The sequence below is a fragment of the Elephas maximus genome, chromosome 19, assembly GCF_024166365.1.
Source record: "Elephas maximus indicus isolate mEleMax1 chromosome 19, mEleMax1 primary haplotype, whole genome shotgun sequence".
Lineage (NCBI taxonomy): Eukaryota > Metazoa > Chordata > Mammalia > Proboscidea > Elephantidae > Elephas > Elephas maximus.
Genome location: NC_064837.1, coordinates 51,706,375 through 51,828,270, shown reverse-complemented (window position 1 = coordinate 51,828,270; position 121,896 = coordinate 51,706,375). Strand labels below are relative to the sequence as shown.

Here is a 121,896-nt window from a genome sequence, read left to right as displayed (position 1 = left end):
CCACCTTGCTTAAAATTAGTTTAACACCAAGGGACTACTTTGTTTCTATGTCTTCACCTCTAATCTTGCTCAAACATCAACCACTAGTTCTCTGGAATGCACTCTGACCTATCCAGCTTCAAACAGAGGAGGGGTGGCTCTCACTCCTGGAAAGAGAATTACTCAAGGGGCAGTTCACTCCATGCAGTCGGGGGCCAGAACCCCAACTAAGACAGGGAGCAAAGACCCTGAGATGGGAGGGTGCCTGTTTGAGGAATACCAAAGAGATTGGTGTGGTTAGAGGAGAAGCAAGTAAAAGAGAGACAGGCTATACTATCAGGGAGGTAATAGGGGTTTGGGTGTGGAGCCTAGGGACTTATTAAGACAAGACAACAGAGGGCCCCCCAAATCTGGAAACAAAGCAACCAAGAAATTGGGCCCAGTCACAAAAATAAAGCCATTCCCCAGAACAATGGGGCAGGGTATCAGAAAATACCTGGAAGTTGTCTTTCAGAAGTAGCTGGAGAAAACCAGCCCCAAGGACATGCGCAGAACATCCACCTGTGACCGCTGTGTGACCTCCACCAGGGGCAGTGAGAAGCTGCAGCAGCAGCCAGGAGGCTGCGGAGACACGACACCCCATAATAAGTCCTGCTACGAATCCCAGGTGCCTGCGGGACAGGAGCCATCTTGGAAAGCTGCTGCGCACACACAGGCACCGAAGTTAACATATCCTTGCCTATGCCTGTGAATAAACATGAATCTTTTCCCACCCAAGAACATTTTTAATTTTTATGGTGCTTTAAGTGAAAGTTTACAAATCAGGTCAGTCTCTCATACAAAAATTTATATACACTCGTAATTGCTCTCCCCCTAATGAGACAGCCCGCTCCTTCCCTCCACTCTCTGTTTTCGTGTTCATTCTACTAGCTTCTGACCCCCTCTGCCCTCTCATCTCCCCTCCAGATAGGAGATGCTAACATAGTCTCATGTGTCTATTTGATCCAAGAAGCTCATTCTTCACCAGCATCTTTTTCTATCCCATTGACCAGTCCAATCCCTGTCTGAAGAGTTAGCTTTGGGAATGGTTCCTGTCTTGGGCTAACAGGAGGCCTGGGGGCCATGACCACCAGGGTCCTTCTAGTCTCAGTCAGACCATTAAGTCTGGTCTTTTTATGAGAATTTGGGATCTGCATCCCACTGCTCTCCTGCTCCCTCAGGGGTTCTCTGTTGTGTTCCCTGTCACGGCAGTCATCGGTTGTAGCCAGGCACCATCTAGTTCTTCTGGTCTCAGGCTGATGTAGTCTTTGGTTTATGTGGCCCTTTCTGTCTCTTGGGCTCATTTTAATTACCTTGTGTCCTTGTTCTTCATTCTCCTTTGATCCAGGTGGGTTAAGACCAATTGATTCATCTTAGATGGCTGCTTGCTAGCGTTTAAGACCCCTGACGCCCACTCTTCAAAGTGGGATGCAGAATGTTTTCTTAATAGATTTTACTATGCCAATTGACTTAGATGTCCCCTGAAACCATGGTTCCCAAACCCCCGACCCTGCTACGCTGGCCTTCAAAGCATTCAGTTTATTCAGGAAACTTCTTTGCTTTTGGTTCAGTCCAGTTGTGCTGACCTCTCCTATATTGTGTGTTGTCTTTCCCTTCACCTAAAGTAGTTCTTATCTACCATCTAATTAGTGAATACTCCTCTTCCTTTCTCCCTCCCTCCCCCCTCTCATAACCATCAAAGAATATTTTCCTCTCTGTTAAAACTATTTCTCAAGTTCTTATAATAGTGGTCTTATACAATATTTGTCCTTTTGCAGCTGACTAATTTCTCTCAGCATAATGCCTTCCACCGGCCCAAGAACTTTTAAAAACCCAGGCCCATCTTTTGTTCTGTGAGACGGGTGTATGCGTTGCTTTAGGCTCTCCTCATTTCCCCTTGCAAACCTCTTCAATACAGCTCTGCTCATGCGGAAAACTCTACATGCCTTACCTGCTCATTTTTGACCAGTGAGAGGCAAGAACCTTATTCCTGTAACACAACTGCAGCATTAGAGTGGAAGCAGGGGCTGGGACCCCGACCTCAGAAGTGTCAGAGTCACTTTCCTTCCAGGAGAGTCTGAGGGAGCATAGGACACCAGACAAGTTAGTGGAGCTCGCTTCCAAGAACTGGGTTGTTCCCTAAGCACCACTGTATGTCCTTAGGACTTGCATGTAGCAGCACTCCTCCCCCCTTTTCCCGCTCATATTCAGGCTCTCAGGCCCCCATTTGTCCAAGACATTCCCGGCTAAGGCGGCCCAGTTACCGGGCCCTGCGAGCACTTCGCTGCGATAGCTACTTTTTGATATTTTGTTCTGAGTCCATTTGAAAGAGAAATGTCACATTCTACGATGGAAAGAATAAACTTAATGGCTAGATGAGAATGAGCGGATCCTTGAGCTTCGTGCCACGCGGGACGGATGGGCGAAATACAGAAGAGTGCTCAGAGGACCTCAGGGCACTCCTGTGGCATAAGGTGTAGTCCTAACATGTATGTCTTTCCTGCGAACGTCTGGTGAAAAGATTCCCACTTGGGACCGCTCCGCACGCCGGGCTGCGCTGGTGCCCTCCGGGAGGCAACCGCAGGAGAAGTATTAAAAAGCAAAAGCCCAAACCCACTGCCGTCGAGTCAATTCCGACTCATAGCGACCCTATAGAACGGAGCAGAACGGCCCCATAGAGTTTCCAAGGAGCGCCTGGCGGATTCCAACTGCTGATCTCTTCGTTAGCAGCCGTAGCATTTAACCACTACAGCACCAGGGTTTCCAGGAGAAACAGTATTGGTACCATTTTTCAAGCGGGAAGCCTGAGGCTGTGGGAGGCAAAGTGACGGCTCCAAGGTGACGCAAATGGTGCTGAGGCCAAGCCAGGTCAGGGACCCAGAAGCCACGATCTGTCGCATACCCTGTGGGAACAGGGGCCCAGCACCAGTCTTGGGGTCCCATACCTCCACACCATGCCCCTACACTGGCTTCTGGGAACTGCCCCCGGAGGGAGCGGCTGACCCCGCCCCGCGGCCCTGCCGGACTCCATGATTGGCTCTGCGTGCCGGAGGCGGGGCCAGGGCGCCGTGCCAACGTGATGGCGTCAGACGTCGCTGGAGCTGCTTCCTGTTGTCAGTGGCCGGGAGGGCGCAGCTTCCGGTTAGAGGCTGAGGGGCTGCAGCGCCTGTGAGTGACCCTCGCCCCCTCCCCGCTCCCTTTGGTGAGTCAGGGGTCAGGGGGCGAGGAGGGCAGCTGAGGGGCGGCGGGGCGGAGACGCGAGCGGACGATGGGTCTCCCGCCCTCTCCGTGATCACAAACCCTGGCTGCTTCGAGACCGACTTCAGAGCCCCCTACCTTTCCCAGCCCAAGCCCCCCGCCCCGCCCGGTTCCCTGTCCGCCCCACTCTGACCCCAGCCTTCGGCCTCCATTGCCACTGCAGGGCCGTCCCCTCCATCTTCTCTCACCCGTGACCTGAACCCAGCTCTTACCCCCATCCTCTCACTGTCCATCTTGCGTAAATGCAGCGTCGCCCCAGACCCCACTCTAGCCCAATTCCAACCGCAATCTCAGCCACATTCCTCTGCCTCCCCCTAACACATCTCATCCTTACCCCTCAACCCCTCTGGCAATCCTCATTCACTACGCAAACCTCCCCCAGTTCACTATTTGGGATTTTCCTTTTGTGTTCAACTTTCTTATCCCAATCTGTCATACACCCTTTCTGTGCTCCCTGAGGTCTGCTTTCATTTAAGAACCACCACCGAAGTAGGCGCCCTCCTTGAGTGCACCCCTTTCTTCTTGATAATTATGATCATAGTCATTTCCCAGGTTTTATATGTATCTTGTTCTCACAGACTTGGTCTCTAACTCCTTAGTTCATACACTTTTTCACTTTATAACTCCAGTCGTCCTTCCACCTCCTACCATCCTGGAGGACACCCCATTCCCTAAGTCTTTGCTAAACTGCCCCCAACTCTTACTGCCCTGTTTCCTGCTAACCCTCATCCAATCTTCTCGAAAACCAAGTCTCTGTGTCCTTTCACCTCTGCTGTCCCCACCCCCATACTTCACACCCATTCTTCTCTTGACCCAGCCCACATTCAACTGCATCCCCTGCCAACCTCACCAGCTGCCCTTTGGCAGCCAAATCTAGGTGCTTGTTTAGAGCCAGGCAATTAGAGACTGAACAGCTTGAGTGGGTGTGTGCAGGGCCTCAGGTGGTAAATAAGTGTCAAGGAGTAGACCCCTCTGGAGTTGAAGTTTTTCTTAGTGCCTAATCCCCTGTACCTCTTCCCAGGGACATTGTTTCTAGCATTCATATTAAATTACTGATGCTGACTGCTGGAGTGGTAGGCATCATCGAAATACTTGGAAGGTGAGGGACAGTCACTCATCCAGCTCATTAGGCCTGGGGCGACAGAAGCCATCACTTCCTTTTGGCTGGTATTCTGGCCTTGAAAACCTCGGAGGGCCACTGTGTGAGGTTGGCCGTAGTCACAGAACCCAGTGTTTCTACCTGCCAGTGCTGATTGTAAGTCAGTCCCAACTCTGAACACAGGGGACATGATAGGTGCCAGGGGCAATGTTGTATGTTGTAAAGAGTATAAGTGAGTAGGTCCTGGGGAGGCTGAGACCTAGGTGGATACAGATACCACTGAATCGCTTCATTTTTTTGCAGGTGCTGGATCATTGAGTTTTGACTGTTTTAGGTCACTCATGACACAGGGAGCCAAGTTATCTCAGAGTAAATGAGGCAGAAAGACATCCTGAGGCACCCAGGCCCCATGCTCAGCATTTATAGTCTCCTGGAGCTTTTTGATGCACATCTTCTCCAAACTCTGATGGCCTGGCTTTAGAAGAGTTGGCCATCCTCATACAGTAATTTGAAAGGGCCCCCAAAAGAACCCATTGTCTTTGCTTACCGTTTTACTGTTATAGTCTGTGATTCCTCAAAAATCGAATGTGGTTCAGTATCCCCCCATTAAAGTGCAATATATCTACATGGTTTTCAGCCTTATCCACAGTTTGGTTTAATGGAAAAAGTAATGGTCTTAGTTCTCTAGTGCTGCTATAACAGAAATACCACAAGCGGGTGGCTTTAACAAACAAATTTATTCTCTCATAGTCTAGGAGGCTAGATGTCCGAATCCAGGGGGAGGCTTTCACTCTCTAGGGGACGGTCCTTGTCATCAATCTCCCCCTGCTCTAGGAGCTTCTAGGGACCCCGGGTCCAAAGGACATGTGCTCCTAGCTCATCTAGCTTGGTGGTAGTGAGCCCCTTTGTCTCTCTGCTTGCTTCTCTCTTTTATATCTCAGAAGAGATTGAAGATACAACCTAATCTTGTAGATCGAGTCCTGCCTTACTAACATAACTGCCTCTAATCCTACCTCATTAACATCATAGAGGTTAAGATTTACAACATATAGGAAAATCACATCAGGGAACAAAATTGTGGACAGTCACACAATTCTGGGGATCATGGCTTAGCCAAGATGACACACATTTTTGGGGGACACAATTCAATCCGTCACAGTAACATAATGGCCCCACCACTTACAAGTTGTATACCTTAACTTCCCACAGTCTATGAAATGGAAATAGTAATATTGCTCTGTGCTTTATTTTTATTTCATTCATTGATTCATTCATCAAGCATTTATTGAGCACATCATGCTTAGCAAAATACAGGGTCAGCAGAAAAGAGGAAGACCGTCAATGAGGTGGATTGACACAGTGGCTGCAACAATGAGCTCAAGCATAACAGCGATTGTAAGGATGGCTCAGGACCAGGCAGTGTTTCATTCTGTTGTGCATAGGGTCGCTATGAGTCAGAACCGACTTGACGGCACCAAACAAAAACAACTAACAACTACTGTGTGCCAGGCACTGTTCTAGGCACTGGAAATGCGATGGTGAATAAGTCAGGCAAAGTGTGCCTGTTTTCATTTATTCAGAATTTGGTCCTATCTAGAATCCTACAGGATATGGGTCAGGAATATGGGGGAAATGGGATTACTGGGTGGAAGGGAGGAGGGAGGAAAGAAAGATATGCGGTGTTCACCAACTTCATAGGTCTGTCCTGGCCCACTAGTCCTTGGTCTGAGAATCATAAGCTTCTAGAAGTTTCTTGCCGTATAGCTAGCATTGAATTGCAACAGAGTCCACCCTCATCCCCAACCCACACAGGGCAATTTTCTAAAAATCCAACTTGGATTTCTTCAGGTGGAAGGAAGGTGCTGTTTACTTACTCAGCGCTCATATGTCTGAAAGATCAACTGCCTTTCTGAATCAGATGACCTTGTCATTCTTTTCCATACTGACTACTTTGTCATTCCTTTCCAACTGAAAACAACATGAGTCATCTATTGGTACAGCAGCTGAGTGTCCTATGCCAGGCTGTTCTGAACCACCAGGTACTGGATTAGATTCAGCCGGTGCTGGCAAGGCTGTTGGGAGTGGCTGAGAAGTCTAAAGAGAAGAGCTTGCTGTTTACTGATTTGCGTTGAAAGCAGTGAAGCCAGTTTATCCATTTCTTCTTTTAATGTAAGTCTTCGTCTAAGCCATTATTTTCTCTTTGGTCTCCAGAGGAAGTGAGATTGGACATATACAGAAAGCCAAGCAGTATAATGAAGAAGAGGAAGCAGGACAGTTCCTTCCTAACTGTGTGCTAGAACATTTAAGAAAGGCAGCTCTGAAACTTGGGCACTGTGGAATGGACCTTGGCTCAGGTGATTGGGGCTACAGATCTGACTGGCAAGACGTGTTGGTTTTAGGCCTTGTTTGATGGTAGATAAAATGGAACTTCTGCATCTCTTAAAAAATCTGTAACTAACTTTTGCCTGAAATTCTTTGAGCCAGAGACCTGAGACGGTTTGATGTGCTGGAAAGAAACAGGACTTGGAATGCAGAAAGCAGAAAGTTCAGTCCCTTACCTGAGGGCCATTTCTACACAGCTTCGGTTTTCTTTCCTGTAAAATGGAAATAACCATCCTCCTTCCCAGGATTGTTCTAAGAATTAAATGAAGTTAGAGAATGAGATCAGAAAAGCTTGCTTTGCTCACTCCAGAGAGCTGTATAAGGAGAAATCGGTGCTCGGACTGGAAGTAGACAGAGCCTCTGTGTCACGTGATCTGGAGTTCTTAAAAGGGTAGAAACCACCTTCTCTCCACCTCAGACTTCCACTGTAATCTTTTGAGAGCAGTTTATGGTGTTGCCCAAGTTTTCCCATTACTCCCGTCATCGTAGAGGTTCCTTGAAGCTCTACCTCTCTTGATTTGGTATTTGGTTTGGGTGAAAAGTGCTTGAGGACAGGAAGCAAACTCAATCCCATACAATGGTAGATTTGAGGCCTGGCCCGTAGGATGATGGAGTGCTGACCCAGCAGTCAAGAGACCCAAAGCCCTGTTCTGGTTCCACTAGCAATTTCTTGTGTCCTGGATGGTCAGATTCCTGCCTCCGAGCTGGTTTCCTTCCTCTCTGAGGCGTTATGGAACAGATGTGAATACGTACGGTGACTTGGCTTCCTTCATAGAAAGGTATGCCCTGAATTGTGGCTTGAATCCCAAAGACTTAGTCCTGTTTTTGTGAATTGTCAAGTGACTGGCTTTCTTCCTGGATTCCTCTGAGCTATTGTCATTTTACGGCTTTCTGACACTGTTTGAGGAGACAGTTAATTGCCTGGCCCTGCTCTGACCTCTTAGCTTCAGTTTAATTTGGTTTAGCAGAGGGTTACTTGGCTGGAGCACTCATTGACTGCCCCCCCCCCCACAAAGAATATGCTGTTATTTTTTATGTATTTATTTTTTGACATTGGGAATATACACAGCAAAACATACACTGATTCAACAATTTCTGTATGTACAATTCAGTGACACTGATTACATTCTTAGACTTTTGTAACCATTCTCACCCTCCTTTTCCAAATTGTTCCTCCCGCCATTAACATAAACTCACCTCCCACTAAATTGCCTGTCTAATCTTTCTAGTTGCTATTGTCAGTTTGATCCCACATAGATAGTCCTTAAAAGAACACAATGCTCACGACAGACGTTCTTTACTGGTTAAGCTAAACGGTTGTTTGGTTTAAAGAATACTTCAGGGGTATTTTTGGTGTAAGGTTTAACGATTATCTCAGCAGTAGTTTCTGGGGTTAAGCATACTATATTATTCTTATTTAATTATAGGTCTTTGAGTCAGTTCATTCTGGTTTGAACCCCTGCTGATAAATTTGCATTTCCACCCCAGATATACTGAATCAGGATCTACAGTTTAATAAGATCCTCAGGTGATTCTTAAGCATAATAAATTTTGAGAACCACTGCTTTACTAGTGGTTCTCATAATTGGTCGCTAACCAGCAGTATTAGCATCACCTGGGAACTTGTTAGAACTACAGATTCTCGGCAGGTATTTGAACCGAGATAAAAGGTTTGAAGCCCTGGTTTGAACTGCTGACCTTCCGATTGTAGCCAAGCACTTAAGCACTGAGCCACCAGAGCTCCTTGTGTGTTTGCTAGAGATTTGTTTAGGTATGAATATGCCTGTTCCCTTCTGGTCTTTCCAAGTTGCTGTGGTGGGGCTGGGCCAGCCAGCAGCCCCCCTCAGGCTCAGGCTCCCCCAACCACCCTGGGGGAGGAAGCCAGCTGCCCCGAGGTCTCGCTCATCCTTGGTGGAGCTGGCCTTATGCCAGGACCTGGGATCTAGCTCACTACTGCCCTGCAAATGGGGCCTGACCCACCTCTTGCTGAAGCAACACTCAAACCTGCAAGAGAAACTGAGGGCTTCAACAATAGAAAAGAGAAGTTCATTTTTTTTTAATTATACTTTCGATGAAGTGTTACAGAACAAACTAGGTTCTCATTAAACAGTTAGTACACATACTGTTTTGTGACATTGGTTACCAACCACACGACACGTCAACACTCTCCCCTTCTATATCCTAGGTTCCCTATTACCAGCTTTCCTGTCCTCTCCTGCTTTCTAGTCCTTGCGCCAGGCTGGTGTGCCTCTTTAGTCTTGTTTTGTTTTATGGGTCTGTCTAATTTTTGGGTAAAAGGTGAACCTTAGGAGTGACTTCATTACTTAGGAGGTAAAAGGGTGTCCGGGGGCCATACTCGCGGGGTTTCTCCAGTCTCTGTCAGGCCAGTAAGTCTGATCTTTTTTTGTGAGTTTGAATTTTGTTCTACATTTTTCTCCAGGTCCGTTGTGATCCCTGTCAGAGCAGTCAGTGGTGGTAACCGGTCACCACCTAGTTGTGCTGGACTCAGTCTGGTGGAGGCTGTGGTAGTTGTGGTCCATTTAGTCCGTTGGACTAATCTTTCTCTTGTGTCTTTGGTTTTCTTCATTCTCCCTTGCTCCAGACGGGATGAGACCAGTGGAATATCTTAGATGGCCCACTTACAAGCTTTTAAAACCCCAGATGCTTCTCCCCAAAGTAGAATGTAGAACAGTGTCTTTATAAACTATGTTATGCCAGTTGAGCTAGATGTTTCCCGAGACCATGGTCCCCACAGCCCTCAGCCCAGTAATTCCATCCCTCAGGGAGTTTGGATGTGTCTATGGAGCTTCCATAACCTTCCCTTGAACAAGTTGTGCTGGCTTCCCCAGTATTGTGTACTTTCTTACCCTTCACCAAAGTTACCGCTTATCTATTGTCTATTTAGTGTTTTTCCGTCCCCACCCCACCCCTCATAACCATCAAAGATTGTTTCTTTTCGTGTGTAAACCTTTTCATGAGTTTTTATCGAAACGGTCTCATACAATATTTGTCCTTTTGTGATTGACTTACTTCACTCAGCATGATGCCCCCCAGATTGATCCACGTTGCGAGATGCTTCACAGATTCATCGTTGTTCTTTACCGTAGCATAATACTCCGTTTGCGTATGTACTGTAGTTTGTTGGTACATCCATTTATCTGTTGATGGGCATCTAGGTTGTTTCCATCTTTTTGCTATTGTGAACAATACTGCAGTGAACATGGTTATGTATATGTCTACTCATGTGGCAGCTCTTATTTCTCTAGGATATATTCCTAGGAGTGGGATTGCTGGATCATATGGTATTTCTATTTCCAGCTTTCTAAGGAAGCACCGTATTGTTTTCCAAAAGGTTATATCATTTTGCATTCCCATCAGCGGTGCATAAGAGTTCCAATCTCCCCGAAGCCTCTCCAACATTTGTTTTCTGTTGTTTTTAACTTGTGCCAGCAGTGCCGGGGGTGAGATGGCATCCCGCTGTGGTTTTGATTTGCATTTCTCTAATGGCTAGTGAGCAATCCCTTATGTGTCTGCCAGCCACTTGAATGTCTTCTTTGGTGAAGTGTCTGTTCATTTCCTTTGCCCATTTTTGTAATTGGATTATTTGTCTTTTTGTTATAGAGGTGTTAGATTTTCCTGTAGATTTTAGAGATTAGAACTTCGTCGGATTTGTCATAGCCAATTTTTTTTTTCCCAGTCTGTAGATTCTCTTTATACTCTTTTGGTGAAGTCTTTTGATGAGCATATGTGTTTAATTTTTAGAAGATCCCAGTTATCTAGCTTATCTCCTGGAGTTTGTGTGATGTTAGTTACAGATCGTATCCTGTTAATGCCATGTATTAGGGCCTCTAGTGTTGATAATCTTTATAGTTTTTGGTGTTATATTTAGGTCTTTGATCCATTTTTAAATTAGTTTTTGTGTGTGGTGTGAGGTAAGGGTCCTGTTTCATTTTTTTTTTTGCAGGTGGACATCCAGTTTTGCCAGCACCATTTGTTAAAAAGACTGTCTTTTCCCCATTTGATGGACTTTGGGCCCTTGTGGAGGGTCAGGTGACCGTAGGTAGATGGATTTACATCTGGGTTCTCAATTCTGTTCCTTTGGTCAGTGTTTCTGTTGTACCAGTACCAGGCTGTTTTGACTACCATAGCTGTATAGTAGTTCTGAGGTCAGATAGTGCAAGTCACCCTACTTTATTCTTCTTCAGCCATGCTTTACTTATCTGGGTCCTCTTCCCTTTCCATGTAAAATTAATGATTAAGAGAAAAAAAATTTCCATTAAAAAGCAGAGTTCACTGTGTACCGATTTCACCTATTCGTGCACATTCGTCTAAGCGATGGCGTTCTTTGCCTGTGTATTGAGTGGCCATGTCTACTGGGATCATAAAAAAAAAAACTGGGATCATAGATACCATTTACTGAGCACCTAGTATATATCAGGCCCTGTGCCAGGCATTTTACACACCTTCCTAATCTCCATCAGAGGGGTCCGATACCCTGCCCAAGCATGCCCAACTGGTTAGAGGCCAAACTGAGACTAGGACCCTTGTTGGCCCTGTTTCGACGTGTCCCAGTGCTGCTGAACCCAGACCATCATAGCCTGAAGGAAAAGCAGAAGTGTAGCAGATGAACCCTCCCCTTTTGAAGCCATTTCAGTTATAATTTTCAGTGCAGGCATGGGACTGGGCCATGAGTCGGGGCAGCTGCAGGGCCCTGAATGAATTCTGAGCCCCTGCTTCCTGGTCCCAAGGGGCGCTTCCTGCGCAGCATCCCTGTTGCACCCTCTCTTTGTATCTAAATCATCCTGTCATTCTCTGCTGCCCCCCCAAAAAAAAAATCCCATGGACACTGGCACTCTGCCAGCGTTTGGTGTAAAGCGCTCTTGGTGCCTATTCCTTGGGGAAGATCCACCCGTGGTGCACAGGGCTCTTTACCTCCTGAGGTCTGAGCCCTCTGACTTTTTTCCTTCCCTGTTTACTTCCTTAGAATCCACTCTCTGGTTTTTATTTTTGTACTGAAAAGGCCTTTCGGTTGCACTTTGAGTAAGATTCGTTGGCCCCCAGCTACCAGCTGGGGACTCTGGCTGGGAAAGGGAGTGACTTGGGAGCTTGCTCATCTGGCCCTCATCTTTCTCTGCAGGTGTCATGTGATTCTCTGTGGGAGCTGCTGCACAAGTGGAAATGCTCTCAGTGGTGGAGAATGGACTGGACCCCCGGGCTGCCATCCCGGTAGGCGAGCAAGGGAGGGTCAGGGTGGGAAAGGAGAGATCGCCATTTCATCAGCTTTTTATACTTTTAAATGAATGGGCAGTATCCAGAAAGAGGCCTCAAGTTGAGAAAAGTTATAGCAGAAGTAGGGTCTGAGGAGATCCTGCCATTTCTTGATCATCTTATTGGTGATAAAATGGGAGTTTACAAAAAATGGACTTAATGCTAGCAAGCAGCCATCTAAGATGCATCAATTGGTCTCAACCCACCTGGAGCAAGTAATAATGAAGAACACCAAAGACACAAGGTAATTATGAGCTAAGAGACAGAAGGGACCACATAAACCAGAGACTACATCAACCTGAGACCAGAAGAACTAGATGGCGCCTGGCCACAACCAATGACTGCCCTGAGAGGGAACACAACAGAGAACCCCTGAGGGAGCAGGAGAGCAATGGGATGCAGACCCCAAATTCTCATAAAAAGACCAGACTTAATGGTCAGACTGGGACTAGAAGGACCCAGAAGGCCCTGGAGGCCTTCTGTTAGCCCAAGACAGGAACCATTCCCAAAGCTAACTCTTCAGACATGGATTAGACTGGAATACAGGATGGAAAATGATACTAGTGAAGAATGAGTTTCTTGGATCAAGTAGACACATGAGACTATGTTTGCATCCCCTATCTAGAGGGGAGATAAGAGGGCAGAGGGGGCCAGAAGATGCCCAAATGGACATGAGGAGAGAGTGTGGAGGGAAGGACTGTGCTGTCTTATTAGGGGAAGAACAATTAGGAGTGTATAGCAAGATGTATGTAAATTTTTGTATGAGAAACTGACCTGATTTGTAAACTTTCACTTAAAGCACAATAAAAATTAACTTAAAAAAAAAAAATGGATATAAGATAGGTTGCCTGTGTGGTTGCACATGTATTTGCCAGTAGGCAAAGAGTCACATCCCCTGGAATATTTCTCTAAAGGCCTGTGTTATGTTTGGCACTGCCTAGGTCATCAAGAAGAAGCTGGTGGGATCAGTGAAGGCGTTGCAGAAACAGTACGTGTCCTCAGACACAGTGGTCACCAGTGAAGATGGAGATGCCAATACCATGTGCAGTGCCCTGGAGGCTGTGTTTATCCATGGCCTGCACGCCAAGCACATCCGAGCTGAGGCTGGAGGAAAGAGGAAGAAAAGTGCCCACCAGAAGTCTCTGCCTCAGCCTGTCTTCTGGCCCCTCCTGAAAGCCGTTACCCACAAGTGAGCTCAGCTGGGAGAGGCTTTGCTTTGGGGAGGAGTTTCTGAGTGTGGGACACTTGGCTCTTCCTCTTCAGCTGCGAGGAAAACTTACAGAGCCTCTCTGTGTTCTAGTGTAGAGATAGTGGATGGAGACAGTTGACCAAGCTTCCCAGGCAGTGTGCCACCAGATTTTGAGCCCCTTAGCCCTCAAAGGATGACCTGGGGCTGCTTTGTGCCCCAGGGCTGGCCTCCTGTAGTAGGAACAGCCTCTTGTTTACTTGAGGGTGCCACAGAAACATTTTGTATATTTGTCACAATGTAGAAATTTTGGGAAACATTGCATTAGATGAGGGTTGGCAGGCTAGGGCTCATAGGCCAAGTCTGTTCCACCACCTGTTGTTGTAAAGTTTTATTGGAACACAGCCACACCCATCTGTATTCATACTGTCTATGACTGTTTTTCCCCAACTGTGGTATAGCTGAGTAGTTCAACAGAGGTTGTATGGCCCACAAACCCTAAAATATTTACTGTCTGGCCCTTTATAAAAAAAGTTTGCTAACCCTGCCTTAGAATGTTTGAACATCTATGTGCAAAACGTTATACTGTAACGAAGGATAGGATTTTTTAAGGAGTAGAATCCAGTTAGAACATCTGAATATTCACCCGTGAGACATTTGTCTTTTTGGCCCTGCCCAAAGTATCTGGCACCGTGCCTATAATCAAAAATCAACCCCATGGCTGTTGAGTTGATTCTGAATCATTGCGGCCCTGTAGGACAGAGTAGAACTGCCCCATAGGGTTTCTAAGGAGCAGCTGGTGGATTCAGACTGCCAATCTTTTGGTTAGCGGCTGAACTGTTAACCACCACACCACCAGGCCTCCCTACTGTGCCACCAGGGGTGCACTGTGCCTCTGAGGGCTATTAAATGCCACCTTCAGGCTGGAGGTGCCTTTTCAGTCTCTAGTCTTCCTTTCCATGCCTTACTATCACTGTCCTATCTCAGGTTCTTACTTGCTCCTGGCTGACAATTGGCTTTCTAATTGTTCCTCTTATCTCATTCTGTCTTGCATTAGGTCAGTCAGCAGGTCAGCATTTACTGAGCTTAAGCAACTGGGAGGTCAGTTATTGAGCCCAGTAGAGTGTGGTCAGTCCCCAGTACAGTGTGGTCTGCCCACCCACAGAGGAGACATGCACAGAGGGCTAGGGTAGCTCAGAGGAGGGGCATTTACCTCAAACTGAAGGGTTCAGGAACTGAGTTTGGTAGACTTGAGGCCTTATCTTTCTATTCAGAGAAGTCCCCCCTGAAATCTGCATAGTTATGGCCAAGTCACACTTTCCTGCACAAAAACCTGTAGCCCATAGGCTCCCAAATGCCATCCTGGGGCTGCTGCCAGTCCCCTCGAGTCTGGTTCACTAGGTTGGGGGCTCAGAATCTGTGACCTGATCAAGTTCCCTGGGTGGTTCTGATGCACAGCCTGTCGTGGGAACCATTGCCCCACTTTGTTGTATCACTTTGATCCTCAAGACCTTTTACTACCTGGCTTTGCAACTGAATCACCTCCCCATGTTGTAATCAGAGTGCTCACGACTGCTGCTACATGTCTGTTGCTTTCCTACCCTTCTGTGCCTTTTTTTGTCAGTCTCTTGTGTCCAGAAGGTTCTCCTTCCATCTTTGTCTCTTGAAATCCCTCAGGGCTGCCTTTTCTATGGCATTTTACTCACCCTAACCCTGAAATATACCAAAAATAGGGCTTGAATCACATGTGCCATTGAAAGGCAGTTAGTTGCTGAGAGCAGAGACCATGTCTTTACTCTGTATCTTCACAGCTCCGAGAAGCTTGCACTTAGGGGCTCAGCAAACATGTCTTAGATGAGTAGATCAATGCCATGGGCCCAGGGGATAGTATTAATAAACATAGAAATTCATGACGCCAACCTTGAAACCTTAGGGGGTTATAGATTAGATATTTCTGAATTCCCCTTAAAACACTGTTATCCAGGATTTTGTCACGCCTATGTATACTTACAGTCATTATGATTGATTCTTGCTAGCTAGCGGAGAAAATGACATCTCAGTGATTTGAGGTAGTTACTTGAGACAAGCCTGTTTTCCCCCTTCCCAGACACATCATTTCAGAATTAGAGGACCTGGTCTTCGTCAACACGGATGTGGGCCGCTGCCGGGCATGGCTCCGACTGGCCCTCAATGATGGACTGATGGAATGTTACCTGAAATTGCTCCTCCAGGACCAGGCCCGGCTGTGTGAGTACTATCAGCCCACAGCCCTGCTTCGAGATGCCGAGGAGGGCGAGTTTCTCCTTAGCTTCCTGCAGGGACTAACGTCTTTGTCCTTTGAACTCTCATACAAGTCTGCCATCTTAAACGAGTGGACACTCACCCCATTGGCCCTCTCTGGACTTTGCCCCCTCTCTGAGCTCGACCCTCTCACTACCTCGGGTACAGAACTACAGCGGAAGGAGTCCCTGGATTCAATTTCCCATTCCTCGGGCTCAGAGGACATTGAAGTCCAGCACTCAGGCCATAAGATCCGGCGGAACAGGAAGCTGACTGCCTCCTCCCTCAGCCTGGACACAGCCAGTTCATCGCAGCTGTCCTGCAGCCTGAACTCTGATAGCTGCCTTCTCCAAGAAGATGGCTCCAAGAGTCCAGACCGTTCTGAGGAGCCCATGTCCTGCGACTCAGACCTGGGGACAGCAAACGCTGATGGTTCAGATCGGTCTCTGCAAGAGTGAGTACCTGCCTCCCTCCCTCTCTCTCCTTCCTTCCTTGCTTTCATGTGGGATTTGTGATTGTCTGTCACTGAGCACTGAACTCTATTAGGGTATAAAGCCAGACAAAGGAGACATCATCATCCCTCTTCTTCAGGGACTATTGAAGCCGGGAGCTGTAACTGGAAGCAACATGGGGGCAGTGGGAAGAAGGGACATAGGGCTCAGAGCAGATTTAAGGTCCAGCTCTGACTGGATAGCAAGTTACTTTGTCTTACTTAGTCTCTCTGAGGCTCACTGTAAAATATTTGAGTGTAAAAAATTTTCATCTAGAAGGGAGGAAGCTAACAGTTCAGATTATCTGCAACTTCCAAAAAATACAGTGAAGCATAATGCATACGGGTGTGATATAGTGACAAAGAAGATGTGGAGAACGTGAAACCTGAGTGGCCCATGGAGGAGGTGGTAGACAACTGGGGACAAGCAAGTGTGTGGAGAAGTGTGTGGTACAGATTAACCAACTAGAAAGGGAGAGCCTGGGAAGGAACCTTCTTCATACAGCCTTTTTTTTTAATTAATTTTTTGAATAGACAACCCATTTTTATGGTTAAAGAAAAAAAAAAGGTATCCCTGGTGGAACAGTGGTTAAGCGTTCAGCTGCTAACTAAAAGGTCGGCAGTTTGAACCCACCAGCCACTCTACAGAAGAAAGATGTGGTAGCCTGCTTCCATAAAGATTTATAGTTTTAGAAACCCTATAGGGCAGTTCAACTCTATCCTGTAGGGTTGCTATGAGTTGGAATTGACTTGACGGCCACAGGTTTGGCTTTGGTTTTTTGGCCACTCCTGCTGCTCCTACCTTGTTTCAGGTCGTTACAAGTTCCCTTCTGGTGTGAGGATAATACTGGATTGGACTTGGAGCCAGACCTGGTTTCAATCCCTGTCCCACCATGTACAAGTTCAGTAATATCAGGCAAGTTGCAGACTCTGAGGTTTTATTTCTTCATCTGTAAAATGGAGATGCCCTCCTAGGGCTGTCTGAGAATCAAATCAAATGCCTGTTAATGAGTTGAATACATGAGAATGTCTGATAGGCCCCACGAAGGACTTCTGAGCACTGGCATGTTGGAATAGGGTTTTCATATGTCACTCGGGGGAATTTAGGTCTAACATACTGGGAAGAGCATCTCTTCCTCCTGAGATGGCTGGACCCATGGCATGACTTAGGCTGTCTCACCTGTCTTAGCCCTTCGTGTGTTTCTGCCTCCTCACACAGACCAGCCAGCCTTCTCTTGGTCATATGCCTCGCCTTTATTGTTCATGAATCTTGTGATTGGAAAATTCCAGCTTAAGGTCCTTGAATCAGTGGCCATCCATCCTGTTTGGGAAACGTTGTCCTGGCTATTATAGGGGAACTCAGGGGAAGAGGGTCGGGGTATATAGATGAGCACTACATAATGGTGTGAGGAACTGGCAAACGCTAAACACCCAGATGCATAAACACACATCCAGCACGAGCTGGCCCTTGCAGTTAGTCTTTGAGCGTCTATAGGAGGTGAGACAGGGGTGATCAGACACCTAGGCTAGCATTTCTTTAGTGTACGTTTTAAAGGTAAAAGATTCTCACTGACACTTAGACTTACTGTTATTGTATTACTTAAATATTCAGGACCTTAAAATTAGGCAAAAATGCTTTAAGCAACTGTAAAATCAAAACATGTAAAAATTTAATATACCAAACATACTCAAAATGAATTTTATTATGTTTTGCTGAAATCACATTGTAGCTTGCCTTGTGAATAGAGGATTGATTGCCCCTAGAAGCTTCTCTGGGTTTTATGAGGAAAAAAATCAAAATCCCACTTCTCTGATTCCACCTGTAAGGACCTATCAAATCCAATTCAGTTCCCTGCCACTTTTGTTCTGACACCAGCTGCACACGCAGTACTTCTTCCTCGACCCTAATCACCTGGAATGAGGCCACGTCTCACAAGTAAAGGACACAGTCCTCCAGACTGCAAAGTCGGCCCAAGACCTCAGATGCCAGCCGCAAGCTTGGGACACCCTCACTTCTGACCTGCTGGCTCCAAATTCAGGCATTCCTTCTACCCCTCAAGATACCAGCCATAAGCTCAGGGGTTCCCAGTCCCCCTCACTTCCGACCTGCTGCCTCCCACTACTCCTTTGGGTTCAATAATTTACTAGAATAATTCACAAAACTCACGAAGTGCCATACTTACGATTACAGTTTTATTGTAGGGAACAGGATACAAATGAAGAGGTGCCTGGGCTTAGGTCTGGAAGGGTTCCCAGCACACAGCTTCCATGTTCCAAAAAGGGATGCGCCACCCTCCCACATGTATTGTGTCTCACCAATCAAGAGGCCCATGGAGCTTCCTTGTCCAGAGCATTTATTGGGGGTCTCATTATGTAATTCCAACTCTAGTCCCTCTTTCCTGAAATTGATGGATATCAGGAAGTGATCATGAGGTTGCTATCACAAGGTGGTCCTTCTGGTCAGGCTAGCCCCCAGCCAAGATTCAACTCACTAGCATAACCTGTTAGGTTAGGCTGGCTCTGGAGTCCTCATCAAAGACATTTGATTACTGGGGATATTCTAAGGTTTTAGAGATTATCCCCTAGGAACTGAGGACAAAGACCAAAGTTTTTTGGGTAAAGTTAATATAAACTCCAAAGGTGGGTATTAATATCATCACAAGTACAGTGTAGTGTTAAGAGCATGGCTCCAGAGCCAGACTGCCTGAGACTTCATTTACCAGCTTTATGACCTTGGGTAAGTTTATGCAAACTTTCTGACTGTGATGTCCTCATCTGTAAAATCAGGATAAGAATTCTTAGCTCAGAGGAAATGCTCTGAGGATTAAATGAGTTAATACATATAAAATGCTTAGAACAGTGCCCGACACGTGGTGTTTAGTAGGTAACATTATTGTCATTTTATTACTGGGTACCTGGTGACATCAGTTCTTATCTCTTATATAAGAGATAACCACTACTTATATAACCACTACTTATCTCTCTGTATAAACTGTTGCAAAACTTTGGTTGGTAATATTTGTCAGATGCCATTGTCACACGCCTTCCCTTGGGGGAAATGATTCTTAACATATGCTGCCTGCTTCTCTTTTTCTCAGTGGTCCTTGACTCCCAGAATAGTGCATGTGGCATCAACACAATAGCCCATATGGTCGGGAAAACTGCAGGCTGAGTCACTTGACAGGACTCTTTCATAAGGGGGTCATTCAGATTCTCCAGGCTATGCTTTTTACGTGTGTGCGTCTGTATGTACATGTATGTATATACAGCCATGCATTGCTTAATGTCCACAGAAATAGGACGTTACGTGATTTGGACACTGCAAACACCCTATCATTTGCTGGGGCAAATAACCTCCCTCTACAATTTATTGTACCATTATACACCTGGCAGCACCATCGTTTTGTATACAAGAGACACAAGATACACACGTTGTGTGCAGGAAGCTGTTGCATTTGCTGCTTCAGGTTATGTCTGCTGTGTCCCATCAAACTCCCTTTAATTTGGGCTTACGGAAATGAGGATTTTAGAACTCAGGTTGCTTACTGAGGAAGCTTACTATCGTAAGCTTCTGGGACCACTGACATACATGTGGTCGGATGTTGCCCAGGTGGATGTTATGGGGCACATGACTGTACATACACATATATACGTAAACATATCTACACATATCTATATATTACATGTACTTTTTTTCAGATTGTTATCTGTCCTATAGGGCAGCTATGAGTCGGAATCGACTCGATGGCACAGGGTTTGGTTTTTTTTTTTAATCTAAATGAAAGTGCAAAACTTTAAAATTTTTTAACAGAAAACATTTGAAAAGCACTGCCCTGAGCCAAATAGAAATGGAAGGATCATAGCAGTTTCACCGATTGATTTCTACATTGCATTTTCTTCAAAATCTTGTCTTTTTTTCCCTTCAATTCTCATCTCTGGCACTTTTGTCCGCATGACGCGCATGTCTCTCATCATTTTCATTGGGTCTTCAACACTGGTACTGATTCTGGTGACGCTCTGTTATTCCTCAGTGTGAACTTGATTTCTCATTGGCCCTGGTTTTGATATGATGGAAGCTCTAGTTGTTTATCACACAAGCTTCTTACCGTTTGGTGGCATTTTCTTACGCATAAGTTACTCACTTATTCTAACACCCAGTTGACTTTGTCATTAAAATTTTATAGATTTGGATTTATTTATTATCAATGTTAGTGAGTATTTCTGTAATTCAGCTCCTATCCCAAAATTTTGTATTTGTGGACATAGAAGCTAAACAATCTTATCAGTGATAATGAGAACAACCACAATAACAAATTATAGGTAACATTTGTTGGGTACTTACTTTGTCCCAGACACTCTACTAAGCATTTTACCTATATTATCTCCTTTAATCTTCATCACAGCAATGAAAGGTGGGTGTTGTACCTTGGTTTACAGTTGAGGGAATGGAGGCCCATGGACTTCAAGAACTTGGCATGGGACACATAGCAGTGTGCTAACCAAGCCCTGCTCTTGATCTCCTACCAGAGCAACTCCCAGGAGCCCACAAGGAGCTAGGACCTCACAGGGAACATTTGTAAAAATCTACCTTCCTAGTTCATTTCAGAAGGTGGCTCCATTCTGTCACAGTGACTTGGACATACACAGTTGATTGGCAAATGTTCTTTTTTTCCTCTGCCTGTGAAAACGACTCCTCTGGTTCCAGACCTCAGTGTTGCTCACTCCCTGCAAGTTGTACTCTCGGATTCGTATTGGTCTGTCTTCAGCGTGAGACCTGGAGCAAGAGCTAGCACTCACCTGCCTCCCATGACTGTTCCACAAACACTTTTTTGCCTTTCTAAGATCAGTGACCTATTTTTTTTTTTTAATTGAGCTGTAATTCACATCCATAAAATTCACTGTATTAAAAGTGGCAATTCATTGGCTTTTAGTATAATCACAAGGTTGTACAACTATCACTACTGTCTAATTTGAGAACATTTTCATCACTCGTAAAAGAAATCACTTACCTGTTAAGTATGGATTTGTCTATTCTGGACATTTCATTTAAATGGAATCATGCAGTATATGGACTTCTGTGATTGGCTTCTTTCACTTAGTGTAATGTTTTCAAGGTGTATCCTCATTATACCACGTATCATTTCGTCGTATGGATATACCACACTGTTTATCTATTCATCATTAATGAACATCAGATGGTGGTATGGGTTGAATTATATTCCCCCAAAATATGTGTTTTAAATTCTAACCTCTATGCCTATGGTTGTAATTCCATTTGGGAATGGGTTGTCTGTATTATGTTAATGAGGGAGGATTAGTATAGAGTGTATCTTGAGTCATTAGAGATTCAATAAATGAGCAGAGCAGAAATGGGGGAAGAGAAATGCCAAGCCACATAAAGATTGCCCAGGAGAAGAAGCTCAAAAAAGACAAGGACTTTCCTCCAAAGCTGATGGAGAAAGAAAGCCTTCGCCTAGAGTGGCACCCTGAGTTTAGACTTCTGGCCTCCAAAACCATGAGAAAATAAATTTGTTTGTTAAAGCCACTTACTTGTGGTATTTCTGTTATAGCAGCACTAGATAACTAACTATGACAAGTAGTTTCCACTTGTCTATCGTGAATAATTCTGTTATGACCATTCACGTACAAGTGTTTACATGGATATACGTTTTCATTCTCTTGTGTATATACCTAGGAGTAGAATTGCTAGATCATATGGTAACTCTATGTTTAACTTTTTGAGCAATTGCCAAAATATTTTCCACAGGGCCTACACGATTTTACATTGCCACCAGCAATGTAAGGGAGTTCTAGTGGCACAGTGGTTAAGACCTCAGCTGCTAACCAGAAGGTTGGCAGTTAGAATCCACCAGCCGTTCCTTGGGCAGTTCTACTCTGTCCTATAGGGTTGCTGCGAGTCAGAATCAACTTGATGGTAATGGGTTTAGTAGTAAGAGGGTTCCAATTGCCCCACATCTTTGCTAACACTTTTGATCTGTCTTTTTTACTGTAGCCATCCTAGTGGATGTGAAGTGCTAGCTCACTGTGGTTTTGATTTTCAGTTCCCTAATGGCTTATGATGTTGAGTATCTTTTTATGTGCTTATTGGCCGTTTGTGTATCTTCTTTGGAGACTGTCTATTCAAATCCTTTGCCCATTTTGTCTTTCATTGTTGATCTATAAGAGCTGTTTATATATTCTGAATGCTAGACCCTTATCAGATATATGATTTGTAATATTTTTTTCTGCTCTGTGAGTTGTCTTATTACTTTCTTAATAGTTTCCTTTGAAGCACAAAAGTGTTCCATTTTGATAAAGTCTGTTTTTTATTCGATTGCTTGTGCTTTTCCTATATATGTAAGAGCTCATTGCCTAATCCAAGGCTACAAAGATTTACACCTATGTTTTCTTCTAAGAGTTTTATAGTTTTGGCTCTTATATTTAGACCTACAGTCCCTTTTGAGTTAATTTTTTATATGGTGTAAGGTAGGGGCCCAAGTTCATTCTTTTGCATATGGATAAGCAGTTGTCCCAGAACGATTTGTTGAAAAGACTATTTTTTCCCCATTGAAGTGTCTTGGCACCTGTGTTGAAAATCCATTGCCCATAAATGTATGGGTTGCTCACCTGTTCTTGACAATGATGTCTTGAAAGGCTGTTTGGGGTTATGATTGTGTAGGTAAGAGCTCAGTGGAAGAAACAATCAGGCAAGCAACCTGAGTTCTAAAATCCTCATTTCCGTAAGCCCAAATTAAGGGGAGTTTGATGTGTCTTCTGGGCCCAGCCTAACCCATTAAGGCAGATGTGTGCAGCCTTTTGGGCTCCAAACAGCTTTGTTTTCATCTGAACCTACATTTGTCAGTGACATTCTTCACTGGTTTCAAGGAGATAGCAAGTGGGTTTACTTCAGAAATGGAACTTGAATTCTCAGAAGCTTCGTGAAGGAGAGGAGGAATCACTAACCAGTGCACATTCCAGAAGGCCCAGGAGTTGTGTGTACACAGAGGCAGTAAAAATGGCTCCCTGTGACCCCAGGGAGTACCATTGAGAGGGCAGGAAGTACTAGCCCCGAAAGGAGGAGTGAGTGGGTACACATCCTGTGAATACTTGTATACACACCCTTGCACAGGTTGTGTACACTGATCTCAGAAGTATTTTCTGGGAACGCTGAAGCTTCCCTGACTCCACACCTAGTCCAGCTCTGAGGTGAACCAGCCCCACCCTGCTGCCCCAGTAACTGGTCCAGGAACAAAATCGGTCTCCTACTTAGAAAACCTATTTGACCCTCACTTGACGTAGGTCCACATTCCAGGATCTTGGTGCCTTAACTGCTGTGTGGCTGGGGAGCCCAGCTCCGAGACACACTCATATTCATGGAGTCTCTGCTTGTTTTGCTCTGTCACAGATGGCATTTGGAGAAACAGTTGCCCACACAGCCACTTGTTTGGCTGAGCAAACTTAGGCCCATGGTTAGGCTGTTGAGAAGGTAAAAGACATGCGGATTATAACCACGAGAGAATGTTTGAGCCCCAGAATTTAGTGGGGGGCAAGTTTCTCAGGCGAATCATCAGTTCCCATTCCTATCAAGTCCTCTTTCTCTGGATAGTGTGGGCATTTTCACAACTAACCTGGCCACCCAATCTGCCTAAGTCCTGGTGGAAAGAGCCCCTTGGTGGGTAGTGTTGGAGAAGGGAGGCTGCGTGTGAGCCACAGAGGGGTGCAGTAGGTAAGGGCTTTTTAAAAATCACCAAATAGCAGTTTTCCGTTCTTACCATTGCTCCAGTCACCTTGGAAATCCTGGCCAACAAGCAGTCACACAGGTTTCTTTGTTTAAAAACTTTTAGGGTGTTGTCGGAATTCAGCAAAGCCCAGGTAAACTCTGTGCCAACCAACGGACTGAGCCGAGAAACTGAGGCCTCTGCACTCCAGGCCTCACTCTCGTTCCACGGCCTTGACACCAGCACACACCTGCATCTTGATGTGCTTGCAGAACCCCTCCCTGCCCAGGCATCCTCCCGGACTCCAGATGGTGACCACAAGCAGGAACCCCTTTCCCAGAAGCCTGGCATCCTGGACTTGCCACAGCTGAGTACTGCCCAAACTACTCCTTCAGGGGATACTTCAGCCCAGAAACCTTCTGGTCCTGTGAGAGAGAAGACCAGGGCAGTCCGCCAAGGAAGTGGCCCAGAGAAGACCCTAGCGGGTGACAGAGTTGGACTGAACCTTGTGGTTTCCTCACCCACCAGTCCGGTGAGTGGTACAACTGTTCAGGGGGAGGTCTTGGTGATGTGTCTTAGAGCTGATGCAGGATTTTCTCTACTAGCGACGCCAAGGGCTCTCTGCCTTCTTCCCATGCCCTCTCTCTCCCTGCATGGCAATCGCATTACTCAGCATCATAATGTTTCTTGGTATGTGAGGAGTGGATATAAGCCAGGCACTGTGCAGAGTATTTCCCATGCATCTCTCTCATCTAACTGCTGAGTCTCTGCTCTTAACCACGACCACTTACCAGCAGAAGACCTTGGGCAAGCCCCTTCACTTGCTGAGCCTCGGTTTCCTTCTTAGTACTCGTTACTATTCAATTAATATTTTTATAAAATACCAGGCTTTGAAAAACTCATTTTGCAACTTGAATCAGGTTTTAAAACTACACTGTGGAATACAGCAGCCACTAGGTACATGTGGCTGGCTATCACGCACTTAAAATGTATCTAGTCCACACAATAAAAATTATTTTATTTAGTCCACACAATAAAAATTATTAAAAAAAAATGTATCTAGTCCAAATTGAGCCATGCTGTGTAAAATACACACTGAATTTTGAAGACTCAATGTGGAAAAAGGAATGCAAAATATCTCATTAATAATTTTTTATTAATTACGTATTTAAAATGTTTTAGATTTATTGGGTTAGGTAAAATACATTAAAATTGTCTTCACCTGCTTCTTTTTACATTTTTTAATGTGGCCACTAGAACATTTAAAATCACATAAGTGACTCACATTGTATTTCTGACAGACAGCACTGTTCCAGGAAAAGCCAATCCAGCTTGTTAATAACTGGAGGTGGCAGTGAGAAGCCAGTTCTGGGAATCTTCTTGACAGAGCCATTGGGAGCCCAGATAGAGCCATGTGCCACTGGGGAGCATCCCAGCCAACAACTCCATTTTATTGTTGAGTGAAGCACTAGTCAGGGGCTATGAACCAAAGCTCTTTTGCATTTTACATTTGTTCTTCTTTAGCCTTTGAAGTTTCCCAGACAAATTATTCACTTTTAGTAAGGGTGTTGGCGGGAAAGGTATGTGCGTGGTGTCTGCCCCTTCTGTAACTCTGACCCCAGCTGCCTAACAAGGACAGGGTTGGGGAGGGCAGCTCCTGAGACTACCAGGGGGAACTACAGTGTCCTCAGGAAGCGGAGAAAGACAGTATGGATTAGGGTTGGTGGTCAGGTGAGGGGAGAGAGAATAAATTTGTACAGGTTTGGGTGCCTCCAGCTACAGGACTTACCTCTCTGGACTTCACAGTTAAACTACACTGTGGAGGGCAAAATGGTCATAAAAGGGAGAGCCAGGAAATCGTGTGCCTGTGTGCATATGAACACACGAAGCCTAGAGCTTATCCCAGCTGTGGTCTGGGACTCATGTTGGGAGATAGTCTTGCTTTGTCAGCTCCCTCTATGCGCAACCCTCCTTTGGGCTCTAGCTTCCAGATCATACAACTCAGGAAGAGGACAGGGCCATGAATAGACTAGCAGAGATCTGCCCCCTCCCTTTTTAACAGCTTCATTGAGATATAACTCACATACCATAAGATTCACACAATTGAAGTATACAAGTCAGTGATTTTTTGGTATATTTACAAGGTTATGCAACTATCACCAAACTCTAATTTTAGAATATTTTGTCTCCCAAAAAAGAAACTCCCTATCCATTAGCAGTCACTTTCCACATACAAGCCCCCCCCTTACCTCCCCCAACTCCCCAGTCACCTTTTTCCTCCTAGGCTCTAGCAATCAATAATCTTTCTGTCTCTATAGATTTGCCTATTGTGGACGTTTCATTTAAGTGCAGTCATATCATATGTGGCCTTTTTGACTGGCTTCTCTCACTTAGCATAATGTTTTCACGGTGTTCATCCATGTTGTATCATATATCAGTACTTCATTCCTTTTCATTGCCACATCGTATTCCATTGTATGGATGTCCTTGGAGTTCTGTGTGGTACAAATGATTAATGCACTCACCTGCTAACTGAAAGATTGGAGGTTTGAGTAACACCCAGAGGCCCCTCAGAAGAAAGGCCTGGCAATCTACTTCTGAAAAATCAACCATTGAAAGCCTTGTGGAGCACAGTTCTACCCTTACATACGTGGCATCACCACGCGTTGGAATCAACTTGATAGCAACTGGTATGGATATACTACATTCTATTTATCCATTCATCAGTTGGTGGACATTTGGGTTGTTTCCACATTTTGGCTGTAATGCTGCTGTGCACATTCGTGACAAGTTTTTCTGCGGATGTATGTTTTCAGTGCTTTTGGTTACATACCTAGGAGTGGAATATTTGAATCATATGGCAACTCTGTGTTTAGCTGTTTGAGAAACTGCCTAATTGTTTTCCACACCAGCTCCACCATTTTACATTTCCACCAGTGATGTATGAGAGTTCCAACTTCTCCATCTCTTTGTCAACACTTGTTATTGTCTGTCTTTTTTAATATAGTCATCCTAATGGGTAAGAAGTGGCATTTCATTGTGGTATTGATTTTCATCTCCCTAATGAGTAATGGCCCTGGCTGCATAGTGGTTAAGCATTTGGCTGCTAACCGAAATGTCAGCAGTTCAGACTGATTCAACAGCCATGGTTTTTTTTTTTTTTTAAAGGTGTAATGATGTTGAGCATCTTTTCATGTGCTTGTTGGCCTTTCATAAATCTTTGGAGAAATGGGTATTCAAATCATCTGCCCATTTTTCAATTGGGTTGTCTTTTTATTGTTGAGTTTTTAAGAGTTCTTTATATATTGTGGACCCTAAACAGGCATAGAATTTGTAAATATTTTCTCCCACTCTATGGGTTGTCTTTTCACTTTCTTGACAGTGTCGTTTTGAAGCACAAAAGTGTTTAATTTTGATGAAATCCAAGTTACCTGTGTTTTTCTTTTGTTTTGGTGCTTTTGGTATCGTATTTAAGAATTCGTTGCCTAAACCAAGGCCACAAAGATTTACACCTATGTTTTCATCTAAGAATTTTATAGTTTTAGCTCTTCTATTTAGGCCTATGAGGCTATTTTGGGAGCCCTGGTGGCACAGTGGTTAAGCGTTCAGCTGCTAACCAAAAGGTCAGCAGTTCAAATCTACCAGCTGCTCCTTGGAAACCCTATGGGGCGGGCAGTTCTGTTCTGTCCTATAGGGTCACTATGAGTTGGAAAGGACTCAACAGCAATGGGTTTGGTGTGGTTTTTGGTGAGGCCATTTTGAGTTAATTTTTGTGGATAGTGTAAGATAGGGATCCAACGTCATTCTTTTGCATATATATCGTCAGCACCGAGCTCAGTACCTGGGAGAGAGTAGGCATCAATTACTAATCCTTGAACTCTCAGGAGACTCTTGAGATGCCAACTTTTAAATCTACATTGGACATCGCAGTCAGTTTGGTCTGCCCAGGGCAGGCTCTGCCCCCTTGTACTCCTCAGGGGAGTCTGATATGAGAAAGTGGCTTGGGGAAGGTGGAATCAAAGCACTCGAGTGCAGTGACTCAGTGTTGGAGCCCCAGATGCTGACCCCCTTCCTGTGTCTGTCTTCACAGAGGAGTTGCACCGATCCATTTGTTCTCCACTCAGCAGAGTCACTGGGCACCTCTGTGTGGCCTGCCTGCTGGGCTCCCTGCCTTTTGGACAGACCGGGGTATGCCCTGCATGTCTGCCTCTATGGCTCTCGTCTTTCTATGCTTTATCACTCACTCATGTGCTTTTTACTTGACACGTTTTGGGAGGGGGGAATGTTGGGGTCACTGTACATTTCACAGCCCTGGGAGCCATTCAGCCTTTCAAAAAAAAAAAAAGATTTTTTTTTTTTTTTTAAATTCATTGAATACAAAGCACCTATTATGCTTAGTGCTAGGAGTACAGTGATGGAATGAACAGACAAGGGCCCCACCCCTTTGGGGACAGACACTGAATTGGACATGATTAATCACATCATAATTATCACATAGCTGTGATAAGTGCTGGGAAGGACAGGTGGGGGGCATCTCTCTAGGGTGACTTGCATGTCTGAGACCTTTGGAATTGTCAGTTGGCTTCATAGTTTAACTCCTTCAGGACAATCTCAGTTCTAAGGCTTGACCCTAATTACCACCCCAAGGTATCACCCGCTTAGGACATGTGTCCCTTCATCCAGTTATGGGTACAGGCAGTCCCTTTGCCTTTTTGAAAGCCGTCTAGAGATACTGCCTTCTCACTCCTCAGCTGGTCCCCTGTCTGGGATTTAGCTGCTTGTTGTTGGTGTCATGATACCTTTAGTGGCTTGAGGTGGCATTTCTCTGTCTTTAGTCCCTGGTAGTGGTTGCTGCTCTGGCTTCAATCCTTGGTCCATGGTAGAGCCTAATGGTTTCCCCCCACTGTCAGAGGGGCAAGGAGCTGGCAGATGTGGGGCCCTGAGTAAGAAGTGGGGTCATGGTAGGAAGAGGAGAGGAAAAGAGGAAACAGTGGCACTTGTGCTAGCTTTTTCTCCTTCCCTCCCTCCCCCATGCCTGGGGGCCCTGGAGAGTGGGGGTGGGGGTCACGTCAAAGCTCCAGGGCACCAGTGTTCCCAGCGGTTTTCTCTGCACTTAGAGGATAGAAGATTGTGCCTAGAGTATCATTTCCTGGCAGCTGATGCTGTGGTCAACAGCTGTGTTGGAGCATTTCCAAGTGGTCTTCCTCTCCTCAAGGAGACAGAAGCCCTCACCAATAGACATGCATAGTCTGAAAATTCCCACTTGTTTCCTTCTTCCTTCCAGTTCCCTCACCCTCCCGTTGCTGCCTTGCTATTAAGGACATGTAGAGTCAAGATTTATTACCGCATCATTTATAACTCCATGCCAGGCTGTTTTGCTGGAGATACCAAGAGAAATTATAGTTCCCAACAGCCTTGTAGATGTTAGGATGAGATGAAACATAGAATGACATGGGATCCCAGTTGAGGCTCCTAATCCCACTGAGGGTAGGAGGAGTGTGGTCTAGAGAAGGGTAAGGAGAGCTTCCAGGAGGAGGCCCTGACTGTTGAAGGACAGCGGTCTTTCCCATCAGGGCCTTGAGCAGGGGCGGGGGAGGGTACCACATGATTCCCAGATGTGTGTGCCAAGCCCGTGGGGCTTCAGGAAGGCCCCATTGTGGCTGGGGAGGCATTCCTCCTGCCTGTTTTCCTCAGGGAGCTCCCCTGTATCTCTCTGACCTAGGCAGGCTGGGTTCAGAATCTGGTTTTGTAGATGGTCTCCAGTAGCCACCTTGGATAACACATCATCCTGTCCCTGGCGAAGGACACACCTGCCAGTTCTGAGGACCCTGAGGAGGAGGCCCTGGAGGCCCAGCTCTGTGAGGCCTCCACCAAGCACTTCACTCAGAACTTGCCACTCATGGCTTTGGGAGTCTGGTACCATCTAAGTGAATTAAACTGTCAAACCAAACTTTTCAGGGCAGCCCAGCCTGCCTCCACTTCCCTGTCTGTCGGAGTGGAGCGTGCAGCCTTGATTTAGGAGTTAGAAATAGCAATGTCAGGGTAAGACAGGTGGCACTTGACTAAATTGCCGGGCTGGTCCCACCCCTTGTGTGACTCATTTCCTCTGTGGAGACAGTCACTTAGGGCCTCCCAACTGGATTCATGTTTAGGTACAGAAAGGCAGGGAGGGCTTGAAATACTGAAAAAAGCAACTAGACTTTATTCCCACAGCCCACTGACCCTAGCCAATGAGCAACTCCAGACTCAGAGAGAGAGCAACAGAGGGAAGGGGCAGGACCATGTTGCCTGAGGCCTCAGAGGCCGGCTCAGAAGTGGGGAGCAGAGACAGAGGCAGCCAGTAGTGGGTGGCCTTCTTCACATCAAACCCCACAAGCAGGGCCATAAAGCCTTATGTCCCTTCAACAAATGGTACTGGGACAACTGGATAGCCACATGAAAAAGAATGAAGTAGGACCTGTTCCTTATACCATATGCAAAAATTAACTAAAAATGGATCTCATAAACTTAAATGTCAGAGCTGGAACTCTAAACCCATAGAAGATAACATAGGTGTAAATCCTTATGACCGTGGATTAGGCAGTGGGTTCTTAGATACGCCACCAAAAACACAGGCAGCAAAAGAAAAATAGATAAATTGGACAAATAGCCCAATTTGAAAGTGGGCAAAGAATTTGACTAGACATTTCTCTAAAGAAGACATGCAAATGACCAATAAGCACATGGAAAGATGCCCAACATTATTAGCCATCAGAGAAATGCAAATCAAAGCCAGAATGAGATGCTGCTTCTCACCCACCAGGGTGGCTATAGTCAAGACAGGCAATGATAAGGGTTGGTGAGGAGGTGGAGAAATTGCAGCCCTTGTATACTGCAGTGGAAACGTGCAGTGGTGCAGCTGCTGTGGACAAATTTGACAGTTTCTCAAAAAGGTAAACACAGGGTTACCATGTAACCTAGCAATTCCCCTCCTAGGTATGCACCCAAGAGAATTTAAAAACCTGTGTCCACACAAAAATTTGTACATGAATGTTGATAGCAGCCTTATTCATAGTAGTCAAAAATGGAAACAGCCCCACTGTCCATCAACTGATGAGTGAATAAACAGAATGTGGTGTGTCCATACAGCGGAATGTGGTGTGTCCATACAGCGGAACGTGGTGTGTCCATACAGCGGAACGTGGTGTGTCCATACAGCGGAATGTGGTGTGTCCATACAGCGGAATGTGGTGTGTCCATACAGCGGAACGTTATTTGCTAATAAAAAGGAATGACGTGCAAATACATGTACGACCTTAAAAACCTTCTGCCAAGTGAAAGAAATCGTTCACGAGAGACCTCATCCTGTATGATTCCATGTACAGGAAATGTCCAGGATAGGCAAAGCCATAGAGACAGGAAGATTCATGGTTCCCTAGGTGTGGGCACCTGGGGGGAGTTGGGGAGTGACTGCTAATGGGTATGGGGTTTCTTTATGGAGTGATGAAAATGTTCTACATTGAAATCACGGTGATGGCTGCACAATTCTAATAATGTACTAAACCATTGAATTGTATACTTCAAATGAATTAAGTTTATGGTATGTGGATTAAAAATTAAAAACAAAACCTTTGTCTTCCCTTCTTTCCCAATAGAAAAGTAAGAGCTGGATATCAGAAGATGATTTCTACCGGCCTCCACAGGAGCCACCCCCAGAGAGTCCTTCAGATCACTCCATAGCTTCATCCAAAGGGACTCCAGGCTCAAGGCCTGGTCTCCACAGGCATTTTTCTCTAGGGCCAAGAAAAAGCCACTCCATGGGGGACTTAGACAGAGTGCCTTCCCCAGGAAGCAGGAAAACCAAGGCAGCCCCCGAGCAGGAGCATAAGAACTTCCGGGTGGTGCACCGGAGGCAGATGGGTATGTGACTCTGTGGGGTCCCGGGACTCCTCATCGTGCTGTTTTCCATTATCAAATGGGTGATGTGTCCTCACAAGAAAAACCTCATCCTAAAAATGTCATCAAAAGGAGTGTTCACGCTCAGTAATTCAGGAAAGAATTTCAGGAAAAGTACTATTTTCTTATAAAATCTTAGTAAATAAAATAATGCTCAAAACTGTCTGCAGACTACAAAAATATTGCTTCCTCTGTTGAAATGCAAAGTACTTCCCTGAAAGTACTCTATAAAACTTGTGATTATAGAGAACTCAGAAACCCTGGTGGCATAGTGGTTAAGTGCTACAGCTGCTAACCAAAAGGTCGGTGGTTCGAATCCACCAGGTGCTCCTTAGAAACTCTATGGGGCAGTTCCAGTCTGTCCTGTAGGGTCGCTATGAGTCAGACTCGACTACGACAGGTTCTTAGTTCTCTCTGTAGCCCAGAGAAAACCAGCCTCTTGAAGCCTCAGGCATTTTAGCCTCTCCTTCCAAAGGCCTTTATCTGAGATGGTTTATTTAACAGCTCAGGTGGGGTTGATAAGATCTGCTGCTTATAAGGAGGCCAACGTGATCTTTACACCTGTGAAATTCCAGGAACTGTTAAATAGTCATAACCTAATTTTTCTGTAACCCTCATAGTGGATTTCCTGTCTAAAACAAACACACGAAAGTATGCCCTAGAGTCAGTCCTTTCTCTCCTCATTTTTGGTTTGCTGTGTAACCCAGCTGAGGATTCTAGCTGGGTTCCTGGGCCCTGGCTGGCTAATTTGGGTTGGGCCTTGATCTGTACGCTGGCGTCTGTTTCAGCCCTTGTAGTGGTTGCAGGGTATAATTGTGCCAGAGAAGGGGTGCTTCGCACCTAGGCCATCAGGTTTCCTGATGGATAGGGAAGCCCTCCAGGGCTGTATAATAATTTAAAATCTCCAAGGCCAGTCTGGGTTGGGAGAGAGGGAATTGTGTCCTCTGGACCTCCTGGTCAGTGGTAGACACCAGGGCAGCAGGAAGCATTGAGCTTAGTGTGGGGTAAATAAACATTCACTCACTTACTCATTCAGTCAATAGATTTATTGATCATCTGTGATATGCCGGATACTGTTCTAGGTGCTGGGGACACAGCAGGAAGCAAAGCACTGCCCCTATCTTTATGGAACTTATATTCTAGTAGGGAGAAACAGGAAATAAGAAAATAACAAGTAAAAGTATAATATGGTCAGGTGGTAATAAGTGCTATAACCTAAAAAAACCCATTGCCATCAAGTCAGTTCTGACTCATAGCTACCCTATATAAATCAGGGAGTACTGGGTAGGGGGTGTAAGATTCCGTATTAGTGAAGGGAAGCTCTCACTGATAAGGTGACGTTTGAGGAGATGTGAAGGAAGGGAGTGGGGGAAGCACGAGGTAATCTATGTGCTTCAAGCAAGAGAACAAATGCAAAGGCCCTATGATGGGGACATGCTTGACGCATCCAGGGAAGAGCAGAGCCAGCATGGCTGGAGGACAGGAGATGGGGGAGTTGGTGGTTAGAGATGAGGTCATTGAAGAGCTGATGGGCCTAGATCATGGGGGGCCTTGTGGACCACAGAGAGGACTTTGGCTTTTGCTCAGAGGGCGATGGCAGCCATTGCAGAGTTTTGGGCAGAGGTACATGACCTGACTATCCTTTGAAAGGACTCACCCTGGCTACTATGGTGAAGGACTGTGTGGGGAGAGAGGCCAGTTAGGAGAGGATTGCCACAACCCAGGCCAGAGGTGATGGTAGATGGTGAGATAGTGGTGGAGGTGGGGAGAAGTAGAGGATCCAAGGTAAGTATTGAAGGTAGAGCTGACAGGATTTGCTGATGGATTAGATGTGGGGTGTGAAAGACAGAACATCAAGGATAACTCCAAGGTTTTTAGCCCAAGCTACTGGAAGTGTTAATTTTGCCATTTTTTATGAGATGAGGCGGAGCAGGCTTGGGGAGGGACAATCAGGCTTTCATTTTTGGACATGCCCAGTTTGAGATACCTAGTAGACATGTATGGAGCAGATGTATATATGAGTCTGAAGCTCGGGGGAGAGGTCAGGCTGGTGATAAAAATTCTGGCATCAGTGTCATATGGATGGTATTTAAAGCCCTAAGAGATCAGCTAGGAGGTATCTGTCCGTTGAGAAGCGATGAGGACCCAGGAGCTCTGGGGCAGTCCCACATTTACCAGTCAGGAGATGAGGGGCAGCAAGCCAAGGAGACAGAGTGGCCAGTGATGTGGGAAGAGACCTGAGAGCAGTGTCTCAGAAGCCCAATGAAGGAAGTGTTTCAGGAGGGAAGGAAGGCTCAGTGCCCATGTTGCTGATAGGTCAAGCAGGATGAGGATGGAAGATTGGCCTTTGGGTTTGGCAACAAAGAGGGCATTGGTGACCTTTACAAAGAGCAGTTTCAGTGAGATGAGGGGACGAAAGCCTGATTGGAGTGGATTCCAGAAGGAACAGGAGCAGAGGAATTGGAAACAGAGTTTCAGTACCTCCTCAAGGAGTTTTTCTGTAAAGGGGACCAGAGAAACAGGGCAGTAATTAGAGATGTGAGTTGAGTTGAGAGGTATTTTTAAAGACAGGAGAAATAACATGTTTATATAGAATGATCCAGCAAAGAAGGGAAAAACGGCAACCCGGCAAAGGGAGAATTGCTGCAGGGATGTCCTTGTCCTTGAGTGGGTGACTGGGGGGGTGGATCTTCTGCACAGATGGAAGGGTTGGCCTCAAACAGAAGCACAGCTGGTTCATCCCTCACAGCAGGAGGGAAGTCAGAATACGGGTAGAGATGCTGGAAGGAGGGCAGGTTTAGGGAGGGGGCATGTAGAGGTCATCTGTTGAGTATTTTCTTTTCTCAGTGAAATATAGGAAGCAAGGTCTACAGCTGAGGGGAGGAGGGGGCGGAGGCACTCAATAAATATTCCCCTTTGGCTTCCAGAATCCCATTTGGCAGCGCCCTGAAGCTGGTGGCAATCACTTGCCCACACCCACTGTGGGATATCGGGCACCAGAGGTTTTCTTGGGTGGTAAGGGACAGGACCCTTGTCTAAAGTGCCTCTTTCTGCCTCCAGGGCTGTCCAATCCATTCCGGGGCCTCCTGAAGCTGGGCACATTGGAACGGCGGGGAGCCATGGGCATCTGGAAAGAACTCTTCTGTGAGCTCTCCCCACTGGAGTTCCGCCTCTACCTGAGCGACAAGGAGCGCACCTGTGTGGAGAACTGCTCCCTGCTGCGCTGTGAGTCTGTGGGGCCAGCCCACAGCGATGGGCGCTTCGAGCTGGTCTTCTCTGGCAAGAAGCTGACCCTGCGTGCCTCCTCGCAGGATGAAGCCGAGGACTGGCTGGACAGGGTGCAGGAGGCCCTGCACAAGTATCGGCCTCAGCAGGAGGACGAGTGGGTAAACATCCAGTATCCAGAGCAGCCAGAGGACCTCCCCGAGGCCCCCCAGGGTGGCCTCCTCTCCCACTCGAACGCACTCTCAGAGCCTGAAAGCTTCCAGGGCACGCAGTTTGATTGGTCGTCTGCCCATGTTCCGGAGCCAGATGCTATTAAAGAATCCCTTCTGTACCTGTACTCGGACAGGGTCTGGGCACCCTATATTTTTTCCCTGTCCTTGGAGTCTCTGAAATGCTTCCGTGTGAGAAACAATGAGAAAATATTAAGTGACAGCCATGGAGTTGAGACCATCCGAGACATTCTGCCAGACACAAGCCTCGGGGGTCCATCCTGCTTCAAAATCATCACAGCCAAGGCTGTCCTGAAGCTGCAGGCCAGGAATGCCGAGGAGGCCGCCCTGTGGAGGGACCTGGTACGCAAGGTCCTGGCATCCTACCTGGAGACAGCTGAGGAGGCAGTGACACTCGGTGGGAGTCTGGATGAAAACTGTCAGGAGGTGCTGAAGTTTGCCACAAGGGAGAATGGCTTCCTGCTTCAGTACCTGGTGGCCATCCCCACAGAGAAAGGCCTCGACTCCCAGGGCTGCTTCTGCGCAGGTGCCGATGTACTCTCCCGCCACCCCCCAGCCTGCCAGTCTCACTCTGTATCCTGTGGGCTCTGGATTTAGGCTCTCCACCCCTCCTGCTCTCCATGAGTACCTCCATCCCACTCTGGGGATGCTGCAGCAAATAAGCCTTTCCCTGCAGCCTCTGTGCCTCCCAAGCACCCACTGGAGCAGTCCTATCCCTCCCTTTCCCCTAGTGCCACCTCCCGTAATGGGCAGAACCTGTGGGTGGCAGCTCCAGCTGCCTGCTACTCACTATTCAGAGTTCAGGGAGCTAAGCACTCTACCCCCCGCCCCACCACCCCCCGTCTGTGGGACTATATTATATTCTTTTGGAGTAAGAGGCATGGTATCATTCCAGAAATTTTTTGCATGCTTTTGCAAGCGCACACAATTTTTTTAATTACAAAAATGGGCTTGTGCTACTCAACTCTGTCCAGTAGGACTTTCTGCAGTGATGAAACCATTCTATATCTGTGCTGTCCAGTGTGGTAGCCTTGAGTCACGTGTGGCTACTAAGTACTTAAAATACGACCAGTGTGACTAAGAAATTGAATTTTAAAGTTTGTTTAAATTTAAATAGGCACATGTAGCTATGGCTGCCGTATGAGACAGCACAGCTATATCTATATACATATATTGTTCTACAACTTGATTTTTTCATGCTTATATATTATGGAGATTGTTCCAGGTCAGTACAACTGCTATATCGTTATCATCATCAAGTCCAGTACTTCTGTGCTGGGCACTGGGCCAAAAGCTTTGTTTGGATTATCTCACTTAACCCTCACAACAGCCCTCTAGGGATAGGTGCTATTATCATCTCCACTTATAGATGAGGAAACTGAGTCGCAGAGCTGGTAAGTACCCTGTGCCAGGGCCACACAGCTGGTAAATTGTGAAGCCAGAATTAGGGCCTGAGGGTGTCCCGCTGCCTGTATTTTTCAAGGCTGCATAATATTCTACTGTTCAGGTCCCATTTTTAGCTCTTCCCACTCCTAGTCCAGACACTCATTTCCAACCCCAAGGGCCCTGCAAGTGAACTGTCAGGAGGTTGCCTTGCTGCAGAATGCCAAAGCAGGAGACCTGGCTGTCAGCTGAGCTTTGGTTTAGAAGCTGTCCTGTGGAGGTAGAGCCTGTGGCACTGGAGGGGGAAGCCTGCTTCAAGTGTCTGGAAGGAAGTGGTCTGTGGCTGGCTCCCCTGGAGGGTGAGAGAAGCTAGGTACAGCAGAGCTTCCTGCAGACAACATCTTCAGGCCACCACTCATCCCTTGCCCACCCCAACACTAACACTTTGCTCTTCAGCATGTGGGTGCCAGATAGAGGGAGGAGGTACCCACCTGCGGGTGTGAATGCTGGAGGGGGCGGCTCTCACTGGGACTCAGGCCTGCCCTTCTGCCAGTCTGCCAGCCAGGACTAGGAGTTGGGGGTTCCTTTCCACCCTGCAGACACAGATGAGTGACCAGGTAGACATGGACCACTGCCGCTTGGATTGGATTTCCTAGTTTGCAGGGCACTTTCAAAACCTCGTGGCATTTAAACTTTGTAATAACCCCAGAAAATAGCTAATAGTCACTGAATTTTTCCAAGGTTCCATTTTAGTATCCTCAGGTCAGGATGAGGCAGCTGGTAAGCAGAAAAACTGGCCCTCCTTGTCCCAAGGCCAGAGGGATTTTCCCCAGCCCCATAGGAGGCAGGGCACGTGTTTAGGATTTAAGCTGGGATTTGTTTTTTGCCGCGGCCACACCCCACCACCACTACCACTGCCCCCCTGCTCCGAAGGGACCCCCAACAGAGGAGGTGAAGCTGGGCCCCACACCACTCTCCTGAGTGTCAGGAGCTCTGGGTTCCAGCTGGCACCAGGCAGTGTCCAGGCTGCCCTGCCTCCTGCTGGCTTCCCCACTGGCTCCTGTGGCCAGGCCCTTCTCCCTAGCTTCTTCCTGCTTCCCGAGGCCCAGACTTAGTTGTCCCATTTCAGAGGAGGGGTGAACCTGGAGGAGGCTGGCCTTGGTGAGCAAGCAGTGGGGACATTGAACAAAGGCAGCTAGGTATAATGGATGAGAACGCGGGCTTTGGAACCAACCAAACCCAAATTTGAATTCTAGTTATGCTACTTAATCATTGTGTGACTTTGAGCAGGTTTCTTAACCTCTCTGAGCACCGGCTTCTTCAGCTGTAAAGTGGAGACAATAATTCTTACAGTGTTTTGTCATAAAGATTAATTCATAGGGTTGATTCTGAGTGGTAGGGGTATGAGTGGTGGTGGATTTTGTCTTTGTACGTTTCTTAAAAAAAAAAAAAAAAGATGGTTAAATAGCAGACCCTTTCCACCAAAGTAGCGTCTGTGTTATCCAGGAGCGGCCTCTGTCCTGCAGCTACTCACTCTGCCACCATCCATCTCCCCAGGCTGCTCCCGGCAGATCGGCTTCTCATTTGTACGACCCAAACTCTGTGCCTTCTCTGGCCTCTACTACTGTGACATCTGCCACCAAGATGATGCCTCAGTGATTCCGGCCAGAATCATCCACAACTGGGACCTCACTAAGCGCCCGGTAAGTCCTGAGGCCAGCCTACTGTAGCCACACAGGACTGCTGAGTGACAGAGGAATGGTCACGCCTCAGCACTGTTGCTGCTCAGCTGTGGCCAATTTTGGTGGAGGGAAGCCAGTGTCACAAGTTCAGACCCTGTGATGTGGGACAGCTGACCAAGAGAAAAGCTTGGTGCCCCTGGGCAGAGCTCTGTCTGTGCCTGCCTTGTTGCCAGGTAGGAGTCTGAGGATGGTTCTCTGCAACTCCATGACTATAGACAGCAGGTTTAAGGTACCAGTAGGTAGGAAGATAGAGAGGCAGAGAGACAGATAGGAAGAAAAAAGATAAGATAGATTAGATGGATGGACAGACAGGCCACCCGACGGGCTGGCTGCACTTCCCTCGGAGGGGTCGGCCTTGCCTTTGCAGACCCTGTATAGACTTCGCCTGTTTGTTTTGTTTTGTTTTGTTTTGTTTCAAAAACTATGTTTTTGAAAGAACACATTTTCTGGGGATTCTCCCATTATAAAGATAATATATGGTCGTTATTTAACATTTAAAAATCATAGAAAAGCCCAAAGACAAATCAACCTCAAGTGTCATTCCCCAGAGATACTCACCGTTAACATTTCAGGGTAGCCGGTTCTGTGTGTCTCTTTACATATGCATGTAAGTGGATAGATCTACTTTCCAAAAAACTGGGATCATATTGGACCCATGCTGCATTATAAGGTGCTTTTTTCACTTAATATTATAATATCTTGGGCACTTGCTTATGTTCACAAAATACCTTTGAATAAGATATATTCTAAGATCTCTCATATTTTTCTCTTCCTTGGCTGAGCTTGGCCACTTTACCTTGAGCAAATTATTTAACCTCAGTTTCCTCATCTGCAAAGGGGGCTTGGTAACAGTGTCTGTCTTGGGGTTTTGAGGACTAAACCAGAGAGTTCATGTCAGTTGTGGCAATCTGCACCTGTCACTTAGGACAGTGCCTTAGAATAGTGCCCTTTTTCTGAGGCATGTCATACCTCCTGCCCCTAACTCACATGGTCAGGATAGCCAGGGTGTGCTTCAAAGGATGCAAGCTTGGCTTTCTCCCGAAGGCACAGATTTCTAATATGGCAGACATGAAAGATGAGGAAGACACTCGTTGCATTTCTCCAGCCCCAAGGCCTGTGAGCTGTGCAGTGCTGGCCCGGTGGGTGTGTGCTTGTCTTGTCGGAGGGCGGGGAAGCTGATCCTGAGAGTCAATTCCATGCTGTCTGGAAGGACTGGGGGCTGGGGGCACAGTCCTGCTTGGTGTCTCCTGCTCCTCCGCTGATAGCCTGTGCCACAGGTAGGTACTCCTACCTTCATCCCCCTGGGGAGGGGAAACCCCAAAGAAGTTGGCTTCTCTTTGGCTTCTTTGTTGTTTATCTTGTCCCTACCCCTGTTAAGTATTTAACTAACTACACAGAGAAAATTAAACCTAAAAATCACCAAAAATGCAAAGAGCCCTTTGACCATAAAACATATTCAGTATTTACAAGACCCTGATACTTCTGTTGAGCCTTCTTCTTACTCATTGCAGTAATCCTTGGGCCATTTCCTTTTTCTAATGAGAAAATTGAAATCATTCTCTAAGCATATGTGAGGTCAGGAGATACCCAGCTCCTTCCCAAATGTCATTGACCTAGGGAAGACAGGGAAATTCAAAATAGGATGTGACTGGCTTGGAGTTTGGGGCCTTTTTGTTTGCTGGTACCACTTTCACAGAGCCATTTGTGTTGAGGCCTGGCTGGCACTTGGCAGGTTGGTGGCACAGGGCTGGAGCTTCTGTCTTTGTCTCCTCCTCACCCACAGGACAGGATAGGAAGAGTCCCTGGGGAGCGTGAAGCCCCTTCCCATCTGCAGCACTTGGCAGTTCTCAGTGCACATTCCTGCGTGTTAGTTCATCTAGCCTCACCCAAGGCCTGAGGCTGAGGCGTGGGAAGAGCTGGGCAGGGCCTGGAGAACAACAATTTGATCCAAGTCACCAAGGGGTTCACCACTGGGCTGCCCCTAGGCTGTAGGGGGGCTGGTACACCAGAGCTGTAGGAAATGGGAAAAGGAGTTGTCTATTGGCAGAGGCAAGAAATCCTGATGGAGCTGGGAGATAGGAGGCCAGAGACCTCCCCAGCCCCCAGTACAGGGGCAGGTCTCCTGTAGGTCTTGCTACATTCCCTCAGGGGGACAGCTGGGCCACAGCAGACATCTGTAGAGCCTAATAGCAGCTCACATTTACTGAGGATGTGCTATACACCCTGTGCCGGGAGCTTGCATGGACTATCTCCTTTAATCTAAACTCACAATTACCCATGAGGTAGGTGCTTTTATTATCCTCATTTTACAGATGAGGAAACTGAGTCACAGAGATGTTAAGTTTCACAAGGTCGTACAGCTAGGAGGTGATGGAGTCAGAATTCAAACCCAGTTCTGACTCCAAAGCCCAACTCAGAAGAAGTTGCAAAAGTCAACTGGGGAGAACATCTCAGCCCCTGCATCCTTCTTACCATGGCAGGGAAGAGACTGCAGATGAGCTTTCTCATTAGTCAGTGTGGCATCCTGGCGTGCAGACCTGGGCTCCACTTCCTAGAGGTGGGATTGGATAAGTCACTTTAGCTTCTCTGAGCCTCACTTACCTCATCTGTAAAATGGGGATGATGACACCTTCCCTGTCAGATTGTTATGAAAATTAGAGAGGATGTGGTCAAGGTCCCTAGCCCAGTGACTAGCCAATACTAGGTGTTCACTAATTGCCATTGTCCTTAGGACCAGGACTTACGGTAGACCCTTCAGTTGGGAGAGACTGAGATTGAACACTTAGCTCCACATGGAGACCTGGGGAGCCCTGGTTGTTGCTGCTGGTGAGAGCTGGAGGAGCTCAGGCAAATCTCTCATTAAGCAGCTTCTGATCTGTGGCTTCCTGTGGTTGGAGCCTGACTCAGACCAGTCACCTGGTTCCTGAGTCAGGGCCCAGGGGAACGCCTCTTTCTTTTAGGACAGGAAATAATGGGAAGTGTCTCTGAGGCCTAGGGGGAGAGGGGCCTTGACCAGAGCAGCCCATCCCGCAACTGAGCATGGTTGGGGAGGGGCAGCAGCCTGGTGCCGTGGAGGGAGAGTGGGCTTGGGAGTCAGATAAACTGGGTTCCAATCCTGACTCAACCAGGGGTGCTGATACACTTCTAGCCTCAGTTTCCTCATCTGTAAAATGAAGATAGCACGACTTCCCTTGCAGGGGTGGATGAGTGAGTGGATAACACAGTGCCTGGCCTAGAATGCACAGGGAACGGCATTCTTTCCCACCCTGATGTCCGGTGGTGTCCACAGATCTGCCGGCAGGCCCTGAAGTTCCTGACACAGATTTGGGTCCAGCCCCTCATCAACCTGCAGCTGGTGAACGCATCTCTGTACGAGCATGTGGAGCAGATGCAGCTCATTGGGAGGAGCCGGGAGCAGCTGAAGCTTCTGGGTGATTACCTGGGCCTGTGCCGAAGTGGGGCTCTGAAGGAGCTAAGCAAGAGGTGAGCACCCTGGGCGTGGGCGGAGACACAGAGATACACACACATGTGGTGGGAGGGCAGTGCCCGGGCAAGGAGTCTACTTCAGAGAAGTGCTAGGGCTGGGCTGAGATCTCCTTCCCATGAGGCTTGGCCAATTACCGAATGCTTTGGGAGTGTTTTGTTTATCCGTTCATTCATTTACTCAACAAATGTTAATTGAGAACATACTAAGTGTCAGGCACTGGGCTAGTTCTGTGGGATACACAGCTGAAAAAAGCAGGCACAGTTCCCAACCTCTTGGAGCTTCTATCTGTCGGGGAAGGCAGATGAGTAACTAGGGAGTGAGGCTCGGGTAAAAAAAGAGGTAAGAAGCCCAGAAGTGGGACGTTCCCCCAGATTGGGGCAGGGGGATGGCAGGGAAGACTTCTTGGAAGAAGCAACTTCTAAGATGAGACCTGGAAACTGAGTAGGAGTTGGAAAGAGGAAGAGAAGGGGAAAAGCGTGTTCCAGAAACAAAGACCAGCATGTGCAAGGCTGTGAATGAAGGTAGCATACATGGAAAGAATGGAAAGAACTTTGGCAGAGTGAGGAGGAAGTGGGGGAATGTGGTGAGAGGAAGGCTGGAGAGGCAGGTGAGGGCGAGACCGTGAAGGACTGTCTTGCACTGTCTCCTCCTGTCCCCAGCCAGTCGTGTCTCCAACGGCTGTCCATGGCAATATCCCTTCCAAAATTCTCAAAAGGGGGTGAGATTGGGGTGAAACCCTCAGGATCACCTTCAAGAAGGTTCTTGGTGCCCAGGGCCTCACAGCCTTCAATGCTCATGGGTGGGAGGTAACGTTGGGCTTCAGCTTGGACTTAGAGGCGCTTTCCGTGCCCCTCCTATATACCCCCAGGCTGCAGCCTTCTGCAGGGCCCCACTGTCCTGGGGTCTCAGGAGGGCAGCCTCAGGCAGAGTAGCTGGGGCCTACTGCCTTGCATGAGGTGTCTGCCTTTACTGGTTCTTTGAGACTGCAGTAGCTCACATGCCCCTCCAGGCCCCCGCCCCTCAAAAAGGGCTGGCACAAAGACCACCTTTCTGAAGGGCAGCACCTCCTCAGTCTTGGCTATAATTCTTTAGAGTCACACCTGCAGCGCCAGTGTAGGTCTGCTGAGCTCTGAGGGAGGGGCTGCTGCAGGGAGCTCTCTCTGAGCAAAGGGAACAGGCCAGCCCAGCACAGGCCCCACAGAGCAGCCAGCTGAGCCCAGGCCTCCTCTGCAGGGCTTGGAAGAAGAAAGTCCTCGGAGACCACCACTGAGGTCCTCAGAGGCTGCTGCCCTAGACGCTCTGCCCACCTCCATCCTCAGCTGGGTGACTGGGTCTTCCCCTCTCGGAGGGTGCTGACTCATTCCTAGCCTTTTAGAGATCCCACGGTGGCTCCAGAGAGTCTGCCCTCCTGCCCCCTGACAGGGTGGTGAAATCTCTGTGGTCAGGGGGGCCTCATCTCCCTCCCTGGTCAAGGGGTACAGACCTGCATACCTTGTGTAGACCAGGCGCCTGCAGGGTGGCCCCATGCACCATCTCCACCCTGCGGAGCCCAGCTGAACCAGGAAGCAGAATGCTTAGTCGGCCTACGGTTCCCGCGGAAACTGCCCCTTCACTCGGCCTTACTGACCTGGCTGTGGCCCAGCCTGTGCTGGTGTTGGGGCCACCTGCCTCCTTCTCCTTGGGCCTGCTGTTCCCTACTGTGAGCAGCAGACTGCACACCTCCTGTGTGACCAGCCTAGGGGCGAACAGGGCCACGTCTGTGGAATTTCATTTTAGGAGCAGCGTGGGGCAGGGGAGAGAGCACCAGAGCTGTGTGGCCCTGAGCCCAGTTGCCTCGTCCGTAAGATGGGCTGGCTGGTAGCTCCTGTGTTGGTGTGCCCGTCCAGAGTGGCGGGGAGGGGTGCACCTTCAGTGGCTGACTCCCCACTGCCTCCATCACCGTGGCACACAGGACCTCGGAGGACGCCTGGACTCCTCACAGATCCTCAGACTCATGGCCCCGGGTCAGCGTGGCGTGTGCTGTGAGAGAGGACACCCGACCAGCCTGAGCAGGGCCCATGGGGCCAGGGAAGCTCCCAGAGGAGATGGCATCTGAGCTGAGGGCTTGCGGAGTCCTTCTTTACCTTTTTAAAAAAGAGATTTTTCTTGTTTACAAAGATAGCCCATGGTGGATGACATTAGAATATTCAAACAGGGAAAAAAGCAAGAAATTCAAATCACCCCTTCTCAGATCCCACCAGCATCATTATCGACAGAGTATTCCTTTGAGACCTCATTCTGTCTATTCATACATGAAAGCAGATGCCTCTACACAAATGGCGTTATGTATATGTTGGACTGGTGTTCAGAAAAATCAATAAAGAGAGAAAAGGGAAAAGAGGGCCAGGCTTTCCAAAGGGAACCTGTGATGTGGAGGTGGGAGGGAACATGGCTCACAGGGACCTGCCAGGGGTCCAGGGCAGCTGGGCTGTGGTGCATGGGCCAGGTGTCCTCAGGAGCCAGACTCGAAGGTTCTGTGTGCCACATTGATGGCGTTTGGGTTTTCTTCTGCAGGCAGTGGGGAGCCATTGAACAGTTTTGAGCAAGAGACTGTCATATTCTATCAGGGCTTTAGAGAAGACCGCTTTGGCAGCAGTGGGGTGCAGCGGCTTGAGGGGCTGGGGCCTGGGCAGGTGACTAGTGCAGTAATCCATTAATCCAAGGAGATGAGAGGGCCTGGACCCAGTCGCCAGAGTGGAAATGGAGAGGAAGAGGTAGATTGAAAAGGAGAATGAGCAGGCCTTGGATGCAAGTGGTGAAGTCAAGGTGGAGATCCACCTCGCTAGTGGCAGCACCCTGGCTGGGTGCTCTGAGAGAAAGGGGCAGGCCTGGGGCACAGACACGTCTCCAAGAGGTAGAGAAGCCCAGCAGAGCATCCTCTAGGGCCTTTGAGAAGCAGCCATCACAGAAGTGCCCCACAGGGGTGCTAACCCACCAGACCTCAAGTGCTTCTCCCTACAGCCTAGGGAGGGGTGAGCAGAGAAGGAACCCAGGGCTCAGAGGAGACAGGTAACACCCGTGTCACCCACCACATCCCACCCCATCACTTTGTGGTTTATAGGAGTTAACTTACAACCATCTCCTCTCATCTTCCGCTTTCTTCCAGGGAGCTGGAAAGATTTCTCTCGTCCTTTCAGGAGTCAGCCTCAGGCCAGAGGAGAACAAAGTGGGATCTCCTCATTGTGTGGGGGAGAAACTAAGGCCCGAGTAGCCTGGGGTGTAAGCACGCACACAGATTTCTCTACCAGAGGCCAGGATGAGAGGTGGCCTCTCACCCCAGGCCAGTGCTCTCCCCACTGGCCTCAGCCGAGTCTTGTGGAGAGAAACCGAAACTGGCTGCAAGGCCTTGCTACAGCTGAGAGTGTGACAGGCCAGGGTGTGGTGGCTTGGAGGGAAGCCCTGGGCCTGGCTGGCACCCAGGGCTTCCAGGACAGCAACAGAGGGCAGATAACAGAAATAACTCTCCCTCCAATCAGCTCTTTCCTTCCAGCCAGCTCAAGGCCAGCCTGTGCTCTCCCCTACCCCCACATTTTCCTGGTGATAAATGACAGCTTCCTGTTCCCAGAAAGCTGGAAGTTTACTGGGGAAATCAGCATGGTGAACTGAATGGCCTGTCGGCAGCATCCCCACCCCTTGTGGCGCAGTGTGGCCCACTTGGCTACTTGTGGGGACCCACTGTCTCTGACCCAGATTGGGCCCTCCCTGGATCACAACTAAGGCCATAGGGTGGGGCATAGCTAAGCCCCCATTCCAGATGCCCCACAGTTCTGACACCATCCAGATTCCCCGTGTGACCCTCCATGTCCTGGGGCAGGCTCCCAAGCTTCCTCTGACTCAGAGCATTCTGTCCCCATCCCCAATACCCACAGAAACACACACAAACAGAGCAAGGCCAGGCAGGTTTTTGTACCAGGAGAATTTCTGCAGGTGTTTCCTCTCCATCCCTCAGGATGTCACCCACGGGACCTCTCCCATTGGTGTGGGGGAAAGGAGAGCCAGGCAGGCAGTGAGCCCTCATCCTCCACACCCCTTATCCGCTTCTGAAACAGGATCTGTAGTGCTTAGGGCATGTCCGGCTCCTCTCACATAGTACCGAAACCAGGTGTTTGAATGTCTATCCCTCGCTAGACTAGGGCTGTAGGAGGGCAGAGGCCACATCCTGTGCATTTCTGTCCCCAGCACTGTGCCTGGCACTTAGTGGCAGCAACAGTTATCACAGCCAACATCTGTAGGCATGCAGCAAGGGCCGATATGGGTACACGCTGTGGAGCCAGACTCCTACATTCAAACTCCAGCTCTGCCACTTACTAGCTGTGCGACCTCAGACAAATTAATTAACCCCTCTGTGCCTCTGTTTCCTCTTCTCTAAGAATTGGAAACCCTGGTGGCATAGTGGTTAAATGCTACAGCTGCTAACCAAAAGGTTGGCAATTCGAATCTACCAGGTGCTCCTTGGAAACTCTATGGGGCAGTTGTACTCTGTCCTATATGGTCACTATGAGTCGGAATCGACTCAACAGCAACGGGTTTGGTTTTTGGGTTTGGCGCCTGTTTCCCCTTCTCCAAGGTGAGGATTACATAGTACGACCCTCACGGGACTATGAGGCCAGAGTGATACATGAAGCTCTTAGCTCAGCACTGGCACCAAGTGTTAGCGTTCATCCTCCTCCTCTTCATTCTCACTCGTCACTGTGTGCTAGGTACCGCTCCACAAATTCTTCAATGAATGGTTTTCTCCTCAGAACAGCTCCATTTCTCACATGAGGAAACCTGAGGCTCAGAGAGGCTGAGGAGCTTGACCAAGGTCACAACAGCTAGTTACCTGGAAGACCAGGTCCGGAGCCCAGGCAGCGCATTCTGTGCTCCTAACTATAACCTGGTATGAGGCAGGAAGGGTTTAAGCTTGGTTAGCAGCTGAGGGAATGAAAACAAATAGAACACAGGTTGGCCCAGGTCTTGGTGACTCTCCTAAGGAGCCTCTTCTGTTTTCTTTGAAGGCTCAACCACAGGAATTATCTCTTGGAGTTCCCCCACAAGTACAGCATCGCTGACCTTCAACAGGTAAGATCAGGTGCCCTCTCCCCGTTCCCCGACCTCTCTAGAAGGAGCTCGTTCCTAGAAGAATTAGAAAGGGAGATGGCGAGGGGGCGCAGTCTTCAGCTTCTCTGTCCTCAGCATGGGTCTTCCTGTTGTCTGCTCCAAGCTTCCTGGGGCAGTGGTAAGGCCCCCAGCCCCCTGGAATAAGCAGGTCCTCTAGCAAACCCCAGGATCACAGGTCTCTTCAGCCCCTTCCCTGCATCTGGACTCCTCCCCGACCTGGGTAAGGGGTGAAAGAGCCACAGGAATGACAGTTGGGACATTGCTTCCTCAAGGGGGAGGGTGCAGTGTATTTGGGTCTCATCTGTAAATCCTGGATGTCTGCTCAACCCGATTTAGGGAAGTTTTCTTGCCCAAGGGGCGCCTTGGGGTTGACGTGCTCCATGCAGCCTGCCATGAGCAGCAGTGGGCCCCGTTTTGCAGACAGTGTCAGCACTGCTGCCTAAAAGGCCTGGTGACCTGCGCTCACCCTCCACAGATCGCAGAGGGCGTGTACGAAGGATTCCTCAAGACCCTGATTGAGTTCGCCTCCCAGCACGTCTACAACTGCGATCTGTGCACGCAGCGTGGCTTCATTTGTCAGATTTGCCACCATCATGACATCATCTTCCCCTTTGAGTTTGACACCACGGTCAGGTATGTGGGATACCCCAACACACCCACAGCCTGGCCCAAGTGTTCAGGGCAGCAGGCCTAGTTCCATTTTGCGGGAACATATTGAATATTCACTCTGTCAGTGCTGAAGGGTGGTGGAGGTTGTCCAGAGTAGTCTACATCCTCACATGGCTGGCTCTGGTGAAGCTCAGGGGACAGGACGAGCCCTCAGAGGACTCTACTGAGCCATCCATTTGATTACTCAGAGGTGGCCCCCACAGACCCTCTGAGTGGGGGCCTCCCTGGGCCTCAGTTTTGTCATCCGTGAATGGGTTGAGGAAGGATTAAATGAGTTACTGCCCTGGGGTGTTGGCAGAGGCCTGGCACCTAGTGGGCACGTGGTGGATGGTACCTGCTGCTGCCTCTGCTGCTGTCATTATCATCTTGTCCCCAGTTGCTGCTCATTTATCTCAGTGCCTTTAACAGCATAGCTCAGAAGCCTCTAAATGGAAAAATTCATCCACCAAACCTTCACCCGAATCCAAGTGGGACTGGAAAACTGGAGTAGTAGGAGCATGGATTCATTTTCAGTAGGTGTCCCCTGGCCAGGATCAGCCCCTGAACAGGCCTAAGGCTGAGTTTTTTAAGCTGCAGAGTATTTTAAACATAGGCAAGAAATCAATTTAGTGAGTCTCAAACAGCATTTAAAAAAAACGAACTAGGAAAGAGAATATCAGAATGTTCGCATCATTCACAGTAAGCATTTTAAGATCTTTTGTTCTGGAGTGGAGAGGTGCTGCCTACATGCACTGGCTTGAGGAGTAGAGCACAGCCTTCCTATGGGTACTGTGGACAACACTGGCCAGCCCCAGGCCCCAGGGGAGGCCTCCGGCCCATTTGGCACAAGCAGCATCTGCTGCTCTCTCCCCCAGGTGTGCCGAGTGCAAGACTGTCTTCCATCAGAGCTGTCAGGCCGTGGTGAAGAAGGGCTGCCCCCGCTGTGCCCGCCGACGCAAGTACCAAGAACAGAGCATTCTCACCTAATCCCAACCTCCTGTCCCCACCCTGGAGGCCACAGGGGCAAGGGTGCAGCTCAGCCATTCCAGCTGGGTTTCGCATCAGCCTGGGCTACTCTGTCTGCAGGTGTTGGGGCCACCTCTCCTTGTCAGGGAGACTGTCAGATGTAACCAGAGCATAAGCCTCCTGGAGAAAGCCACAGAAGTCCCAGCGGTGCCCCCCCCCCCCGGGCATCTGCTGCAGGAAGTGGGACACCATCAGATGCGCCCTTCCTCCAGGCCCTCTGCACTCACCAGGCCCTGGCTCACCTCCCTGTCCCTAGCACCTCCATCAGGGCTGTGAAAACACCGTGGAAACGAGACTTTAGGGAATGTTTTCAATTTCACATTCCTGATTAAAAGGTCTAGTTTTTTAAGGTGGGTTTTTTCCCCCGTTCATATTTCAATGGAAAACATTTTTTATTCTTGACTCTTCACAAGTCACCAAGAAGTCCAGGCCTTCTCACCCTGAGCAAGATGTGCAGTTGCCGCTCAGACCCTCCCTGATGGCTGGTGGGGAGCTGGCAGGCGGGCCACTGCTGGGAGAGAGACTGCCGGTAGGACCCGGTGCCTTTCCTGTGCCCTTGCTGGGCACCCAGAGCTCAAATGCAACAGAGCTCTAGTGCAACGTGCCAAAATGCCCGTGGGGCAGGGCGGGTCAGCCCCATCGACCACCCTCTTCTCTCTCTCCTCCTCCTATTCCAGCTTCCTCACCTGAAAAGCCCCTCCCCTTGCCCAATGTCCCCCCCCCCAGCCTGGGGTCTTGATCCCAGCAGGAAAATTACTCAAAACCAGCACTGTCAGCACTTTGAGCCTTCCTTGTTCCAAGGAAGGGGCCTCATCTTGCCCACCCCTCACCCCCATGCCCTCCTCATCCCACCACACAGGCAGTCAGAGGGTGGGGTGCTGCTGCAGATGCTCCAGGCCCACCTTAGGTGGGCTCCTGGGACACACCCCACCTGCCTCACTGCTGTCAGGGCAGGGAGATGGGCTGGGCCCACAGAGGGCAGGGAGCCCAGGCCAGGGGCTTATCTTGGGCACCGTGGCCGCTAGGCTCTGCACTGTGACATGACCCTGTCGTTCTGTGAAGAGTGCAAGCCCCACTGCCAAGGTGTGCAGTGACCTGTGGGAGAAGCTATGCTTGTGGAAGGATCCTTAGCTTCAGTTTTCTAAGCCATTATTCACGAAGCTTTGCTGGACTTGCCCAGTAGGGGGCGCTGCCAGAGACTGGAAACTTTCATGGGAAGGGCATTGCCTTGGAGGAAGTCTTGGTGTTAGGATGAGGCCTGAAGTTGTTTTCTAAGCGGTTTTTGGGCCCCTGGAGCTGGGGATACATCTGAGCATGAATTCTTTGCTGCCTTCCCCCACCTTTCCTGGACCCAGTGGGCCTCTCTCAGCCCCGGGGGCCTCTGGCCATCTAACCTGCATTCAGCTTGGAAATGGAGGCCTCAGGTAGAGATCCCATCTGTCACTGTCAAAGGATGACCCTAACCCCACCTCTCCCTTGGGGTGATACAGCTGCTGAGTCACCTGGCCAGCCCTGTGGAGCTGGATACATTGTGCAATAGGATAGAGGAGGCTGCAGCAGGTGTGGAGCAGGGAGGCTGCCACCCAGCTTCTCCCTCCATCATGAAGGATGGTGCACACCTGTGCCAGCACACACACCAAAGCCTCTAAACCAGAAAGGACCCTAACCCCCAACCCCTGTAGCCAGCATTCATGCCCCACCACAGGCACAGCTTGGTCAGAGTCGTAGCTGTTCCAGAAGCCTGAGTGGGCAGGAGCCCAGGCTGGGGTAGGCAGCACCGCCTGAACCTGGCCCTGTTTTCTCAGGCCTTGTGAGTCTATCCTGGCAGGTGCCCTCAGGCAGCAGGAGTGAGGCCCTGGCAGAGCTCACCTGGGTTGGTGGGGCTTTCTCCCATCCTGGGGATTATTAGCATTAGGGCTCACCCCCTCCCCATTACCAAAAAGCTGCTAGCGCTAATGACCTTTGCTCGCTGGCCTCCAGTGGAAAGCTGGTGTGAACCTCAGTAGTGCCCACACTCTTTTAAAAGATGTTATTTTATGCAATAAACTGTCACTCCTGAGCGGGCTTCGGCCCCGAAAAGTGTTTTGCAATGCATTGAAGGAACTGCTGCCATGGGATTTTTGAATGATTTTGCAGTAAAGACCTGATCTTTCTAATCTCTGGTTTTGCTTCTGAATCCTAATGCTGCCACTGATTGAGGGAAGACCACGGGCCATCTGTCACCTGTTACCGTCTGTGATAGGGCTCCCCCTGCCCCAGTGGTCAGTCCCTGGGCACAGCGGAGCGCTCAGAGGTCGGGAGTAAAAACCTGAAGGCGGGGCTTGTGTGCCAGGAGTGAGCACAGATGAGAAGGTTACGGGGCTTTGGGAGGTTTACTCACAGAAGCTCATAGGTAACAACTGAAGCTGATGCCTGAAATGCCACACAAAAACGTTGTTTTTCCTGGGTGTTAAATGTCATAGCATAGCCTCCTGACACTGGGACATGAGAAGCTTCAGGACTGAATTTCTCACGGGGTTATGAAGGAGAGAGGGGGCTTCAGAAAGCCAGGCTGCTTGAGCAGGGCCCGTGGTTCAGGGTGCATGGCTTTAGGGCCCCAAGTGGCCTTTACTTGGCTGTTGACCTTCCCCTGAATTTCCAGGGGAAGCCCACCGGAGCCATCATTGTCACAGGAGAAGGAAGTTAGACTAAGCCACAGGGAAATCAAGTTGCAGGGCCCTGGTCAGTGTTTACTGTCCCTGGAGGGTCCTCCCAGCTTGCTAGGGAGCACCCTCTGCCCATCCCGTGAGCCCAGCTTTGCCTCCCTTCAGGGGCAGTAGGTGGAGGGGTCTGGAGAAGAGGAGAAGGGTGTGAGGACTGGGGGGGAAATAGGCCCAGTAGAGGGCCAGGGGCGTGTGTCCTGGGTGCTGCTTTGCATTTGCGTCAGCCCCTCCGTCCTCCAGTATGCCTCTGGGGCACCTGGTTCCCTCTCGCCGTAAAGAAGAAGGGGAGGCTTGAAGACCTCAGTCCAAACCCAGAGAGGGGGAAGGTTCATCTCATGATAAAAGTAGTGATAATAATAACTAATACATTGAATTTCCTATGTGTTAGGCATTGTGCTAATCAAGCACATCTCATCTTCCCAACAGTGATATAAAGTAGGTGTTACTACCCTCAGTTCAAAGGAAAGAAAACTGAGATGCAGAGATAAGGCAAATCTCCCCAGGTCCCAAGGCCAGCAAGTGGTAGAGCTAGGCCTGAGACCTGTCTGACCCCCGGCAAGGACCCTAACCACTATCAGCCAGTGTCACCCTGCCTGGCTTGCTGGGTAACTTTGGGACCAGTGGGGAGGGACCTCAAGGCGATTCATCCAGCCACTCTTTTCTAAGCATGCCAGGCACCAGGGATATGAATGCTGAATTCTGCCAGGTGCCTGCCCTGGAGGAGCCCAGGATGCCACCAGGCCTCAGGCACACTCAAATAATTGGCACAAAATGGAATCACTTGTGAGCAAAGCCTAGCAGGAGCAAAGGCATGGAGGTGGAGTTGAGGGTAGCAGGTGGCCAGACTCAGGTGCCAACTAAACCCTCAGCCCTCAGGAGGTGGAGAAAGTGGTGTCTGGAGGGGCCAAGGCCTGGGGCAATTAATCGTTCCTTGAGGGCCCTCAGAGTAAGGGACCACAGGGGCTGGGGCTTGCCAATGTCTGCAGGGAGTGGAAGCTCAAGTCAAAGGGGACGGAGGCTGCCTCCCCCAGAGAGGCAAAAGATTCCGGAAGATAAGCCTACTAGGCATAGGGCCCTAGGGCTGGACTCAAGATCCTGGCCTCCAGGGGTTGCTCTGAGCTTACACGCAGGACAGATGAAAGGGCAACCACCTCCCCCACAGGGAAAACGGAAGCGGGGCGCGGAGGGAGTGAATCTGGTCAGGAAAAGTTGGTGGGGAGACTCCCGCCCTCCTCATCCGCCATCCTTGCTCTGCTGCCTCCTCCTCCCGGGAGACAGCCAGGTGTGGTCTAGGATCCCGGGAGGTGCAGGGGGAAGGGGTGGCGTCTCCGCTCCTTGGGCGCTGGCCCGGCCCAGAGGGGACAGGAAGCCGGGACACCGGGGATTGTCTCTCGCAGCCGCAGCCCAGCCCCAGCCCGGGAGGAAGTTCTGCCGGTCGCTCTCCGCCGGTGCCTCCTTCGCTATATTGTTGAACAGGAAACCCGGCAGCGCGGGCGCCGGGCAGCCGAGGAAGGAGAGCCGGACGCGAGTCCACACGCGCCCGCCGGGGCAAGTGGAAGCGAGGCTGAAGGCCGGCGAGCCGGTGCCCCGAGGTGCAGGGCCGGGCGGGAGGGGCAGAGCCATACCGAGGGTCTGTAAGGGGGGCGCAGGTGGCCGCCGCCCTCCCCTCTCCCCTGCGCGCAACGCTAGGGCGGGAGCTGCGCGGGCCCAGGAGTGGAGCTGCGGGACAGATCAGTCTGGGTAGCGGGGAGCCCAGGGCTGCCCCAGGGCTGGGGGCGGGAGGGGCACAGGCCTCGGCCCCCAGCGCAGACCCAGGCGGTGGCGCCGCTGTGAGTCGCGGCGCCCCGGGCAGTGGACGCAGGGCACCTCCTGACGACGCGTCGGTCCTTGCGCTCCGGAAGCCTCCTCGCTCCCCCATCCCTCCCCTTCTCTTCGCCCCCAAGTGTCGGGGAAGAAGCTGGGGTCCGGGTCCCCTTCTCGCCCACTGCGGGACACCGCTCTCGGTTGGCATCCCTGCCGTGGGAACCCAGCTCCGACTTTTTCTAGGCCCGGCGCGACTGCGCCAGGAAAGGGCCTGCGGAGAGAGGAGGTGGACCGGAGCGGGTGGTGCTGCAGTAGGCTGGAGAGGGCTTGGAGTTGGAGATTCACAGCACGGACAGCTTCACTCGGATTGGGGTGGAGCCCCGCGGGGTGTCCCGGCGCTGCCCGCCCAGGGCGCGGGGACTGCAAGGGAGCAAATCCCTCCCGCCCCTCAAGCCCGTGCCCCCTCCCCTGCGTCTCCTCTCGGTGCCCCGCCCCCAGCGTCCCCACGGGCCCAGGCAGTAGCATTCGGCCCCTCCTGGCCTCTCCCAGACACAGCTACTTTGGAAATCCGGGGCAGCCGGGTCCCTCCTGAGCGTCCCTCTCCCTCTTTGCTCCCCTCCCCAGCTCCCGGTCCCGGTGATCTCTCAGCCTTGCCCTTGGAAGTCCAGCCCAGGGAGATGATAGGGACCTAACCTGCATCCACCCGCCAGCTCCGCCCACCCAGCTCATGGGAGCCCTGAGGCCGGCCGTGCCCAAGTGAGTGCGCGGCCGGGAGTCCCGGATGAGGTGGTGTGAGGGGGTGTCCTCTCCCTTGGGACTTGTTGGCTCAGCTCTGGGCCCCTCACTGATCCCACCGCCGGAGCCCAGTGTGCGCAGTGACTCGGTTTACACCCCTTCCCCGCATCGAGGAAAGCTTGAGAAAGAGTGGAGAGGGATCACTATGCGCCCCGACCCCGTTCCTGGGATCCCTCAGCTTCCGCAGGCGCCCGGGCTTTGGGCTGCTGGTCCCTGGCAACCTTCTGGGACAGGAGAAGGTGTGGTCAAGTGTAAGAGCTTGAAGTGACAGCCACTTCCGGGGGAGGACACCGACTCCTCGCTTTGATTGCGACGCAGGCAGATTTACAGTGAGGCTCTGTCCCCTCCCCCGATCCGCTAGGAGCCGGGCTGGGGCAGCCTGGGAGTGGGGGGACTTGTGTTCACTGCAGGAGAGTTTTGGAGGGTCCTGGGGGTCGCTATGAGTCGGAATTGACTCGACGGCAGTGGGTTTGATTTTTGGGGGGAGAGGGAGAGGGGTGTCACTGCATGGGTAGTCACTGTCACAAAGTCCATTTTCTGGGGGTCACTCTCATGGGACATGTAGGCATTACTGGGCAGGCTGGGAGCGGAGGTGGAAGCTAGAGAGCAGAGACAGCGCGGGCTGGGCTGGGCGGGCTGGGCACTGGGTTCACGTATGCGGCGAGGCTGCTAGGTAGCGAAGGAGAAACCGAGAGAACCGGTTTCCCCGCCTTGGCAGACGCAGTCCTGCCGCCCTGACCCTGGGACTAAGCCGGGCAGGGGAATCTCTGAGGTTGCGTCCTCAGACTCCTGGCGGGAGGGGGCGCTGCGGGACGGTCCGCGGACTCCCTGCGAACTGGAGGAGGCGGGATCCGGCCGGCGGCCGGAGCTGCAGGAAATGGGCAGTTCTTTCCATTTTACAGACGGGGACACTGAGGCCCAGTCAGTTTTTAGGCAACGGTGGTGTGGATCACCCCAACTCTTTGAGCCAAAGCCTCCCTGGCAGTACAGCTGGAGCAGTATTACCCCCAACCTTCCGGCCACGGGACAGAAGCGAGGCTCCACTCCCATAAGCAACGCCACGGAATGAGGGGGTGGTTGTTAGTCCATCATGGAGTGTAAGAACGGGAGCCTTAGAGATTTTCTTGTTCGAGCCCCCCAATTTAAAAAAAATTTTTTTTTTTTTATTTTTTAAACTGAGCCCCGGGCACACAGGTTAAGTCCAGGATCTGGATTCGAACCCAAGCCTCCTCCCACCCTCTGCGGTGCTCTTCCCTGCTCCGCAGCCTTGACCTCCATGTCCTCCCCTACCCCGCCCCACCTTGTTGCCCGCAGGGAAGCGCCGAGGCCGCGATGGCGGCGGACGTCGAGGGGGACGTGTACGTGTTGGTGGAGCACCCCTTTGAGTACACAGCCAAGGATGGGCGCCGCGTCGCCATCCAGCCCAACGAGCGCTACCAGCTGCTGCGCCGCAGTACGGAGCACTGGTGGCACGTGCGGCGCGAGCCCGGCGGCCGCCCCTTCTACCTGCCCGCGCAGTACGTGCGTGAGCTACCCGCGCTCGACGGCCCCGCGGCTCCTCCGCCACTGCCACTGCCAACGCCCCGCCCGGGCCAGACAGCCCCAGAGCCGCTCGCCTACGACTACCGGTTCGTGAGCGCGCCGACGCCTTCAGGCCCCGACGGCGCCCCCGCCGAGCCACCGCGCCGCGCGGGCTCCCTGTGCGGCCCAGCGCGGCGCGGCGCCTTGGCTCAGCGCAACAGCCTGGCGCCGGGCCTGCCTGCCTGCCTGTACTTGCGGCCCGCTGCGCCGGTGCGGCCCGCGCAGTCCCTGGACGACCTGGCGCGCGCCGCTGTGCCCCCTGCCGGCCTCCTCGGGAGCGCCGGCAGCTTCAAGGCCTGCAGCGTGGCGGGCTCCTGGGTGTGCCCGCGGCCCCTGGCGCGCAGTGGCTCAGAGAACATCAGCAAGGCCATCCAGGACGTGCGTGGCTCGCCGCGGGAGGAGCGCCCGGACCAGGTACGTTACCCCGTGAGGAGTAGGCGGCTGCTTTCTCTCGGAGCCAGGTGCAAGGAGACCTGCTTCGTGTCGGGCTTGACACCCAGTGTCTACTGGACCAGTTCCTTAACACAGGGTACCGAGCCTCACGTTCCTCAGCCACAAAACCAGCATGGTACAGACTCTCAACGCAGATAATGCATTTCCAAAATGCCAAAACTCTGGGAAGCCACAGGTTTTTTGTAACTCAATTGGTGGCAAAATTTGACTTGAACTGTTGTGATGCCCTTGATACCCAAACCCGTTGCTGTCGAGTTGATTCCGACTCATAGCGACCCTATAGGACAGAGCAGAACTGCCCCCATAGGGTTTTCTAGGCCGTAATCTTTATGGAAACAGACTGTCACATCTTTCCTCCGAAGAGCGCCTGGTAGGTTTGAGCCGCCGACCCTTTCCGTTAGCAGTAGAGCGCTCAACCGCTGAACCACCAGAGCTCCCTGCGTGCCATGGATTGTCTTTATTTATTCCACTTATTATGAATATTCATGTTTTGCTGCAGAAATGCTTTTGTTAGCTTCACGTGAGTCAGGTCCAGCTCACGGAGACCCCATGTAGAAACAGAACTGAAAGTTGCCTGGCCCTGCCCCATTTTCACTATGGTTGGTATGCTGGAGTCCATTGTTACGGCCACTGTGTATTTTTAGTGCTTTTCAACCTAGGGGCTCATCTTCCAGCCTAATATTGGACAATAGTCTGTTGTAATCCATAGGGCTTTCATTGGTTAAATTTTGGAAGTCGATCACCAGGCCTTTCTTTCTAGTCTTTCTTAGTCTGGAAGCTCCAGTGAAACCTGTCCACCATAGGTGACTCTATTGTTATTTGAAATACCAGTGGCATAGCTTCCAGCATCATAGCAACACACAAGCCACCACCGTATGACAAACTGACAAATGAGTGGGGGTGCAGAAATGCAAATGAGTGTAATTACAGGATGCTGCCCCGAGCCCAGCCAGAGCATCACATGGCACAGGGTAGGTATATGCACCTTACTACCTTTCTGAAGTCTGAACCAGTCTGTATTCCAAATGCATCTGGACATGGAATAAGGGGCTGGGGACTATGGCCAGCTCTACCTGCCTGGCCTTTCTCACAGGACTGTGGGGACTCAGGTGAGATGATGAATGTGAAAGTCAGGGTCTGCTTCTCTTTTTGGCTGCTTCCAACATTTCAGTTCCTTTTTTTTTTTTTTTTTTAACTTTTGATGGCTTTGTTTCAGAATGAAGTCCAGTACGATAAGAGATGTTTTCATCTTCAGATTCCAGTCATGTTAATTTGAGAAATCAAAACTAGAGCATGTTTTAAAACCCTCTTACATTCTCAGAATCATTGGGGTGGCCCTAAGTTCTTGAACTTTTGGAACTTTTCAGGGAGAGGCAGCCTAAGGAAAAAAGTTGCGCAGACCCGGTTCTGCTATCTGCCACCAGCTGTTTAATTCTGAGCAATTCACTTCCTCTCTTGGGGTCTCAGTTTCTTCTTTAGCCCAAAGAACGGGTGGACGAGAAAGCGGCCTCTGACGTTTGTGGGTCTCTGATTTCTTTCTTTGAACTTGATGACATTACAACAAGCACTGTTGCCGGCCACATGCCAGGACCGAGGCCAGGTTGCTGGGACAAATGAGACATGGCCCCTACTCGCAAGCCGCCTGGTCTTCCTGCCCTGTTATAGTGCAAAGAGTTCAGGTTTTGAGGCTATTCTTCTTCAGCTGCCATCAAGTGGACTCCAGTTCACGGCCACCCCATGTGTGTGTCAGAGTAGAACCGTGCTCCTTGGGGTTTTCAGTAGCTGATTTTTCGGAAGTAGACCCTCAGGCCTTTCTTCTAATGCCTCTGAGCGGACTCAAACATCCAACCTTTCGGGTAGCAGCGGTGCGTTAACGTTTGCACCAGCCACGGACTCTTTTGAGGCTACAAGGATTCTCCATTGAGTCACCTGCCAAAGGCTACTAAACGACTTAAGTCCCCCAGCTTCAGTGTCCTCGTGTAAACGCAGGACAATACCTAAAGATTAGGGACGTTGTGAGCCTTATAATGAGCTGAGCCGTGGAAGCATTTGGCACGTAGTAGGCGGTCCTACAAGACTGGCTTGGTTCCCCTTAGTGTATCCTTTCCTCCGAGACTGCGCCACCTTTGCCCCAGTTTCTGCAGGGGATAGCCCGCCCCCTTGTGGCCAATGGGGAGAGCAGCACCCCGCGGGTGGGAACGGGGACGAGGGCAGCTCCTTGTGCCCAGTGTCCCCGCCAACCGGCTGGGCAGCTTCTCTGGGATAGGTGGCTGGATGCCAGAACTCCTTCCCCAGCACCCCTCCGTTTCCGGGGCAGGCTCCTGGCAGCGCGCTCAGAAGCCTCTCCGCATTCTGTTCGTAATGGTGGGAGAGTCTGTCTGCCAGTCGAGGTGTACTCCTCGCTGGTGGAGACTGGCCTTGTCCCCTGAACCCCCGCACCTGTCTCAGGGCCTGGCCCATAGCATGCGCACCGGAAATGTGTGTAGACGTGGGGTGAGGGCAGCAGGCCCCTTACCCATGAGCTGGGGCTCTACAGGTCTGAGTGGGAGACCTATAGACCTGGCCCCTCCTGAGAAATCACCCTGGCTGAAGACGGAGTCCCTTCCCTTCCTTGTGTTATCTTCTCCCTGCTTCCTTCAGCTCTGGCTCCTACATTGAGGAGGGCGGAGGGCAGAGGTGATGGTGATGGTGGGGTGCTTGCTCAGGGAGGTACTGGGACGTCTGCCAGAGACCTACCTGGGTATTGGGTGGCGAGGCTGCTGCCTTGTCCCACTTCCAGTCCTAATTTACTGTGTGACCTGGACAAGTCGCTCAGCATCTCTGGTCCTGCCTCCCCACCTGTGTAATGAGTATAACAGATCACACTGTGACAGTGCTTTATTTAAGTGTCAGCTGTGGGTCTCCCTGACACTCCATTCCCACTGCCCCTGCCAACAAAGCCCAGGAGCAGGTAGTTGGTTCTCCCTGGGAAGAAAGAACCACCCCTACTCCTAGTTGTTCAAGGTAGCCCTTAGGGAAGGAACTTCCTGAAAGGTGAGCCTGCCTGTTTTCTCCTCAGAGGAGGCAGGAGAAGCAGGCCCTCCCCTTCCTCTCCACTCTTCCTAGTCCTTCTGTCATCCATTCAGCATGAATTGAGTGGACATCTGCCAAGCATCATGTGACCCTTCGGATCCCAAGATTACAGCCAATGAATGCCCTGAGAGCACACCACTGGGAGGGGAGGTGGGGTGGGGCGGAGGGGGGGAAGGAGGAGGGAGGGGACAGATGCCTCAGTCTGGCTTGGCACAGGCGCTCTGTGGTTGAGCTACACTCGAGGTGCCATGGAGCACAGGCAGAGGTGGAGGTGTGAAAGGGGGCAGCATGTTTGGGGTCCTGTGGTCCCACCCCCACCCCACCCCCATGCAGCTGAAGCCAGGGTGCCTGTGTGGAAAGGGGCAAGGAGTGGGCGGCACCCGGCCAAGCAGGGCCTTGTGGGCCCTCACCAGGAATTTGGACTTTATCCTGCAGTCATTGGAAGGCTTTTAGAAGAGAAGGGAGTGGGGCTGAGAAAAGACCCCTGTGGCTGGGCCTGCAAAAACAGCCAGGGGCTTTCAACAGCCAGGTTTTCTGGGCACATGGGAGGTTTAGTAGGTGGACTTAGTGGGACCTGGTGCCCAATGGGATGGGCCCAGGGGTGGGGTGGGGTGGGGTGGGGAGGAGAATCAGGATGAGCTCTAGCTTCCCAGTTTTCACCTGGGCAGACGTTGGTTCCTTCTTGCCTTCCAAGGACTCTGGTGTTGGGATTTCCAGAGCTACTTCCTGGGTAAGGGGAGACCTGCAGGACCCTCTATCCAAGAATCCCAAGAGACAGTTGGGTAGAGAGGTCTGCTGTTCAGGATGAGGCCTTCCGCTTGTGATGGTCTGAGAAAGTGTAGATGGTGGGAACGAGGGCGCCTGAGATGGCCCAGGGCCACCGCATTTGGGTGACAGGAGGAAAGAGGAGCCCGTGAGGGAGGAACAGCCAGGGAGCATGGAGGAAAAGCAGCTGAGCTCAGGCCCAGAAGCTGAGGAATAGTGTCCACAAGGGTTACCAGAAGGTCAGATGTAGATAAGGGCCTTGAAACACTTAACTGATGTGGCCACCAGAAGGTCAGTGGCCATCTTATCAGGGCTGATCAAGGAGGGGTTGCTGAGGGCAGATGGCAGTGGGTCAGAGAGCAGCGATGGTCAGGATGTGGATTTGAGAGTGTGGACAACTCTCAAGAATGTGGGCAGAGGAGGGTGGAAGATGGAAGGCAGAGACCCAGACTAAGTGGATGGGCAGGGCAGGAAGACAGGGAGGAGAGGATGACGGGGGTGGGGGGGGTGGAATGGCAGAGGTGGGGGGTTGGTGGGGAGGTAGTTGATGTGCTGAGATTCCAAAGCTGAGATTCCGAGGAGGAAGGACTGAGGGAGGGGCCCAGGGCAGAGGGGAAAGGACCTGCTTCCTCAAAGCAGGGGCACGCGTCGCTGGGGAGGGTGGGTGGGTGTCCTGGAGGAAGATGGAGGCAGTGTCCAGTCGATGAACAACTGGACAAGGGGAGAGGCTGGGCAGCATGAAAGACTGCTGAGGGTGGGGGGAGTGAACTGGGGCGGCCCGTCTCCCAGGGCATTAGCTCAGGGTAGGCCATTTGACAGCAGCAGCGCCCCCCCCCCCACCAGGAGAAATGAGCCTCTATACTGTATGGTCTTCTACAGCCTTGCCATTTGCTCCTGGTATGTGCTGGTCCCCGTGCTGGACCCCAGGGACACAAAAATGTGGGACAACATGACATGATCTAATGTCAGGGGACTAATGGTCTGATGGTCTCTCAGAGCTTGTACACGAAGGTTAATCTCATCCTTCCTGCAGCTTGAAAGACTTGAGGGTAAGCAGAAGCTCAGAGAGGTTTGGCTACTGGCCCACGGTCACACAACCAGGAGGTCCAGCTTGGTCCAAGGACTCCTGACTCCCAATTCAGTACTCTGGCCACTAGACTCAGTCTCAGCTGGATGGCCTTCAGGCTTGGCCATGTCCCCCCAGCGAGGACAATGCAAGCTTGAGGTAAACAGTGCTGACTTCTCTGACCCGCTCTGCGTGCCCAGCCCCGTGGGATGGATTGCAGGGAGGGGAACCTGAATTTCAAACCCCGACCTCACTATGTGCAGCTGAGGGTGTAGTTGGAGGATTAGGCATCCCAGAAGAAGGCAGAAGCAAATATTTCTGAGGAGAAAGAGAAGGGGAGGTAAGCCAGGAGGGCTTCCCCAGGGAGGCAGCTCTCGGAGCCCAGGGAAGCCAGGCAAAAATAAGTGCAATGAAGGGCCACTGAGACTCCTCCCTTGTGTTTGCGGGTCCCACCCCTGGGCGAGGGCCATCCTAAAGGGTGTGGCCACCTCTCTCTCGACCCTTGGCCTCAGAGGCAGGAAGGCCCAGGCCTGAGGGAGCTGGGCTGGATGGCCTGCTGCCAGGAAGTTGGCCTCAGGGAGGAAAGAGTTACACCTGGCCAGCTGCTGCAACTTCTTATGCAAACAGCTGAGGAGGTACCTCACCTGAGCGGGGGAACTCCAAGGTGCGGCCTGGCCAGGAGTGGGGCTGGAAGGAGCCCCAGGGCACTCATGCCTCCTCCTTCAAACTGTAAGTGGCCCTTGCCTTGGGATTGGGAGCTCAAGGGAAGAGGGTGCTCACCAAGGCGGTTTTCTCACTCTCTCCCATTTCTTGCCCACTTCCCACCTAGCTCCTCCCTGCACCCTTCCTAAAACCCAACCAGGGAAGTCCCGCTGTGCTGCGAGCTGCCCCTTCCCTCCCCTGGGATCTGAGGGCTGGTATGACTTCCTGGGACAAACTCCAAGGGCAGCCCGTGGTGCCCTGCTACCTACCCACCTTCCAGGCCCGCCAGGGGCCCTTTGGAAAGGGTTTGGGAAGAGCAGAGGGAGGCAAGGCCAAGGTGAGGGTCCAGTGAGTCCCTTTGCCCATAGTCCCTCCTCCCAACAACTCCCCCCAACCTCCCAGCTACAGCAGCCGCCCTAGGGGTGCCCTAGCTGGTTTCCCTCACACCTAGTATGACGTTTCCCTCCCCATGACTCACCTGCAGCCCCAGGCTGGCCCAGGAGTCCTGCTGCCCAGCCTATGACCTGGCTTGTGAGAGAGCAGGTTCTTGGGTATCCCCCTCCCATCCTCACCCCACATTCCTGGCCACTGAGAGCCCTCCACACCCATCCTTCCAGAGGCCAAAGGAGCAGCTGCCCTTCCCCTGCAGTCTGGAAGTCTGCCCTGTCCTCTGGGCAATCTCCCTGGAGCCTGGACCTCCTTATTCACCTCTTGGTGTCCTGTTCCCTTTAGCCCCTGGGTCTCCTGAGATGGGCCCGTGGCAAGCCCACCTGCCGCCCCACTTCCTTCCTGCCTGCTGCAGATCCTAGCAGTCGGCCTCACTCTAGATCTATTTTCTCTACTCTTCCTGGAGCTGCCTGTCTAGTAGTGGGAGGAGACTAACAGTCAGTCTTGAATGCCAGCCGTAATGGGTGGTCAGTGCCAGGCCCTGGGGCACAGAAAGTCTGTGATTATGACCGACGAATGGATGATGACTAGGAATATGGTCAGGTTCCATGCCAGGTGTTGGGGGGATTAGGAGCTGGACCTATGCTGAGGGGCTATGGGACAGTTGCTGAGGGTTGACATGGGGCTGCCAGGGCTGGTGCTCTGGGACCCAGGGGCCCAGGAGCTCTTGTTAAGATTGGGGAGGCTCTGTTTCCAAATTGAGGAAGAATTCTGATGTTCAGGGGATTTCCAGAGCTGCTTCTTGGGCAAGGGGAGACCTGCAGAACCTTCTATCTAGCTCAGGCTTAGGGCTCCTTTGGGCCTCCACACTACATCTTCCCCACCCCTCAGCTGGGGATCCACTGTAAGGCATAGAAGTTAAAGGGTCAGGGGTCCCTGAGTAGGTCTCTGTTTGCCCTGGAGGGTGGGTTGACTTGGGTCCAAGAGAGAAAGCAGAAGGGACCCTGCTTCCAGATCCTTCTAGCCATCTTCTTCCTTGTCTACACAATTAGAATACTTTCAGCCTTGTTTGAATGTGCAAATTGCTATTTCCCCTCCATAAACATAGTTTAACCCCAATTGCAAATATTTAAATAATAGGGGCAAATTTCAGCCTGATTACTGTTAGCAATTCGGTTTTGTCCCATCCATTAGTCTTTACTGTCTATGCTGATGTATCGGGGAGTGTTACAAACATGGGGCATCACAGTGTATTGACAGTTTCAGGTTCTGCTTTATTCATTTAACATATTCATTTATTCAATAAATGGCAGCTGTTATACTGGGCACTGGGGAGGCAATGGAAAATCAGGCATGGTCTTTGCCTCTACCTTGGTGGTCAGGTAGCTTACTGCTCAGGAAGAGAGACTGGCAAGCAAACCGCCAGTTATGATGGGCAGATGTGTCTGCCAGGTGCTCTTTAGGAGCACTTTGGAGGAGCTCCCCTCCCAAGATCTTGACTGGGGAGAGGGAAATCTGGGAATGCCTCCTGGAGGAGAAAGGTGATGTCAGAGGTGAATCCTAAAGATTTCTACAATTTAGCCTCCTGTGAAACCCTCTGTACCTGGTGTTTTTTCAGTGGCAGATCTTTTCTCATCAGTGGTAGTCTTTTCAAGTTTTCTACTACTTTTCTAGTTAATTTTGGCAATTTATCTTACCAAGAAATCATTCATTTTCTCTACATGTGCAAAATCTTCACTTTTAAAATGTACTATGGATTTTTTTGTGGCCAAGTAAATGATTTTGCTGTTTTTCATAGACATAGAAAAAATGTATACAGGTGCCACCTGCAACCCAAAAGTAGAGCGTTCCTATGAAACCTTTTGTGATGGTTAAGATTGTGTGTCAGCTTGGCTGGGCTATGAGTCTTGGTGTTTTTATGTGATCACTCCCATGATGGGATCTGCTGTGAGTACCAATCAATTTCCTTGGGGGTGTGGCCTGGATCCAAATAAAAGCAGATGTTCTGGCTTTTTGCTCACTCTGGGTCCTGTGGCTGCCTCCTGTTTGTCTGACCTCCGGCTTTTGGGACTTGAGCTACCAGCTTATCTGCAGACCTTGGGATTCATTGCTCTTCACAGCCTGAGAGTGGGAGCCCTGCTCTCTGACCTACTGATCTAGGTTTTCCAGCCCCTGCGGCTGCCTGAATCAAGAGAAGCCTCTATCCTGATCCACAGATGTGGGCCGTTCCATCCTCTACAGTTGTGTGAGCCATCTCCTTGATATAAACCCTTTACTGGTTTTGCTTCTTTAGAGAACCCAGCCTAAGACACCTTTCATAAGCCAAAATAGCATAAAGCAAAGAAGCAATCACCATTAATTTATATTGGAAAAACTTTGAGCATTTCCAGACCCAAAAAATAACCTATGTCCAGTTTTATGCTAAGCATAACACTCTTACCAGCTCTCTTAGGCTTTTCTGATACCTTGGGATATATCTTGCTAACGACACACAGAATAAATCAAGATATAGCACAGATGCTCAAGGACACAGTTCAAAAGCTATGGCAACTTGATGCTGAGATGCTGAGTGTAGTTACTGGAGAAGGAGCTTGGCGTCGCCACTCTCGCTGCTCAGGGTGTACGCTGCCCCTTTAACGGCTCACTGTTAAAACAAACGGTTAATGCTATTTCCACTTTTCGCTTTTTTTTGTAAAAGCAAAAATCCTCTTCAGATTTCTTTTCGTTACTGAAAACAAGTACTAATGTAGGCTTTTCATAAAACCGAAGTGGGTTAAAGCGAACTTTTGAAAATGGAGGATAACTCTATTTTCTGTTTAAGGGATATAAGTTTCCATATTTATCAGATTAAGTTTTTTGATTATATTATTCAAACTTGCATTTTCCTCTGTGTCCTTTTTTTTTTTTTTAAGTCTTTTACTTTGTATTAAACCTCCCATTCAAATTCTGTCTATAAAGTTCTTCTTGTACTTTTAATAGTTTTTGCTTTTCATATTTAACTGCAATGCTATTGGGAGATACAGATTTTGACTGTTTTGTCATCACAAATTGTGTCTTTGTATCATTATGTGGTGTCCTCTTTATTCTATTTAGCACTTTTGATCTTAAATTCCTGTCCGTTATTAGCTGGCCAGTATTTTTTTTATTGTATTTTGCCTGATATCTCTTGTCATCTTTGTATCTTCAACCATTATCACTTTTCTAAAAGCATATTTCTTGTGTATCCCTTTCACAACCAGTGGGACATATATGTCCCACCTATACTTCCTGCCTTTCGGGTTTATTGGGAAGCTGATTTCCCACTAACAGTGTGTACAGCTGTCAGGAAGAGACTTGTATAACTTTGAAGCAGAAGAAATGGGTGTATACTGCACATTACTATTTTTGCAGGGTATTTATGAGGTGGTGCATCCTGTTGGGTCATATGTGTGCCAGTAACTTTCACATGAGTCCACAGGGACATGTGTGCCCCAGTGGCCAATGGGACATATGCATTACACAAATCCTGTCCACCCCCCATAGTCAGGGGGACATATGTATCCCACCAGTCCAGAGGGCACACTCAATTCAGACACACTCAGTGATCCAGCATGCATTCTATTAATGAAATATATAATGGGATATATCGTATCACTGTATTTTTAAACCCGAGCTGACTAATGTCTTTTAATGGGAGAATTCAATCTGCTCCCATTTAGTTTAACAACTCCTAAACTGTATTTGATTTTATTACTTCCAGCATATCTTGCATTTATGGGCTTACTTTGTTGTATCTTTCTTTTTCTTTTTTCTTTTCTGGTTTGATCAGGCTACTGATTCCCTCTTTCCTGGGATTCCTAATCAAATACATATTCTATAGGATGTGCTTAAATGGGTGTTCTTTTTCCTAGCATTTCCATCTGGAACTCACAGAATCTTGCGTGTCTGTAGACTCATACCGTTTTCAGCTTAGAGAAATTTGTTGCTTGAATATTGTTTTGTTTTCCCTTCCTCTGCTTTGGTAACTCCTGTTAGGTCTCCTGAATCAGTCCTCCCAGTTTTTTATATTTTCTCTGTTTATTTCTATGCATATTTACTTTCTCTCTGAGGTTTGAGATATTTCTTCCATTTGATCTTGCCAGCCACAAATTTGAATCTCAAAAGTGAATATCTTCTCCTTCAATTCATATAATGATGTATTTTTTAAGTTCAAAAGCAATCCTTCTTTTGGGTTTTACTGGGTCAACTCAACAGCAGTGGGTTTGTAGTCTGGAGTCTCCTTAAGGGTTCTTATTTTTTGAACAAGTTTTGTTCAGTGCGTATTCTAGCAGCTCCATCTTGCTTTGAAAAAAAATTTAACTAGGTAATACATTTATATGGTTAAAAAAATCAAATGAAAACAATATAAAGAAGTATATAGTAAAAAAACTCACATGCACACACTCCTGCTTCCATTCCCTGTTTGCCATCAACTCAAAAGTCACCACTTTTATTCTTTCTCTATCCTTCCAGAGTTTCTTTGTGCAAATACAAACTAATATTTGATGACTCGATTTTCTGTCTCTCTTACACAAAGGTAGTATGCTGTATAGCCTGTCCTGCACCTTATTTATTGTTGCCTTTTTGATTTAACAATGTCTGTTGGAGGTTGCACGTAGAGAGTACCAATCACTGTCTTTGCAGCTACCTGTTTTTCCATTGTATAGATGTATCATAATTCATTCAGCCAGTCCCTGTTGATGGACACTTGGATTCCCATCTTTTGCTTTTACAAACAATGTTGTAATGATGAATCTTTCAGACATGTGCAGGTAAGTGTAGGATGAGTCTTAGAAGTAGGGTTGCTGAGTCAGAAGATAAATGATAGGTATTTGATAAGTGTTGAGGTTCATACCAGTTTTCTCTCCCACCAACACAAATGAGAGAGGCTGGTAACCCACAGCCTTACCAGCCGAGTGTTGTCAAACATTTGTTTTCTGCCAATCTGATAGATAAAATGTATTATCTTAAGGTAGTTTGAATTTACATTTCTCTTTCAAGTGAGGGTGAGCATTTTTTTTTTCATCTATGTAAGGGCTGTTTTTCTTTTTCTGTGAATGGTCTATTTATAGCCTTAGTCCATGTGTCTGTTGGCTTATTGATCTTTTTTTACTGCAGTCTAGGAGCTTTTTCTATATTAGCGAAAGTAGTCCTTTGTCCATTGCAGGAATTGCAGTTTCCTCCCAGCTTGTCTTTTGACTTTGCCAATGGTGTTTTTTTTTTTTTTTCTCCCGTGAAAGTTTTCTTAAAATACATTTATGTAGTCAAATATATCAATCCTTTATTTTATGACTTTTAGACTTGAGCCTTTGTTTCAAAGGCCTCTTCTTTTAATCATTTTATTTTTTGTCGTTGAGAATATACACAGCAGAGCAAACATCAATTCAACAGTTTCTACAGGTACAGTCCAGTGAAAATTATGACATTCTTCAAGTTGTGCAACCATTCTCACTCTCCTTTTCCCAATTGTCCCTCTTCCATTAACATAAACATTGCCTCCTAAGTTTACCATCTAATCTTCTGAGTTGCTGTTGTCAATTTGATCCCACACAGAGAGTTCTTAAAAGAGCACAATGCTCGAGGCAGACATTCTTTACATGTAAGCTATACTATTGTTTGGTTTAAAAAGACTTCTGGGAATATTTTTGGTTTGAGGTTTAAAGATTTTCTCAGGGAAATAGGAGGTTTGGGGGTTCATCCAGCCTCAATGTCTCCATCAACTCTGGATTCTATGACCTCACATATATTAAAAAACAATAGCAGGCAAATGTATACAAACCAAAGTTTACTAGTGGATACCAGGGGCAGGTGGGAGGGGAAAGGAGGCATTCATTATTGCTCATGGAGTACTGAGTTTCAGTTTACAGTAATGGAAAAATCGCATTCATTAAGGGCAAGGGTTGCACAGCCAATTAATGTAATTGGTCAGTAAGTTGAACACCTGTAAAAAACTGAGTTGGGAAATGTCTGATAGATATATTTACAACAACAACAAAAAAAGAGTAGCTGCTGAGACTGCTTATGTACAGCCAAACACCTCATGGGATTTGGTTTCTTGGTTTGTAGATTTAGAGTCATGGTTTCATGGGATACCCACATTAATTGGCCTAATACCTTATTTAGTGCTTTTGTTCTACCTCCTAGTTCTTTGTGTCTTAAAAGTTCCTGGGGTCTTAAAAGTTTGCAAATACCCATCCAAGGTACAAAAATTGGTCTCTATTCACCCAGAAATACGGAGGAAAAGACAGTCAGGAAGAGGAGGAGAAAATGTAATGTGTGGCTAATTGCCTCCATGAGGAACTGCGCCCTTTGCCATGAGACCAGAAGAACTGGATGGTGCCCAGCTACCATTACTGAACATTTTGATCAAAGATTGTATAGATGAATCCTGATTCAGAGGGAAAAAATGCAGGACAGAATTTCAAATTCTCAAAGGCCTCTTTTAATATAGAAGTTTGCTCATATTTTCTTCCTTGAGTATTTTTATGGCTTCATTTTTTTTCTTCTTTTTTGAACATTTCAATCTTTAACCCTTGGGGCTTTATCCAGATGGACAGAGTAAAATGAAGGATGAAAATCCACCTTATTTACTTTTTCTAGGAGGCCATCCAGTTGTCCCATCACCTCGTACTGACAAGTCCATCTTTCCCATGATTTGTCATGGTGTCTTCAGCATGTCCTAGGTTCTGGATGTGTGTCTAATAGCAGCAGCCTATTTGTTTGTCTGTTTGTTCTGCTTTTCACCAGCCACTGGGCTGCCAGAGGAGTGGAGTCTATATGTCTTTGTCTGCTTGCCAGGCTCAGTTGAGCTGTTGGCGTACCCCACGTGGTGGGGGACTCTAGGTCAGAGATAGCTTAGTGGGCCCTGTGGGACTTGGCAGCCTCTGCTGTCAAGGCATCAGCAGGAAATCTCCCTGTTTCCTGCCTCCTCCGCTCTCCCAGCCTTAGGGTGTCTTGCCCACCTGCATAGCTCCTCCTCAGCTCCCAGGGCAGGGGGTCTGATACCAGGACCACCTTGTCTTCCCTCTGGAGTCCCCTGGTGGGCCCAGTTAGCCTCAGACTTCCCAGGGTTCCCTGGATTGCAGCCTCCACCTCAGGTGCTCTCACCTATGCCAGCCCTGCCCTGCCCTGCCTACCTGCCCCGACCCTGGTGTGACCCAGGGCAGTAGAGGGTTGCAGTCGGGAGAAGAGGAGAAGCAGAATATGTCTAAGCTGCTACATCCCCAGAATCCCAGCCCCAGCAAACCAAACCAAACCCATTGCCGTCAAGTCAGTTCTGACTCGTGGAGGCCCCGTGTCTGTAGAGTAGAACTGCTCCATAGGGTTTTTTTTGGCTGTAGTGTTTACAGAAGTGGATTGCCAGGTTTTTCTTTCACAGCACCATCGGGTGGGTTCTAACCACAAACCTTTAGGTAAGTTGTCGAGTGCAAACATTTTACGCCACCCGGGGACCTCCCAGCCCCAGTACGGAATCTTGAAGGGAGAGAAATTACTTTGTCTATGAGGACAAAGATTGGGGGAAAGAGGTGCTGGGAGGGCAAGCCCATTACCAGATGAGAAATAATTAACCCCTTCATATGGTAGTAACAGTGAAGGTGGAGAATAGGAAGAGTTTGAGGTAGATTTTTTTTTTTTTTTTTACTTCTTTTATTAGGACAATTTTCAAGCATTTAGAAAAATACAAAAATAAATAATAGAATTCAATTCTCCCTACTATCTGGATTTAACAATTCACATTTGCCATTTTTTTATCTTTTTTTTTTTTTGCCAAAGAATGATACATTCCAGATATCACATTTCACCCCTAAGAACTTCAACGCGCATCTCTAAAAAATGACTTTTCCTCCATAACCACCATACCATTATCATAGCTAACAAAATTAATATGAATTGCTCAATATCATCTAAAATCCAGGTTTCACCAATTTCCCTGAAAAACCTCTCTCTCAGCTGGTTTGTGTGAACCAAGGTGCAGTCAAGGGCCTTGCATCGCATTTGGTTGTCACATAAATCTCTCTTGGACAACTCTCACCCATTTCTTCCACTAGGACACTGACTAGTTAAGGAGACCAGACTAGTTGCCCTGTAGGATGTCTGTTTTAGATTTGTCTGCTTGCTTCCTGCTGGTGGTGGTAACATGTTCCTCTAACTCCTGTGTTACTTGTGAACTAGTAGGTCTGAAAAACTTAAATCAAACACGAAACCCGTTGCCATCAAGTTGATTCTGACTCATAGGAACCCTATAGGGCAGAGTAGAACTGCCCTATAGGGTTTCCAAGGCTGTAATCTTTACAGAAGCAGATTGCCACATCTTTCTCGTGTAGAGCGGCTGGTGGGTTTGAACTGCTGACTTTTCAGTTAGCAGCTGAGCACTTTAACCACTGCACCACCAGGGCTTCTCCGAAAGGCTTAAACCCATTGCCGCTGAGTCGATTCCAACTCATAACAACCCTATAGGAGCGAGCAAAACTGCCCCATGGGCTTTCCACGGCTGTAATCTTTACAGAAGCAGACGGCCACATCTTTCTCCCAAGGAGCAGCTGGTGGGTTAGAACCACTTACCTTTCAGTTAGCAGCTGAGTGTTTAACCACTGCACTACCAGGGCTTAGGGAGGTCAAAACACGCGGCTCCGTGACAGGTGACACAAAGGAAGCAGGAAGAGCCAAGGATGACTCTAGATCTTTGCTTGACCAACAGAAGGGATGCTGAGTTGGGGAAGAAGGAGGAACGAGTTGGAGGAGGAAGGAGATGAATTCAGTTTGGGAACCAGATGGTGGGTAGTTGGTCATACAAGCCTGGACATGGTATAGCGAGTTGCTCACCTAAAGCTGGTTGTGGAAACTCCACGTTTCCGGGGGGAGTGGAGAAGGAGCAGTCAAGGAGGAGCACCAGGAAGCTGTGGTTTGAGGAAATCCAAGGAGGAGAGGACTCAAAGGAGGAAATGCAGGAGAGAAGTCAGGTCAGAGCGAACACTGAATTTCTCATTGAGGAGATTGTGAGTGACCTCCTGAGCAGTAGGCTGGGTTTCTGAGTGGATGTAGAGAAGGTGGGGTGTGCACACTCCTTCAACAAGCCAGCTCTGAAAAGGAGAGTAGTGGTTAAAGAGGGGTGCAGAGCTGGGTCCAGGGGAAGCACTTTTTCTTTTTAGGATGGAGAATTTGAGTTTGTCACAATTTCAAAGGGATAAAGGCAGTCAAGAGGGAGAGGTTGGAGATTTGAGGTGAGGACACTTCTTGAGCAGGTGAGAGGCAGTGGGGTTCCCTGGGCCCAGGGTGGGGGTTGGCTTGGACAGGAGGAGGAGCCTTGTGTTCTCTGTCAGAGAAAAGAGAAGGAATGATGGGTGCAGGTACAGATACACTTGAGGGGGTGGGCAGAAGATCACATTTTTCTCCCTATGATGGCTCATAATCCCAGGCCTTCACTGGCTGGGAGATTCCTCAACTGACCATTTCTGACCACTCCCTGCCCCAGCAGGCCTGGCTGGGTCTTTGTGAGCCTTACTCAGAGCACAGGAGGTGTGAGCCCAGGAAAGCCCCACCCCACTCTGGAGGAGCAGGCCAAGCAGGCAGCCCCATGAGGTCACCCAGAGGCTAGGGGCAAAGTCCAGCGCCAAGAGCACCCAATCGAAACCCAAACCCAGCAAAGCAGAAGTGCAGCCTGCCTCCTTCCCCATGCCCCCATGGGTGTGGGAACCCAGGGACTTGGTTCTCTTTCACAGAAGCCAACCTTGTGAGGGGAGACCAATGACAGCCCCATTCCACAGATAAAGAAATTGAGGCCCAGAGACACAAGGGGTTGCCCATAGAGAAGCTGGGACAGAAACTATACAAGAACTCAGGTCGTTGGACTCCTCCGTTCTTTTTCCTTTGAATCAAATGAAGCTTCTGCCCCAAACCAAGAGAAGAGTCTCATCTAAGGCTGTTATGCGGGAATCTCACACCCGTGTTATGAGATTACCATTGATGGAGGTGCCTCATCCAGGTTGCACATTCAAATCACCTGAGGAGCCTTTAAAACTACTTCCAGACCAAAATACGTCAGAATCTCAGGAGCTGGGGCCAGGCAGGGCTCCCCCAGTGCTCTGAGGCTTGAGGACCAGCGCCCCACGGGATGACCTCCAGCCTCCCCACTGCCAGTGGTGGAGGCACAGCTCTGGGCTTGGCAGAAGTGGGTAGAGAGAGTGGGTCTCAGCCTCTGCGGAAGGAAAGGTCAGGCGGAGGGGATGACCCCAGAACCAGGCTCCTCACGTGGACACGGTTGAGCTCCATGACGTGAAGATTATAATTCATTCCTGCCCTTCCTCCACCCAGGGGCGGATAACCCAGTGAGCAAGGAAAGCACAGGCTTATTTGCACTTACTTACTAATCTGCAGTGAACAGTTTCGGATGGGTTTCACCTTGCCTATTGGATAATCCACCCCGCGACCTCAGCCTGGGTGGCACGGCGCAGGCTCACCAAGCTGGCAAAGGGGCTTCATGTCCCCTTACCAGCCCTCTGAGTCAGCTCCTGGGCTTGAGTCTCTGGTTAGGGGTTTTTCTTTTGCCTCTGCCCCACATAGCTGACAGGATTTTCCTATTGCACCTGCCCCTGCCCCAAAGATTCCTGTGAGGATTTTGGAGAAAGGGGGTGAGGACAGAGACGTACACGGATGGGGTGACATTCTGCTGGCTTGTTCTGGTGTGTCCCTCCCTCCTCTCACTGTGCGCCTCTCAGGCGTGAGGGTGTGGTTGAGGGTGGAGAACCCCACTGGGGAGCCACTGTGGTCAGCACCTCCTCTCGCTGGGGGAAGGGAAGCCCAAACAGGGAGGCCTGAGTAGCCAAGCTCTGTGACCAAGAGCCGGCCAGAGCTGTGTGGGGCTTGCTCAGTGACAGCGGTGGAGAGGCCTGGTCCTTACAGCGTGGGACCGGAGATTTTCCCCTGCCCCCTGGGGTGGAGCCCACTGGAGGCTTCAGCCATGGGGGCCAAGCCCAGGAAGAGAAATGGGCAAGATGCTGGCTGCCGATTCTGGGGTCCCAGCTCCACACTGTCACTCCTGGTCCCTGCCACAGGGAGCCCCTGCTTCCCTACCCTACCCGCAGAGCAGTGCAGGGGGCCTGGGTTTCACACCTGTTCCTCCTCTCCATCTAGCCCAACTCCTCCCTATGGCTCAGTCTCTGGCTGTTCTGGAATTTGCCGAGGGTGTTCCCATCTCCTGGGCCTGGCTCTGCTCTCCCCTGGCTTGCTCTCGTGTGTGCGCGCGCCTGCGTGTGTGTGTGCGCGTGTCTGCGTGTCTGTGTCTGTCTGTGTGTCTGTGTGTGTGTGTATCTGTGTCTGTGTCTGTGTGTCTGTGTCGGTGTGTGTCTGTGTGTGTGTCTGTGTATGCATCTCTGTGTCTGCGTGTGTGTCTGTGCGTCTCTGTGTGTGTCTGTGCGTGTGTGTCTGTGTGTGTCTGTGTCTGTGTGTATCCGGGTCCCTGTCTCTTGGGGTGGGGGCAGTGTGATATGTCACATGTGTGATGAGTGTCAGGACTGGAGGCCTGTCTGTTTTCCTTCTGCTCTCTCTCTTGATTGAGGGGTGGGCTAGGCTGTCCCTGGGGTTCTGGACTTCTGAATCAGGACACAGTGGATGGGTGTGGGGAAGTGATACAAGCACTTTGAGAGCAGTGTAGGGCAGAGGGCCCCAGACTTGCTGTGAACACGATCTCACCTAGAGTCCATACCCCAAATCTATGCCATGCCTAGCTCAACTTGGGTGTCCCTGTCCTGAGCCCAAAGTGGGTGCAGGAGACAAGAGGCCTGGGAGGCATGGGTGGAGGTAAAAGGGGAGCCAGGGCCAGGGCAGGAGGATTATTGAAATGGAATAATGGGAAACAAGGGGTCTGGAATCCAGGGTAGTAGGGTGGGGCTTAGTGCCTGAACTGGGAGTGGGCAGCCAGTGCAGGAGAACGTTCAGGCTGGTGGGTGGGGGCCAGGGTGCTGGCCTGGCACCTGGGCTGGGAGAAGCCCCTCAAGGAGGGTAGTGAAGACAAGATGATCCCCAAGGGCTTAGAGGAGAGGCTGAAGCTCCTCATCCAGGACATCAATGTGTACAGCCAGGGGTCTGAACACCCACCGGGGTGAGAGGGTGAAGGAAGGAGAGGCCAGGAGGAGGACCTTACCTCAGTAGGGTGGGGGAGCTGGTGCCTGTCTCCTTCTCTGGATTTTTCTGAGAGCATGTAGGGGCACACAGGCATGGGTGGGCACAGGCAGGTGGGCGTGTGTCAGCATATGTGGGTGCACAGGCGGGGTGGGCACATGTGCCTTGATGACCAAGGCTGGAGGAGGCAGACTCAGGCAGGAGTCGGGCAGACAGTGGTGTGGTCAGAATCCCAGCTTTCCTCCTCGTGGCTGTGGCTGGCAGGGTCCAGACACTGGCTCTCTCTGGCACCACATCTGCCCAGGCGCCTTCCTTTTTGGGTGCCCATCCTCCCCCACTGCACACACAAGCTTCCTCTTTCTCATCACATCCTCCTTGGGCCTTGGGGGAGTTGACAGCCACTCATTGCCCTGTTTCCTCCCCAGGAACTACTCCAGGTCAGGCAAGGGAGGTCTGCGCCAGTCCAGGCCCAAGGACCCGCTACCCATCTGCCTGCCCCCATCTGTGCAGCGAATCCTGCACCCCTTCCCTGTGGGTCAAATGCGTGCCTTTCTCTCTGGAGCCTGTGCCGGGCTGCGTCTGTCTGGGCCTGGGATTCAGAACTCAGCTCAGGGATGATCGTCAGATGACTGAGTGGGGCAGCCAGCGGTGCCCCAAATAAACAAACAAAAAAAACAAACCTGTTGCTGTCTAGTCAATTCCGACTCGTAGCAACCCTGGAGGACAGAGTAGAACTGCTCCATAAGGTTTCCAAGGCTGTAAATCTTTACGGAAGCAGACTGCCACATCTTTCTCAGGTGGAGCAGCTGGAGGATTTGAACCTCGTACCTTTTGGTTAGCAGCCAAACCCACTGTGCCACCAGGGCTCCAAAGAAGCATAAAAACATCCCTGACCCAAGGCGCCCCCACCTTACCCCACCCCACCATCTCTGTCTCAGGCAGCACTTCCGCAGCCCTGACAGGAAATGGGCTGGAGGTGCAGCCTCCCCGCCATCTCGAGACAACTTCTTGTTTCCCTGTAGCCCTCTGCCAGCCCTGGGGTTTTGCCCCTTGGCTCCACCCCCCCAGACCTTCCCAAGGCTCCATCCCCACACAGAAGGGACAGTATGGTGGACATGATTGCCAAGCTGACCAGAAAGCAGAGTCGGGGCCTTCGGGGGCAGGTAGGGGACCCTAGCATTAGAAGGCGAGTGCAGCCTCTGTTGGGGGTGGCCGAGGGGCCTGTATGGACAGGAGGACCCCTGTGGGCCTCCATCCTCTGGCCCTAGAGTGAGGTGGGGTCTGGGGAAGGGGTCTTATGGAGTTGGGACTTCTAACCTCTCCTTCTCTGCAGCTCTGCCTGTCTGAGAGGAGGGACAGGGGGATGCTGAGAGGGGATGGGCAGCTGAGGGAGGAGAGGCAGAGCTGCCACCTGCTCGTGGACAAGGAGGGGAAATTGGACATAAGTGGACTGCCGCTATCAGGAAGTGCTGGGGGGCTGACAGGTAGGTGTGGTAAAAGCCAGACCCCTCTTGGCTCTGTCCTTTGGCTTGAGGTGGGGGGCCGCTTCCTCTTTCCCACTCGTTGTCCCTTTTGTCTGATGGATATGACTGAAGTCTGGGCCCCAGGAGCCCTTGATGCCCTAGTCAGGCCGCTGTTGCTGAGCTGCGTCTGGGTTTTGCCTGGGTCTCCAGGATTTGGGGGCAGAGGCCCTGGTGTAACCACAGTGAGCATCTGCTCCCAGCCAGAGGTCTGAGAGGTCCTGGCCCTGCCTGGCCCCAGGAGCTGGTCAGATCCAGCCGAGGCTCTGCCTGAGAGGAAAATGCCTATGTCTTAGTACTGTGGGGGCTCTGCAGAGAGTTCTGGGTCTGAAGGGGCTTCAGTGATGTGGCAGTCCGGCTACCTCTATATGGCTGTACTTCTAGAAGCATCCCTAGCAGGGGGTTGGACCCTGCTTACGCACCTCCAGGGATGGCCACTTTCACTATCTCTTGAACCTGCCTGTGTCTCTGGGACAGCCTCAATCTTTAGAACGTGTTTCCTTCAAAGGGACACAGCCCTGCACCCATTCGATCTGCACCGTGGAGACCCACAGTGTAACTCTGTACCTTCTTTTCTTTGTGACAACCCTGTAACCCTGGGGGCCCACCCTTCTACCTCCAGCATCTCCTCTGTACCCGGTAGGGGTGTTGTGTTTGCGAGATCCCTGTCAGCTCCACCAGCCTGGGACTCCCTGTGGACTTGGAGCCACGGCCTACAGCCTGGCTTCAAAGAGCCTGGCTCCTTTGTTGGCTCATCCACCCCTCTATGGGCCCTTCCAACCACTGCCCCATGGATGGGCATGGCCACTGCCTCAGTGGGTCCAGCTGGGGGTGAGTAGAGGTTGTATGGTTCATCTGCCTTCCTCCACTCCTGCCTCCATCCTGTCCTCCCAAGCAATCTCCTGGTTTCTGTGGCTCAAACCCTCATTCTCAGAAAGTTCTTGCTCAAACCTAACCTTAGTCTCTCCCTAGTGTCAGGTGTGTTTGTATGTTTGTTTGCTGCTGCAGTTTGCCACAGGATTGACTTGGGTACAGTAAACATTTTGGTGGATCTGCTACGTGCTATGGGGCATTGGGGCACCTGCTGGGGGTGACTGGAGTCAGTCAGTCTTGGTCTTGCTCTCCAGTAACTCCTGCCTTTTGGGGCAGAGAAAGTAGGCAAATGGGTGGACAACTCACCAACTACCTAAGGGTGACAAGCAGAGGGCCAGAGGGTTTGGCCTCTCTTAGGAGGTGGAAGGCCTCACCCAGGAGAGGTTTGGGAGCAGAGAGCCAGTGGATGGGCAGGGTTTGGGTAGGCAGGGACCCAGACAAGGGCATTCCCGGTTTCAGGAAGCACAGGAGTAAAGGCACAGGAGGTAGGCAGGTGCCTTTTGTGTTTGGGGTAGGGTGAGCTGTCTGGTGTGTTGGAGTACTGGATCCCACGCGAGGGCTACAGTGGGAAAAGAGGGAGGAGAAGTAGAGAGGAGTGTCCTGTCTCCACCACAGGGGAGCTTGGGTCGGGGGTGTGTCCCCTGATCTCTCTGCCCCTATGCCAGAGGATCTGCCCCTTCACAGGCTCCCCATCTAAAACAGTAACGCCCCCTTTTTTGACTGCGGTTTGGTTTTCCTCCTTAGCAGTTATCATCAAATCATCATTCATTGCCTGCCATAGACACACACGTGCGCTAGAGTGTTGGCCCTCCCAGGCAGGGATTTGTGTCCGCTCGTTGCATCCCCAGTGCCTAGAACAGTGCCTGGCACACAGCAGCGAATCTTTGTTGGATGAATGAATGATTTCTCAGGTGCCTGCCTAAGGCCCTTGAGTGGGACGTGCCTTCTCTCTCAAAGAGTTTATAGCTTAGTGAAGGAGTCACAGTCAATGCAGAAACTTCTATGATTTTTTTTAAGGTTTATTGTATGAATTTTTGAGGTTGCAGTAAAGTTTAAAGAAAAATAAAAGAAACAAAAAACAAATTCAACCACTATAATATTACTACCAGAAATGACCTCTGTTAGCATTTTGGAGGTTTTTTTTTCTTTTTTTTAATTGTGCTTTAAGTGAAAGTTTACAGTTCAAGTCAGTTTCTCATACAAAAACTTACACACACATTGTTATGTGACCCTAGTTGCTTTCCCTACAATGTGACAGCACACTCGTTCTGTCCACCCTGTGTTTCCCGTGTCCATTCAACCAACTCCTGTCCCCCTCTGCCTTCTCATCTTGCCTACAGACAGGAGCTGCCACATAGTCTAATGTGTCTATCTGAGCTAAGAAGCACACTCCTCACCAATATCAGTTTATGTTTTATCGTCAAGTCTAATCTTTGAAGAGTTGGCTTCGGGAATGGTTTTAATTTTGGGCTAACAGAGTCTGGGGGCCATGACCTCTAGGGTTCCTCCAGTCTCAGTCAGACCATTAACTCTAGCCTTTTTACTAGAATTTAAGGTCTGCCTCCCACTTTTCTCAGCTCCGTCAGGGGTTCTCTGTTGTGTTCCCTGTCAGGGCAGTCATTGATGGTAGCCGGGTACCATATAGTTCTTCCAGTCTCAGGCTGATGGAGTCTCTGGTTTTTGTGGCTCTTTCTGTTTCATGGGCTCATATTTTCCTTGTGTCTTTGATGTTCTTCATTCTTCTTTGCTCCAGGTAGATTGAGACCAAGTGATGCATCTTAGATGGCTGCTTGCTGGATTTTAAGACCCCAGCCACCACTCACCACAGTAGAATGCAGAAGATTTTCTTAATATACTTTGTTATGCCAGTTGACCTAGGTGTCCCCTGAAACCATGGTCCCCAGACCCCTGCCCCTGCTTCTCTGTCTTTTGAAGTGTTCAGTTGTGTTGAGGAAACTTCTTAGCTTTTGGTTTAGTCCAGTTGTGCCGACTTCCCCTGTATTGTGTGTTGTCCTTCCCTTCACCTAAAATAATTCTTGTCTACTATCTAATTAGTGAATATCCCTCTCCCTCCCTCCCCACGCTCATAACCATCAAAGAATGCTTTCCTCTGTGTTTAAACCTATTTTTGAGTTCTTATAATAGTAGTTTCATACAATATTTGTCCTTTTGCAGCTAATTTCACTCAGCATAATGCCTTCTAGATTCCTCCGCGTTATGAGGTGTTTCACAGATTCATCATTGTTCTTTGTCATTGCAGAGTATTCCAATGTGTGAATATACCATAATTTCTCTATCCATTCATCCATTGATGGGCATCTTGGTTATTTCCATCTTTTTGCTATTGTAAACAGTGCTGCAATGAACATGGGTGTGCATATATCTGTTCGTGTAAAGGCTCATTTCTCTAGGATATATTAAAAGGAGTGGAATTGCTGGATCATATGGTAGTTCTATTTCTAGCTTTTTAAGGAAGTGCCAAATCGATTTCCAAAGTGGTTGTACCATTTTACATTCCCACTAGCAACGTATAACTGTTCCAGTCTCTCCACAACCTCTCTAATATTTATTGTTTTGGGTTTTTTTTTTTTTTTTTTTTATTAATGCCAGCCTTGTTGGAGTGAGATGGTATCTTATTGTAGTTTCGATTTGCATTTCTCTAATGGCTAATGATCGTGAACATCTCCTCATGTCTGTTAGCCACCTGAATGTCTTCTTTGGTGACGTGCCTGTTCATATCCTTTGCCCGTTTTTTTTTTTTTTTTAATAATTTTTCTTGAGCTTTAAGTGAACATTTACAAATCAAGTCAGTCTGTCACGTATAAGCTTATATACACCTTACTCCATACTCCCACTTACTCTCCCCCTAATGAGTCAGCCCTTCCAGTCTCTACTTTCGTGACAATTTTGCCAGTTTCTAACCCTCTCTACCTTCCTATCTCCCCTCCAAACAGGAGATGCCAACACAGTCTCAAGTGTCCATCTGATACAAGTAGCTCACTCTTCGTCAGCATCTCTCTCCAACCCATTGTCCAGTCCCTTCCATGTCTGATGAGTTGTCTTCGGTAATGGTTCCTGTCCTGGGCCAACAGAAGGTCTGGGGACCGTGACCGCCGGGATTCCTCTAGTCTCAGTCAGACCATTAAGTCTGGTCTTTTTATGAGAATTTGGGGTCTGCATCCCACTGATGTCCTGCTCCCTCAGGGGTTCTCTGTTGTGCTCCCTGTCAGGGCAGTCATCGGTTGTGGCCGGGCACCATCTAGTTCTTCTGGTCTCAGGATGATATAAGTCTCTGGTTCATGTGGCTCTTTCTGTCTCTTGGGCTCGTAGTTATCGTGTGACCTTGGTGTTCTTCATTCTCGTTTGATCCTGGTGGGTTGAGACTAATTGATGCATCTTAGATGGCTGCTTGTTAGCATTTAAGACCCCAGACGCCACATTTCAAAGTGGGATGCAGAATGTTTTCATAATAGAATTATTTTGCCAATTGACTTAGAAGTCCCCTTAAGCCACAGTCCCCAAACCCCCACCCTTGCTCCGCTGACCTTTGAAGCATTCAGTTTATCCTGGAAACTTCTTTGCTTTTGGTCCAGTCCAGTTGAGCTGACCTGCCCTGTATTGAGTGTTGTCCTCCCCTTCACCTAAAGTAGTTCTTATCTGCTAACTAATCAGTAAATAACCCTCTCCCACCCTCCCTCCCTCCCCCCCTCGTAACCACAAAAGTATGTGTTCTTCTCAGTTTATACTATTTCTCAAGATCTTATAATAGTAGTCTTATACAATATTTGTCCTTTTGCCTCTGACTAATTTTGCTCAGCATAATGCCTTCCAGGTTCCTCCATGCTATGAAATGTTTCACAGATTCGTCACTGTTCTTTATTGATGCGTAGTATTCCATTGTGTGAATATACCACAATTTATTTAACCATTCATCCGTTGATGGACACCTTGGTTGCTTCCAGCTTTTTGCTATTGTCAACAGTGCTGCAATAAACATGGGTATGCATATATCTGTTCGTGTGAAGGCTCTTATTTCTCTAGGGTATATTCCGAGGAGTGGGATTTCAGGGTTGTATGGTAGTTCTATTTCTAACTTTTTAAGAAAATGCCAGATAGATTTCCAAAGTGGTTGTACCATTTTACATTCCCACCAGCAGTGTATAAGAGTTCCAATCTCTCCGCAGCCTCTCCAGCATTTATTATTTAGTGTTTTTTGGATTAATGCCAGCCTTTTTTTTTTTGTTGGAGTGAGATGGAGTCTCATCGTAGTTTTAATTTGCATTTCTCTAATGGCTAATGATCGAGAGCATTTTCTCATGTACCTGTTAGCTGCCTGAATATCTTCCTTAGTGAAGCGTGTGTTCATATCCTTTGCCCACTTCTTGATTGGGTTGTTTGTCTTTTTGTGGTTGAGTTTTAACAGAATCATATAGATTTTAGAGATCAGGCGCTGGTCAGAGATGTCATAGCTGAAAATTCTTTCCCAATCTGTAGGTGGTCTTTTTACTCTTTTGGTGAAGTCTTTAGATGAGCATAGGTGTTTGATTTTTAGGAGCTCCCAGTCATCTGGTTTCTCTTCATCATTTTTGGTAATGTTTTGTATTCTGTTTATGCCTTGTATTAGGGCTTCTAACATTGTCCCTATTTTTTCTTCCATGATCTTTATCGTTGTTTAGGTCTTTGATCCACTTGGATTTAGTTTTTGTGCATGGTGTGAGGTATGGGTCCTGTTTCATTTTTTTGCAAATGGATATCCAGTTATGCCAGCACCATTTGTTAAAAAGACTATCTTTTCCCCAATTAACTGGCACTGGGCCTTTGTCAAATATCAGCTGCTCATATGGGGATGGATTTATATCTGGGTTCTCAATTCTGTTCCATTGGTCTGTGTGTCTGTTGTTGTACCAGTACCAGGCTGTTTTGACTACTGTAGCTGTATAATAGTTTCTAAAATCAGGTAGAGTGAGGCCTCCCACTTTCTTCTTCTTTTTCAGTAATGCTTTACTTATCTGGGGCTCCTTTCCCTTCCATATGAAGTTGGTGATTTGTTTCTCCATCACATTAAAAAATGTCATTGGAATTTGGATCGGAAGTGCATTGTATGTATACATGGCTTTTGGTAAAATAGACATTTTTACTATGTTAAGTCTTCCTATCCATGAGCAAGTTATGTTTTTCCACTTAAGTAGGTCCTTTTTAGTTTCTCGTAGTAGTACTTTGTAGTTTTCTTTATATAGGTATTTTACATCTTTGGTAAGATTTATTCCTAAGTATTTTATCTTCTTGGGGGCTACTGTGAATGGAATTGATTTGGTTATTTCATTTTCGATGTTCTTTTTGTTGATGTAGAGGAATCCAAGTGATTTTTGTATGTTTATTTTATAACCTGAGACTCTGCCAAGCTCTTCTATTAGTTTCAGTAGTTTCCTGGAGGATTCCTTAGCGTTTTCTGTGTATAAGATAATGTCATCTGCGAATAGAGATAATTTTACTTCCTCCTTGCCAATCCGGATGCCCTTTATTTCTTTGTCTTGCCTAGTTGCTCTGGCTAGGACCTCTAGCACAATGTTGAATAAGAGCGGTGATAAAGGACATCCTTGTCTGGTTCCCGTTCTCAAGGGAAATGCTTTCAGGCTCTCTCCATTTAGAGTGATGTTGACTGTTGGCTTTGTATAGATGCCCTTTATTATGTTGAGGAATTTTCCTTCAATTCCTATTTTGCTGAGAGTTTTTATCATAAATGGGTGTTGGACTTTGTCAAATGCCTTTTCTGCATCGATTGATAAGATCATGTGGTTTTTGTCTTTTGTTTTATTTATATGGTGGATTACATTAATGGTTTTTCTAATATTAAACCAACCTTGCATACCTGGTATAAATCCCACTTGGTCATGGTGGATTATTTTTTTGATATGTTGTTGAATTCTATTGGCTAGAATTTTGTTGAGGATTTTTGCATCAATGTTCATGAGAGATACAGGTCTGTAATTTTCTTTTTTCGTGATGTCTTTATCTGGTTTTGGAATCAGGGGTATGGTGGCTTCATAGAATGAGTTAGGCAGTATTCCGTCATTTTCTATGCTTTGAAATACCTTTAGTAGTAGTGGTGTTAACTCTTCCCTGAAAGTTTGGTAGAACTCTGCAGTGAAGCCGTCCGGGCCAGGGCTTGTTTTTGTTGGGAGTTTTTTGATTACCGTTTCAATCCCTTTTTTTGTTATGGGTCTGTTCAGTTGTTCTGCTTCTGATTGTGTTAGTTTAGGTAGGTAGTGGTTTTCTAGGAATTCATCCATTTCTTCTAGGTTTGCAAATTTGTTAGAGTACACTTTTTCATAATAATCTGCTATGATTCTTTTAATTTCATTTGGGTCTGTTGTGATGTGACCCATCTCGTTTCTTATTCAGGTTATTTGTTTCCTTTCCTGTATTTCTTTAGTCAGTCTGGCCAATGTTTTATCAATTTTGTTAATTTTTTCAAAGAACCAGCTTTTGGCTTTGTTAATTCTTTCAATTGTTTTCCTGTTCTCTAATTCATTTAGTTCAGCTCTAATTTTTATTATTTGTTTTCTTCTGGTGCCTGATGGATTCTTTTGTTGCTCACTTTCTATTTGTTCAAGTTGTAGGGACAGTTCTCTGATTTTGGCTCTTTCTTCTTTTTGTATGTGTGCATTTATCGATATAAATTGACCTCTGAGCACTGCTTTTGCTGTGTCCCAGAGGTTTTGATAGGAAGTATTTTCATTGTCGTTGCATCCTATGAATTTCTTTATTGCCTCGTTAATGTCTTCTATAACCCAGTCTTTTCAGCAGGGTATTGTTCAGTTTCCAAGTATTTGATTTCTTTTCCATAATTTTTCTGTTACTGATTTCCACTTTTATGCCCTTGTTGTCTGAGAAGATGCTTTGTAATATTTCGATGTTTTGGATTCTGCAAAGGTTTGCTTTATGACCTAATATGTGGTCTATTCTAGAGAATGTTCCATGTGCGCTAGAAAACAAAGTATACTTTGCAGCTGTTGGGTGGAGTGTTCTGTATAAGTCAATGAGGTCAAGTTGGTTGATTGTAGCAATTAGGTCTTCCGTGTCTCTATTGAGCTTCTTACTGGATGTCCTGTCCTTCTCTGAAAGTGGTGTGTTGAAGTCTCCTACTATAATTGTGGAGGTGTCTATCTCACTTTTCAGTTCTGTTAAAGTTTGTTTTATGTATCTTGCAGCCCTGTCATTGGGTGCATAAATATTTAATATGGTTATATCTTCCTGGGCAATTGTCCCTTTTATCATTATGTAATGTCCTTCTTTATCCTTTGTGGTGGATTTAACTTTAAAGTCTATTTTGTCAGAAATTAATATTGCTACTCCTGCTCTTTTTTGCTTATTGTTTGCTTGATATATTTTTTTCCATCTTTTGAGTTTTGGTTTGTTTGTGTCTCTAAGTCTAAGGTGTGTCTCTTGTAGGCAGCATATAGATGGATCATGTTTCTTTATCCAGTCTGAGACTGTCTGTCTCTTTATTGGTGCATTTAGTCCATTTACATTCAGCGTAATTAAAAAAAAAATTTTTTTTGTATGTGTTTAGTGCTGTCATTTTGATACCTTTTTATGTGTGTTGTTGACAATTTCATTTTTCCACTTACTTTTTTGTGCTGAGATGTTTTTCTTTGTAAATTGTGTGTTCCACTTTTTCATAGTATTTGACTTTATGTTTGCTAAGTCGTTATGTTTTTCTTGGTTTTTATTTTGAGTTGTGGAGTTGTTATACCTCTTTGTGGTTACCTTAATATTTACCCCTATTTTTCTAAGTAAAAACCTAACTTGTATTGTCCTATATCGCCTTGTATCCCTCTCCATATGGCAGTTCTATGCCACCTGTATTTAGTCCCTCTTTTTGATTGTTGTGATCTTTTACATATTGACTTCAATGATTCCCTGTTTTTTTTTTTTTTTAATTAATCTTAATTTGTTTTTGTGATTTCCCTATTTGAGTTGATATCAGGATGCTCTGCTCTGTGACCTTGTGTTGTGCTGGTATCTGATGTTATTGGTTTTCTGACCAAACAATTTCCTTTAGTATTTCTGGTAGCTTTGGTTTGGTTTTTGCAAATTCTCTAAGCTTGTGCTTGTCTGCAAATGTCTTAATTTCGCCTTCATATTTCAGAGAGAGTTTTGCTGGATATATGATCCTTGGCTGGCAGTTTTTCTCCTTCAGAGCTCTATATATGTCATCCCATTGCCTTCTTGCCTGCATGGTTTCTGCTGAGTAGTCTGAACTTATTATTGATTCTCCTTTGTAGGAGACCTTTCTTTTATCCCTGGCTGCTTTTAAAGTTTCCTCTTTATCTTTGGTTTTGGCAAGTTTGATGATAATATGTCTTGGTGATTTTCTTTTTGGATCAATCTTAAATGGGGTTTGATGAGCATCTTGGATAGATATCCTTTCGTCTTTCATGATGTCAGGGAAGTTTTCTGCCAACAGATCTTCAACTATTCTCTCTGTGTTTTCTGATATCCCTCCCTGTTCTGGGACTCCAATCACAAGCAAGTTATTCTTCTTGATAGAGTCCCACATGATTCTTAGGGTTTCTTCATTTTTTTTAATTCTTTTATATGATTTTTTTCAGCTATGTTGGTGTCAATTCCCTGGTCCTCCAGATTTCCCACTCTGCATTCTAATTGCTCGAGTCTGCTCCTCTGACTTCCTATTGCATTGTCTAATTCTGTAATTTTATTGTTAATCTTTTGGATTTCTGAATGCTGTCTCTCTATGGATTCTTGCAGCTTATTAATTTTTCCACTATGTTCTTGAATAATCTTTTTTAGTTCTTCAATTGCTTTATCAGTATGTTCCTTGGCTTTTTCTGTAGATTGCCTTATTTCATTTCTGAGGTCATCCCTGATGTCTTGAAGCATTCTGTAAATTAGTTTTTTATATTCTGTATCTGCCTTTGCCCATTTTTTAATTGGGTTATTTGTCTTTGTTGTTGAGGTTTTGCAGTATCATGTAGATTTTAGAGATTAGATGCTGATTAGATTTGTCGTAGACAAAAAATTTTTCCCAGCCTGTAGTTTGTCTTTTTACTCTTTTGGTGAAGTCTTTGGAAGAGAGTGTTTGATTTTTAGGAGCTACCAATTAATCTAATTTCTCTTCTGGTGTTTGTGCATTGTTAGTAACGTTTTGTATACTGTTTATGCCATCTATTAGGGCTCCTACCATTGTCCCCATTTTTTCTTCCATGATCTTTATTGTTTTAGATTTTATATTTAGGTCTTTGATCCATCGTGAGTTAGTTTTTGTGCATTGTGTAAGGTATGGATCTTGCTTCATTTTTTTTTCAGATGGATATCCAGTTATGCCAGCACCATTTGTTAAAGAGACTGTCTTTTCCCCATTTTACAGAATTTGGGCCTTCGTCAAATATCAGCTGCTCATAGGTGGATGAATGTATGTTTGGATTCTTAATTCTGTTCCATTGGTGTATGTATCTGTTGTTGTACCAGTACCAGGTTGTTTTAACTACTGTGGCGGTATAATAGGTTCTAAAATCAGGTAGGGTGAAGCCTCCCACTTTGTTCTTCTTTTTCAGTAATGCTTTTCTTATCTGGGGCCTCTTTGGAGGGTCCTTTTAAAACAAAAAAATTGGAACGAAGCCAAGTTTCTCATTTTTTTAAATTTTTTTTATTGTGCTTTAAGTGAAAGTTTACAGATCAAGTCAGTCTCTCATACAAAAATTTATATACACCTTGCTATATAGTCTTAATTGCTCTCCTGCTAATGAGACAGACTGTTCCTTTCCTCCATTCTCTCTTTCCATGTCCATTTCACCAGCTTCTGACCCTCTCTGCCCTCTCATCTCCCCTCCAGATAGGAGATGCCAACATAGTCTCAAGTGTCTACTTGATCCAAGAAGCTCATTCTTTTTTTTTTTTTAATAATTTTTATTGTGCTTTAAGTGAAAGTTTACAAATCAAGTCAGTCTCACGTAAAAACTTATATACACCTTGCTACATATTCCCAATTACTTCTTCCCCATGAGACAGCCCGCTCCCTCCTTTCACTCTCTCTTTTCGTGACCATTTTGCCAGCTTCTAAGCCCCTCTACCCTCCCATCTTCCCTCCAGGCAGGAGATGCCAACATAGTCTCAAGTGTCCACCTGAACCAAGTAGCTCACGCCTCACCAGCATCCGTCTCCAACCCATTGTTGAGTCCAATCCATGTCTGACGAGTTAGCTCAAGAAGCTCATTCTTCACCAGCATCTTTTTCTATCCCATTGTCCAGTTCACTCCCTTTCTGAAGAGCTGGCTTTGGGAATGGTTCCTATCTTGGGCTAACAGAAGGTCTGGGGGCCATGACCACCAGGGTCCTTCTAGTTTCAGTCAGATCATTAAGTCTGGTCTTTTTCTGAGAATTTGGGGTCTGCATCCCACTGCTCTCCTGTTCCCTCAGGGGTTCTCTGTTGTGTTCCCTGTCAGGGCAGTCATCAGCTGTAGCCAGGCACTATGTAGTTCTTCTGGTCTCAGGCTGATGTAGTCTCCGGTTTATGTGGCCCTTACTGTCTCTTGGGCTAGTAATTACCTTGTGTCCTTGGTGTTCTTCATTCTCCTTTGGTGCAGGTGGGTTGAGACCAATTGATTCATCTTAGATGGCTGCTTGCTAGCATTTAAGACCCCCGAGGCCACTCTCCAAAGTGGGAATGCAGAATGTTTTCTTAATAGATTTTATTATGCCAATTGACTTAGATGTCCCCTGAAACCATGGTTCCCAAACCCCCACCCCTCCTACGCTGGCCTTCAAAGCATTCAGTTTATTCAGGAAACTTCTTTGTTTTTGGTTTAGTCCAGTTGTGCTGACCTTGCCTGTATTGTGTGTTCTTTCCCTTCACCTAAAGTAGTTCTTATCTACTACCTAATTAGTGAATACCCTGCTCCCTCCCTTCCTCCCTCCCACCTCTTGTAACCATCAAAGAATATTTTCTTCTTTGTTTAAACTATTTCTAGAGTTCTTATAATAGTGGTCTTATACAATGTTTGTCCTTTTGCAGCTGACTAATTTCACTCAGCATAATGCCTTCCAGATTCCTACATGTTATGAAATGTTTCACAGGTTCATCAGTGTTCATCGATGCGTAGTATTCCATTGTATGAATATACCACAGTTTATTTATCCATTCATCCGTTGATGGGCACCTTGGTTGCTTCTATGTTTTTGCTATTGTAAACAGTGCTGCAGTGAACATGGATATGCATATATCTGTTTGTGTAAAGGCTCTTATTTCTCTAGGATATATTCCAAGGAGTGAGATTGCTGGATTGTATGGTAGTTCTATTTCTAGCTTTTTAAGGAAGTGCCAAATCGATTTCCAAAGTGGTTGTACCATTTTACATTCCCACCAGCGGTGTATAAGTGTTCCAGTCTCTCCACAACCTCTCCAACATTTATTATTTTGTGTTTTTTGGATTAATGCCAGCCTCGTTGGAGTGAGATGGAATCTCATTGTAGTTTTGATTTGCATTTCTCTGATGGCTAATGATCGTGAGCATTTCCTCATGTATCTGTTAGCTACCTGAATGTCTTCTTTAGTGAAGTACCTGTTCATATCCTTTGCCCATTTTTTAAATGGATTATTTCTTTTTGTAGTTGAGTTTTTGCAGCATCGTGTAGATTTTAGAGATCATACACTGATCAGAAATGTCATATTTAAAAACTTTTTCCCAGTCTGTGGGTAATCTTTTTACTCTTTTGGTGTTGTCTTTGCATGAGCATAGGTGTTTGATTTTTAGGAGCTCCCAGTTATCTAGTTTTTTTCTGCATTGTTAGTAATGTTTTGTATACTGTTTATGCCATGTATTAGGGCTGCTAACGTTTTCCCTATTTTTTCTTGCATGATCTTTATCATTTTAGATTTTATATCTAGGTCTTTGATCCATTTTGAGTTCGTTTTTGTGCACGGTGTGAGGTATGGGTCTTTTTTCATTTTTTTGCAGGTGGATATCCAGTTATGCCAGCACCATTTGTTAAAAAGACTTTTTCCCATTTAACTGTTTTGGGGCCTTTGTCAAATATCAGCTGCTCATATGTGGATGGATTTATATCTGGAGTCTCAATTCTGTTCCACTGGTCTATGTATCTGTTGTTGTACCAGTACCAGGCTGTTTTGACTACTGTGGCAGTATAATAGGTTCTAAAATCAGGTAGAATGAGGCCTCCCACTTTTTTCTTCTTTTTCAGTAATGCTTTACTTATTCAGGGCCTCTTTCCCTTCCATATGAAGTTGGTGATTTGTTTCTCCATCTCATTAAAAAATGTCATTGGAATTTGGATCGCAATTGCATTAAATCTGTAGATTGCTTTTGGTAGAATAGACATTTTTACAATGAGCAAGGTATGTTTTTCCACTTATGTAGGTCTCTTTTGGTTTCTTGCAGGAGTGTTTTGTAGTTTTCTTTGTATAAGTCTTTTACATCTCTGGTAAGATTTATTCCTAAGTATTTTACCTTCTTGGGGCTACTGTAAATGGTATTGATTTGGTGATTTCCTCTTTGATGTTCTTTTTGTTGTTGTAGAGGAATCCAACTGATTTTTGTATGTTTATCTTGTATCCTGATGCTCTGCCGAACTGATCTATTAGTTTCCATAGTTTTCTTGAGGAGTCCTTAGGGTTTTCTGTGTATAAGAAAATAGAGTTACTTTTACTTCTTCCTTGCCAATCTGGATGCCCTTTATTTCTTTGTCTAGCCCAATTGCTGTGGCTAGGACCTCCAGCACAATGTTGAATAAGAGTGGTGATAAAGGGCATCCTTGTCTGGCTCCCGTTCTCAAGGGGAATTCTTTCAGGCTCTCTCCATTTAGGGTGATGTTGGCTGTTGGCTTTGTATAAATGCCCTTTATTATGTTGAGGAATTTTCCTCCTATTCCTATTTTGCTGAGAGTTTCTATCATATCATGAATGGGTGTTGAACTCTGTCAAATGCCTTTTCTGCATCAATTGATAAAATCATGTGATTCTTGTCTTTTGTTTTAAGTTTATCATTTTGAAATTTGCTTTTTCCCTGGAATATTATGTATTCTTGAAACATAAAATTTCCAAGAATAAAAGTGCTGTTCTGTTGTCTGAGTTCTGATAATGCAGTTTTCTACCCTCTGGTGAGGGTGCTGGATTAAGTGTGGTGGGCCCAAGGGAGGGATGGACCAAGTCACCTCCCTTGGTCATGGGAAGGAATTCTCAGGAAAGGTCTTGAACCTGGCATCTGAACTGAGTCCTAGAGGAGCAGTTGAAATCAGCCAGGTGAGAAATGGGTGGGGTAGGGCATGACAGGCCTTGAATGAGTGAGGCCTGGAGGACACGCAGCTACTGGAGCTCAAAGTTCAAGGCAAAGGCTAAGGAGTGGCAGGAAATAAGGTGGGAAGCACCGGCAGGTGATGGAAGCCTCTTGTGCCCTGTTAAGGCTTAAACTTTGCCCTGCAGGCAACTGGGAGCCCTGAGGGTGTTAAGTGGGAGAGCACCAAGATAAGGCTTATATTCTGTGCAACTGAACCTGCCAGTACCCCCTTGCCATCTTTTCCGAGGAGAGGGGTGCTCTTCTTTTTTTGCCCCTCATTCCTCCCTCCCATGACTTTCATCTCTCCTTCCCTCTCTCCTTGTCTAGGATTGAGTCTGAGACCTGCAAACTTCACATCAGGGAAGTTCCAGCCCAGGATTTCTGAGCTGGGAGGAAAAGATGGGTGGGGCTCTCAATGGGGGCCCCAAAATGTATACTTGGTCTAGAATGGCAGGGCCCTGCCACCATGTGACTTGAATGAGGGCCACAAGAAGGAATGGGTCCCAGGCCATTTCCCTGTCCTCTGAGTGTACAGCTATGAGAGCTCCATCATCTATATTTTATTATTGTTAATAAATAATTAATGCCATTTTCCCACACATCTGGGGCATTTCATACTTTACACACTACTTCCAGAACATTCCTCACTGTCTCTTCACTACAACTTCCAGAGGCGGGTAGGACAGAATTTTTACAGCTGGGGGACAGAGGTGATAATGACTTGCTGAAGGTGGCACAAGTGGCAAGAGGCCGACTCGGTGCCAGAAGCCCCAGGCCTCTGTGAGCCCGGAGCTCTTCCGAAAATCCTGTCTCCTTCCTCCTCCCGCAGGTGGACGAGCCCTCGGAACCTGTGTACGCGAACATAAAGCAGCAGCCTCGGGCCACCTCCCCCGGCGCCACTGCGGCCCCGCGCCCCAGCTCGGTGTGGGAGACCCTCACAGACGCGGGCACCGGACGCCCCTACTACTACAACCCAGACACGGGTGTGACGACCTGGGAGTCGCCCTTCGAGGCTGCTGAGGGCGCCGCTAGCCCGGCCACCTCCCCGACCTCGGTGGGCAGCCGCGAGAGCCTTGAGGCCGAGTGGGGCCAGTACTGGGATGAGGAGAGCCGTAGGGTGTTCTTCCACAACCCGGTGACGGGCGAGACGGTCTGGGAGGACGAGCCTGAGGACGACGAGCTGGAGGGCGAGATGGACATGCAGCCGGGCCTGAGCCCCCGCAGCCCCCACGACCAGAGGGTGAGGGGCGGGGCCTGCTGTGAAAGGACCGAACTTGGCCGGGGTGGGCGGGGCTGGCTCGGGCACCTCTGACCCCATCTCTGCTCCCTACAGGCCCAGGGAACAGATGGTCAGGGGCGGGGCTTGGTGTGAAGGGGCGGGACCTGGTCAGGGGTGGGCGGGGTCTGTTCCCCACGCCCAGGGAGAAGATGGTGAGGGGCGGAGCCTGGAGTGAAAGGGCGGGACCTGGCCGGGGGTGGGTGGGGCTGGCTCTGGGCACTTCTAGCCCCACCTCTGCTCCCCACAGCCCCAGAGAGCAGAGGGAAACAGGGTGGGGTCGGGCCTGGTGTGAAAGGGCGAGGCCAGGACAGGTAGGGGCAGGGCTGGCTCCCAGAGCCTCTAACTCTACCCTCTGCTTCCTGCAGCCTCCCACCCCCGAGACTGACTACCCAGAACTGCTGACCAGTTACCCGGAGGAAGACTATTCCCCGGTGGGCTCCTTCAGTGAGCCTGGCCCCGCCTCTCCCTTGACCACTCCCCCCGGCTGGTCTTGTCATGTCGGCCCGGACCAGCAGACGCTGTACACCAACCACTTCACCCAAGAGCAGGTAGGGGCATGTGGGTAGATGGACCCAGCTCCTACGGCCCTGTCTGCTTTTTAGACAGCTGAGCGGGGGACTCTTTTCCCCAGCTCTTCCTCACTCACCGCTGCCTCTCCTCAGGCTTTGTGTACTGTCCTTCCCTGCATTTAACACTCTAAACTGCAGCTCCCCCACAGCCCCAGCCAGCCCAAGACACTGCAGTCACCAGCACTGACCCTCCAAACTCGCTGCACTGTCTTGGATTCTGGTTGGAGGAAAGCCTTTCCTCCCCTCTCATGAAGTGGCCAGGGGCCCTGACCATCTCTCTTCCCACAGTGGGTGAGGTTGGAGGACCAGCATGGGAAGCCATACTTCTACAACCCAGATGACTCCTCTGTTCAGTGGGAGCTGCCCCAGGTAACCAACTGGGGAAGGGAGAGCGCCAGGGAGAGAGGAGGAGGTTATAAATGACAATGTCTTTCTCCCCTGGAGCCTCTGGGAGGTGCAAATGGTTAACATGCTGCGCAGCTAACCAAAAGGTTGGAGAGGTGCCTCAGAATCAGACTACAGAGCACAGTTCTATCCTGACACATGGCGTTGCCATGAGTCAGAATTCACTCAACAGCACCTGCTTTTTATTCTTTTCTCTCCTAGGTCCCCGTCCCTGCCCCTCGAAATATCCACAAATCCATCCAGGACAGTGACACCCCAGCCCAGGCCAGCCCCCCTGAGGAGAAGGTGAGGGGGGCATATAGGCTGTGGCAGGGACTCCCACAGAAGAAGTGGGGGGTTTCTGGAGGTCTGAGGGAAGGAACTGGGTCTGGTGTGTCTGTCTCCCCTGCAGGCCCCACTACTAGGCTGGGCTGAATGAACTCAGGAGTCTAGGTCCACCTAGCCCCAGAGTTGGGTGAGGTTGACAGCTGGGTAGACATGTCTTCCGCTGCTGCTGCTGCTGTTACTGAAGCAAACAACCCACCCTCTACCACCAGTCAGGAGGCTGGGTGGGGTGAGGAGATTTCAATGGAGACTCAGACCCAGCCTGCAGGGAGTTGCTGGCTGAGGAGAAACCAGCCTTTGCCTCCTGTGGTGCACCCCTTAACTGCCTCCTCTTTCCCCTTCTCTAAGAGCAAGACCCTGGACAAGGCAGGCGTGCTCCATCGTACTAAGACAGCAGACAAGGGAAAGCGGCTCCGGTGAGAGTCTGTCCGGACCCAGGGCAGGGTGGGCCTTAATGATGGCACTCACTGAGCACTTCGTATGTGCTAGGCTCATATTTATCCTCATAAGGACTTCATAAGAAGTCCTGTGAAGAAACTGAGATAAAGTGACTTGCCCAAGGTCTCTTGGCTACCAAGTGTTAGAGTTGGGAGTCCAACCCTTACAGTCAAGTGCCCCAGCATGTGTTCTCAAGCTCTGCTCCTGGGGGTGGTTAACACTGGGAGAGGGACTCAGCCCAGGGTCACCTCCAAGCCCTGCCCGCCCCCCACCCACCTAGAAAGAAGCACTGGAGTGCCTCCTGGACAGTGCTGGAGGGTGGTGTCTTGACATTCTTCAAGGACTCGAAGACCTCAGCTCCAAACAGCCTGGTGAGGCCCAACCCCCAGGACGGTGACCACCCCATCTGCTCCTGATCCCAGTGGGTCTTTATCTAATCTGGCTTGTCAAGGGCTAGGTCTGGGACAATGGAGCCTGAGCGTCCATGAGCTGGGCCTTGCAGGGAGGGGGAAACAACAGCAGAGTCAGCCCAGGACAAGCAGGTCCTTGAGGGTGGATTGCTTCAGCTCACAGGGATGGGGCTGCAGTCCTTCCTCCCTTTCCTTTCCTGGGTGAGCAACCAGCAATGGACAAGCCAGCTGATAGGCTCCATGGTTAAGAAGCTCCAAGATCTGTAGGTTCCAGGAACTCCTGGGACCCCTCCCCCAGAGCCACCAACGACCACATCCTGTCCTTGGAGCCAGAGGGAGACTGGTGGGTCAGAGCCAGGGTGCTGGGGCAGGCCTGTCTGAGCAGCGGGCTCTCTATAATGGTACTCCCCACCCTTCCTCCCTCTTCTGTAGAAGCAACCTTCCAAACTCTCCACCCCCGAGTACACAGTAGACCTGAAGGGGGCCTCTCTTACCTGGGCATCCAAAGACAAATCCAGCAAGAAGAATGTGCTAGAGGTAAGTGGTAGAAGTAAGGAGAAAGAAGGAAGGGGTTTACTAGTGGCCTAGGACCCTCATTACTAGGCAAGCCCCACTGGAAAAAAGGGGACCTAGGAGAGTTGGGGTTGGAATTGTCAGGGCTCAAGGCCAAAGCTGCCCCCCACCTCTGGGATCCACAGTGTTTCTGGCATCACAGATTTTGCAGTTCCCTCTCCAGGAGCTGACTTTGCCTGTTCTTGGCCCTGAGAATGGTGAGGAGTAGGGGTCTCTGGGAGATGAACCTCTGTCATGCCTAGAAGGGCAGCCCTTACCCCAGCCACTCTGGCCTGAGAGAGACAAGAGACTCCTCATTCCTGGCCACTCACTCTGGTAGGCTGGGGTGGGAAACCTGTTCTGGATGCTCAGAGCCCAGCTTCCAAATGGCTTGAGTCCCCAGTAAATAAACCAAGGCAGTGGACATGCTTCTCAGGCTCCCCTAGAAGGAAGAGGGGCCAGTGGGGCCCAGGCAAGGGTCCCTGCAGTGCCACAGCCTTCACGGTTCAAGTTTTGTCTTGTTTTTAAACCACTCTTACCCCCACCTCAATCCTCAAAAGCGTTGAGGCTGCTCACAACAAAAACACAAATGGTGAACTGGTAAAATGCAATGAAAAGCCAGGGCCAGGCAAAACAAGTTAGAGAAGGGGTTAAGGTGCAAAGGATTTAGGGGGCAGGTGATTATTACTGAAAAAAAATTAGCTCCAATTTTCCTAGCCTATGTGAAAAGAGAAGGATGATCTGTTACATGGCTCTTATTGAATAAAAATAAAAGCTATCCAGATTTGGAGGGGATCAAAGTTTTTTCCTACCCCTTCACCCTTCAAAAAATTTCTCACGTGCAACTCCATGAACACGGGGTCTAGAGGGATGAGGCTGGTGCCCTGCAAAAGAGCTCCACAGAGGTCTAGGGCTTTCAGGGCTACTTCAGCTCATGATGATGCATGCCAAAAGGCATGACCTTACATCTCCACTCAAAAACAGCACTTCTGCAAGGAGCCTGGATGTGTAGTTTTTGATGACTGAGCAAACTTCCTGCAGTTCTAGAACCAGAGTACCCACAGAGCAGGGCCGGAAAACTGGTTTCATCTCCTGAGTTGCTCTGACGATCTGGAGCCTTTCTGAGAAGAATTCTGGAGCCTTCTGCAGGCATGGCAGGGTAGAGTGCTGTGATCAGTTAGCAATGTCTGTCATGGGTGTCACATTGAGGAGGGACATCACATTTGCTAGGCATGTTCCTTCCCTGACCTAGAGGGATGTCCTTCAAACAATTCTCTATAAATGTCAAGTCTCTGATGGCTTTTGATGAAAGTTTCAGAGTAGACTCTTCTAGGTTGTCTTTTCTGGCAAGGATTGGAAGACAGATGGTACTCTTGGAAGCTGCTCAAGCTGAACGGAAGGCTGACAGTCTTGAATAGAATCAAGGGGCTCCCTGCCTCCCAAAAGGCTGGAGGCCATCCACCCTCCACTTAGGGGCGGCCTGTAGGCAACACCAGGGTTTTTTTTAAGAAACAACACAAAATTCTATATCATTAAGACTGACCTGACCAGCTGGGCCTGGGGAATTTTCACAGCAGGTTTTCCTAGTCACCTTAGAGCCACAGAAGACTTCAGTAACAGTCCCCTGAGAATAACTACTTTGGGCAGCTCAACTTGCCTGTGCATTTGCCGGCATGAATGTTTTGTGTCGTGTTGTTGTTGTTAGGTGCTGTTGAATCAGTTCTGACTCGTAGTGACCCAACGAAACACTGCCGGCTTGTGCGTCATCCTCAAAATTGTTGCTATGCTTGAGCACATTATTGCAGCCACTGTGTCAATCCATCTTGTTGAGGGTCTTCCTCTTTTTTGCTAACCCTCTTCTTTACCAAGCATCATGTCCTTCTCCAGAGACTGATCCCTCCTGATAACATGTCCAAAGTATGTGAGATGTAGCCTCACCATCCTTGCTTCTAAGGAGCATTCTGGCTGTACTTCTTCCAAGACAGATTCGTTCATTCTTTTGGCAGTCCACGGTATATTCAAAATTCTTCACCAACACCACAGTTCAAAGGCATCAATTCTTCTTTGGTCTCCTTATTCATTGTCCGGCTTTTGCATGTGCATATGAGGCGATTGAAAACACCATGGCTCCGGTCAGCTGCACCTTAGTCTTCCAGGTGACATCTTTGTTTTTCATCACTTTAAAGAGGTCTTTTGCAGCCAGTTTGCTCAATGCAATGCGCCTTTTGATTTCTTAACTGCTGCTTCCGTGGGTGTTGATTGTGGATCCAAGTAAAATGATTTGTGTCATGTATTGCTCCGTAATTCTACAGCTCTGCCTGCTGTATAAACCTTTCAAATATGAACTGATTATGTTTTGAGAAAGCAGCCAAAAATAATGATTGTTGATTCAGAATCATTGTTGTTAGGCTATTCTCTGGGCTAATAGACAGCAGGGCTCTTGTCTCTTACATTAGAATGAGTCTGTATCATTTGCCTATTGAAGGTTCTCTAGTCTTTGCAGTGGGAGGGGGCGTTATTAGGTGCCGTCAAGTTGATTTCGACTCATAGAGACCCCATGTGACCGAGTAGAATTGCCCCATAGGTTTTCTTGGCTGTAATCTTTATGGAAACAGATCACCAGATCATTCTCCCACAGAGCTGCTGGATGGGTTCGAACCCGCCAACTTTTTGGTTAGCAGCCAAGCATTTAACTGTTGTGCCACCAATTAAAAAAAAAAAAAAGCCACCAATAGAACATGAAATTTTTCCTTTTTTAACTTTTGAAAGCAGTTTAAATAATACTCAAGTATAAGTTTAAAAGGAAAGCAGCCAAAAGACAGTGCTGTCTGATTCTAAAAATTGTTCGCTGCTGTTTGAGACAGTTTCTGCTGACTCTGGCTCTTACTAGACCCAAAGGGCAGGATTGGTGTGAGCTGCCACACCAAACATCCACATTAAACTCCAACACTTGGTCCTCAGAGCCAGAGGCTGAGGAGGGAGCCATCTAAAAGGCCACCTCATTCTCCAGAGGCTCTGTAAGGGATCATGGACACTCAACAGCAATTGGTGAGGAGCAGCCCGGGCTGTTAACCTCTGCTTGTTCCTCAACAGTGTAAAAGAATGGCTGGAAACTGGCCTCTGGGCTTCTTAAGGAAGAATATGGCCTATGGTCTGGATGAAACATCAGACTTACAGGGCTGTGCTACTTCCTCCAGCTTACACCCCTGCAGGCCTGTGCACATTTCCTTGGAGTGAGGGCAAATGGCTTGGTCACCCCCAGGCTGCTGGTCTGAAAGGGCTTGGCTTTTAGTAGGCAGTCCTGTGGCAGAAAGTTTCTCCCTGGTGATTGATTGCATTTAAGCTTCCTGATGAAGTGAGCGGTGAGAGGATGCTGTGCCCAGGCCGGAGTGGGGGAGAGGGTGGGTCTCCTGGCTGCAAAGGGTGGGGCAGCATTGCTAGGTCCTCAGGGTGTATAGGTGGTGAGCCCTTGCTTTCTCTGGAATCAGCCATGATCTGCTCAAAGCCTTTCTCCCTGCATCTTCTTTGTTAGTTCTAGCAGCCAGGCCCAGGGCCTCCCACAGGAGTTTCTTTCACTTAATGTTTTGCAGGCCAGGGCCCTGGGTGAGGCCGCTCATGGGGAGGGAGGATGGGACAGGGGAAAGTGAGGCAGACAGTGAGCCATGCAGACCACACTCAGATCCTTGCTCCATCGCTCACTAGCTCTTGCCCATGAGGAAGCTGCTTAGACTCTGAGCCTCAGTTTGTTCATCTGTAAGCCAGAAATGCTGTCACCTGCTGCTTTAAGTAAGGTGGATACCTGAGCCTGGGGTGAGGCACTTGCTCCTGGTAGCGGGGGCAGGTCACCTTCCTCTCTGGAACCCCCATGGGGCCTAGCCCTGGGGTAGGCCCAGAGAACCAGAGATGACCAAGTGACTTGTGTCCCTCCAGCTGCGGAGCCGCGATGGCTCGGAGTACCTGATCCAGCATGACTCAGAGACCATCATCAGCACCTGGCACAAGGCCATTGCCCAGGGCATCCAGGAGCTGGTAGGCAGAGGCCAGGCCTCTGGGGCTGGTGGAGAGGGGGTGGCCAGCCATCATGCAAGGCAGCTGTGCCCACTGTGGGTGGGTGGCAGGGTGTGGTGGAGTGGGGAAGCTTTATGGCTCCAGTGGGAAAGTGCCCCTTCCTGCAGAGACAGTTCCCCATATTGCTGGGATGGCAGGAGAGGCTGCCGAAGAAACAGCCTTCCTTAAGTATGTGAGTCCAGCCCCTGGGGTTTGGCCTTGCAGGAGGACTCTCCAGATGAAGGTGAGAGACCACCTAAGCAGTCTCATGCTGTCCTCCCTGGTTGTGCCTTCCCCTTGGGGTATGTCCCTGATTTCCACTGCCTATGACTTCCACTCAAGCCCTTTGGCCCACTGTTTTCTCCCTTTGGTGAGCACAGCCCCTACCCTTTAGCTCCGTGGAATAGCAGAGAGACTGAAACTGTGGGAGAGACTCTGCATGAGCCTAAGGCAGGACAAAAGGGAAATGAGCCCCAGAGCACAATGGTCTGGGTACCTCCAGTCAGTACCAGGAGAGAGTCCTCCTCCGAGACCCCCAGGCCTTGTTGGTGTCCTGAGTGACTGGCAGACTCAGGTGACCCTCCTCACACACCCCACTGCACAGGTCGGGGGTGCCAGGACAGGAAGCCGACCCTGCGCTCCCCACCCCTACCCTGAAAGTGAACCTGAGCAGCCTGCAGGGCCCTGTTTCTGGGGGTCTGTGTTTCATGCTGCCTCAGGTCCTTTCCTCAGGGACCCCATGTGGGATGGTGTGAAGACACGCAAATGAGGCATAGTAGCCCCAGTGAGGACTCCAGTCTCCTGGAAAAATCCCCCAGAGAGCTTGAATCTGAGGGGGTGCTTTTGGCCACAAGTAACAGAAAGTCCTACTCAACTGGCTTAAAGGATAAGAGGTTTAGTATCATACATGACCAAAAAAAAAAAAAAAACCCAAGGTAGGACATCTCAACGGTCCAACAGCTTCATCAGCTTACCTCAAGCTCTCCTTCGCTCTACCTTTCTCGGCATATCAGCCCTATCCTCAAGCCAGTTCCCCTCATGGTCCTGGGCTGGCACAACTTCAAGGGTCACAGCCCATGACGGTGCCCAGAAGCAGGGAAAAGGTATTTCTTTTCCTTGTTTTCCCCAAGTCTCTCCTCCCAATTTTCCTCACTTCATTAGTCAGAATCTCGTCATCTCATCACCTCAGGTGAGGGCAATGAGACCACCATGATCAGTTCAGATTCAGTTGTGGGGCCACGGCCCTAAACACATGACCCACAGAAGAGGGAGGATATGCAGACAAAACTGGGTTGTTAGGAAGGTGGAGGGGGCGTATGGCTGCTGGCCAGGCACCTGAAATGTCTGCTTCAGGAATGACATGGGGCGGGAGGGATGTGGGGGTCTTGGCTCTGGAAGCTGCGCACCTTTTTCCTTCCAACCATTAGATGGTAACAGAGGAATTTGCCATTTCAAGGGAGGCAGGAAGAAAGTAAATACCCTGAGAAAGAGTCTCAGGTCGGAATGACAGCTGAAACTAGAAGACAAAATTTGAATTTGTGTCTACCGTCTTTTAGGTTCAGAAATCAATTGCATAAGTAGAAACAGAGCAGGCCCACTCTGACCGCAGCATTTGGCTGTATTAATAGAGGTAGGAATTCAGCTCTAGGGAGGTGATGCTGGGGCACTTGGTAGCAGTGCTCTGGCCCCAGCTGGAATCCCAAACTCAGAACTGGGAGCCACATAATGAGGGATGTTGACTTTGTGGAGTGTGTACAAGGGGGCTGAAGAAGATATGGGAAGAAGAGGCCAGAACTGGGAGGTGGGTAGGGGCAGCCAGGGTAGGAAAGGGTGGGGGAGAATAGGATGGCTGTCTACAACATCCCAAGGGCTCCATGCAACAAGGAAAGCGAATGCTGTGAGGGTCCCTGGTGGCCGTGAGGGGAGTTAACCAGGGTAAGGAAAGGAAAAAGCTTCCTCTCCGCCTGGCGGTCTTCTGGCCTGGCTTGCTGGGAGGGCATTTCGGGTCCCTCTCCCACTCCGGAAGGACCCCCAGCTCTGAGGATGTATGATTCCAGTCCGTAGATTTGCCCCCAGAGGAGGAAAGTGAGAGCTGCAGCGCGGACTTCGGATCCAGTGAGCGCCTGGGAAGCTGGCGGGACAAAGAGGACGACTTGCGGCCCGGCGCAGGTGTGCGGGCGGGGGCGGGCGCATCCGGGAGCCCTTTCCTGGGGGGCGGAGGTGCCCGGGCTGGGGGCGGAGACGCCCGGGATGGGGGATGCCCGGCCAACACCAGCGCGTCTTTCTCCTGCAACAGCCGCGCCCACCCTGGGCCCCGGGGGCCAGGAGAGGGACTTGAGCAAGGTCCGGCAGAAGCTCCGCAAGTTCCTGCAGAGGCGGCCCACGCTGCAGTCGCTTCGGGACCAGGGCTACATCAAAGGTACTGGCGGGGCCCGGTGGGCTGGCGGCGCGGGGCGGCCGCGGGGCGGCACTGATGAGCCTCTCCCCCAGACCAGGTGTTCGGCTGCGCGCTGGCCGCGCTGTGCGAGCGCGAGAGGAGCCAGGTGCCGCGCTTCGTTCAGCAGTGCATCCGTACCGTCGAGGCCCGAGGTACGCGCGGCGGCAGGCGGGGATTCCGGGTGCCTTGACCTTCTCCCAGGACCCCCTGTATGAGACCCCTGGGTGGGACAGGGTCGATGGGGAAAGAGCGAGAGACCTCAGGGATCATAGCATAGGAATTGTAGCAGGGGCTTTAGCGCCACTCTGCTTCACCCTATCCCACCCGACCCGGGGTCAGCGCCTCCCTCTGCCCCAGGGCTGGACATCGACGGGCTGTACCGCGTCAGTGGAAACCTGGCCACCATCCAGAAGCTGCGCTATAAGGTGGACCACGGTGAGACCAGTCCCCAGCCCCTGCCCAAGGCTGAAGGAGAGAAGGGACACTGACTCCTCCCTCCCCCCACCCCTACCACAGATGAGCGTCTGGACCTGGACGACGGGCGCTGGGAGGACGTCCACGTTATCACTGGCGCCCTGAAGCTCTTCTTCCGAGAGCTGCCGGAGCCCCTCTTCCCCTTTTCGCATTTCTGCCAGTTTATCGCAGCCATCAGTGAGCACCTGGGGGAGGTGGAGCGGCAGGGGTGGGATGCAGCCCATCTGCCTCGACAGCCCTCTGGCTGTCAGCTCGCCTCCGATCTACCCGCTGCCTCCCCGACCTGACTCTCTCTTTCCCCAGAGCTGCAGGACCAGGCTCAGCGCAGCCGCTGTGTGCGGGACCTGGTGCGCTCACTGCCCGCCCCCAACCACGACACGCTGCGGGTTCTCTTCCAGCACCTGTGCCGGTGAGCGGCGAGCCTAGCGAGGAGGGGGAGGTGGGGTCGGGGAAGAGTGGCCCCCCTCCCCAGCTCAGGGCCCCGATTCCACACCACCCTGACCCCCCTGCAGGGTGATCGAGCACAGGGAGCAGAACCGTATGTCAGTCCAGAGCGTGGCTATAGTGTTCGGACCCACGCTGCTGCGGCCTGAGAAGGAGATCAGCATGCCCATGACCATGGTGTTCCAGAACCAGGTGGTGGAGCTCATCCTGCAACAGTGCTCCTACATCTTCCAGCCGCACTGACCACGGCCCCCTCCCTCTGTCGCCCCACTGCTGGAGCGGAGACTGTGTTCCTGTCATAGAAGCCGGGCTGCAGGAGGCCCACGCAGGCCGATGTGAATTCTGTGCCCCTCAGTTCTGAGGATATGGTGACCCCTGGTGGGCAGTTCGTAAAATGTGATTTTTCTCTCCATGTCCTGTTTTGGGGTTAGGTTCAGTTCTTTACCAGGGCGCCTCCTTCTGTGCCTGAGAGAGAATGCCTGTGGGGGTTTGTTTTCTGGGACGCACTGGTGCTGGGAGAGGGAAATTTGGGTGAGTGGCTTCCTGGCTTCTTCAGGCCTTCACCTGGTCGAGGGCTTCACGGAAACCCCAGCTCTGTGTGTGGCACTGTGAGTCATGAAGCAGCAACCAACAACTTCCCTGCTGTGGAAATGGGACTGACCAGGCCTCCAGCTTGGGCAGCTAAACCTGCCTTTCTTCAGGCCTCAGGGATGAAGCTCCATCAGGGGCCCTCTGGCAGGCTGGCTGTGGACCATTTTCATTTGCTCACTCTTTAAGGTTTCTCATCTCTGCCCTCCCTGGCCCATCCTCCACGTGTTCTGCGAGGGTTCCTCCAATTCCCTAAACGTGTGCCCTGCACCTGGCACTTGATATGCATCATTTCCACACACAACCTCATTTTACAGATGAGGAAACTGAGGTTTACAGTGGCAAAAGTTGACTTGTGAATGGTCCAGTGGCTGGTCTGACTCCCCAGCTCAGGATCCTCCCATGCTAGAGCATAGCCTCCCAGGAGGGTGAAATCAGTGCCCTCAGCCACCCCCCAGCCCTAGTATGGGATTGTGGGCAAAGCAAAGAAACTGAGCGGTGGGATCCATCTGGGCCTGGGGAGGGTCCCTCAAGGCAATGGGGAACCTGCCCCAACTGTTCTGTTTTTTCTGGGGGGAGAGGAAGTAGCACTGGCATGAGCCCCCATCTTCTCCGAGTGCCCCAGCTGCCAAGTATGCCTTCCTGGTGCCCAGCTTGCCATGAAGAGATGGAAGAGGCCTGCAGGGCACAGACCTCAGGAAAGGACATGTAAGCTGTGGGGTCAGCAGCCTCACTCCCTCCTCACACACAAGCCACCTCAGTTTATGGGTCTTGGGCTGCAGTCCCACCTACATGAATGAGTATTCATGTATTCAACAAATAATAATAGCTCATATTTATTGGACATTTGCACCATGTCCTTTGGATTGGATTATCTCATCATTTCTCACAGCTAATATTTATTGTCTGCTCTTCTGTGCCAGGCACTGTGCTCTGGGGTAGGGACACAGCACATGCTGCCTGCTCTGGGAGAGCTCATGGTCCAGCAGGTGAGGCTGACCCACACCCACGCCTCATTCCAGCAGGGCTGAGGTCAGAGTACAAAGGGAGGCCTCACACCATATGTCTAAATATTAAAAAGTTATAAATTCATCTAACTGTTAAAATCTATGCTATTCTCCTACTTTGACTAATAGACTTCCACAACGACCTGGAAGGTTGTAATTTAAACTTCTTTGGTTGTTCCGAATTCTGTGCCTGTATGCGGTGGTGCAGGCGGAGCTGGCCCTTGACCTGCCCTCTTCTCTTCACACCCTCAGAGCCATTCTGTCCCAAGGAGAGGTTCGAGCACACACACAGATGCTAGTCCACACGAGCTAACTCCCCACACTCCCTGTAACCACTGGTGTCAGAGTCCACTCTTGAGGGACTGGACCTGGGGCAGTTGGCTGGGGTCATTTGGGTAGGGGTTTCTGGGGTCCCAGGTATTCAGAGCATGGTCTAAAGGGAAGGGCCTGGGCTTTAGGAGGGTCCCATAGAGTCTTCATAGGGAGAGGTGCAAACAGAGAAGGTTCAGAGTGGAACCTTCAAAAGTAGGGGACCTAGGGTAGGGGCCCCTCTCACCCCTGGTGGAACTGGACAGACATTAAACAACTGATTACTTGGCTAACTACATTTGCGACAAAAGCTAGGAAGATGCACAAGGTCCTTTGAAGGTGCATCACTGGGGCGTGACTGGTCCCCAGGGACCTGAGACGTCTCCGCAGAAGCCATGTTAGGTCTAAGTACTAAAGAATGACAGTCGGCCAGGCATTGAGTCAAGGGAAGGCCATCTAAGCAGAGGGAACTGCACATGCAAAGGCTCTGAGGCAAGATGGCTCGGGAGAATAAAACCGAGAGAAGACCATTGTGACTGGAGCCCAGAAAGCCAGTGGGCACAGGTGTGAGGTGATGCTGGTAGGGGACACTGCATGCAGGGCCTTGTGGCCCACACTAAGTGGAGGCCGGTGGCCAAGGACATTGGGTTACCAAGGACAACAGGCAGGATCGCTGAGCAGAGAGGTCTTAAGGATCAGCTCCTCTGACTCCCATCACCATCCCAGGCTTCTGACCCTGTTGAGGGCCTAGGTGGGAAAATAACAGTAGCCGGCAGAGAAGTTCCAGAGTCGTCACATTCTGTCACCAAGAGGAGCTTCAGAAATCGCCCACTACCAATGAGGAAACTCCTAGAGAGACGATGTCCTAACTGGCAGGTTGGTGGCAAAGCCTGGCCCAGAGCTTCGTTCCTGCAGTCTGAGGGCCTACTGCGTACCCCACCACATATCCTCAACACCGAGGCAGTGCATGGTGCACACAGTAGATGTGCAATGAGTGTGTTTTGAATGAATTGGGTTGTCTGGGGACACATACTTAGAAACAGTATCTGCCCTCCTGAAGCTCCATCTGGTTGAGGGATGGGCATAAAAATTAGTGACAGTAACACAGTTGATGAGGGCTGTCATCCAGGGCCCTCTCCCCACTCTGGCCCCTCTCAACAGGTACAGCTCACTTCTCCTGCAGCCTGGTGCTCTCTTGAAGGCCATGGTGCCCACCTGGTTGCTAAATCCGGTAGGCATGCCCAAGCTTCATGCGAGTGGACACATGGTCGGTACTGTCCCCTCCCTGAGCCATGCTGTTCCTCTGTCCACAACAACGTGGGTCTTCTCCCACCACTCCATCCTTCCCTCTCTCAGCTCCCTTTCTTCTACCCACCCTGTAAATTGGTCAGGTCCCCAGGGTTCTGCTCTCAGCCCACTGATCTGTCCTCTCCACTCTCCCTGGCAGTACTCATCCACTCTGGGGACTCGGCCTCGAGGAGCTCCCAGCCTGCAAACACACTGCCTAGTGGGTGGCACAGCACGTTGGGCCTGTGACCCTCTGGTTTCCCAGAGGTCTAGGGCAGCCTTTTTTAAGACCCTGGCCTCAGTCCCCACAGTGATATAGGGAAGGATCCTTTGTTCATTTCGGGTCAGAGCAGCAGAGATAGAGGAGCGCCCCCTTCAGACCAGACAGGAGGAGGAGCCCATTGGGATTAAGGAGAGGCCCTACCAGGTAGAATTGGGCTGTGAAGTCCAGCCTCCCATATTCTCCAAGAGTGGGTATTCTTCTATGTTGCCAGCCTCAGAGGTGGGCTTGGTTTATTGAGCAAGTCAGCAGATTTCCTCTTAAGTGAGAAGACCTGGCTCTGGAGGGCTGCGTGCCCTGCTGGGAGACCGGACTTCATCCTCTACAGCTCACCAGGTGGCGCTGGATGGAGATGAGCAGGTGGATGGTATGGCCAGGTGTGCTTTGTTTGTTTAAATAAACTTTTTTATTCTGAAAGAATTGTAGACTCACAAGAAATTGCAAAAATAGTACAGGAGGTCCCTGGTACCCATCACCTAATTTCCCCCAGCAGTGACATCTTACATAACTGTAGTGTATTATCAAAACCAGAGAATTGAGCGACACTATACAATTAACTAGACTACAGACCTTACACCACCATGGGTCTGTCAGTTTGCCATACTGAATTGGCTTGCATGTTGCTGTGATACTTGAAGCTTTGCCACCAGTATTTCAAATACCAGCAGAGTCATCCTTGGTGGACAGGTTTCAGTGGAGCTTCCAGAGTAAGAAAGACTAGGAAAAAGGACCCGGAAGTATACTTCTGAATAGATTTAGCCAGTGAAAACCTTAACAACAGCAGTGGAACACTGTCCAACATAGTGTCGGAAGAGGAGCCTCTCAGGTTGGAACGCACTCAAAAGACGACTGGGGAAGAGCCGTCTCCTCAAAGTAAAGTGGACCTTAATGATGTTAATGGAGTCAAGCCTTCAGGACCTAATCTTCATTTGCTGATGTGGCACAACTCAAAATGAGAATAGCTGCAAACATCCATTAATAATAGGAACGCTGAATGTATGAAGTATGAATCTAGGAAAATGAAGTCGTCAAAAATGAAATGGAATGCATGAAGATCTATATCCCAGACATCAGTGAACTGAAATGGGCTGATATTGGCCATTTTGAATCAGACAATCATATGTTCTGTTATGCCAGGAATGACAAATTGAAGAGGAATGGCATTGCATTCATCATCAAAAAGAACATTTCAAGATCTATCCTGAAGTACAATGATGTTAGTGTTGGGATAATATCCATACACCTACAAGGAACACAGAAACCCTGTGGTGTAGTGGTTAAGTGCTATGGCTGCTAACCAAAAAGGCTAGCAATTCAAATCCGCCAGGTGGACCTTGGAAACTCTATGGGGCTGTTCTGCTCTGACCTATAGGGTCGCTATGAGTCAGAATTGACTTGATGGCAACAGGTTTTTTAGGTTTAGAAGGGAAACTAGTTAATATGACTATTATTCAAACTTAGGCACCAACCACTGAGGCCAAAGATGAAGAAACTGAAGATTTTTTACCAACTTCTGCAGTCTGAAATTGATCAAACATGCAGTCAAGATGTATTGATAATTACTGGTGATTAGAATGCAAAGTTGGAGACAGAGAAAAAGGCTTGGTAGTTGGAAAATATGGCCTCAGTGATAAAAATGACACCGGAGATTGAATGATAGAATTTTGCAAGACTAATGATTTATTCATTGCAAATACCTTTTTTCAACAACATAAATGGCAACTGTACACACGGACCTTGCCAGATGCAATACAAATATACTACATCTGTAGAAAGAGATGACAGAAAAACTCAGTATCATCAGTCAGAACAAGGCCATGGGGCCAACTGTGGAACAGATCATCAATTGCTTATATGCAAGTTCAAGTTGAAGTTGAAGAAAATTAGAATAAATCCTCAAGAGCCAAAGTTTGACCTTGAGTATATCCCACCTGAATTTAGAGACCATCTCAAGAATAGGTTTGATAGATTGAACACTAATGACCAGAGACCAGATGAGTTGTGGAATGACATCAAGGACATAATACCTGAAGAAACCAAGAGGTCATTAAAAAGACAGGAAAGATAGAAAAGACCACAATGTATGTCAGAAGAAACTTGCCCTTGAACGTAGAGTAGCTAACATGAAAGAAAGCAATGATGAAGTAAAAGGGCTGAAGGGAAGATTTTGAAGGGCAGCTTGAGAAGACAAAGTATTATAATGAAATGTGCAAAGACCTGGAGATAGAAAACCAAAAGGGAAGAACATGCTTGGCATTTCTCAAGCTGAAAGAACTGAAGAAAAAATTCAAGCCTCAAGTTGCAATATTGAAGGATTCTACAGGGAAAATACTAAACGATGCAGGAAGCATCAAAAGAAGATGGAAGGAATACACAGAGTCACTGCACTAAAAAGAATTGGTCGACATTCAACCGTTTCAGGAGATAGCATATGATCAAGAACTGAAGGTACTTAAGGAGCAGGTCCAAGTTGCACTGAAGGCATTGGCTAAAAACAAGGATCCAGGATTTGACAGAATACCGATTGAGATGTTTCAACAAAGAAATGCGGTGCTGGAGGTGCTCACTCGTCTATGCCAAGAAAGTTGGAAAGCAGCTACCTGGCCAACCAACTGGAAGAGATCCATATTTGTATCCATTCCAAAGAAAGGTGATCCAAAAAATGCAGAAATTATCAAACAATATCATTAATATCACACACAAGTAAAATTTTGCTGAATATCATTCAAAAGCAGTTGTAGCAGTACATCAACAGGGAACTGCCAGAAATTCAAGCCAGATTCAGAAGAGGACATGGAACAAAGGATATCATTGCTGGTGTCGGATGGATCATGGCTGAAAGCAGAGAATACCAGAAAGATGTTTACCTGTGTTTTATTGACTATGCAAAGACATTCGACTGTGTGGATAACAACAAATTATGGATACCATTGCAAAGAATGGGAATTTCAGAACATTTAATTGTGCTCATGAGGAACCTGTACATAGATCAAGAGGCAATTGTTCGAACAGAACAAGGGGATACTGTACCGTTTAAAGTCAAGAAAGGTGTGCATCAGGGCTATACCCTTTCACCATACTTATTCAATCTGTATGCTGAGAAAATAATCCGAAAAGCTGGATTATATGAAGAAGAATGTGGCATCAAGGATTGCAGGAAGACTCATTAACAACCTGTGATATGCAGATATCACAACCTTGCTTGCTGAAACTGAAGAGGACTTGAAGCACTTACTGATGAAGATCAAAGACGACAGCCTTCAGTATGGATTACACCCCAACACAAAGAAAACAAAAATCCTCACAACTGGACCAATAAGCACCATCATGATAAACAGAGAAAAGATTGAAGTTGTCAAGGACTTCATTTTGCTTGGATCTACAATCAATGGATGTAGAAGTCAAGAAATCATGGAAACAGCAGTCAAGAAATCAAACAATGCATTGCATTGGGCAAATCTGCTGCAAAAGATGTCTATAAGGTGTTAAAAAACAAAGATGTCACTTTGAGGACTAAGGTGCACCTGACCCAAGCCATGGTGTTTTCAGTCACCTCATATGCACGTGAAAGCTGGACAATGAATAAGAAAGACCGAAGAAGAATTGATGCCTTTGAGTTGTGGTGTTGGTGAAGAATATTGACTATATCATGGACTGCCAGAAGAATGAAAAAATCTGTCCTGGAAGAAGTTTCACCAGAATGCTCATTAGAAGCGAAGATGGTGAGACTCCGTCTCACATGCTTTGGACATGTTACCAGGAGGGACCAGTCCCTGGAAAAGGTCATCATGCTTGGTAAAGTACAGGGTCAGCAAAAAAAGAGGAAGACCCTTAACAAGATGGATTGACATAGTGGCTGCAACAATGGGCTCAAGCATGACAATGATTGTGAGGATGGTGCAGGTCAGGGCAGTGTTTCGTTCTGTTGTACACAGGGTTGCTATGAGCCGGAACTGACTTGATGGCACCAAACAACAACAATGACAACAACACAGACCTTACAAAGGAGCCCTGGTGGTGCAGTGGTTAAAGTGCTTGACTGCTAACCAAAAGGACATTGGTTTGAACCTCCCACCTGCTCTGTGGAAGAAAGATTTGGCAATCTGCTCCTATAAAGATTTACAGCCTTGGAAACCTATGGGGCAGCAGGAATTGACTTGATGGCAATGGATTTTGTTGTTGTTGGGTTTTTTTTTTTTTTACAGACCTTCCTTGGTTTCATCATTTTTTACATGAACTCATCATTTTTATATGTCTTTGTGTATAATTTCATGACGTTTTATTACATGTATAAATGCATATAAACATCACTACAATCAAGATACAGAATCATTCCATCATCACAGAGGAAATCCCTTACGATGGCCCTCCCTCCCCTGCCCTAATCCCTCTCAAGCTTATCTGTTCTCCATCTCTGATTTCATCATTTTGAGAATGTTATATAGATGGAGTCATACAATATGTAACTTTTTGAGCTTTTTTTGTGTGTGTGTTTGTGCATAATGCCCTTAAGATCCAAATCGTTGTCGGTATCAATAGTTCACTACTTGCTAGCACAGAGTAGTATTCCACAGGTATGCTTTTAAAGAAATTTACCCATCTGTGGATGAAGGGTGGAGGGAGGAAGACCAGTTCAGAAGCTGGTGAAGTCCAGATAACTGTCACAGCCAGATTCAGCCCTGGCCTGGCTCCATTCCACCGCCGTGCATCCTGAAACCGGCCTTACACGTTTTCAGGCCCTGTGGGTCAGGGTCTGCAGCAGAGATCCAAGGATTGGACGTTTCAAAGCCTATATGCCAGTAGGGGGCGCCAGAGGCCTTTTGCCCAAACCGTAATTCCCAGCAGTAACCGCCAGGAAGAGGGGGATTTTAGGCCACTGTGCCTGCCGGCAACAGAGCCTTGGAGTCCCTCCGGACCCGGCCTCCAGGTTTCAGTCCAGCCCTCCCAGTTCGCAGGCTGAGAGGGGAGGCTGATGATGCGAGTGGAGGAGGAGGAGGCAAGGTGAGGCCTGGATCCCGAGAAGGTGGGCTAGGTCGGGCAAAAGGAGCGGGCTCTGGTCCGTGTTTAGCCCAGGCGCCCCCTCAGAGGGTAACTCTTGAGCCCAGACCGCAAGACTGAGCCTCAGCCCCTCTGTTCCGTCCACCCTTCCCTAACCCTAACTGCCCTCGGCTTCCCTCACCCCCGTTCTCCCAAGAGATCTCCAATACCCCAGAGCGTGTGTTAACTTCCTCTTTGTCTCTGTTCTCTACCCCTCTGTCACTTCTCTCCCTGCAAGAAGCCTTCCCACCGCTCTAATGGGGGCCTTACTCAGCACGCTCTCGGCTATTTGGATCCCGCATTTGGAAAGTGAGCTGGCAGACTCACTGCGCGCTGACGCCTGCTAACCGCTGGAGAGCTGGGAGGCTAAGCCCCCGTATCGCTCCTGGGGCCTCCGGATCCAGCCAGCTCTGGCCCCTGTCAGCTTGTTGGAAGGTTGCTAAGTAGCAGGCACTCGCCTCAAGCTGATGACATCTCCTTTGCCTTCAGAGTTCACCCGCTTTCTGCATGATCTTAACCTTTGCTCAGGGCCTTGTCCTCTGAGTTGCTCCACCTGCTCTCATTCTCACTCCCAGGCTCCCTGGATGCCTCACAGCCGGACATGTTCACACCTCCACGCCCTTGCTCAAGCTGTTCCCTCCCTCTCAACTGCCCTTGTTCAAACTTTTCCTCCCTTGCAGGCTTCCCCATGTACCTTCCCCAATGCCCCCCACACAGCCGGTGTTCAAAAAATGTGAGTTCCCATCTCTGTGCTCCAACAGCACACGTTGTTTTTTCAGTAGAATCTTTCTCGGTGTGGTCTTGTCTAATGGTTTGTAGTTTACACACCCATCTCCCCCAGGGAGCAGAACAGAGACCACTTCATCTGTGATTCCCTGAAGCCTGGCACACGGAAGGGACCAAATAAAGTTGGAGTGAATAAATGAATGAATGCATCAGTTGATGTTATCTTTGGAACTCTCTTCCTGTGAGTAGCTGCTGCCTTCCTCCTCCTCTGATTACTCTTTGGTGGTTTTCTTTGCCACATTCCCTTCCCCACTGCCTCTAAACACCGTCATCTTCTTCCCTGCTTAGCTCACTCTGCCCTTTTCTCTGGGCAAGCTCACCTACCCTGACAGCTTTAGCCACTGACCTTACTTTCATTGGCCCCAAGTCTATCCCATAGCCCAGACCTCTCAGGCCCATGCACACCTTCCACCACGTGCTCTTTGCTTGCTTGTCTTTGTCTGTCTTTCCCATGAGCCTCAAGCTCCATTAAAGCAGGGATCTTGTCAGTCTGTGCCATGATACTGGTTTTCTAATTACAGTAAAATAGTGTACTGTAAAATAAATTAATTTTCTCCATCAAAGGACTCTTCTGCAGAATGTATAAAGAGCTCCTACATATCAGTAATAAAAAGCAATAGAAATTTTAAAAAATCGAATAGAAAAATGAGCAAAAGATTTAAACAAACACTTCACAAAAGAGTATATGTAAATAGCCAATAAACACATAGAAAGGGCTCAACTTCGTTGTTGTTGTTGTTGTTGCTGTCGTTAGGTGCCCTAGAGTCTGTTCTGACTCACAGCAACTCCACATACAACAGAACACTGCCTGGTCCTGCACCGTCCTCACAGTCGCTGCTAGGTTTGAGCCCACTGTTGCAACTACTGTGTCAGTCCATCTCGTTGAGGGTTTTCCTCTTTTTTTGCCAACCCTCTACTTTACCAAGCATGATGTCCTTCTCCAGGGACTGGTCCCTCCTAATAACATGTCCAAAGTATGTGAGATGAAGTCTCACCATCCTGGCTTCCAAGGAGCACTCTGGCTGTATTTCTCCCAAGACAGATTTGTTTGTTCTTCTGGCAGTCCATGGTATGTTCAATAATCTTCGCCAACACCATAATTTAAAGGCATAGACTCTTCTTCGTCTTCCTTATTCACTGTCCAGCTTTTGCATGCATATGAGGCAATTGAAAATATCATGGCTTGGGTTAGGTGCAACTTAGTCCTCAAAGTGACATCTCTGCTTTTTAACACTTTAAAGAGGTCTTTTGCAGCAAATTTGCCCAATGCAATACATTGTTTGATTTCCTGACTGCTGTTATGCTTGAGCCATTGTTACAGCCACTGTGCCAATTCATCTCATTGAGGGTTGTCCTTTATTAGTCATCAGGAAAATGTAAATTAAACCACAATGTGATACCACCGTACACCCACCGCGGCTAAAATGAAAAAGAATGACAATATCAACTGTTGGCCAGGATCTGGAGCAATTAAAATTATTAAATTCATTCTCATTGTAACAACTACTTTGAAAAACTGGGCGTATCTAATGAAACTGAACGTGCTTATACCCTATGACCCAGGACTTCAACTCCTACGTGTAATTCCATCAGAAATGAGTACATGTGCTCACCAAATTCATGCACCAAAAATGTGTTATACTGTGTTACTAGCAACTTTACTCATAATAGCCAAAAATTTAAAACAATCTATATGCCCATCAGCAGTAGAATGGATAAATGCATTGTGGTATATTCAGATAATGGAATACTATCTGTACAAAAGTGAGAATAAATGCATTAAATTATACAAATGGTGAACAAAAGAAGCCAGATACAAAAAAGAACATTTTTTTCCCTCACAGTTATGGGGTCTATTAGGGAAGTAACACAGTACAACTCAGGATCAGAAATAACTCAGGAGGCATTTCTTCAATCGGGACAGCTTCTTCTCAGCCGTACCCAAAGGCAGGCCTCTCTTAGGCCCTTGGCCTCAGCCCCACTTGGGCAAGTGATACAAAGTTCCTGGCTGTCTCCCACCTGTCTCCTGGTTCCTGCTGTCTGGCACCTCTATCTATCGCTCTTGCTACTGCTCCCCACCCCCATCTCTCTCTGTCTTCTGTGTTACAGGTACAGCTCCTACCTTTCTCTCTGCATCTCCCTTTAAGCCTAACAGGATTGCAAAACTGACCAACTCCTTCATGAGGGTTCCATTCACCTTATATTTGCATGGTACCGCCCCCCACAAGGGTTCCATGCACCTTATAGTAGCAAGCTGCCCAATCCTCTTTGTGGGCCAAGAGCACTTTTGTTTTACAGTCCTACCAATCATTTGGTGGAAGTTACAAGACCACGGTGAGAAAGGCCATATAGAACCACTCCATCGTATCGGCAGGCCAATCCCTGGCTTCTCTAGCAATGGTTAAAAAAAAAGTACATTCTTACAGTTCCATTTATATGGAGTTCAAAAGCGGTGAGCTGATATATGCTGTTAAAACTCAGATAGCAGTTACCCTGAGGGGTCGTGTCTGGATGGGGGCACAAGAGGGGTTGCAGAGGAGCTCATAATACTGGTTTTGACTTGGGTGCTGGTTACACGGGTGTTTGGTTTGTGAAAATTAATTAATTTGTGTTCTTATTCATATATATGTTATATGTCAAAAAAAAAAAAAAAACTTACACTTAAGCTTTTAAAAACTTAATCCATTTAAAGACAAAATCAAAACAAAAAAACCAAACCCGTTGCCGTTGAGTCGATTCTGACTCATGGTGACCCTATAGGACAGAGTAGAGCTCCCCACAGGGTTTCCAAGGAGCAGCTGGTGGATTCGAACTACTGACCTTTTTGGTTAGCAGCTCTTAACCGCTGTGCCACCAGGGCTCCATTTAAAGACAAACATTAGGAAAATGAGAGTTTCAGGAAATGACAGTTCTCTTGAAGGTAGAGTACAAATGGCAAGAATTTTGGGAACTGCCCTCTAAGGTCAAGTCCAAACCACCATCCCTGGCTCATTGGTCCTGCAACATGTTATGGGGGAGCTCACTGTGGTGGTTACTAGCACAGATTTGGGGGTCTGATGAACCTGAGTTTGAATTTGAGCTCCACCACTAGCTGTGGGACTTTAGACAAGTTACTTAGCCTTTCTAAGTACCAACTTCCTCATCTATAAGTCACCTCAGAGGGTGATTGCCTTGATCAGTAGGATAAAGTGGCCCCACACTGGGCACTCAGGGTTGGCTCCATAAGTGGAACCATACCCAGCTGCCTGCTGCTCCCTGAACAAGTCCTGCTGTTTCACACCTTCTCCCACCCCAAGTGTCTATGCATGCTGTTCCCCTGGAATCCCCTTCCATCTGGTGATCACACCAACTGTCCTTCAATGCCCAGCTCAGGAACCATGTACTATGTGACGCGTCACCCCAGGTGAGATAAATCCCAACTCCTCCATGCCACGCTGCGCTTGAACACACACATGTCCAGCACTAATCTTTTCTCATTTTGACTACTTATATTATCTGCTAGTCCTTTTAGTGGCTGGCATCATACTTGGCTCATAGTAGAAGACTCTCAGTACATACATGCCGAATGAAAGAGTGAACACCTGTTCAAATGATTCTAATTTATAGCTTTTGGGAAGGCCTGGTTCCTTCTGAGTGCTCATAAGAACATCAGCCACATAGACCTACGTTAGGACCTTGTCCAAATTTATGGAGAAATGGTACCATGAGATGTGTCGTGGGTGAGTGGTTATCACCATTACATCAGCCTCAAAGGTTAGGGATGTCCCCAAGTCATCCCAGTTCCCTTTATCACCCTATATGGATAGGTCACCAATGAGAACTTCTACTTTACCTCCTGGTAGAACAGCAGGTTCCCTAAGCCAGGCAATGGCTACGTAAGAGAACAACGCCCTGTTTTTAACATCAACAAGTCATCAGCAAGGTGGGAGAAGAGTGGGAGCAATTTGTTCCAATGTGACTTCACATGTGACTGAGTGCATGGCTTCCTTCACGGTTTGATAAATCGAGTCATATCCCCTTAGCAAGAGAGGTGCTAGAGAACCCTGTTTGAAACCTGTGCTGCCCTCCAAGATCTGGTTCCAAATAGCCCGTCCTTTACCCCACTCCCCTGCATCCTGTGCTCTTCCCAAACATGCAGGCACTTACATGTCACCGTAACTTTGTCCATGCTGGACCCCCAAGTGTGCTTCACCTTCTCAGCCTTATGGAATTCAACCCACAAGTACACAGTACACACTAAGTGCTGGGCCCTGTGCTGGTTGGGATAAAAGATGAAAAAGTCTGGAATCTTTGCCTTCCTATCTTCTATGTGGACAGACACGGACAGGAATTCACAATTCAGAGTGGTGAGTGTAGTGGGGAGATGGGGGGATACAGGGGTCTGTGGGAGCTCAAAGAAGAGGCACCGGATTGGTGGGTGGTTGGAGAAGGCTTGTTGGAGGAGGTTAAGATTTTGATTCCTGGTCATTTTGCTCTCTGTCCTGCTTACTAGAATGTAAGCCCCATGAAGGCAGAGATCTCGTGCCTCGTTCTCGGCTGTTTCCCCAATGCCTGGGACAGTGATATGCACAGACTAGGTGTTCTATCAACCTTTGTGAATGAACAGGGTAAGAGCTGAGCTGCACTGGGAACAAGGAGTGGAAGCTGGCCCTTCTGAAGGCATTCTAGGAGAGAGGGAGGTACCTCATGAACAAAGGTTTGGAGGTGGGAAACAGCTGAACGCATGAGGGGGGTGGGGTGAAGCTGGAGTGGGGCGAGGTGAACTGGGCTGGTCAGGGAAGGCCTCATAAGCAGGAACACTTCCTCTTAGTCCTGTTAGAGCCCACATACCTCCTATGAGGCCCCACTGCCCACTGGCACTTTGTCTACACTTCCTTCATACACTCGGTCCTGCCTCATGTGGCACAATTTCATTCAGCAGCACTTACTGAGTACCTATTTAGTGCCAGCATGGGCTAGTTTCTAGAGTGGTTTTCCCAACTAGCGTCACATTTCATCCCACAGCAATCCTGGAGAAAGGCATCCATCCATCCATTCATCCATCCATCCATCTCTTTATCCATCTGTCCATTCATTCATTCATCCATCCATTCATTTATTCATACATTTAACGGTACATGCCAGATGCTGTTTCAGGTGCTAGGAAAGTGAACAAGGTGAACAAGGCCCTGCTCATCAGGAGCTTAAATGGCAGGTGGAGCTTATATGGCAGGTGGTGAGAATAAGCTCTTTTTTTTTTTTTTAACTGTGTTTTAGATGAAAGTTTACAGAGCAAATTAGTTTCTCACTAAACAATACACATTCTTTCATGACATTTGTTGCCAACACTGCGACATGTCAACACTCTCCAGTTCTCGACCTTGGGTTCCCCATTTCAGTTTGTCCAGCTTTCTGTCCCCTCCTGCCTTCTCTTCCTTGCCCCTGGGTTAGTGTGCCCATTTGGTTTTGTATACATGGTTGAGCTACATGTGTTGTTGTTTGTTTTACAGGCCTGTCCAACCTTTGACTGAAAGGTGAACCTCAGTAGTAACTTCAGTACTGAGTTAAAAGGGGCCAGACTCTCGGAGTTTCTCCAGTTTCTGTCAGACCAGAAAATCTGGTCTCTTTTTCTGTGAGTTTGAATCTTGTTCCACATTTTCCTCCAGCTCTGTCCGGGACCCTCTATTGTGATCCCTGTCAGAGCAGCTGGTGTGGTAGCCAGGCACCATCTGGTTGTGCTGAACTCAGTCTAGCGAAGGACGTTGTGCTCCATTGGTCCTTTGAACTAATCTTGCCCTTGTGTCTTCATTCTCCCTTGCTCCAGACGGGGTGGGACCTGTAAGTAGACACATCTTAGATGGCTGCTCACAAGCTTTTAAGACCCCAGATGCTACTCACCAAAGTAGGATGTAGAACATTTTCTTTATAGAATATGTCATGCCAATTGAACTAGATGTCCCCTGAGACCATGGTCTCCAGCCCTCAGCCCAGAAACTCAGTCCCTCAGAGAATTTGGATATGTCTATGAAGCTTCTATCACTTTGCCATAGTCAAGTTGTGTTGACTCCCACAGTATTATGTACTACCTTAGCCTTCACCAAATTTACCACTTACCTATCGTCTAGTTTGTGTTTTTCCCTCCCCATCCCTCCCTTCCCTCCTAACCATCAAAGATTGTTTCATTCTGTGTGTAAATATTTTCTTGAGTTTTTATAATAGTGGTCTCATACAACATTTGCCCTTTTGTGAATGACTTACTTCAATCACATAATGCCCTCCAGATTCATCCATATTGTGAAATGTTTCTTAGACTCATCATTGCTCTTTATTGTTTCATAATATTCCATTGTGTATATATACCATAGTTTGTTTATCCATTAATCTGTTGATGGGCACTTAGGTTGTTTCCATCTTTTTGCTATTGTGAATAATGCTGCAATGGACACGGCTGTATACGTCTATTTGTGTCATGGCTCTTATTTCTCTAGGAGATATTCATAGGAGTGGGATTTCTGAATGGTATGGTATTTCTATTTCTAACTTTTTAAGAACGCGTCATATCATTTTCCAAAATTGTTGTACCATTTTGTATTCCTACCAGCAGTGCATAAGAGTTCCAATCTCCCAGCAACCTCTCTAACATTTGTTATTGTCTATTTGTTTTGCCAGTAATTTTGGGGTGAGATGGTATCTCATTGTGGTTTTGATTTGCATTTCTCTAATGACTAGTGATCACAAGCATTTCCCCTTGTGTCTATTAGCCCCCTGAATGTCTTCTTCGGTGAAGTATCTGTTCATATCCTTTGCCCATTTTTTAGTTGGACTATTTATCTTTTTTTATTGTAGAGGTGTTGGTTTTTCCTATAGATATTAGAGATTAGACCTTAGTCGGATATGTCATAGCCAAAAGTTTTTTCCCAGTCTGTAGGTTCTGTTTTTACTCTTTTGGTGAAGTTTTTTTTTGATGAGCCTAAGTGTTTAATTTTTAGAAGATCCCATTTATCTAGCTTATCTTCTGGTGTTTGTGTGTTAATTATCCTATTTATGCTGTATATTAAGGCCCCTAGTGTTGATCCTATTTTTTCTTCCATGATCTTTATGGTTTTTGGTTTTATATTTAGGTCTTTGATCCATTTTGAATTAGTTTTCATGTATGGTGTGAGTTATGGGTCCTGTTTCATTTTTTTACAGATGGACATTCCAGTTTTGCCAGTACCACTTGTTAAAAAGACTGTCTTTTCCCCGTTTAGTGGAGTCTGGGCCTTTGTCAAAGACCAAATGGCCGTAGGTAGATAGTTTTAAATCTGGGTTCTTGGTTCTGTTTCATTGGTCAATGTGTCTGTCATTGTACTAGCACCAGGCTGGGTGTTTTTTTTTTTTTTTACTAATTATTTTTATTGCACTTTAGGTGAAAGTTTATAGCTCAAGTGTATTTCTCATACAAAAATTTATACACATGTTGTTATGTGACCCTAGTTGCAATACCTTTAATGTGACAGCACACTCCGCCTTTCAACCCCAGGCTTCCCATGTCCATTCAACCAGCTCCTATCCCTTTCTGCCCTCTCATTCCATCTCTGGACAGGAGCTGCCCATTTAGTCTCATGTATCTTCTTGAACTAAGAAGCACACTCTTCACGAGTATTATTTTATGTTTTATAGTCCAGTCTAATCTTTGTCTGAAGAGTTGGCTTCGGGAATGGTTTTAGTTCTGGGTTAACAGAAAGTCCAGGGGCCATGTCTCTACCAGGCTCTTTTGACTACCAGAGCTGTATAGCAGGTTCTGAGGTCAGGTAGTTCAAGGCCTCCTACTTTGTTCTTCTTAACTTATCTGGGGCCTCTTTCCTTTCTATATAAAGTTAATGATTAGTTTTTCCATCTTGTTAAAGAATGAGAATAAACTCTTAAACAAATCAACAAGATAATATTAGATTATATGTGCTATGAAAAAAAAAAAAAAAAGAGTTGTGATGTGATGCAGTTTGGCTGGGAAGGGGCGGCCTGGTAAGGCCACACTGGTTGGGTGGTCAGGGAAGGACCTCGGAGAAGGTGATGTCTGAGAAGGCACCAGCCATGGAAAAATCACAACAGGCAGAATGCACAGCGAGGGCAAAGGTGCTGAGGTGGGACAGTGCCCGGGGAGTTGGAGGCACAGAAGGAAGACAATCAGGTGTAGCAAGAGAGCCAGAATGTTCCATAGGGGTGGAGCAGAGACTAGAAGGGGTGAGGTAGAAGAGGAAAGCAGACATTTGGATTAATTCTACTGTGAGATGTGAATCCTTGAAAAGTTGAAGGAGGTGAGCCAATGCGTCCTGATAAATGTTTTAAAAGACCCCTGGGCCAGCAGGAGGCAGTGGAGATAGAAAAAACTGTGGTAGTTTAAAATCTATGTAGGAGGTTTTTTTTTTTTTTTTAGGAGGTAAGACTGTCGGTATCAACTGCTGGAACCTTTAGTTTTTCTTCCAAACCTGTTTCTCCCTTATCTTCCCTAATCTTAGAAAATGACAGTACCACGCACCCTGTTGCTCCAGCCAGAAATTTCTAAGTTCTTCTTACATTCTTCCTCCCCTTTCTCCCCACACCTGATCAGTTCTGTCTGTGGTCACACTAAGAAAATTGAAGAGTTTCCAGGCAGTGCTAAGCGCCCTTTGGAGATTAAGGAGCACCCAGGCAGCCTGGTTGTGAGATTGTTCCAGCAACTTCCTGCTTCTCTGGTGTGGGCCGGGGGCAAGTGGAGAGTTGGCTGCCATATGCCATGGTTAGGTGCCGCCAGATGAGGATGACAACAGAAGCAGGGAACAAGAGAGTTGGGGTCATTTCGAGGAAATAATTAAAATCATGGACCATGGACTCCAAGGTGGGAAAGGAGGGAAGGGAAAAGGGGAGGGGTGATGGTTAGTCGCTGGTTAGGGGTTTCAGAAGAATGTGCACTGGAAGGACATTGTAAGGATTACTGCTCTGTAACAGCCAAGATGGTGGATCACAGGGCCAGTTTCTTCTCATTTCCCTCCTAGACAGTGGGAGTCTCATGCTGAGAAGGGTCAGTGGGGGCCTGTTCAGGGTGGAAATTCAGGGGAGGGTACTGTTAGTGGGTGGCTGAGATGGAGTAGAGAAAGTGTTATCTGGAGGGGAGGAGGTCAGAATGCTGATAGGGCATCCGTGTAGACGATGGAGTCATCAAGAATAAGGCTGGGGGTGGATGGCAGGCAGTGAGCCAAGAGCTATAGCCCAGCTGAGGCTGCACTTGGCCACCTTCCCAGCTGACTGTGGTAGAGGAATGGGCCAGCTGTGTGGGGTGGGTGGGGTAAGAGAAATGAAGCGGAGATTATGGCTGTTGGGTGGCAGAGAACACTGTGGAGGGATGAAGAGTGCCAAGGAGGACGAGGAGTCTCCCACAGGTTAACAAGCTTTTCTAGAGCTGCCTCAAACCCCCAAACTGCCAGAACTGAAGCTTTCAGCCTATGTTCCTTTTGAGTCCGGCAGGACTAGTCTCCCCATCCCACTCCCTCCCTCACTCTGTGTAGAGTCAGGTGCAAGAAAAAAGGGCATAAGGAAGGCAGGCCCCCACCCATCATCCCTGTTCCTTTGCAGATAATCTCCGTGGGCACAGGCGAGGCACTGCCTAACGACACAGAAACTGCTCTTCAACCACGAGGAGGGTTTGTGGAGAGCCTGGGTCACCCAATTAGCCGCCAGGCCCACCGCAGTCTCTCTGCTGTGTTTGCTGTGGAAACAGCAGGTGCCTCCCAAAAGGTGACCACTACCTAATCCAGGTGTGCAGGTGTGGCCAGCTCATCATGCCACCTTGATCCTAACGGGCTGGGCTCAAGGCCTCAGCATGGGACCCCCGCCTCTGGGAGGAAATGAGAGGAAATGGGCCCTGTGATCTGCCATCTTGTCTGTTACAGAGCAGTTTCCTTACAGTGATGGAGGAGGCCATGGTGTTTCAGGACAATGTCTGATGGGTGGGAGGGTATCAGGTGATCTCAAGGGAGGCTCTGACTAACTCAGTCCCCTAGGGATCCATTCCGTACCAGGCAGGAATAGGACTACACCCTGGGATAGAAGGAAGGGGCAAAGCGCAGTCCCCAAACCTTGGGATTTCACAGACCAACAAGTGACCAGTGTGCCAGGGCTGCAATTGGGGTGCACACAGGGTTTGCCACACCTGCTTTGGAGGGTCTCTGAAGGTTGAGAGTCTTGACGAAGCCTGAGTCAAGGAGTGTCAGGAAGTCTGAATTTGTCTTCCTGGTCTGAGGATGTTCAACCAAGGGCCCTGCGACAACCAATAGTGGTAACAACCTCACTATCCCTACTTGAGCATTTAGATGTGCCAGGCATGAACACTAAATGTGGATTCCATTATCTCATGTCCTTATTCACAACAGCCCACTCTGTAGCCGGTCTGGCTCCATGAAGTGATGGACGCTCCATCCACCCATCAATTTATTCAGTGAGTGTTTATTAAGCACCTGCTGTGCACCAGACACCATTCTAAGTGCTGGGAACATAGCAGATTACAACACAAACATCCCTCCCTTCACAGAGCTCACATTATACTGGGGAGAGAGCTGAAAAATAAATAAAAGAAAGAATGAAAACATAACTTAGAGAGCTGGTGTGCTTTTTTATATCCCAGATCACCGGTCCCTTCTAACCTACTGCCCGTGAGAACACCCTCCTCAGGCTGGAACCCATGGAGAGCAGCTCAAGGCAGGGGTCTCCTTCCTCACTGTAAGCCCAAGTCAGAGGATTCTGGCCACCTGAGTGCATCTGTCTCTGGGGACCTTGACGACATTGAGTTTCTGAGCCTGCAAGCCAGATTTGGGACCAGTCAAGATTCCGCCCCTTAGTGAGTCCTAACCATGGGGTTCCCTGCATCAGTGGCAAATACCTCTGCCCCACCGGGGCAAAAGGAGGATGACAATCCTGCACTCAGAGAGCTTGGAGGGGCCACAGGTCAAACTCGGGTTTTTGCAAGGAGCTGGTGAGGGAGAGTTAGGGATGTCAGAGCTTGCTGCCCAGATTGTAGCCACCACAGGCCTTGGGAAGTGAAACTTTATCAAGGCCAACTTTCGCATTTGTTGTTTGAGGCTGGGGTAGGCACAGGGCTTCCAGGGGGCCACAGAGGCCTCCGAGCAATGCAACGAGGGTGATCACAAGGGCAGTATGGCCCTGGGGCCAGGGGAGGAATTTGGGGGTTGAGAACTGAGGGTGCCCCACCTACCCTGAGCCAGGGCAGCTGCAAAGCAAGTATTATTCAGGGCAGGGCAGGGGTAAGGGCAGGGAATGGGCTCTGGACGCCCCAAGGGCCTCACATTCCTGGCAATTCTACCTACCCACCACCCCAGCCTCAGGCTTAACAACAGGGTAGGGGAAGAAAGGTTAAGCCCAGAGTAGGAAGTATGTTGGGGGTACTCAGGCTTTTGGTCTTTGGGCAGGAGAAACCTAAGCTCTGTAATCACACATTGTATTTTTACTTTCCCTCTGTTTCTGAGTAAGCATTCCTACTGGAAAACTCCAGCCTTGTCTGAACAGAACCAAGGAAAAGGAATCTGTGGGC

At 48.6% G+C, this 121,896-nt stretch overlaps 2 protein-coding genes and 1 long non-coding RNA gene across 11 annotated transcripts; 2 read left to right on the top strand and 1 right to left on the bottom strand.

The window, feature by feature from the left end:
- The first annotated feature begins 3,101 nt into the window (after positions 1–3,101).
- Positions 3,102–51,443, top strand: PLEKHM1 (pleckstrin homology and RUN domain containing M1). Of its 4 annotated transcripts, none has more exons than XM_049858992.1 (12): positions 3,102–3,186; positions 11,895–11,983; positions 12,967–13,214; positions 15,319–15,945; positions 23,826–24,231; positions 31,334–31,598; positions 34,695–35,615; positions 38,030–38,175; positions 41,504–41,697; positions 46,738–46,801; positions 47,316–47,473; positions 48,364–51,443. In XM_049858992.1, the coding sequence occupies exons 2-12, from the start codon at positions 11,936–11,938 to the stop codon at positions 48,473–48,475; spliced, it is 3,189 nt and encodes a 1,062-aa protein (XP_049714949.1). In that variant the 5' UTR covers positions 3,102–3,186; positions 11,895–11,935; the 3' UTR covers positions 48,476–51,443. The 4 variants fall into 4 exon arrangements, with proteins under 4 accessions (XP_049714949.1, XP_049714947.1, XP_049714950.1 ...); XM_049858990.1 differs by having other exon boundaries at positions 3,120–3,220; XM_049858991.1 differs by lacking the exon at positions 3,102–3,186 and adding an exon at positions 6,329–6,729.
- On the bottom strand, positions 36,977–45,195 carry LOC126062016 (uncharacterized). 2 transcript variants are annotated; one of them, XR_007513951.1, is made up of 4 exons: positions 44,814–45,195; positions 43,329–43,824; positions 38,773–40,765; positions 36,977–37,065 (listed from the first exon to the last, which is right to left on the bottom strand). It is a non-coding gene; the product is annotated as an uncharacterized LOC126062016 (long non-coding RNA). The 2 variants fall into 2 exon arrangements; XR_007513950.1 differs by lacking the exon at positions 36,977–37,065 and having other exon boundaries at positions 38,169–40,141; positions 40,687–40,765.
- Positions 51,444–52,729: 1,286 nt separating the features above from the next.
- On the top strand, positions 52,730–101,376 carry ARHGAP27 (Rho GTPase activating protein 27). Of its 5 annotated transcripts, none has more exons than XM_049858996.1 (17): positions 52,730–52,808; positions 55,129–55,809; positions 90,511–90,921; positions 91,326–91,508; positions 91,818–91,898; positions 92,136–92,219; positions 92,607–92,674; positions 92,977–93,067; positions 93,539–93,643; positions 97,589–97,687; positions 99,763–99,874; positions 100,002–100,124; positions 100,196–100,294; positions 100,500–100,577; positions 100,659–100,793; positions 100,920–101,025; positions 101,129–101,376. In XM_049858996.1, exons 2-17 carry the CDS (start codon positions 55,147–55,149, stop codon positions 101,301–101,303), a joined length of 2,613 nt encoding a protein of 870 aa, XP_049714953.1. In that variant the 5' UTR covers positions 52,730–52,808; positions 55,129–55,146; the 3' UTR covers positions 101,304–101,376. The 5 variants fall into 5 exon arrangements, with proteins under 5 accessions (XP_049714953.1, XP_049714952.1, XP_049714951.1 ...); XM_049858995.1 differs by lacking the exon at positions 52,730–52,808 and adding an exon at positions 53,687–53,775; XM_049858994.1 differs by lacking the exon at positions 52,730–52,808 and adding an exon at positions 54,054–54,143.
- The last annotated feature ends 20,520 nt before the right edge of the window (positions 101,377–121,896 follow it).

Excerpts from the sequence above, each read along its gene's own strand:
- PLEKHM1 (XM_049858992.1), top strand. The coding sequence starts at position 11,936 with ATGCTCTCAGTGGTGGAGAATGGACTGGACCCCCGGGCTGCCATCCCG. Across the intron at positions 15,946-23,825 it reads TCAGATCGGTCTCTGCAAGA|GGTGTTGTCGGAATTCAGCA; the intron begins GTGAGTACCTGC and ends AAAAACTTTTAG. Across the intron at positions 46,802-47,315 it reads GCATCGCTGACCTTCAACAG|ATCGCAGAGGGCGTGTACGA; the intron begins GTAAGATCAGGT and ends CACCCTCCACAG.
- ARHGAP27 (XM_049858998.1), top strand. The coding sequence starts at position 55,147 with ATGGCGGCGGACGTCGAGGGGGACGTGTACGTGTTGGTGGAGCACCCC. Across the intron at positions 100,125-100,195 it reads GGACCAGGGCTACATCAAAG|ACCAGGTGTTCGGCTGCGCG; the intron begins GTACTGGCGGGG and ends CCTCTCCCCCAG. Across the intron at positions 100,578-100,658 it reads GCGCTATAAGGTGGACCACG|ATGAGCGTCTGGACCTGGAC; the intron begins GTGAGACCAGTC and ends CCCCTACCACAG.